Here is a 121,896-nt window from a genome sequence, read left to right on the forward strand (position 1 = left end):
TGGAGGTGTTTGACTTCTGACGCTTCAGATACCAGGCTTCCGAGCTTTAGACCAAGGGGGCATGCTGGAGTTCAGAGCTTCAGACATATAGCTCTGTTCCCAGCTTTAGTCCTGCTGGGGCTCAGGGCTTTAGTTATAAGGGGAGCACCAGTTTCAGCCCCAGTGCTCTCCCTGTAGCTAAAGCCTTGAGTTCCATCTGAAACCAGGAGCAGAGCTATGGGGCTGAAGCCCAAACCCTGACACTCCCTGCACTGTCGAAGCCAGAAGGGAGCCCAGGCTGATGCCCCAAGTACCACCTCTAACCCCCAGGTCTAAAGCCCTGAGTTCTGATACTCCCAGGTGGCAAAAACCTTGACACAACTGCCTCCTTTCCCCCCCCCTCCCCCGAGCCCTGGCGAACCTTAGGGTCAGAAGCCCCAACCCCTGCCTTGAATTATGAGCCCAAGCCACCAGTCCTGTAGCTGCAATCCCAAATTCCCCTACTGGAACTTGTAATATCTTGTTCAGTTACGTACCATTTCAGAGTTACAATTTCCATTACCAAGGTATCCATAACTCTGAGGTTCTACTGTAGTCAAAACTGTTTCTTAGTATCAGTAGGGACCGAATTGTGTATACAGAAATCCTGCAGTCATATGATATCAAGACTGAGAAGACAAATAACAGTACAGGGTGGAGTTAATACGGAGTAATCACTGTTTGTGTTGCTTTTAGATCGTAAGATCATCTGAATCAATAAAAAACAGTTTCGGGTAGTAGAATACAATTCTAACCTAGTTCAAGAGTTCATGGCTTGCACTGTTAAAACAGCAGCAAAAGAGTATGCCTTCTGGTCTGTTTTATGGTATTAAAACCCAAAAGATGAAGTTAATTACCATGCCGGTTTTAGTGACTTAAATTTGTGATTGTTTCCATTCATGGTACTTTTCATAGTTAAAAGATTTTAAATATTTCTGTTGTTGGAGAACTAATCATTGGGGAAAATAGTTGTACAAGTTTAATTTCTCCAGTGTGACACACACTGGTCCGGCAACATCTGTGGTCCAGCATGATTAGCCAGATGTCCACTTTACATGAATGTGGCCAAGTTTCATGTGGTCCTATAAAGTTTGTTTACAGCCACCAGTCCTGGCTCTCCGTGTTCTGTGTTATTTAGCTCTAATTTACTCCTAAATGTTTTCTAAGAGTTCAGCAAGCAGTGGAAGTGTTGGTAAGCACTAGACACTATCGATCTTCCATGGTTCGGCAAATTCTCTGGTTTGGCACCAATCTGATCCCAAAGGTGCTAGTTTAGAGAGCTTCAACCTCTATTAAGTTTTCTAGTGTATCTCTTACCTATAAAGAAACGCAGTATTAAGACCCAAAGGTATAGTTAAAGTAGTAACTGAATGCTTTTTGGTTTTGTTTTCAAATTTGAATTTTTTTTGTTATTTTTTTGATCCATTCGTTCAAAGCTCAAATACTCTGATGAAATACAAACCCAATAGAATTTATTATTTTATTGGTTTCCTAACACATGAAGACCAGCATATTTAATTTGTACAGGATATTAAATAGTTCTCTTTTATATTGAGCTTTGGGTTTTCTTCAGAAGATTATGTTGCTTATCACATAAAATTTATGATCTAGTCTTAATTTCTGACACATGAAGACTATTGAAATAAATTATTCCAAGCAACATATCTATAACCTGAAGTCCATTCCGGATTACTTTCTATAGTATATATTTGTTTGTACGGTGTGCAATGTGCTCTTAACAGATAAGTCTAGACATTTAATTCTACACACATCTTTACAGATACCTTTGTTTGGAATCATGTCATCAGACTCTGCAGATCCTTTTTATTGGATGAGAGTCATTCTTGCATCAAACAGAGGTTAGTAGATTAGTCATTTATCTTAATCTTTTCTTCTCTGATATTAATTTTAACAGGTGTGACAATTGATTAGACATTAGATTGATTTTGAAATTTTTGATTTAATGGAGCCTAGGTACCAGAGTTAGATACTTATGTTTTAGTTGATCTTTATCTGTTCTCAGTCTGCAGCAGATTAAATCCTGTATTTTTTTTATGTGATAGTATATTAATTCATTGCAATTGAAAGAAGGCTTTATACACACACATGCCCTCACAACAATTAATAAAAAAAGGTAACTTTATATGGCCTATTTGAATCAAAATTGTACATTTTTTGTTCTTCTTTATAATTAAGGTTTTGACTATGAAAACTGTATAAAATGTTGAACTGGCCACATGCTAATTTTGGTTCTTTGAAACAGAAAATGTGGACCAAACAGTTAAACTTGCAACATGCTAGGGAAAGGAGAAACTTTCCTATGATTCACTGAAAGATGGCTAAACCTTTAAATAGTCAAAATTAGAACCAAAGTGAAGATAGGAAAATTTATTGCATGGATGAGAAGAACTGGTTCCCACTGATATTGTGTAATTTTGGCTTTGAGTACATGGAGTTCTGTTGCCATCCATTTTGTACCATAATTTCATCAGATTTCGTAAGTGTAGCAGAGCCTAGCTGCGTAAATGGCTGTGTGACAAATACAACAATTTCCTGCAGTATCTGTGAGAGATGTTATTCAATTATGTTTCAACAGCTTTGGAATCCACTATTATAAGTGCAGTATGTTCTTCAAATGACTATTTTACACAGTGTGCCAGAGAAGAATAAATGTTGGGGCTGAACAAAGTTAAAAGGGAAAATCTCTGGGGGAGGTGTGTGCAACCATGCCCTGCTGGTTATTTAAGAACTCATCCTTTTGAAGTTTCTCCCTGAGGAAAAGACCTTTGTAACAAGTGATGAGGACTGATCAGCTGCCAGAGCTCTTGTTGGAGTTGAGGTGACCTCTGCTGTGCCTATTAGTATGTGTTTAGGTCCTTTTATTGGGTATAATGTTTTCTTTATTATGCTTTCACTTTAAGTATAAATGTGCTCGCTTATAAAGGGATGTGTGGTAACTTCTAACTGAGTGCAATTATGCTGTGTATAGTCTTTGAGGTGAAAGCCAGTTCGACTTGCTGGGTAACTCACATTGTTGTAAGCAAGGAACTGTGTAGCCTGGAAAAGCCCTGATCAGGATGGGGAGAGGCCTCTACCTTGCAGTTGCCCTGAACTGTTACAGGTTATACTACAGAAATCAATGCCGCAGAAGATATTTTTTCTTGCCTTCTAAGTCGATGCTGAAACCAGTATCATAGCAGAGAGCTAGGAGACCTGATGATGTTAGTAGATATAAAAATCAGAACATTTTAATAGCATATGGCTTATTTCATGGAAGTGTTAGTTTAATCCTGCTGTCCTCATTACATTCTCCCTTCCTAAGTGCCTCCTGCACCATTAGCTAGATATTCAGTTATTCTCTGGTTGGTGAATGATAAATCAGTGGTCTTCTGAGGCCTTTCTGATCGTCCCCAAAATAGACCAACTCATTGAGAGAGAGTGCTGATGTGAGAGGAGTATCCATAGGAAGACTTTCCTCGGGGAAGAGTTCAGAAGTATGAAATACTGGAGAACTAGCTACTTATCCTGTTCAATCTCTGTACACCTCAGCTTTGGAGCATAGCGTAGGTTCACAAAAATGTTTGAAAGGGTACACACATTTCTCTAGCATGGCCTTCAAAACTTCCAATTGTGACACATCATCCTTTGTTTTAGAGGGGGTAGTGGTCTTTCTCTTTGATAGATGTTTGAAACATCAGTAGGCTGGAAAGTGTTTGGCTGAAAGAATATGAAGACTTTTTTGTCAGAACTTTCTAAAGGACTGATCCTTAGAGGTGCAGGGATTTGAGCTATGATTTAATAATTTTTCTTCTTTTTCAGGGACTCTGATGGAGTTGGGTATCTCGCCCATTGTGACATCTGGTTTGATCATGCAGCTGTTAGCTGGTGCCAAGATAATTGAAGTTGGTGATACACCAAAAGACAGAGCACTTTTCAATGGAGCCCAGAAATGTGAGCATGATTTTGGTTAAAATTACTAAACATTTCCAGGCTTAGCAAACCAATGTGTATAACTAAAATGCTAGACATGAAGCATCCTTGGTATAAGTCAGCAGCTGTCTGTAAATATGCATTGCTTTCTTTTTGTTTCAGTGTTCGGGATGATTATTACTATTGGCCAGGCCATTGTGTACGTCATGACTGGGATGTATGGAGATCCTGCTGAAATGGGTGCTGGAATTTGTCTCCTTATCATAATTCAGGTATTTAACTCTTCTATGCAGAAGGACTTCTGTGACCTTCAGATAGATCAGGATTTTCAATCCATCTATACTTTCTCCTACTTACCTTAACAAACCATTGGCTTTCTTCTCTTTTCCAAAGTGTTCTTAAAATTGTAAACAGTACATTCTAAATGCGTATAATGCAAATGTATGACACTTATGCATATGTGTAAAATCTCCCAGAAGGACAAAGACACATGCAAATGGTTAAATATGTTCAAGATGTTCCAGATAAGTGGGTTGTGTTTGATCCCACTTGTCAAAGCTAAATATTAAAGCAGGAGTGGAAGGTTTTGAAAGCTGCAGACCTGTTTAGGATATTTCTGATTAAAAGGCGCGAATAGATCTTAATGAAATCTTAGCAAAGCAATCCCTGCACAGTGTAAGAAACAAACATATCTGGTCTGTATAGAAAACATTATTTATTGAACAATCTATTATTGTCAGTACTGAAAAGTTATGTAAATACAACAAGAAGGCTCCTGTTCTTGAATTCCTGACCTGCTGACTTTGAATCAATGTTGAGGTGTTAGATGGGAACAGAACAACTAGATTTAATATTGAATACTCCCACTTTATAATGAAAATATTATCAGTAATATTTGAATACTTGAATTCTTGACTGACTTATTCTTATTTCTGCTTACTTGCATTTCTTTCCCCACAGTTGTTTGTTGCTGGTTTGATTGTGCTGCTGTTAGATGAGCTGCTGCAGAAGGGTTACGGCTTGGGGTCTGGTATTTCCCTCTTTATTGCTACCAACATCTGTGAGACCATTGTCTGGAAGGCGTTTAGTCCCACTACTATTAATACTGGCAGAGGTACATTGCACAGATAACCGTAACAGCACACTTGATGCGTGCTAAACTGTATTGTACTACAGAGAAGCAATTAACTATGGAACTGTTGGTTTAGTGAGGTGCTGATTAGCTTTTAACAATGGTTCTCCAAAAATGGAGACTAAACACTGCCAGGTCTATAAGAATAACTTTATCAAGGAAAATAAAAATCCAAAAGTTTGCCTCTGCCATTTTAAATTATAGTGGGTGAAGTGGAGACATATTTGTTCATCATCCTAATCCTTCCTTGACCTCAGGAATCTGGACTTCCTAGATTGAATCCTGTGTCTTATTTTAACACTTTGTGGTGCACAGACATAGAAAAGGTGGTGGAGTTAGTATTTTCAAAGGAGATGTCTGTGGTACAGTCACTGTGTGAATGAGACAGAAATGTTTGACATTTTGTAGAATGGGGATCCCACCTTCAGTTTTCTGCCATGCCCTCAGGGCTGCACTGGGAGACTAGCTTTGGCCAAAGAGAAATACTGCTTCTATCATGCTGAGAGGTTACCAGACTGCTTATATATAAACTCTAAATCCTGAAACAAATTTTACCTTGATTGATTGCATCTCCAGTCTCTGGCATTTTTATTTACTGTGCTTGCCTGCTGCTCCTTTCTACCAGTCCTTTTCTCTTCATCCTCCGTTTCTCCCCTCTCCGTTAATAAAAAAAGGGCGGATTTTTTTTGTCACAAGGTTGAGAAGTATAGGTTCTGTCACAAAGGGCTGTGTCCTGAATGTCCTTGAACTCTGCTGGCTCGAAGGGAATCTTACATTATGACATACACATTTTAAATAGGACTACAGCGCAACATATCTTATAACATTTATACATCACTTTTGCAATTATAAACTAATGCCAGACCTTGTTAATTATAATTCACAGTGTTTTACTTTAAAATTCAAAAAGAAAGATGGAGTAGCTTACTCTTGCTTTGCTTTATATAGGGACAGAGTTTGAAGGTGCGGTGATTGCATTATTCCATCTTTTGGCTACACGAACTGACAAAGTCCGTGCATTACGGGAGGCTTTTTACCGACAGAACTTACCCAATCTCATGAATTTGATTGCTACAGTGTTTGTGTTCGCAGTGGTCATATATTTTCAGGTAAATGGAAAGTGCAATCTATAGCTGTAAGTCAGTTACTTAATTACAAAAGGAAGAAGGATCCACACTCTTAATTTATTAGTCTTCTATTGAAAGAACGAATTACAAAAGTTAAAATGGAACAGCTAAAATATTTGTCTTGTGATTTCAGGAAGTAATAAAGTAAGATTTTTTTTCTACTACTGTCATTTCACTAGCACAGTGAGTTCCTGGTCTGTAACTGAGGTTCCTAAGTACTACAACAATACCATTAATAAATTACATAACATTAAATAAATTACATTAGCTTTGCCATTAAATGCCACACCCAGTGATGTTTTTAGTTAAAGTATTTTCATATTCTGGAAATGAAAAATAATTCTACTACAAATCTTAATGGTTCTACAGTGTACAAAATACACTTAATATGGTACAGTTTGTTTTTATGATCAGCTCTCGAGAGCCATATTTCTCTGTGATGTGACTTGTGCAGTTTGTTCTAGAATCTTGGAACCAATGCATAGTTTTTGGCCTGAATGATTTTTCTAAATGCCCAGCTATGCAATATGCCTTTTATGTAAATGTTTGATCATACTTAAACATTGGACATCTATTACTAGGTTCTTGAGAGAGATCTATTTCCGATGAGTGCCCCTATATGGAATAAATGTGATTCAAGTTGTGAGAACTGAAATCTCTGGCTCGTAAATCATATGTGGCTCTTAACATGCCTGTTCAGTCTAGGACAGGGCTACTCAACATGCGGCCCATGGGCTGCATGCAGCCCGCGCGGCCTGTTTGCTTGTGGCCCGTGGTGTGGTTTGGGTTTACATGGGGCTCAACACGTGGCCCGCGGGTGGGATCCTTTGAACATGGCCTCCACTGGGAAAATGCTCCATAACGGTGAGGTGTCTCCGAGGTGGGGTGAGCACTGAAAGATGCAAGCGAATAGGCTGGCTGGAACAGATGGGTACAGGGTATCAGCATTTCTAGCCCCCAGGAAAGAGGTACTGGGAGTGCTGGGGCATTGTGGGAAGTGCTGGCTGTTTGGCCTTGTGGCAGAGCCTGAGAGGTGCTGACTGGCTCACACTGGCCACATTTAGGTCTGGCGCCGCAGTTTAAGGCTAAATCTTTGTATTCATGCCTGTCAGTGAAAAGAAGCTATTTGCATATATATTTGCATGTATATGCAACCACACTTGAAGTTGCGGCCCTCGGGATGTGCTGAGAGTATCATTATGGCCCCTGGGACTTCCCAAGTTGAGTAGCCCTGGTCTAGTAGATTAGCTATAACCAGCAAACAGCAGAATGCTCTGCTTGCAACTGTCTTTGGAGGTTGGTTAGGGTTCTGCAATAAAAGCTGGTAGGCTCCCCTTCCCCAAATCCTAGATACAAAATGGATGCATTTTAAAAGTTTAGAGAGGGAAATGGTTGTGGACAAGATACTTTGTGGAACCTAACAATATGACATTTTAAACATTCATAAGGTTTATATAAATTGTAAACTGTAAAAGTTCTGTCATCTGGCACTTAGCTCAATTAATCGGCATTTCTGATATCTCCCAGTATAAATCGTCAGTCTAGAAACTGAGACTAGTATACTGCCGAGCATATCATGCAGTTACACATTCTGAACTCTATTTTTATGCAAAAGAGGAAGAAGATAACAAGCAAACTGAAATCAAGGATTTATTCAAGAAAGCAGCTTCCAGGATGTGCGATGGGGTCATTACAGATTCAGCCCAATCTCTTACACCTAGTATATCTACGAGAAATGTTGATGATGATGCTGAGGCACTGCAACATCCTGAAGTATCTTCTAAATAGTCAAAGAAAGATTAAAATATGTTCAGTACAGTTTTAGTGTAAAGTATATTTTTAGTGATCTGGGTGTATGCCATGCCCATGACCTACTCTGTAGAAAACTTTACCTGCATACACCTAAGTGCTTCAAGAAACCAACCACTCTGCAATTCAGTACTACTCCTAGATTGGTGAATACTTGTATACTATGTTATACTTGATTCGATGGATTATATTCTAATTCTTTGACCATTGGTATGCCATTGGTGAAGTATAATCCCTTCTTTCCCCCCAAAATGCTGGATAACAGAGCTGTTACTATATTTGCAGTAGCACCTAGAGATACTACTAGGTTCAGAGTCCCATGGTACTAGCTTCTGTTCAAACAATCTCTGACCCAAATAATTCATAAGTCAGTAACCTCATTATGAGTAGGACAAATGTTGCATTGTGAAAATCAGAACATGAAACATATCCATTTGTTTTAATGTTCCAAGTCAAGCAAAATGGCATGGATTAATTTGAGGTGTCACTATCAGGCAAAAAAACTTAAGTGATTTTTAACCTGTAGTTTGTTTAGGTGAATGAAAATGCTAGGAGATATTGCATGCTAGATAAGACAGCCATGTTACAGTCAATCATATGACTTAAATGCATAAACATGACATGTTATATATCTGGCTCAATCCAAGGAAGATTCTAGACCACTGTTCTGTTCATTATTAGGGAAAAACAAACAAGCTAGTCCAAAGGCTGTTTATTTCAGTCCGTGCATTCTAGGTTATCTAGTGAATACTGTACCTTACTAACAGTGTTGTTGTGACATGCCTTTGGGTTTAAAAATAAACAACACTTTTTTCATTCTGTCTTAGGGATTTCGTGTTGATTTACCTATCAAGTCTGCTCGATACCGTGGACAGTATAGTAGCTATCCTATCAAGCTCTTCTATACCTCCAACATTCCCATCATTCTTCAGTCTGCCTTAGTTTCAAACCTCTATGTCATTTCCCAGATGTTGTCTGTTCGGTTTAGTGGCAACTTCTTGGTAAACTTACTAGGACAGTGGGCAGTAAGTATCTATCACTTATCTAAGTTATTTTATAAGTATTTTAGTATTTAACAAGTAGGAAGTTTAAATACTAGGCTTTTCAAAAATTCATGTATCTACAGTCTTAATTAAAGGAATCTGAAACCTCCATAAGTGTGTTTTTTGGTGGTAAGCAGAAATAACAAGTTGCTTTTTCTTCCTCCCATGTAGGATGTCAGTGGTGGTGGCCCTGCTCGCTCTTATCCAGTTGGTGGCCTCTGCTATTATCTATCTCCCCCAGAATCCATGGGGGCTATATTTGAGGATCCTGTCCATGTAATAGTTTACATAATTTTTATGTTGGGATCCTGTGCATTCTTCTCCAAAACATGGATTGAGGTGTCTGGTTCATCAGCGAAAGATGTAGGTGTTCTGATAGCTGCTCTAAAATGCTGTTTTAAAATGTTGCCTCTTATTTAGATAATTAGCTTCTAACAGATCACAGCTATTATTCTAAGCGAGTGTCTACACTGCACCCTTAGCTCGAAATAAGCTACGCAATTTGAGCTACTCAAATTAATTTCGAAATAGCTTATTTCAAAATTTGAAATTTTGGAGTAGAGTGCTATTCCAAAACATCCCTTAATCCTCATGGAATGAGGTTTACAGGGACATCGGAATAGTGCACCCGTTATTTCAAAATAACGGGCACACTGTCAAGACGTGGAAAATGCTATTTTGGGATACCTGAATTTCAGATGACTGAATATCAGCTATTATAAAACTCTGCAGAAGTCTGACAGAAATGTGTGTCTACAGGTTGCTAAGCAACTGAAAGAACAGCAAATGGTGATGAGAGGCCACAGGGATACATCAATGGTTCATGAGCTTAATAGGTAAGGAAATGCTGGTTCGCTACAGAAATTCACTGCTATGTAATTAACATTTTTTTATACACTGGGTACCCTACAAAGCCACTGAGATTTGTGCCCAGTGCAAGATACAGATGCAGCTTACTTTTTCACTCTCCTCACATGTTCCATAACACGCTGTCATATTAGTTGAGGAAGGCAAGTTCCCTGGCAGACAGCAGGGAAAAGGTGTTTATGGAAGAGCTGAAAAAACAATAGATGGAGACTTCCTGTTTAAACAGGACAATGGGGGAATTGAGATGAGTCCCCTGCATGGCTTTATTTAAAGGGAAAATAGCCTGATTTCCCACTTGTTCAAATTATCTCAGGAAGCAGCTCTTCTTCCACAGTATGTGGTGCAGAGCCCCAGCAATAAACATTGTCTTGTCCCTGATCTTTGGATATTTGAAAACTGCATTGGATAAAAGGGCTGGATGATGTTCCGTGCTGCTGCTGTTGATGTAAAGACCATTAAGGGGTTGAAAATGGAAGTGGAAGGCATTTCGTTGTGTCATGTTCCTGTATGTTTTGTAAACATTTTAGTTATATCCCAGCCTTGTTTTTTTTCTGTGATTGTGCTGTAGCAGACCCACTATGGGTTTTTCTGCTGGCAGGTACTTGATTAGAGGGAATTGGCATCTAATTACTTAAAATAATTGTGCCCTTTTGACTCTCCTGATTGTAATCTTGCTTCTCTTCCCTCCCTTCCTCCCATAGTGATATCTGGAGAAAAAGAAACAAAACGTTCTTGATCACTGAGTTAAAAAGTTACTGAGTGAGCTTTGCTATATTGAAGCTCACACCTGAAAATGACTCTCATTAACAATGTTGCCTTAAAATTTAGAGCCAAACTTTACCCTCTAGTGTGGACTTCGCACTTGTATCCAAGAGCAGAATTTTCCCCAAACAAATAGCATGCTTCACAATTGAAAAGTAGCTGTCTTTTGTTTCTTTAGCCTCTTAGCAGTTAGCACATTCACAGCATGCTGTGTATTTAGTCAACTTTACAAGAGCTAATCCTCACAATATTGCTGTAAAGTAGACACATTTCCTGTTTAACTTGGAGAAACTGATACAGATAGGTGACAACTTACCAAAATCACAGTAGTTCCTCTCAAAGACAGGACAAAACTCTGAAGTTCCTAGTGCCTGAATTCCTAGTTCCTAGTAGCTACTTCTGTTGGCAATATCACACAGTGATGTAGAATTAAGAAAACAAGCTCCGTAGATGGAGAAGATTAATTGTGAAAACTTTCTGTTTCAGGTACATCCCTACAGCAGCTGCATTTGGTGGCTTATGCATTGGCGCCCTCTCAGTATTAGCAGACTTTCTTGGAGCCATTGGATCAGGCACTGGCATCCTGCTTGCAGTCACCATTATTTATCAGTATTTTGAAATCTTTGTAAAAGAACAGGCTGAAGTTGGAGGAGTAGGTGCTTTATTTTTCTAAATGTCCAAATATTTCATGATTTGCTTGAATGGGAAAGTATTTTGACAACATGCCTCACTCAGTCCAATAATGCTGTCGTCTTTTTCAGTTTAAGTGCTGAGTCCCATTATCATAATGGGCATTGAGCAATGCCTGTGTGCAGCATCAGTACCAGCTGCCTTAAGAATAAAGTTTACATTATCTTGTTTAAATAGATCTAGTGTTGCCTGTAATGCTGGAAATCACTGCATCTACTTGCTGTTCAGACACTACAGTGGGATGGTAAAAGGTAACAGTTTGATTACTAGAAATCATTTTTGCACACAGTGTAAAGATCTTAAATTGATTTCCCCATTTTAGTAGGAAAACAAAGCCCAGAGTGCAGATTCCCACATGCTAATATTCTTGAGCTTATTAAATAAGTTCTTGACAGAATTTATATTTTACATGAATTACTTTTTATACTTTTTTAATGTGCATTTCTCCATCGTTGTGCTTCAGTATTCCCTATTCATTTGTGTCATCTCCACTTGGGCACCAGATTCCTACCTATGAGAGTGAATAGGTTTTACCTGAGTGCTACTCATCTCACCTCTGAATTGGTTCTGCTGTGAGGGGTGCTGTATGTGCAAAGCCTAGGGAGCACTTCCATTCTTGGCCTTGGGCTTCCTGCATAGAAGGTGCTGTCATGCCACGAGGTTGGCCTATGCCTTTTGTATTTAACAAGTACTTGTGAAAACTGTGCCACTGAAACTTCATGTCCACTTTGCTTTTGTGAGCCTGAACAGAGGCCTGCTTCCTAAAGCAGTGTTTGGAGTGGCGAGATGGGGAAAATTAATAATTCCTGCTGACATTTTATTTATGTTGTCGTACTTTACAATGGCAATGTAATAAGTATAAACAGACAATAAAATTATTTAATTAAATCCTGTTTCCTATCGGTGTGTGTTTTTTCTTTTGAAAAAACCCCAGACCTGTTCCCTTAAATGATTTCATCATGACACAATTAGTTTGAAATGAACAAACATTGCTTCACAGTAATTTTGAAGTAATAATTGAACTGAGATTTAAAATACCTAAGTGATGGTATGTCAAAGTAAGATTTGTTTGCTTGTATTTATCTATAATATAGAAAGGACAATGTTTGTGCGCTAATACCTTGGACACTCTAAGAACTACCGCAACCAAACTTTGCATGGGATAACCTTTCATCCAGGAGGTTTTAAGGTACTTTGGGAGGGAAGAGATGAGACTGATGCCTCTCCTCGGAGCTGCATGGAGCTTGGCAGGTGCAGGGAGAAGTTGCTTCCCTGGGGAAGCGGTGGGGACAGTCACTCACTAAGGCCGGCGGAGGGACAAGGAAGCGGAGGGCGGGCTTGGGCGCTGGCAGCAGGCACTCAGCTCCCTTCCTCATCCCTCACTTCAGTATATCAACTTTTCCGAGCAACGCTGGGTAACACCAGCTAGTTTAACATAGTGCAAACTACTCTATAGCCTTGTCTACCCTACAAAGCCTGTGTCATTCAGGGTTGTGAAAAATTCATACTTCTAAGCAATGTAGTTAAGCCAACCTAACCTTCAGTGTAGACAGTAGTATGTCAATGGAAGATTTTTTTCATCAACCTACCTGCTACCTTTCAGAGAGGTAAATTACCTTTGCTGATTGGAGAATCCTTCACTTCAGCATAGGAAGTGTCTACACTGAAGCATTATGGTGCTGCAGTTTTTCAAGTGTAGATCCTCTTAAGTCTTGGATCTTAACTTTGTTAATTTGATTTCCTAACATCTGACTTTTTTTAAACCACTGAAGGTACCTGTACCTCTCTGGTACATCACCTCATAGTCAAGTGTACTGTCTGTGGAAATGAACATAGTTTATGTGGCAAAAGTTAATAGGCCATTCAAACATCAAAATGACCATCAAGGATGAGAAGTCTCTGGGAAAAAATTGCAAAGAGGTACTGCTCCAAGGCTGCAAATATGCTCTCATTCCTAGTTCTTAACCACGGGGCAGGTGATGCTGGTGGGATGATGAGTGAACAGACTGCATTTTTTGTGGGACTCCCTTTTACTGTTTTTGTAGAACTGGTACACTACCTTTGTGCACCCGTACTGTTTTATACAGAACATGGTGTCTAATAAAATATCCAATACTATATGAAAAATGAACAAAGTTGTTAGACATGTTTGGGTATCTGTCCTCCATTTATTTTCTTTTAATGTCTGCAGTAATTCATAATATGAATAGGTTTAAATCATAAGATATTCATTTTGGATTCTGTGTTTCTGCAGATTGTTTTAGTGACATCCTGCATGCCCGTGGGTGGGATGATATGACCTTCATCTATGTAACAAGTTACAGTTGTTCAGTGGGTGTTACTACCAATGCATGATTACCCAGTTAAAGTAAAAGGACACGCAGGAATAGGTTCAATGTGGACCTGGTACTCTTCACCTTTTCCATAAGAGCACCCCAGATAGGCATTGCAAGATACGATTCTATAACCTTCTACCTCGAGAAAACTTGAAAGCTACCTCTTAAAGCTCCATCAGGCCTACAGCATTGCTACTAGTGACACCCGAGCCACTTGTGAAGGGTCAGTCACAATGACTGCTTATGCACTTTAGACAAATGCTGATGTGAATCTCTCCCCCATAATTTACTTTAGGGAATTTACTAACTCCCTTTGTTATAGCATTGAAATGGGAACTAGAGCACTGTGTATATTTAGCCTTAAGCATTTATGGATGGTACATCAGAATTTGAACCAAGCCTGATACTGAAAGACGCTAACTAGTAGTTTTCTCCCCTCCATTAGGCTGGAGACCCATGAAACCTTACATGCTAAGTAGCTTCTGGTTTGCAGTTGCCACTATGAAAAAATGCCATGTAATCTGTAGTGACTGACTAGACCAAGTCCCCTCCCACTGTTTTTTGCATCTTCAAAAACACCAGGCAGTTTTCAAGAGCAATTAGTTATCTTGGGCTTCGCAATATAACACCTTTAAAGAGGATGATGAGAGTTTTGAACACAGACATCTTTGAGGAGGATCTAAAAACAAAGGGCTTGATTTCTAGTCCTGGGTGATCATATGGTACTTTTCATAATGCCACTCATCTGACCCCATTCCAAAGTATATATACTTAGCACAGTGAAGGCTTCAAGCTTTGTGGGAATTCTGTCCAGCTAGATTTGGCGCTGTTCAGGTTAGTAAAGTATCTCCTATTATCTTAGCCCAAAGGTGTTAAGCTGCAATGGTGGATTAAGTGATCTCTGTGTATAGTTTCAACATAATTGTGAACTGCTCAACCATAAAGAGCACTTTCAGCAAAGAAATGACATGATTTCTTAACAGGCCATGATTCTTTTTATTTTTCCACAAAGGATAAAATTCCATTTGGAGTCTGAGGTTGAACAGTTAAGAGAAAAGCTTTATACAGTACAAATATTTCAAGCAATCATTCCTAGAAATATGATTGCTTAATACTGTGTGTAATCTATAGGACCATTATTGTATGAAAAGATACAGCTTCCACGTCTACACTGACCATCTTACTCCATCCTGGAAGTATTCAATGAGGTTACATATGTAGCCTTAGAACTTCATAAAAGGCACTTGGAGGGGTTTTTCTGTTGCATGTTTCAGTGCCAATGCATATGCGTAAACTCTGGCATCCACTAAAATGTGCTCTCCTGCCACTAGCTCTGCAAAAAAACCAAACCAATGAATAATATGAATTCCAAGCAGAAAGGCAGGATAGACATAATAGGGGCAGATGTAAGTTCATATTCATACTATTAGTAAGAAGTTAAATAAAACAATAAGATTTCAAGCCAAGGGCTGACAAGTAGCATGAAAACATATTAGTCCTTTAAAGTCTTGTGGCATGTTAGTCCTCTGGACATTATTACTAACTCATTTAGTGTGTATTAAAACAAAATATGAACCGTCTTGAAGCACACAGAACATGCTTCAGTGGATGAGTGGCTATCTGGAATAGGCATTGCATTGATAATTGCTTCTAACAAAGACACCCACTGGCTAGACTGTGCTAATGAACATTCCTTTGTAGAACACATGACACATTGTCTAATTACCTTTATACATGACATGTTATATGCAAGTTTTCCAAATTACAAAACTACAAGTAGATGGTTTTGGTTTTTAAAAGTGTTATAAATTTCCCAAGCTGAGAGATACTTAGAAAATCTGGAATACAGAGGCTAGAAAGTGGGTTGGCTTACAGTAGGGCAAAGATGATAAAATTGCAAAACTATTTTAATTGGCTCAATATGCCAGAAAAAAATACTCTTACCCTCAATTCTCTGCAGTAGATCATTCTTTGGCAGTGAAACAACTTCTACAAATTCTAGCAAAGAAAAAAAATTAAACATAATTTGTGTATTTCACACTGATAGATGTTTTTAATCTGTCAAAAAGTCATACCTAATCGAGTTGAGTTACTGTTGAGAGATGTATATTTCATTCTCATCTCTCAAGTTCAGATGGAAGGCAGACAAGGAACTGGATTCAGGTTCACCTTCAGCCAGAGACCATTACCACCCAGGCATGCGGCCATGCTCAGTTGACAGACACCGGCAAGATTAAAAGCACCTTTGAAATGCAGTTTTGAGGCAATAATTCTGTAGTTATTTTCCCAAGTTAGCCAGGAGAATGGTGACATATCAAGGACAGCGTCCACTGTACTGCAAGAACAAACACTATTCCTCTTCCCCCATCTGATTATATGTTTCACTGTTGAAATATTAAGGAAATCTGGGCTTGCATACTTGGACTGGCAAGAGACTACAACCTTCAGTTTCACAGAGTGGAGGACGAGACAACTGAAAACTGAAGGCTCATCCTTGACATGTTGCCTGCCACATAGGCTGGGCAGACATGCTTGAGGAATACAAGATACAGCTTATTTGCCTGTATCTACCCAAGCAGTTCCCCTTATCCAGATAAACCCCTTATCCAGATAAGCCATTTCAGTCTAGGGGCCAAATCCACAGGCATCAAAGCTACACCAAATTTACAGCAGCTGAGAAACTGATCCTAGATAGGTCACAGTGACCATTTCCACTGAAATTTTCCCTACTTAAACCAGGCTGTGGTACAACAACTGTTTGGGAATTTCAAATCTGATCTAAAGGGAAGTCACTGGAGCCCACAGATTGTGCCACCATCACAACTGTGATCCTAAAGTTGCTGAGAAAAATCTCTTGACCCCAGAGAAGAGCAGAGTTCAGGAGACATGCACATTCAGAATGAGATCTGATAGAGCTGAAGCATACTTGCCCTGCTCCCAGCCACAGTGAAGTTAGGCAAGCAACATACCTCCTTCCTCTGGAACGACAAGAAGAAAGAAAAGTGTTAATGCATAAAGAGCCAAGTTCAGACACACACTGCAGCTCAGTGCCTGTTCCTGCTGTCACCCACACATATCAGCGAGAACCTTTCCATTGACTTTAAGGGGAGGTGGATGATGCCCTAAAAGCTCATGAGGTTCAAGTCAGTGAACCCAAGTGAAGTTATTAGGATCCTGTATTGCTGAGCCTTTCAACAGTTTCCATGCAAGGGCCCCTCCAATGAAACACAAAAATTAAATACTGTACGTGTGTCCCAGACTCACCAGGCTTTGGCTTGGGTCTTGTATTACAGGCATCATCTCCATTAATGGTGACAGTCACAATGTGTGTTGTGCAGTTCGTCAAACCAGGGTCCAAGCAAACAGCTACAAAGTAAAGTATGTTCATTATGAGAAAGGGACCAATGTACTGAACACTTTAATACAACATTCACCCAAATATATTTGATCCAATAAGAGAAAACTTATTCAGCAGGGAACTTCACCAACATACATCACAAAGCCAGACAAAAAGTCTGGGTTCATCATCTGTTCGTACAAGTCGTGCTGGGCAAAATGTCTTGGACAAAGTTTATTTGTCAAAAAATGCAATTCTGGTCAAACCAAAACTATGTGGGATTAACTGGCCATTCACAAAATAGCTGGAGGAGGAGGAGCTAGTGGTTGTGCTACTGCTATAGTTCAGACATGTGCCTGGGAAGTGGGAAACCTAGATTCTAATCCCTACTCTGGACAGACCATAAATGGAATCTCTCAATTCACCGAAAATTCCAAAAGCTTTTCAGATGTGGTTTGATCTGAACTGATTTTCCCTCCTCTGAACTGCCACTGAACCAAAAAATTAGTTCTTCATCCAGCTCTATTTACAAGTGCTTCTTAACACAACAGTCTCCTCAATTCACACATTAGATTCTTTTCCATATTTGTATTTTCAGCCCCTACTGATTATTTCTACTGCAGGGACAAACTTTCTCCTCCTTCACTGTACATGAAAGGCTAAACTGCGGGCTCACAGTCAAAACATGATAAGAGCCCAATTTTGCCATCAGTTATGCACACAGCACTCCAGTCTACAGATAAGTCTCAGCGAGGTAGCCCTGTTAGGGTGTGTCTAGGGTACATGGCTCCGCTGACAGAGCCATATAGATTAGGCAGGACGGCAAAAGGAAATGAAGTGGCCATTTAAATAATTGCCGCTTCATTTAAATAAAAATGGCCACCACGCTGTGCTGATCAGCTGATTGTTGGCACAACGCGGCAGTCTAGATGGGGATCTGCAGACCCCAGAACCCTTCGTCGGCAGATCCTTTATGTCTCATGAAACGAGGTTTACGGGATCTGCCGATGAAGGGTTCTGGGGTCGGCAGATTCCCGTCTAGACTGCCATGCTGTACTGACATCATCTGATCAGCACAGCGTGGTGGCCATTTTGATTTAAATGAAGCCGCGATTACTTAAATCGCAGCTTCATTTCCCTTTTTTGTGTCAACTAATCTACATGGCTCCGTCGATGGAGCCATGTAGTTTAGACGTACCCTTAGTCTGTAACTTTAAAAAAAAAAAAACGAGTGGTCCTGTAGCATCTCAGAGACTAAATATATATATAGTATCAAGGAAGTAGATTTTGCCCATGAAAGCTCATGATTTTATTTATTTATTTGTTTGTTTGTCTCTACGGTGTTAAAGAACTACTCAGTCTATGGATAATATGCAATTGTAGCAGGGCAAAGTTCAACCTTAATAGGAATATACCCAAAGCTATGGTCCAGATTTCCCACTTCTCTAGCATTTTCCCCTTTGTAAAGGTTTTTCTTAAACTCCAGTTTTGCCACTGCTCTGTGACAGGCAGCACAAAATGTTTAAATATAGTTGCTGGCTGCAAAAGCTTTGGGGACTTGGATGTCAGGCAACATTTCCTTCTTCCCCATTCCTACTAATCAGCTGTATGAGAAGCTGAGTTCTCCTTCCTTTGCACAGCAGAAATGTGTACAAAGACTGCATGATGCAACTGTTATTCATTCAGCAGGCAGGTTCAAAGGAGACACTTAAACCTCCCAGAGAAGTCAAATCAAGTCCAAGCTTCTAGACCTGTTAATTACAACATGCCAGACCTTTAGTCAGACTCCAAAATAAGCATACTTTGTACCAAGTACCATATTTTGGACCCATAAGCAGAGCATGAGTAAATGGGGATCTTCCTTAAAAGCAGAATTGTTCTCCCACATGCCTCAGAGCAGCAGTCAAGCTGTTTCTATAGCCCTCTATGTTCAGTTTTACCCAGTGGATCCGCATCTGTCAGACACACACACATGATATCTATGGCTCCTTTGGTGTTGTCCGGGGACATTGTGGATGTGCTCTGGAAGTGCATATTCCCTCTTTGTGCCTTTCCCATCCTGAACAGTGGACCCATTGTAGATCCATTGAATTTAGGGCATTCTGTGACCAGGAAGGGGACAGGATTGGCTCTGAGTCAGGTAGTCAAGAAACAACAAAGACCTGGAGAACATTCAACGACATCCCCTTTGTACCCAGTTTCTTCCTCCAACTCTCGCAAGGCAGCGCTTTCTGGGCTTTCATTTCCCTCAATGAGGCCTGCAGTGTAAATGTTACATTAAAAGTAGTTAAAATTGAGCTCTTTTACAGCATTGTTCATTCTTGGATCTAAGGGTTTTACAATGGAAGGTAAAGTAAATGGGGTAACTGCTAGGTACGGGGAGATCAGGAACGTCAGTATCAGATCTGGGAACAGAATACAGGACTCCTGCCTCTTATCCACCAAACCATGATGTTTTCCTCCCAAAGGAATTAAATCTCTCCTATGAGTATGCCTATGCCAAGCTCACAAAGGCTTTTCCTCTCTTTTGGAGGTGGAAGATGGGAGGAAAAGGGGAAGAGATTGCATTAGACAGATTCTACCAATAAAATCTGACATTGTGCTATTTTGCACTTTTTATTATTAACAAGGATGTTAAGAGGCGGGTGATTGACTAATCGTGCAGTTGATAAAATTTGTATCGACTACACAATAAGTTGATAAGGTGCTCAGTCGAGTACCCCCACTGTGATTCTTCAGTTTAAGTGTAGTCGGAGCCTGGCTCCGACTACATTTAAACTGCAGAGCTGCAATGGGGGTAGGTTCCGGACCAGCACGAGCCAAAAACTGAGCAAGCCCGGCTCGTGCCGGGTCCAGAAGCTACCCTTGCTAAGCTCTACAGTTTAAAAGAACTAAGAGCTGGGCTGCCTGTCCACCCAGCTTTTAGTACATTTAATCCGCAGAGCTGCAGCAGGGAGTAAGTCCTGGACCCGATGCAAACCAGAACTGAGTTGGGCTGCCTGCTCAGTCAGAGCAGCCCCTGTCCATGGCAGCCCGGGCTGGCTGCAGGCAGAGGCTGCTCCGGCAGAAGCCCCTGGGAGCTGGGACCTCCCTGTGGACAGGGGCTGCTGCCGGAGCAGCCTCTGCCCATGGCAAGCTTGGGCCCGCCATGGACAAAGACTGCTTCACGGCAGCCTCCCCCTGCCCCTCCCCCCGGTACTGCTGCCTCTGATAGAGGCAACAGTGGGGGAGGGAGGCAGGCATCACCATGGAGATCGTGTGGGAGGGAACCGGCTTTTAAGCTGGCTCCCCGCAGCACTGGCTCCTGCTCCCTCCTCCCCCGTGCTGCCTCTGATACAGAGGGACCAGGGGGGTAGGGATGCGAGAAGTCAACTTGACTAACCCATAAGCCCAGGCCTATTGGGTAGCTGACTGCTTGCTTACATCCCTAATTATTAAATATTCTTCTCTTTCAACTGCATGTATTCTAGCACAGAAAACATCACTTATCTTGGAATCTGAAAGACACTGCACATGGAAATCTATAAGCCTAAGCAAGAGGGACAGAGTAAACTACATATACATTCTGTGTAGATCATCTTCATATTTTTGTTACCTACCTGCAGGGAATTCCAAACAATATCCTCCCATTGGAGGCCTGAATTGTTTCACTAGGACAATGCAATCATAGTGGAGAGTTCTTAGTAACACAGGTATAATTGATACACCTGCAAGTATAAAGGAAAGAGCAATGAAAAACACAGCATGTGGGTAGTTCAAACACTGACACTAGTCTTGTGAGCACCCTCAACATCCATTAACTTAAGATGACTAATATATTGTTTTCTGCTGGATGGCCTCATCTCCACTTAAGCCCCAATAAATCATCAGAAACTCTGGGTCTGAAAACAACAGCTCCACCCAAGTACCCTAGGGTATGTCTACACTACCCCGCTAGTTCGAACTAGCGGGGTAATGTATGCATACCGCACTTGCTAATGAAGCCCGGGATTTGAATTTCCCGGGCTTCATTAGCATAAGCGGGGAGCCGCCATTTTTAAATCCCCGCTGCTTCGAACCCCGTGTAGCGCGGCTACACGGGGCTCGAACTAGGTAGTTCGGACTAGGGTGCCTATTCCGAACTACCGGTACACCTCGTTTCACGAGGAGTAACGGTAGTTCGGAATAGGACCCTAGTCCGAACTACCTAGTTCGAGCCCCGTGTAGCCGCGCTACACGGGGTTCGAAGCAGCGGGGATTTAAAAATGGCGGCTCCCCGCTTATGCTAATGAAGCCCGGGAAATTCAAATCCCGGGCTTCATTAGCAAGTGCGGTATGCATACATTACCCCGCTAGTTCGAACTAGCGGGGTAGTGTAGACATACCCCTAGAGTCTTTCCTCTGCTACTACAATCTTACATCTTTCCACTTAACTTTGGTCCCCAATACCCGTGTCCAAACAAGCTACAGTTCCTTTGAAGGCCCAGGATCTTGACTGACTTCATATTGGAAAAAAATCATAAAATCAAATATATTTTCAGATATTGATTTTTCCCAGACTATGGATCCATTTTTCCTGCAATATTTTGCTGCGTGGCCTGATCCTTCAAGCAGTGCTTACTCCAGCCTTCACAATGACATCAGAGTGATTATTCACAAAAATCAGGGCAGTGATTTGTAAGTTCCTTGAGGGCAGAGGCTCCACTCCTTCTAAGCTACACTTGATCAACAGTAAAACACCCTACATGCCTATGGCACTATATACATGATTTATACTATTCATTTTATTTTACTCTTACTTTCTGCATCTTTTTATTGTGGCAGTTGCTGCCATTTGATGGAAGCAGACCACCTCACCATTATTAATACCAGAAGAAGTCAAGCACAAAAATGTAACTGGGGCCATACCATCAGCTGAACTTCCCTCTTTCCTGGTAGTACGCTTCACTGTTTCCCAAATTCTGTAGGGTAAGGAGAACACGAGAAAGTGGATATGTTAATCCTAAAAAAGGAAATGTATGAAATATACACACTTTCCACACAACTGGCCAACTTGAAACTTTGTTACATTCATTCAAAAGCAACACATGCAAACATACAGTGAGCGTGGCACTAAGGAGCAACAGCCACGAGGCAAGCCCCCATACTAAATTTTCGCTGTAACGTATCCCTAAGGTCTCAGCTTCAATTTTGTTTCACCTTTAGTTAGAGACAGTCTGGCTACCAAATGTTTTTTGCTGGTTGCTTAAGACAATAAATAAATATTTAGTTCTTATACAGCTCTTTCAAAGCACTTCACCAAGGAAGACAATTGTCATTCCAAATGACAATGACAACTGTCATTCTGTTTTACAAATGGAGACACTGAAGCACAGAAGTGAAATGAAGACAGCAGTTGATTTATTTAGATTGGTTATTTTGAAGAGCTGCAACGTAAGACAGAAGACCCAGATTTTAAAGACTGGCTATTTTGGAAAAAAGCAATAAACAAATACATTCTGTCTGCATCATGCATGACAATCATGTGAAAATAAAGCAGGTTACTGCAAAGGCTCTTAGCTCAGTTACCCATTCCTGTTAGTAACTGGAAGTCAAAAATGGCACAGGCCTCTCTTGCAACTCAGAAAGTAAGTGATGAAACTGACAAAAAATAAACCTGTCACACAGGCCTCAATCACTGCCACTTCTTGAGGCTACTCTTAAAGGGGAGGAAGACTCTAGAGAGAGCAATCAGAAAGGACCTCAATGCACTAGGAAGAAGGAAAATAAGGCAGTACTGTCATTTCCAGTCATCACAGCTAATCTAAAAGATGAATCTGACACATGAAGAGAATTAGGCCAGAGAATATGAGTGAGAGGATCTGAAGAAGGGAAGACGACTCTCCTCCAAACAACAACATCCCAACAACATGCAAGACCCTGCATTGTTTCAGGCATATGCCATCAACAGGGGAAAGGGAGTTCTCTGGAAAGGACCAGAAAAAAAACAAAGGTCTGTTTGAATGTTAAAACCTTGCAGCATTAATTCAGCACATCTTTGCAAGTGACTGGAACTGCAAGATAAGCACATGGTCCAAATCCAAGGTATTAGTCTACATCAGAGGTGGCCAAACTGTGACTTATGAGCCACATGTGGCTCTTTTACAGTTAGAATGTGGCTCATTAAGGTCTCCCCCCTGCCACCATTCTCCACCTATCATACTGGGAAGAGGGAAGGGAACACTGGTCTTCTGCCTTGCAGCTGGATAGTGAGGGTAGGGGTTTTTGCCCAGTGGGGAAGGGAGGAAAAAGTGTCTGGCAGGTGCACCTAGCTCTCAAACTTCTGAAGATTACCATATGTAGCTCAGGGGTCAGTAAGTTTGGCTACCCTGACCTACAGGATAGAGTTTAACAGCTAACATATATTCCAACAACAAAAAGGCCAAATTCTTCCTCAAAGTAACTCCATTAACGTTCAAGGAGTAATCTAGCCCAGTATGTCAAGTATTGGTTTATAGGTGTTCACATTACATTACCCTGGGCTGGTTCAGTCAGAGAAACTGGGAAGAACTGCAAGAACTTTAAAATGCCACAGGAAGGTAGTTACCTGGTTTTGCCCGAGGGATCAATGTAGGTCGTCTGTTCAAGCTTCACCCATTTTCTTTCTGCGATTGCCTAACAAAAATAATAAACAAATTGGGAGGTTGTCCCCACAGAGGGGGGAAAGACAAGTCTTAAATTCAATGTATGTGTGGGAAGCTGTAACACCAGTATGAAAACACAAGTACTGAGGAGTTCTCAAAATAGGAATATAAATAACTCATGTAACATATGTACAGCCAGGTTGCAATTTTCAAACCAGTTTAGAGGAGTCAGAGACCTACATTTCAATCTGGAAGCCCAACTCCTTTTGGCTGCTTTGAATGTCTCAGTCCCGATCTTTAAAATAAAACATGAAGGCAATTCCCTGCCCTTAGGGGGCTAGCATGAGCTGTGCGTAAAAGGGGTATGATGAGGAATTTGCCTCTCTTGGCATTAGCCATAATGGGGGTTATGACTGCTCAGTCATATGAGATCTGCAAGTCAGGAGAACGGGTTCTATTCCCGACTCTGCCACTGACTCACTTTGGGACAGCACCATTCTTCCCATATGTAACACAGGGATAGCAATCCTTACCTACTTTGAATGCCTTCGGAGATCTACCAATGAAAAGCTCTAGTAATGATAATGCCTATCAACTCCATGGCCACCCAGATGCCTGCTGGACTTTTTGTGGCTGGGCAGAGGTATTCCTAACTACCTGAGACTTAAGTGTTTTGCCCATTCACTTATGGTCACTTGCAGAAGGTTGGAACTAGATGTTAGTTTTGCCGTTTCATTTATTATGGTTTGCACTATCATGGCTGAGAAGTCTTTCCTAACTGAATGGCTGCTGAGAGGGCAGACAGATGACTCCTGCATAGGCTGGGGAGGCTTGGGAATAGGTTATATCAGCAGGGTGATGCCAGACCAGTGGCACTAGGAGCAGCAAGAGATGAAAGAGAAGGACTGGCAGCCACAGAGGTTTCCAGGTAGCCTTTGGGAGTTGTGATGGTGGATAAACAGGAAGAATCTCTAGAAGCCAGCCTCAACGCAGGCATCTCCTGCTCTGCCTCCTCTTACCACCTCCTCAGTCCTAGTGCTGCCGCTGGCAAGAGCATCCGTGCGGGGGGAGGGAGGCCCGGGGGAGGGAGCCCTGGTGAGGCGTCTCCTGCTCTGCTTCAGCCCCAGGGTTGCTGCTGGCAAAAGCGGCTGCATGGGAAGGGGGAGTGGCCATTGGTGGCGCATGCCCCTCCCTCCCCAAGCACAGATTGGGGAGGAAGGCATCTCCTGCTGCCACTGCTGCCGCAGGAGGTGAGCTGCCAGGAACTGCTGGCTTGGGCTCCGACAGCCGCCGCAGCCTGGCAGCCAGCAGTTTGTGGCCAGGCAGTGGGCCGCAGCCCGGCAGCTGGGAACCGCTGTCTTAGAGAGAAACTGCACTCCAATGTTAGGTGACCCAGAATGAGAAGTACTCTACTGCTTTAGTAAAAAGTCATGGGCCGCGGGACTGTGACTTCTATCCTCAAACAGTGCCACAAGAAGCGTGGTGAATGGAAGCATGCCTCCATTCCTACATCCACCCATCCTCCCTAACCCCTCCAGCTGCTTACCCCCACACTGCCCATCTCCCTGCCTCCATTCCTATATCCTCCTCATCTCCACCATCCCCCTTTACGGCACCACCCATCCCCATATATACCCTATCCCCCTTCCTCCCACCCTACACACACCCTGCCCACTCCCACAAAAGGGGAACCTAACCAGCAAGGAAATAGCACCAGCAGGCTAGCAGCTGTTCCAAACGCTGCTGGGCTGCCACTTTGTGACACCTCAAGGGGCAGTGGGTAGGGGGGGAATGAGGCCCCCGACTGGAGCCATGCAGAGTCCATTTGGGGGTGGGGCGACATGTGGGGGAGGGGTTGAACTGCCAGCCCACATGGCGCAAAGTCCAGAGGGACTGGAACAAAGGCCCGATGGGGGTGGTGTGGTGGGGGGCGGGGGCTAACTCCCTGACCCATGCTGCACAAAGCTGGCAGCAGGGGAAAGGTCTAGGTGCGGGGGTTAACCCCCAGTCCGTAAGGCGGGGAACCGAGAGTGGGTCAATGGAGGGATTCCCCCTACGCCCAGCGGAAGCATGTCCATTAAGATGGCATGGAGGCAGCCTGGCGCACCCAGTGCATTGTGGGACTGGGCTAGGAGTCCCATTTGCAGGAGGCAGTAGAGGGCCAACCCACGCCCCCCCTCCCTTTACTCCCCCAAGCAACCCACAGCCGAGGGCACGCAGGGGTACACAGGCACCTCTGCGGGCTCCAAACTGCTCCAGGCTGCAGCATGTCTCTGCCTGGGGCCCGATCCCGTGCTGCCTTGGCCCGCTGAGAGAGAAGCGGAGGCCTTGCCTCCCTCTGACCTTCTCAAGTGGCTCCTGACTTGAGGCGCCCAGGAGAGAGTGGGCAGAGCAGGGCTACGAAGTGGCTGGTACATGTGGGGTCAGGCTGCCTTGCTTCCTAGCCACCTGCTCCCTGGCCCATGCCACCCTACCATTGCCAGCTCTGAAGTAGCCCAAGGTACCATGAGATGGACAGCCTCCTTCCCACCCCCCGTAGCCCTGCTTCTCCACTGTGCCCAAGGGAGGCCTCACAGTTCGCAGCCACACAGAGCAAGGGGGAAGGTGGTGGGAGAGCTGAGGGAGGGGACTCAAGAGTGACGCATTATGTCACTTCCGTCGTCCTACAAGAAAAGTTCTCTTTAATATAGAGAGATGTTTTAAACAACCATTTAACTCCAATGACTTAAAAACACTTTAGAGAAAGGATTTCATTGTTAAAAGAGTCAACATTCCTTCATCTTAAATAAGGTGCACAAGGCTCACACAAAAAATCCACAATACTCTCCAGACACCATCATTATAAGCAAAGAGTACTAGATCTGATACTGCTAAGCTAGAAAAAGCTTTTGAAAAACAAATCTAAAAGTAAACAAGTAAACCTGTCAAGTCCTCCTTTAGGTACTATAAAGTAATAAGAAAGGCACACAATTTTTAAAAATCCTTTGCACATAATCTTTAAGAAAAGGAAAATATAGGTTGAATATCAAAAAGCATTGAGTTCAGTTACAGTGGTATGATCTCTCAAGGGAAGTGGTATGATCTCTCAAGGGAAGTGGTGAAAGTCCCATTACTTCAGACACTAAAAGCTAGCCTGAATAGCTTAAAAAGTATTACAGGCAGTCCCCGGGTTACGTACAAGATAGGGACTGTAGGTTTGTTCTTAAGTTGAATCTGTATGTAAGTCGGAACTGGCGTCCAGATTCAGCCGCTGCTGAAACTGACCGCCAGTTCTGACTTACATACAGATTCAACTTAAGAACCCCAAGCGTCCCCAAGTCAGCTGCTGCTGAAACTGATCAGCGCTGATTCCAGGAAGCCTGGGGCAGAGCAACTCTGCCTCGGGCTTCCTGTAGTCAGCACTGGTCAGTTTCAGCAGCGGCTGACTTGGGGACGCCTGGGGCAGAGCAACTGGGGTGCTGCTGGGTTGCTCCAGTAGCACCCCTCGGCGCTACTGGACCAACCCAGCAGCACCCCAGCTGCTCTGCCCCAGGCGTCCTGATTCAGCCACTGCTGAAACTGACCAGCAGCGGCTGAATCAGGACCTGGGGCAAAGAAGCTGGGGTGCTGCCGGGTTGGTCCAGTAGTGCCCAGAGCGGGTGCTGCAGGACCAATCCGCAGCGCCCCAGCTGCTCTGCTCCAGGGTCCAAAACAAAAGCCTGGTCTGCTGGGGGGGGGCACACTATCCGCGTCCCCCCCGCCCCCCAGCAGACCAGGGACACGGGGAGCAGAGCAGCAGCGGCAGCGGGGTGCCGCGCCTCTGAGGCTTTGCTCTGGCAAAGTCTCAGAGGCGCGGGACCCCTCCCCCCCGCGGCTGCGGCTTCAGTCCCGGTGCCTGTGGTCTGCTGGGGACCGTCCCCAGCAGACCACAGGCACCGGGTCTCAAGCGGCAGCAGCGGTGGTTCCCGCGCTTCTGAGGCTTTGCTCTGACAAAGCCTCAGAAGCGCAGGAACCCGCCCGGTGCCCCTGGTCTGCTGGAGACGGTCTCCAGCAGACCAGGGGCACCAGAGCAGCTTACGAACGGGGCTTTCTCGCCCCGGAGCTCGCAGGTAGCAATCCGCTACCTCGACCTCCGGGGCGAGAAAGCCCCATTCGTAAGTGCGGATCTGACATAAGTCGGCTCCGCGTAAATCGGGGACTGCCTGTATTGGGAACAACTGTGTCCAGTGGTGAAGAGAGGAGGAGGGGTGTCAGTGAGAGAGGAGTCATGCTAGATAACCTCTGTGTAATTTCTATGATTGTTTTACAGTGAAAGTTCCTCACCTGCCATCTGCATGTCACCTACTTCAACTATAATGACTTTAGAAGAAAAGTCCTGTCTTCATACACCTAATGTAAAATACCGATTAAAAAGCTAACCGATTAAACACAGTGGGGGGGCTGCTCCAGCCAAGTAAATCGCATGCTTACTGGGTAACCGGCTAACCCTTTACATCCCTACACGTTTCATAGTCTAAGGTCATGGTGTCCAATACGCTAGCCACATGTATTTGGCTGATCGAGTGTGGCTACTTCAATAAAGCAGTAGCCACTATAGTAGCAGGACTGGTTGGACATCACAGGTCTAAATTTGTACAGATGTTAGGGATGTTAAAATATTGGTTAATTGAATAGCAGATTAACCTCATGAATTCTTATCAGTTACTTGATTAGTCTATCGTCCTCGGGGGCAGGGCCAGCAACCAATGCAGTCTGGCCTCACTCTTGAGGAGCCCCCTACCACTCCGTATCAGAGGCAGCAGTGTGGGGTACCAGGCGGGAGCTGGTCTGTGAGGGGAGCCAGTTTAAAAACCAGCTCCCCTCATGGACCGGTTGCCTGTCGCTGTGCTGCTGCCTCTAATATAGAGGCAGGAGGGCAGGATAGCAGCAGCCCCTTTCCAGGTGAGGGGTCTGAGCTTCCAGATCTGGTGTGAGCTGGAACTGAGCTGGACTACCTTCCCGCCTGACTACTAACATATTTTAAATGCAGAGCCACAGCAGGGGTAGGTCTCAGAAGTGGTGCAAGCCAGGACTGAGCCGAGCTGCCTGCCCACCTGGCTCCTAATGCACTTTAAATGCAGAGCCACAGTAGGGGTAGGTCCCAGACCTGGTTCAAGCTGGAACTGAGCCATGCTGCTGGCCATACTTCTAAAAAATGTACTGGCAAATGGGGGGGAGAGAGGGAAGGAATGCGTGTAGACTATAGCATTAACCTATAAGCTTTTGCTTATTGGTTAATCAACCACATTATTACATCCTGAACAGATGTAATATTTTCTAACATTCAACAGCAGCCTTAATTAAATGCTACATTCATTAATTACAAATACAAGCATGGCAAAAACAAATGCTTTATACCTCTTCTTTAAGGATGGATGCTCCTTCAGATTTCAGAATTTCAGTGGAGGTTTTGCTTTCCATTTTCAGGGACGTCTCTTGCACCTCCTGCACAAAGGCCACACTACTACAAAACAGAGAATCAGTATTTACCTTCAGAGTAAAAGTCAAACCATTCAGCCATGCAGTCTGAATTAGCAAATCATTCTCCAGAAGACCCCTCATCAACATTTGAGGTCAAACACAATCATCAGCACATAAACTTCAGGGACACTGCTGAGACAATGGGGCAGCTCCTCAGCTGATGCAAATTCTCATGGATGCACCAGCTGAGGAGTTGACCCATGCATTTTACAGGCCATGGATAGCAAGCTGCACCACTACTCTTGCCCCGTTTAAGTCACAATAATACTTTGTTCTCAATGCAAAGTCAAATCAATATTGCTACAGCTTGTGAACTGAGCTGGAGGACAAAGCAGGACACAAGTAAGGTTAAGCCTCCAGCAACAAAGAGAATTCAAAGTGAAAACCACTAGGGATATAAAATCCTGTTTACTTGGTTAACCAGCTAAATGTGATGTTTAACTGGCTAACCAATTAAAGGTAGGGCGGGGGCTCTGTACCTCCCCCCCAACAAGTTCTGGCCAGGCTGAAGCACCCGTCTGTCATAGGCCACACAGGGAGCTGCTCCAGCCCTGACAGGTGACTTGAAATTGGTAAATCGTTCACATTCCTAAAAAACACCACTGCTGAGATAGTAGAGCTGAAAAAAATCATTTGAGTCATTAAGTTCCTTTCCAAGTCAAGAGTAGGGATGTAAGTGACTAGTCCAACTACCCAATAAGCATATGCTTATCAAGTTGTTGAATAGTGACTGGACACCTCTGCCTCCTCCACTGTGGGCAGCTCTTGTACATCTCAAAGGCACAGTGGGATAGCAAGCTTATCAGCCAATCAACGGAAAGTCCATTGACTACTCGATTAGCTGATTAACTAAAATTTAATACCCCTACTCAAGAAACAATGTAGGATTAGCCATTTTCTAATTAACTTGTCTCGTCTTGTTCTAATGCAGATAACATGTTGGACAGCACAGTGATGCAATGCCAGGCTTTTTTACCAGTTAAATCTTGGGTTCAGGTCAGTGAAGTATGTTTAGTGCATTGTCTGCATCACAAAACTATTGTACAGTTCAGTACAGAAGTTGCTTTTCAAAGAAAGCCCAGGGTTACGACTCAAAAGAGACAACAGACAGCGCAAAGCAGAAGGAGTGGAGGGAACAATCCAGCATTGGCCATGAGGTGGAAGAGATCACCCAACAACAACTCTCAGTGAAGCCAATGGGAGTCTTCCCCCAAATTTTAGGGAGGGTTAGATAAAGCCCTATAGATTCTGTGATAACTAACAACCACCAAGGAGTGGGAAATTTGCACAGCACTTGCCTGCTGTATATCTGACTTATCTGGTGCTTTTAACCTCTTTAAGTGTTTAAAAATAGAGTGGATTTTATGAAAGTACTAGACAAGTGGCTATCATAGCTTTCTTGGGTATATGCACTTTGGCACATCTACCCTAGCACAGTTCTACAAAGACAAGATAGAGCCCATATTCTGGAGGCCAAAATACACAGCAATAACAAAAACGAATGTATTACAGGCTTAAATCTACAATCCATAATCAGGCCTCAGATCCTCACTGGTCTAATGAGGCCTGTGATAGGGTTTTCATGCCACTCCTCATCTGAAAGGGATAAGATAACCGACAAGGGGCTAACTAACAAATGTAATAGGCTGTGCTTGAGGAAGATTTAGGCTGGACAGGGAAGCGCTAATAGAAAATGAAGCTCAGTTGAGCAGATGTAGGCTGGGCCTATAGGAAGCCAGCAACACAGAAGAGAAGGGAGCTGAAGGGAAGTAGGATGCACTCTGTCCCTGAGAGTTGGGCCCCATAGTTGTACCAGAACACACACGAAAAGAGAAATAGGAAGGAGTATAGGAAAGTAGCAGTGGGGCCTAGAAGTAAGCAGGATGGTGAGATAGAGGACTATTGTGATGGAACCTGGAATAGTGGGTGTGCCTGTGATCACCTACTGACACATTGGCAGACTCTTAGAGAATGGCACAGAAAGGCAGCTGGACAGTTAGTCCAGAAACATTTTGTTACCCCCGGAAGAGGACTGAGTCACAAACAGAAGTTGCATGGAGTCCCGTAGAGTGAGTGGGGCCATTATGAGAGAGGGATGATGTCCGGGGACATCAGAGCCAGATGGAGCTAATCCCCAGAATAGCCAGGAAGACATGCCACATTAGCGGTGAATGTATCCTGTGACAGGGTCCTTCCCAGTTTAATGATGCTAAAGCATCATTTGCAAAACACTGACTTCAAAGTTATCATTAAGTTAGACCTGCAGCAAAGAGAAACAAGGAATATTTGCCACACAATAAGCCATAAATGTTAAGCTTGAATGGTTAGTAATATCAGAATGCAAAATAGAAAATACCCTGTTTCACAACAGTTTCAAAAAAGGCAATGATAGCAGCATTGTATATGTAATCTCTCTAGCCAGGTCTGTCCCGGGATGTTAGAGACACAAGATGGGCGAGGTAATATCTCTTACTGAAACAAAACCTGTTGATGAGAGACAAGTTTTTGAACTTACACTGAGGTTTTGTTCCGGTCAGTGTCTCAGCTTCAGCAATTTTGATCTTTTCCACTAGCTGGTGCAATAATTCCAAGCGGCATTTAGACAAGGTCTTTGAAAGAAGTGTAAACCACATTCTGCAGATGGCATGGGACCAGGACTTTTTCGTATCAAAATACTGAAATATTATTTGGCTCACTGAAGGTTATGATTCATGCACTCAGTCATAATTTGAGAGCAACAACACAATTAAAGATTATTAACCAAAACTACAATGGAAAATAAGTTGGTCTAAAGCTGCATTGTAACAACCTGCATCAAATCTGCATATCAATCTATGAACACAGATCATTCCAAAGTCCTAGAGAAGGATGTTCTTTTGTACTGCCACCTACAACAGTGTGCAGTCCTGTATCAGAATCAGATGAAGTCCACTAATTTAATGCTTGATAGCTAGCTGTGTGATCCTAAAATCCTGAAGTCAGTGTTTTAAAAAACAGTGAATTCTGGTTTAGCTTGCATTCTCAGTCTAACAGCTTATATGTACTTGTAAATAGGGCAGTCCTGTCCAGCATCTTATGCATACTAATACAGGACCCTAAATCTGTCATGATATCTCTCCACTCATCTCTCCTGGGGCTCAATTCAGGCCTACTTATTGGAGGAGTAAATTTTGTCCCGCTGTATGTTCCACATTCTGATCAGACCTCTCTTGAAGGCAACCCCTTTTTCTCCCCAAACACACACACACAATTAGCTTTGCAATTGATGCTTGAAACAATTCGGAATTGAGCCAACTGAAGCTTACCAAAAGCTTAAAGGTTATCCTTATTGAAAGAGCATTGCAATAAGCTACCTGAGACATGATAAAAACATAGATAAGCTTCCCAAATTCAGTCTTCAAAAGGCATGATCTGATCCCAGCCATGTTTCCCAATTGATAACAAATTTAACAGCTGCTTGAATATGCTGTTTGAAAACAAGCTCAGGACTAAACTAAACCTTCAGCTTTCTTACCACTCTAGGATGACTCAAAAATGCTCTTTGGGGATAATGTCAAGCAGTTTAACTACAGAATTTTACCTCCATCACATTGATGTGTACACTTGAGATGATTTCTCCTCCAGATTCTAAATATATTTTAAAATCCACTGGCCTGTCACCAATGGCAACTCCATTTGCACTACACCAATGTATTTGACTTTGCTGCTAAAAGAAGCTAGCACCCAAACTCCAACTTCATTTGTTGGGCTGTGCCAACCACACTAATGAAGCTAAGGGCTTGTCTGCACCTCTGCTGCTTAGCACTTAGTGAAGACACTACCTATGCTAATGGGATGCTTCTCCTGTCAGTGCAGAACATTCATTTCCCTGAGAGGCATCAGCTATGTCTGAGAGGAGGCTTCCTGTTAACATAGGACTGCCTACACTCAGCTCAGTATAACGACCATTGCTCAAGAGTGTGGGAAATCCATGTCTGAATGACGTACTTATAACAACACAAGTTGGTACCATAGAGAGTAGACCAAGCCTGAAAACGAACAAGAAAAACAGTGTACTAACTTGAGCTCTGAGAAAGAACATGAAAGTAACAGCCAAAAGGAAAAGAAATCAATGGCTGCCAAATATCAGGATGGTGAACAGTATTATTTTTTTGCTCTGATGTCTGATGGCCTACTCAGCTTTGCACAGGATATATAGGAATAAATGGTCCTGGCCTCATGGGGTTATGCTCCAATGGAAAGAAAAAAACAAAACAAAGAAACTGGCCAGACACTGCCATTATTATTACACCTAGAAAATGTACCCGGCATGGCTTGGGTCTTTAACTCAATTTTTGTTTTTCTTCATGTAAATCAGGGGTGGGGAACCTTTTTTGGATCAGGGGCTGCTGACCAAGAAAAATCAGTTGGGAGGAGGCTGGAGTGGCAGCACAGTGTCCCCAATGCTGGGAGGGAGGAGCCCCGAGGGCCAGATCCAGGCAAGCCAAGGACCGCATCTGGCTCATGGGCCTTAGGTTCCATACTCCTGAGTAAATCATTGCTCGGAGGGGAGGGGACAACACGACACGGACGGACTAGGGATGAGAGGTTCAGCATGCAGGCTGCCCGGAATAGACAGGACTACCGCAGCTCCCTCTCATAGCACCACTTGGGGCCAGGTGAGAAGCGCCTCTCTATGGTGACTGCAGCTCCAGCGGGCACAGCTGGGGGAGGGGGATGTGTCTCCTGGCTGGGGCAGATCCAGGATCACCTACCCTCTGTACTCCCCAGCCAGAGTAAGAAATGGAGCAAACTATGCACTTTCCCCTTGCTTCTGGATGAATGTTGCTGTGCAAATCGGGGGAAGGAGGGAGTGGCAACCCCTTCCCAACACCTAAAGGGTGCATAGTGGTGGAAAGTTGAGGGCTTAGGCAGTCCCAGATGGGGAGCTTTCACCTGTCAGGTGATTGTCTCTTTTCTGTATGGTTTTACGCTTCTCCATAGGAATTGGAGGGGAAGGTTCAACACCTCCTCCCCCATGCATAACCTTGCTTTAAGTTATGATAGGAACATAAAAACGGACATACTGGGTCAGACCAAAGGTCCATCTAGCCCAGTATCCTGTCTTCCAGTGGCCAATGCGACATGCTCCAGAGGGAGTGAACAGAACAAGTAATCATCACATGATCCCTCTACTGTCATCCATTTCCAGCCTCTGACAAAAAGAAGTTAGGGACACCATTACTAACATCCTGGCTAAAAGGAAGCTGCGTACCAAATTTGGTGGTCTTAACTCTTACCATTTAGGAGGCATTCTTGAACAAACAAATGGACAAATAGGCTCACCCGCTTGCTCACAGACAAACTCTCTCAAATATATAAATGCTTGGTAGAGATCCTGAAGTTTCTGGTCTCTGTCAGTGGGATTAAAGCAGATGCGGTAGTATTGAAGGGCTTGGCTATAGATGATGGATCGTATGGTGTGTGCTGGATGGGAGCTGGAAGCATGTAGCTGGAAGAGACCTCAGGAGGTCATCAAGTCCAGCCCCCTGCCCAAAGCAGGACCAATCCAACAAAATCAACCCAGCCAGGGCTTTGTCAAGCCAAGACTTAAAAACCTCTCGGGATGGAGATTCCACCACCTTCCTAGGTAACCCATTCCAGTGCTTCACCACCCTCCTAGTGAAATAGTGTTTCCTAATATCCAACCTAACCTCCCCCACTGTAACTTGAACTATGTTACTTCATAGATGTAATAAGGAGGGAAAGTCTCCAAACTCTACATCCCATAATTGTGACTACTATGGCAAAAAGGGATGGGGGAAGGAGAAGAGTATCTCCTCCATTCTAAAGTTCTCTTTAACAATAGGTTCCTGAGGTGGCTGTTGCTGACAGCTCTTCAAAGTAAAAACTACAAAAACTGAAACCAAAAGCTTAGGAAAATGTATTGTTGATTTCTACCAGCTGTTTCTTGAGAAACTGCTACACAGAAGCAGACATAGAAGATTTCTTTGTCTCCAGATCAGAATAACCAGATAACAAGCAGGTAAAATCAGGATTGTTCTCCCCCCCTCCCCCCCCCCCCCCCCCCCGTGTGTGTGTGTAATTGCATATCTAAGACAAAGCCCCTGCTATGAGGTTCCAATACTGACATCCTACTGCAGTCAGGAAAATAGAAGTCCTCCTAACTAGGGGCCAAACATACACTAATAGTTTCCGTCACAGCCACAAGTCCTAAAGACTTATTTGTGTGTGGAGGGAGGGATGAGGTTTATTAAATTTAGGGTGTGTCTAGATTACCTAGTTTTGTCGACAAAAGTGGACTTTTGTCGACAAAACTATACCAGCGTCTACACTACCGCTGAGTTCTGTCGACATAACGTCGACAGAACTCAGCAGTTTTGTCGACGCTGGTATACCTCATTTTACGAGGCATAAAACCTTCTGTCGACAGAACTCTGTCGACAGAAGGTGTTATTGCCTGTAACATTGCGTCCAGACTACGGAGTTCTGTCGACAAAGCAGCTTGCTTTGTCGACAGAACTCATTGTGTCTGGACGCTCTTTGTCGACGGAAGTTTTGTCGACAGTATCTGTCGACAAAACTTCCGTCGACAAAACGCGGTAGTCTAGACGTACCCAAAGTGAAAGCACATTGTCTGCAGGAATGGAAAGTGTAAATCCCTTCACTCATGAAAGATGGATGGATTTTTCAAGCCCTTGAAAAAGAAGTGAAAGATAACATAAGAATTGCAACTCAAGATGAGGTTGAGAACAGTGCTGTCTATGACTGATGCAGATTAAAATCGTTAGTGCATTCCAGCCTCACTCCCAACCCTTGACCACGAGTGCAGCAACACACTCTCTGGGTCAATATTAGTGTATCCCCCCTAAGGGTATGCCTGTAGGTTCAGCAGAGCAGCTGTATAGAGTGGAACCACTACAACCCTTGTGGAGAACTCTCTGCCAGAGATGGTTATGAAGGCCAAGACTGTAACAGGGTTCAAGAAAGAACTAGATACATTCATGGAGGACAGGTCCATCAATGGCCACTAGCCAGGAATGATGACACCACCCCTCTGTCCCTTGCTCCCCATGTGCCCACCCCTGTGCCCCCTGCTGCCCCATGTCCCCTGTGACACCACCCCTCTGCCCCCACCTCTGTCCCTTGCTACCCCTGTGCCCCCTGCTGCCCCATGTCCCCTGTGACACCACCCCTCTGCCCCCACCTCTGTCCCTTGCTCCCCATGTCCCGTGACACCACCCCTCTATCTCCTGCTGCCCCATGCCCCCATCACGCCCCCCCGCCCCTTCCCTCCCATAATGCCTCCCCGTCCACAGTGCCCCATGCCCCCGCCCTCTACCCCATTCCCCCAGTGACGTCACCTCTCCGTCCCCTGCTGCCCGCCCCCCCAGCGATGCCGCCCGCCCTCGTCCTCCACGCGGTGTGGCCCCTCCCCCCAGCCGCCTCTGACCCTTTCCCTGTGCGCGCTGACTGGCTGGCGGGACCCTCGCCAGCGGCTCCTCCGCGATCAGCGCCCGCTCCCGGCCTCGCGCAGGGATCGCTTGACCCCCCCCTCGCCGAGCGCCCACGCTCTCGGGTTTCCCTTCCGGGTCTCGGCTGCCGCTTCTTCCGCCTGGTGCAGAGGGAACGGCTCCGGGCGGCCGCGCGGGGCTGGAGCGGAGGGTTCCGGGCGCGCGAAGCGGCGGCGATGAAGAAGGAGCAGGTTCTGCACTGCCAGTTCTCGGCGTGGTACCCGCGCTTCCGGGCCCTCACCATCCGCAGGTGCGAGCGGGGCCGGGCCGGGAGGGGCTGCGTGTGCGGGGGGGTGTTTGGGAGCCGGGCCGGAGGGGGGGGGGCGGGTGTTTTGGGGGCAGGGCTGCGGGGGGGGGCCTGAGGAGGGGGCGGGTGTTTTGGGGGCAGGGCTGCGGGGGGGGGCCTGAGGAGGGGGCGGGTGTTTTGGGGGCAGGGCTGCTGGGGGGGGGCTGAGGAGGGGGCGGGTGTTTTGGGGGCAGGGCTGCTGGGGGGGGGGCTGAGGAGGGGGCGGGTGTTTTGGGGGCAGGGCTGCGGGGGGGGCCTGAGGAGGGGGCGGGTGTTTTGGGGGCAGGGCTGCGGGGGGGGGGCCTGAGGAGGGGGCGGGTGTTTTGGGGGCAGGGCTGCGGGGGGGGGCCTGAGGAGGGGGCGGGTGTTTTGGGGGCAGGGCTGCGGGGGGGGGGCCTGAGGAGGGGGCGGGTGTTTTGGGGGCAGGGCTGCGGGGGGGGGGGCCTGAGGAGGGGGCGGGTGTTTTGGGGGCAGGGCTGCGGGGGGGGGCCTGAGGAGGGGGCGGGTGTTTTGGGGGCAGGGCTGCGGGGGGGGGGCTGCGGAGGGGGCAGGTGTTTTGGGGGCAGGGCTGCAGGGGGGGCTGCGGAGGGGGCGGGTGTTTTGGGGGCAGGGTGTGGAGGGTTTGGGGGCAGGGCGTGGGGTGACCTGCCCAGGGAGTGTTGAGGGAGAACATGGAGTTGTGGGGCAGGGCCATTGTGTGGGGCAGGGCATGGAAGAGCTGGGCTGGAGGGGGGAGGCTATGGAAGGGCTGGCTGACGGTAGATGACTCAGACCAGTGGCCCGCCTAGCCCAGCATCCTGTCTTCTGACAAGGGCTCGTGCTCAGTCCCTCCATGGAAATGAACAGAACAGGGCGATGAAAGTATGGTGTGATCCGTTCCCTGTTCTCCAGTTTAAGCACCCGGCAATTAGAGATCTAGAGAGATTGATATGAAAGAAGTGGCTCCTGAGTGTAGGGGAGTACACTGAGGTTGGGTTGGGGAGGGAGAAGGGGCAGGGCATGGAGTGACTACTCTGTGGAAAGCTTACACCTTTTCATGAGGGATGTTAGATGTCGTGTGTTTCAGTAATTGTGTAACCACAACAATATTTTGCGGTTATGCGGTTACTAAAATACTCCCTTGGGGGTGGGGCTGGCAGTCAGTGTGCTCCCAGCTCCATTCCCAGGGAGCCCCCAGGTACCCTCCACTGCTGCCTCTGTGTCAGAGGCAGAGTGCAGCAGCAGGTCAAGCCAGTCCATGAGGGGAGCTGGTTTAAAAATCGGCTCCCCATTCAGACTGGCTCCTGCCTGCCACTCTGCCCCTGCTGCTTCTGATACAGAGGCAGCACTCCTACCTGCAACCTCCCACTGCCATTCTGAGAGGCAGGAGGAAGGGGTGGTAGCTCTGCTGGAGCCAATACACCTGAGGAACTGGCTTGAAAAAGTGTTTTTGTTGGGGTTTTCTTTGTGGGGGGGGGGGAAGGGTGTATGTTTGGGATAGAATACAACAACTTGTCTGTGTTTTTGTGTTTGTCTTCTCAGAGGTAAAAAGATGTGGACTATTGTTGCGACATTTTAATTTATTTAGCCTTAATTATTCTGAAAAATGTTATGCCTTTTGTTTGTTCAGTGCTATACTTCCACTGCCGCAGAATGTGAAGGATTATCTGCTGGATGATGGAACTCTGGTAGTTTCAGGAAGGTAAAAAGAAGTATTTTTTAAATATTAAATTCTGTTTCCCTATGTTTAATTCATCTGCATATATTTGATGAGGATTGATTGAAAATCAGTTATTTAAAAAAAACAAAGAAACCCAAACCCTATTTTTAATTTCAATTAGATTATTTAAATTAAATATGGGTTTATTTTTAATAAACCCTTTAAAAATTAAATTTGAAAATGACAACATATGTTCAGGCCTAAACATATTTATAAAATATATTAAAATAATTTAAATAAAGTTGTCTTTGTTTGCTGTCAAGTTTTAAAGTCAGATCATTGAACCAATGTCAGTTACTAGCTAAGCACCTGGAAGTGCTAAATCAACATTTGACAGCAGTAGCCTCTCTTGTAACTGTAGAGAGAGTGTTTTCTTCATTTGAATTTATTTAACTAATTTTGTTAGCTGACTGGTCGATTCAAAATTAAGAAACCAGTTGGGAGAAGCAAAGAAGCTTGTTTTATTTGTTTTTTTGTTTTTTTGTTTTTTGTCCTCTGATCTATAAATTAAAAAAAACTACGACTGAGAAGATTATATCATCTATTAGGCCATCCTTGCTATAAGTCCAAGATACATCTGAAAAAACGTAGACTTAAAGCCGGGGAATTTTTTTCCTACAGCTGACTTCCATTTGTGCAAATAATTTTTTTTTTTTTGCATGATTTAACAGCGGGGAATATGAGGACTTATAACACCTGTAACTACAACATCAATGACTTTAATGCGGAAGGATGTATACCGGGGCGACTTATAGTGGGGACACCCTGTAATCCTAAAATCTTGAGGGATAAACAAACAGTTAAATTCACCTATTACAGATTCTAATTGCTTTTTAAATAAATCGATGGGTTTTAAATGAAAAACATCTTTTCATTAATTTTTTCTTATGTTCAGCATAAAAATTAAATCTTCTTTTGTGCATTCTGAATTAGTTAAATTTGAATGTTTGTCCAAAATACGCTTGACTCAGATCACCAGTGAAAAATCAATACAGTAAAAAAAATGCACAATTTATCATTTTCTAACATGAAAATGTAAGAATAAGAAGCTATCTGAAGCTATATCCATGCATATTTATCCTCTTGTTTAGCACAAAGAAATAACACATTTGTGTAAAGTCAAGTTGCAAATGACATATTTTAACGGTTCTCAGCTAATGAGAATCAGCCTATCTTTTAGGCAAATAACTTGAAATATAAAACACAATTAAAATTAATTATTCCAGTGAAAGTTTCCTGATTGCTACTCCCTTTGAGGATGGAAATTAAATTAAAGCAAAGGTATGCTATACCCTCCTGTATAGAAATTGGGAATGTTGCCTGCTCATTGCTCTTCCAACTAATCCTTTAACTCAAACGTGCCATATTCAGAGTAATTAAATCAGATAGCAAGACTGTATCTAGAAAGAGAACGCTGGGGAATCCATTAATATACAGAAGCCATAATCCCCCCAAATAGGGAGGAGCATGTGAAAGAGGGGAAATTAGGCCATGAACCATGAAATTAGGCCATGAATTTTATTATGTATATCAATATGAAAGTGATGTGTTGCTTATCACTTCCACATTGGTGCACATAATACAATTAATTCTGCTCAGAATTAGGAAAAAGTAAAGGGAACACTGCTTATCTGTAAAAACAAGGACTCTTGTGGCACCTTAAAAACTAACACATTTATTTGGGCATAAGCTTTCGTGGGGTGGAAGCCACATCAGTGACAAAGCGGGTTCTAGGCCACAAAAGTTTATGCCCATATAAATTTGTTAATCTTTAAGGTGCCATGGGACTCCTCATTTTTGCTGAAATAGACTAAAATGGCTACCCCTCTGAAACTTCTTTGTAAATTGATTTATTGCATTCATGAATTGTGATAATGCCCAAATTCAGAAGTCAGTTCTTTCTGTGTAATTTCCTTGTTAGTAATTAGCCTTTGTTGCACACCTGTTGATTAAGAGCTGTAGATCAGAAACTTGTGGTTCGATTCTAGAAAGTCATATTTCTGAGGGAATTCTGCACCACTGAGCATATGCAGAATTCCCCTGCAGATATTTTCCTTGGTGGAAAATACAATTCAGCCAGAGAAGTGCTGTAGTTATGCCCACAAGGGACTGTTATGGCACCAGAACAGAGTACAGCCAGGCAGTAGCAACTAGCAGCTGGTTGCATTCCTCACAGCACCTCACCTTCAAGGCCAGATTAGGAGACATGGGATATTGGAGGGAGGCAGATACAGGAAAAGGAAGCAGTTAGGGCAGGGCACACAGGACTGCTGAGAGATCACACAGACAGTGGTTCAGAAGGGCTAGCGGGAGCAACTGAATAGAGTGTAGAATCAGATGGGGACAGCTGAGGGGAATGCAAGGCCACGTGGAGTCAGGGGTGGGGGAGGCTCTCCAACTCTTTAGCAATCTTCCCTCCACAAAAAAACCCACTGTTCTATATTCTGTCACCAATACTCAGAAACCCCACAGATTCAATTCCAGGCTCCTTCCTAGCAGTTGCTTCCCTCTTCCTCAGCTTTTCTGTTACTTTTGACTCCCCGCAAGCCTTTGCACTGCTTCCGAGGGGTGTGAGAAATACGTTTCTGTGGTGTAGTCATAGGGACCAATTCCATGGGTGTTCTGGTACTCGAATATGTAATGAAAAAAACCAGCAGATGCGGGCCCTGCTGATCAGCTCTTCCCCTTGCCCCACAACACCTCCTTCCACCAGTGACCATGCCAATCAGCTTCTTCCCTTTCCTCCGAGTGCTGCTGACTCATTCTTTTTCCTTAGTGCTCTGTGGCATGGGCTAAGGAACCTAAGAACTCAACTAAAGCTCCAATATGAAAATTATAGTCTGCCACTGCACTCACCAGGCATAACAAATCACTAACAGTCCAGCTTGTTTGTAAGGGAACAGAACTTTCTCACTGGGTGGTCTGAGGTTATGGAATCAATTCCAATACTTTCGAAGAGCCATCAAAAACGTCAACTACTCTTCCGTATGCAAGGCCTGCCTCTTTAATCTTGCCTACCAAAACATGTGGAATATCAAGTAATGTTAAAAGCACCCAGTTTTTCCCCTCAAGAGAGGAGCAGTGAATGCATCTGTCCTATGGTTTTCTAGTTACCTCATTTAATGTGCTACTGGGTGTGGTATAAAAATCTGAATAAAACGATTCACAAAATATTCAATGAGTTTGAATGGTTTCAGAAGTGAAAGTAATAGGTTGACAAAAAAAACCAGAATGATCTTGTGGCTAGGCCACTAGGTTCGGGAGATCTTTTAATCTTAGATTTGCCACTAACTCCTTGTAACTGCATCATGGTATATTATGAGCCTTAATTCATCTACTTATAAAAGCTCTTTGAGATCATTAGCTGGCAGTTATAGTGGAAATCCAAAGTGCGGTGTCAAAATCAAACTCTTGGAACTTAAGATTTCTAAGAGCTCCCCTCCCCCCTCCAACTTTTATTTCAGAGATGATCCCCCAACACGTTCTCATGAAGAAAGTGATGATGATCAGGCAGAGGAAATACAGGTTGGTACCACATGTAACATAATTTGTTTGAAATATCTTGCCAAATAAATGTATTAATAATTACCATGTCTGTAGAATTCCATAGGGAGACATAGCAGTTTCCTGAATAATAAAAATATGATCCTTGCTGTAAAGAGCTTACAATTTAGATTTAATCCTGACTTTAGGGAAGGGAGGAAAGTTTGCATAAAATATTACTAAATTATTTCTCTCACAAGGCACACATCTTATTAGTTTTGTTATTCATTCCTTTTGTTAGGCTCAGAAGGAAACAGTGGAGAGGCTATGTGAAGAAGTGGGTTTTACAGGGAGCAGTTGAGGGAACAAAAAGAAATTGTGCATTATACAGAATCAGGGAGGACATTCTGGGCAGAGGATGCATCCTGAGATATAAGCTCATCTAAACAATGTAAACTCTTGAAGAGGAGGGGAATTGGAGCAAAGATAGAGAACCATTGGTCTAGAACTGAGAAGTGGTGGGAATTGGTATAAGGTTTAGGCAAGAACATGACTGTGCCAAACTTTACATTTCCCATCTCATAGGCTTGCTTCCTTGTCATATTCTGGTTGCAATTTATAAAGATGACTTCAGTACTTATTTCTACAGCTAAGGACAGTGATAGTGATGCTGAACCCAAGGTTTTGTGCTGCATGTATGTGGCTTTTCATAGCCCAGTGATACCATTCTGTGTCTCCCTTTTTCATTTAGACCCTTATTGTTAGCTCCTGGCAACATGGTGAGTGAGTTGAGTGTCAAGCCAGGAATGACTCTACAGGACAGGAGCCTACTGCACACTAACACACTGTATAGATTCTGTTACAACTCAGTGTGGCTCAGAAGTCCAGCATGCTGTGAGACTTTCACTGCACTGTAGCAGGGTCTATGCAGCAGGTTACTGTGCACGCTATAATTCACACTTTGGCTTGCTGCATGCTAACTCAGAGTGGGTCTACACAGCACCCTAAACTCGAAATAAGATAGCAGTTTGTGCTACATACAAATTGCATATCTTATTTCAATTGTATTTCAAAATAGCTTATTTCAAAATTTGGCAAGTCTACACCTCGCCAAATTTTGAAATAATGTGCTATTTCGAGACATCCTTTAACCCTCATTCCATGAGGGTTACAGGGATGCTGGAATAGCATGTCTGTTGTTTGAAAGAAAAATTTGAAATAATGGGCCCCATTTACTGGATACACCTGCAGTATCCCGAAATAGCCTGCCGTGTAGACGTACCCATACTGTGTAGATTTAGAGAGGTAGCCATGTTAGTTTGGTTCAACAAAAATAACAAGGAGTCCTGTAGCACCTTAAAGGCTAACGAATTCATTAGGGCATAAACTTTTGTAGGCTGCTGCTAACTTTATCAGATGCATGAAGTAGAAGATTCAGATGGCAGGGATTTATACATACATACGTAGATGGGAGCATTAAATCTGTGCTAAGTCCATCAGGACTGTAGACAAGCTCTTACTTGCTATCTTTATTTATGTGAAGCGTTCAGACTACAATCACAACACTTTACATGTTGGGGTTGTATCCACTCTTGTCTTTATGGTACAAGGTCTCCAGAATAGGAGCTGGATTTATTTGGTATGTTTTACCTATTGTGTACTGCTATGTACACTTTTATAGTATTGTATAAATATGCAATGACATTTCAAGAAACCATTACAATTGTTCTATTCCTCTTTTTCACTTAGTGGTCGGATGATGAGAATACCACAACCCTTACGGTAAGGATACTTTAAATACCTAAAAACATGGGATTTTGTCCACATTATTTTTTCTCAAAAATTGAGAATTAAGCTTATTTTCAGAAGGTTAAATTTACCCATTGTTAAAATTAACATGTATCAGGCCATTCCAGATTTGTAGCGGGGTGGATGTTTCTCATTATATAACCTGGTAGATTCTCACTTCTTGTCCAGAACACTCCATTGACAGTGTCATGATCATGAGGGATGGCCAGCAGCCTGGGGACTAAAGGGTTAACTGTACCTAGCCAGGTAGCAGTTAGGGATTTCAAACTGAGACGAAAAGAATTTTGGGGTTTTCCCTCCTTTGTCTCTGGGCAGTTGATCCTTCAGATACTGAGGGAGACAGACATGTCTCTCTCCAAGAAAAGACTCTTCACCATCTGTAAGTAGGGTAAAGTTTAGATAAATCCATTAGATTTTATTGTTTTATGGTTTGGGAATGGGAATCTGATGTCTGTATTTAAAAATGGGTTTTCCTCTCCTTTGAACTAAGTTTTTGGCCCATGGGAGTCCCCCCATGAGTATATTAATTGGTGACTTTTTCATCTAGTCATTAGGCTTTTAACAGGAGTATTGTAGTGATGCTAAAAGTTCTTTCTTTTTTATTAACCTGGTATTGGTTAATTTTTGTGTCCTGGTTTTACTTTAGGACTGAGATTTCCCAAGTGATTTCTTCCCTGGTTTTTCTTACCATTACTTGGGAGGTGGCAGCTGATTTTTATCCCCAAAATCTAGGTTTTTAAGATTTTGGGGGGAAGCTTTATACCAAGGCCCGGAAAAATAAGGTTTTGGGGTACTTTTGCGGATCCCTATTTCTTCATTCATCATGCCAGAGTAGGGAATCAGCCTTTACAGACAGGAAACTTATTATATTGTAATATGAAAAACTAATCGTTACTGTTTCCTTAATGCATAATCAAAAATAAAAATAGGCTAGTGTTTATGGGTCACACTCTCTCCAGGCTGTAGGAAATGAACTGAAGTTCAGCGCTAAATATAGCCATCTTTTTATGCTTGCTGCTTCCAACCTTTCTCACCAATTACATAATCAAACCTTAGGCAGCGGAAATGAAGGCCCTGAAGCTTCCTGCTTTCAGAGCTCTCCACCACCCTGTTCTCTTACACCTGTGCCATTATTTCCTCATAGGTCCCTTTCCTACTGTCTGCTCAAAATGTCACTTTTCCTTCTCTCTTTGTGTCCTTCTCATATAGCTCTCTGCTCTTGAAACAGATCCTGACTACTATGAACCAATCCCTCTTCCTCTTCTCTTCCAAATCACTTGTTGAAAATCCATCTATTCCATAGATATTAATATATTTGCACCCTTTTTACCTATCCTCTATGCAATACATGTCCATCTTATTACTTTGGGTCAATCACAGAGATAAAAAAATTATCTGTTTTGTGTCTCCATTGTATATTTCTGGGGAATTCTGCACCAAAATACTAAAAATTCTGTGCACTAGATTTATAAATCAGTTTATTTGTCAAAATTACACAATATAATCACATCAGTTTCAATTATTTTGGTAATTTATTTCAAAATACCTGTCAACAAGTATGTGTGTGACAATACAGACCAAAAAAAAGATTCAGGAAATGTTTTTGACAAATAAATTAATAGACACATTAATACAGAACTCTGAGTAATTAATTAAACTACAATATAGAACCGTATTTCCCATACCTCTCAGAATCCGTGCAGAGACTTGGGGAAGTCAGGTGTAAAGGAGGAACTGAGAGAGGGGGAAATAATTGTTGGAAAGGAGTCTGGTTATGAACTGGAAGGGTATGGGTAGAAAAAGTACAGAACACATTTTTCAGGGTGGGAGAATTGAGGAGAGCACCCCCCCATGCAGACACTGACTGATCCCTATCTTTTCCCACTGAGTCAGGCATATCTACTCCTGTCCATATGTGGCTCTGTACCCCCTCTCCTATCCCTATGTGTCACTGCATCCCTTTAGCAAGTCCCATCCACTCATCTCACTGTGTCTGTGCACCCTCTGTCCCCATGTATGTCTGTGCCCCCACTCAGCCATTCCCTTTCCTTCTGTTGCACTGCATCCCTTCTGCCCATGTAGTTCTGCACCTCTACTCCCAATCAGCTCCTGCCCCAGTCTATCTTCTCTCACTAGCCCTTATTAGCCCCTGTCTGGCCCCCAGCTTCCCCGTGCTGTCGGTCTCCCCATATCCGTCTCTTGACCTAGCTTGACAGGCACTGTGAAGAAGGCAAATTTTTTCTCTTCCCTATCATAGCTGGGGCTTCCCAGGAGCAGAGCTTATATTTTAGCAGCACAGCATCTTCTGCTAGGCCAAAGGCAGAACTGCAGCAACTTATCAGCAGAATCTATTTTCTGAGGAAAAAAAATTAAAATATGTGCACACGCAGTGGTTCAGAATACCTCCAGGAGTAATTGTACTAAGCACTGTTCAAAAACATAAGTCTTGGTCCCTACCCTTAGTAGTTTATGTGCTTACTTAGAGTTTACAGCCTTGTAAACTCTGAATCTATAAAGACATATATGGAATTAGCTTTTGTGCTTACGAGTAGTGTCTCTTAATTTCAGTGCAGCTACAGTAAAACTCCATTGGTCCAGCATCCAATGCTCCGGCACTCCTGATGGTCCGGCACCATCAGGAACCCAGAAGTGCTCTGGGCAGCCGGACAATTGGAGCTGCTCTGCGCCCCAATTCAGCCGCTGCTGAAACTGAGCAGTGGCTGATTCCAGGAAGCCTGGGGCAGAGCAGCTCTGCCCCGGGCTTCCTGGAGTCAGTCGCTGATCAGTTTCAGCAGCGGCTGACTTGGGGACTCCTGGGGCAGAGCAGCTGGGGTGCTACCGGGTTGGTGCCGTAGGACCAACCCGGCAGCACCCCAGCTGCTCTGTCCCAGGCGTCCCCAAGAGCAGCTGGGGTGCTACCGGGTTGGTCTCACCGTACCGAGGGCCGGCACAACCGGACCAACCCGGCAGCACCCCAGCTGCTCTGCCACAGATGTCCCCGGTTCAGTCGCTGCTGAACCTGACCAGCAGCGGCTGAATCGGGGCCGCCTGGGGCAGAGCCGGACTATTGGAAGGGGGGCTATGAAGGGGCCTGGGGTGGGGGGGATGCCACCCCAGATCCCTCATAGCCCCCTCTTCCGATAATCCGACATAGTTGATAATCTGGCACCCCCTGGGTCCTAAAGGTGCCAGATTATCGGAAGTTTACTGTACTTACACACTTGTGTGTTTTCAGATTGGTGCCTTACATTGGAAATTGTTCAGACCAGGGATTTTGTGGTGTTTTCTGTTGTATTTTACCTTTGTAAAGCATCATGCTTTGGTTACAATGCCGTGAAAATAATGTCTGGCTGTTGAATCACATCTCATAATCACAATCAGAGTACTTTCAAAAAGTGTTATATCCAGCACTTAGAACAGGAGTGGGCAATAAAAGAGCAGTGATTCACCAGGGGTAGGCTCTGACGGCCCACTGCCACTATATTTAACTCCATCTCTGCAGTACGGGCGGTCACAGCTCCCATTGGCCAGGGACAGGATCTGCAGCCAACAGCTGCAATCCCCTGTGCCTGCAAAGGAGCAGGTAAATATGAAGGTATAGGGACCTGCCAGGGGCTCATCCTGGTGGACCAGATCTGGGACATGGGCCAGTATTTGCCCACCTCTGAGTTAGAGGGATGTAAATTGGTGTACACTGAAATCAATGGGATGTAAATTGGTGTACACTGGTATAATTATGCCAGTTTATACCAACTAAATATCGTGCCCAGCATATGGATTGGAGTTCACCATCTTAGTTGCTCTATTTGAGTTACAGTTACAAGAAGCACTATCAGAATAAGTTAGAGGGTTGATATTTGTAGAAAAGCTTATATGAAGGACGAGCTATATGTGTTCTGATTTTTGACAAATGGCAGCTTTTCTAGGCTGGAAACGTGTGGAAACAGGGTTAATGGTGTGGAATTTTTTTCTTTTTCAGTATTAAGATGTTTTGATTGTATAATTATGATCCTTTATGTTACTTAAAGTAAAACTGATTAATTTTATACATTTGTTAGGGATATTCAAGATCTGAATTACATGAAAACTCAATGAGTAAAATCCTGGCCCGGTTCAAGTCAATGGCATTTCTCCCATTGAACTCAGTGGGACCAGGATTTCACCTCTGGTGTATGTACATTTGTTTTTCCTCTCTACCCCTCATGATGTTTTAGAGGATTTATTTATATTGAACAAATCACTGTTTTAGATGCTCTTATGCCCCTTCTTAAATACATCTATACTAGCCAATTAATCAGTCATAATATGGGAGTTTCAGGTCTCTCCTCCACGTCGGTCTTCTCTCCTGAGACTCTGGTTTCTCGTTCCGTCTCTCTCTCTCTCTCTCTCTCTCTCTCTCTCTCTTTTTCCTGCCTCCCCCTCCCCCCCCTCCCCTCTGCCTCCCGCCTCTTTCTCTTCTCCTCCCCCTCCTGCCTCTCACACGGGGAACCCCGGAGCCCAAGCAGCCGTGCTGCATGGGGAGCGCGGAGCCCAAACAGTTGTTTGCACCACTTGCTCTAACATGGTGGCCCGGCTGAGCAGTGCAGAAGGCAGCCGAGCGCCACAGCGGGAGGCAAAGGGGGGTGGGGCGATGACATTCACGGCCGGGGGCGGAGACTGGAGCCGCTGACACGCCACACATCACGGCCCCATCCCCCTTCACCTTCCGCCATGGCACTCGGCTGACTTCTGCGCTGCTCAGGCGGGCTGCTGCGGGGGAGCAAGTGGTGAAAGCAGCCATTTCGGCCCTGTGCTCCCCATGCAGCACCCACTTGCTGCATGGGGACCGCGGCGCCCAAACAACCGCTTGCTTCCCCACGGCGGCCCGGATGAGCGGCGCAGAAGTCAGCCAAGCACCATGGCGGGAGGGGAAGGACGAGACTCAGGCAACAGCGCTGCCCAGAGGGAACAGCCAGGGAGGTAACAGCACCGCCCAGAGGGAACAGCCAGCATTTCAGCGTTACAGAGTCACAGACATTGGGCTACTATATATATATATATATATATATATATATATATATATATATATATATGATATTGTAATTAGTGTTGAAATAATGTCTGATTTTTTTAAACATGAAGAATTGCCTTCTCAAATTTGAAAGTATTTTTAAAGAAAAACTTTTAAGAAAGCCCATAACCTGTGAAAAGCAAACTGTCTTTTTCAGACTGTATGAAAATAACTTCTTTAGTTGGCTCATCTGCTTTCGGACCCTTACATTGTGCCATGTGACAGTGGCTGTCATGGCCACTACAAGCACATAAGAAATGCATGACAGACAATTCAGCTACGTAGAAAAGCCAGCTGCATAAACCTCACAAAGAAATGCATTTGTGCAAGAATGGGAAGGGCATGGAAAGGACCTAAACAGACATCTCATGTGTACTTAGTGACAGTCAAGATCAAATTGAATCCTGGAGAAAGGGGCCAGATTGACAGCCCAATAGAAATCAGTCCCCTCTCCACAGGCTGTGCACTATTCAGCACAGGCACACAAGCTTCCCCAGTACTGGCCTGTCATTCTACATGGGCTGTTGCTGCCTTTCTCAACAACATGTGGATACGGATCACTTGCCAGATTCATTTGGATATATCCTACTTAATTTTTTGCCATTTCAGGAGTCTCAGGCATGCCTTTTTTCTGCCTGTGGCACACAATACTTTAGTCCCCTGAGAGCTGTAGTACTTTAGTTTAATTTTAATTGCTGGGTTTAATGTGTGAGTGCTGGGTGGTGGTGACCTGTACTTTGCAGGCCAGATTGGGGTGGGCAAGAGGCATCTAGTAGACCGGATCTGGCCCACGACCACCTCACCAGGACCTTTCCTGCACAGCAGCTCATGCCACTTGAAACAGCTGGCTGCTAATTTCTCTGGATGCTGTGGAGGGACAGGGAGGCTTTGCACTGTGCTTCTATCCCCTAGGAAAATCTCTCAGCTCCTATTGGCCAATTTCTGATCAATAGGAGCTATGAAACTTTGCTGGAGACAAGAGCAGCAAGCAAAGTCTCCTCACTTCCCCCTCCCCTACCCTCCATGGAGCAGCCAGCCCAGCAGACAGGCATGGAGCCTGTCTCAGGTTCCTGCAGGGCTGCTGGCAGGGACCCACCGATGTAGGAGCCTCCCAGCCTCAGCCTGCTCTGGCAGTCCACCCCCTCTCTCCCCCTAAGTTCCTTCTCCAGGTCATCATCACCTCCTGCCCAACCCCTCTGTATCCCCTCTCCCCACCTCCTCCAAGTCACAACTCCCTCCTAGACCCTGCACACACTCCTACACTCTTTCCCCAGGCCAGAATCCTCTCCTACACCCATAACCGCTCCTGGACCCTGCACCCCAAGACCTTGTCCCAGATCATAACTCCCTCCCTAACTCCCTCTCAGATCCCACACCCTCTCCTGCACCCCAAGCTCTATCCCAAGCTCCCTTCTTCACCCTACCCATCGTCCTGGACCCCATACTCCCTCCATACAAGTGCAGTCTTTGACCACTTACCAAAATCTTGGAGTGGCCCCTTCCCATTAAAAACTATTGCCCACCCCTGGACTAGATGATCCAGTGGTCTCTTCTGCCCTTAAATTCTGACTCTATGACCAAGACAGTGATGCTGTACTAATGGTTATAAACAGGGCTCGACAAATAATGTAATCTACTCGCCCGGGGTGAGTAGATTACAACCCGGAAGAGCTGGCGCAGAGCGATCTGCGCATGCGCAGAGCGCAGAACCTCTCAGCTGGCGATTGGGGCTCGCTGCCACTTGGCAAGCCCTGGTTATAAAGGCAGACTGAATGTTCCAAGAATAAGAAAACACTGGCAAAATGGTTTTAAGAGACTTCATTTCGTGTCTGACTTGTTCACAATATGAGTGAGTGGGATGAGGTGTTTGTGACACATCAGCATGTTCTGATTTTCTACCATAGTACCTATTCTGCAAGAGGTGGTCTTTGCAAAGCTAATTCTTTAGGAACTGATGTACTGAAACCAGCTTCTATTTATCTTAACTGTTCAGGATGATCTAATTCTATGCTAGGTTGTGATCTTTGGAGCAAGGACTTTTTTTTGTTTTAGTATGATGCCTAGAACAATGGAGCCCAATTTCCTGTTTGGGTCCTTATGAGCTCACAGTAAAAATAACAACTTAAGATTCTCCAGGCAGCAATACCTATCATTAAGTATTTTCTATTATAGTACCCTATTTGTATGACATTTTCTATTATAGTACCCTATTTTCAGTTGCTTAGACCTTTGCCAAACTTTAACTGTTTGTGATGAAATTTTCCATGTCAGATGTCTAATGTAGGTTGGTTTTTGTGTGTGTAGGTGTGGGAGAGTGGAGAAGTTCAGAAACTGCACAATCATTTCTCACAATAAAGTTAGGGACAAATACATTTTGCTTTTGTTAAACACAATGTATACAATCATTTTTGAGACTCTCTAACCTTCACTGGAACAGAGACATGAAATGTGACCAGTTTTGTCCTAGTTCAACTCTTCAGCCTTTGCTGCCTGAATTTGGCTGCATTCTCTGGGTCTCTGAAAATCTCTGTTTGCATGTGCTCAGTTGAAACTATTAGATTTTGGCATCTAAATGCTCACAAGATGCCATTTACACTGAGCATGCCCCATCATTTCCCGACACCTTCATGCTGATCAACTTGCAATTAAGAAAATTAATCCCCCAAAAGAGACAGAGTGTCCGTGTTGCCAGCTATTGCTCAGCGAAAGTCACCAAAGGAAAACTGTTTGTTCAAGTGTGGGGGGTTGTTTTTTGGTGGTGGGGAAAGAAGTTGGGAGGGAGAAACATCAAGTATGATTCCTCTTGAAAACTAAAAAGGGCAGTAAGTAAAATCTCAGGACGTGAAGCCAAGTTCAATTTACATCATTCCACTTATGTATTGTGGTTTTTTTTAAGTGGTTTTGTGTGAAATTGTTTTGGGAGATGTTGGAAAAAGAATCTCTGAAATTATAATATACTCTTGTGGGTGTAAAATTTTAGTTGCCATCTGGGAATGGAATGGCAGGACAAAGATCTTAGTTTCGCTTTAACCCAGATGTTATTTTTGAGATGCATTTTATAAAAACACTGATGGAAATAGTATTCTTTAAACACTGCATACTGTGACATCATTTATTTATTCTTCAGAATGAAAAATCTTTGGCAAATGTCTAGAAGTCTTTGATAGTATTATGAAGGGCAGAGATTTATTCCTTCCTCTCTGCTACCCACCAGCACTAATAGTGCTTGCAGCATGAGGGATTTTTTTTCTATTTTTGGTGTTCTACTATACAGCAAATCACTTATTTTTAAACAAGCATCACATTCTTTTTCAAAGCCAAAGATTCCCAGCACAGTTTATTCTCTTGGTGCAAGTTACTCACATGTATTACTGAATAACTTTTTAAGACCTTAGTCTTGCAAGTTGTTTTCCATCAGGGGGAGACACACTGCATGAAGTCTTACTAACTTCAAATGTAGAACATCTTGGAGATGGGAATCTGAGATTGTGTATATAGAATATATGTTTTTAGATTTGCACTTCTATAAAGGGGTGTTGTCATGTTACATGAGGCATATTAAAATGTGAGTAATAAGTTTTTAGTTTTGTAAGGTGTTAATATCTGATACATATATCTTGTTATTCAACTGATTAGTGTACTTTTTTCAGTGTATCCATTTCAACACTGAAGTTAAACCAGTCAGTTTTGTTTATTTTGTTGTTCATGTTCTAGTTTTCATAGCTTGGCGTACTGCTACAATATTTGGGTTGCAATTTTTTTAAGGGAATGTCTATTTTTATAAGACCATTTGCTTGAAATCTCTAAAGCAAGTATGAAAAAAATCTGATCTTACCAAATGCTGTTTTCTTATAATCTATAGTCAGACTTAACCTATAGTTGTCTCTCTTTAAAGTTACTTATTCATTTGACTTGCAATGTGGACAGTTCTCATGATTTTCTCATTAGTCTTGTGACTAAAAAACAAGTAAGTTTCTAGCCTTGAAAAAGGCTTGAAAACATAAACTGCAAAAGTTCAAGTGCTAGAAAACAAATCCAAAATTATTTAAAATCTTACAATTTTTGGAAACTGCCTCATGACTTTTATGTGGTAATACTGGATTTGCATATGAATCTGTTTCAATTGTAAGTTTAGCTCCCTAATTATATTTCTAAAACGATCCTTTTTCCTGATTAAATAAACATGAATTATCTTCTGTTTTCTATGTAGGCACCAGAATTCCCTGAATTTGCACTTAAAGTTCAAGAAACTATCACTTCCCTGGGGGGCAGCATCTTCCCTAAACTCAACTGGAGTGCTCCAAGGGTAAGAACACAAATTCAATCCTAAAAGTTTTAACAGACTTTATTGTAATACATTTTTGGGGTGTCTTGGACGTGGGAGGAGAGTAACTGCTATGATGGAGGCTGGTGCAGTAGCAGAGCTCTCAGTGGATTGCTACTGCAGTATATTTTGGTGCAGTCGAGTTGCATGCCTTTTCTTGAGTGGTGTAGTACAGCATTGCATCACCCTAGTACTGCTTCATTAGCTGGAATTTATATGGGAAGAAGTACAGTACGCATGCCCTTCTCAACCATTCAGCTGTTCTCCTCAGTTGACAGGCACTTATTAGTGGTTTGCAGAGAAAATAAAAGTGTCTAGAATCAAGGTCCAGAAGCTATACAACTTGGCAAGAACTTTAGTTTTCCTTTGCCAACACCATTCTGAGATGTGTAGCTAATTTAATTGCTTGTCTTTGACAAAACAAAATGTTATGAGATTAAAATCCTGATTAATAGTGTAAGGATTATTTTAAATGTAGTAATCTAAAAAGATTTTTACTGATGGACAACAGCCCCTCCTTTGAGTATTGTGGTTTCTCAGTAATTCCTATACTTTTGTGGGAGGGGGTTTCCTTAGAGGAAAATCAATCTTTTTATAATTTCCTTCTCCCTTCCTCCCCATCTCCCCTTTCCATTTCCCACCTCTGCACAAAAAAACAAACAAAACAAGAAAACCCTAACTGCCTATTTAAATTTCCTGTGTTATTGGAATATAAAACATATTCTTCATTCTGTCCTTTTTAGTTTTAACATGTCGAAAAATTTAATTCTTAAGGTTAGCATATCCCAAAGTCCTTCTGTCAGATTCCTAAAGGAAGTTTCTGCCCAAAGGACCTAGAAAATTTTGTACATACTAAAGGGAAAGGATTGTTCCTACAGTCATTTGCACTGATTTCAGTATGGGTTCGGGCACAGAACAATAGCTTCATTGAGACGTGTTCGTGATGAGAAGAGAAACTTCTGCTAAAATCATTTGTCCATTTTTGTAATCCTGCTTGTCAACTTATATTTCAAAATACTATGCAGTAGTTGGGTGGTAGTTATTACTACCACATGTAAAGGTGCATTTCAAATGGTATTATTCTTTCTTGTTTAGGATGCCTACTGGATAGCAATGAATAGCTCTCTCAAATGTAAAACCCTCAGTGACATTTTCCTTCTCTTCAAGAGTTCAGACTTCATTACTCGTGACTTCACTCAGCCGTAAGTACAATCAGATGGGTTTATTAATCTGATTAAATCTAAAGTAATAGAACCTATAAATAGATCTTTAAGTGTGGCTTCTCTCTGAAAAGTAAATGTGGAGTTTCTGATTCATTGTCTCTCCTGTGACTTCCATACACAACTAAAAAAACATTTCTGCTTTGTTTTCAAACTGCCCTCTCTGTAAAAATTCAAATTCCAGGCTGAGAGTGAAACTAGATATTGTTTCTAGTGATGATGCAGAAGAAATCTGTACGCCGAATATCCCGTCAGTGATACCCAGGCAACCTACCTCATTGCTATCCAGGTGTAATAGAATTGTTTACTAAGTTCCAAACAGATAAGAAGGAAACAGACTGTCTTGCTCTCATTCTTAGCTGTGCTACTTCTGCACTGCTAATGGGTAAAGTAAAAAGCAGTAAAATAGTATCTTATTTATTAAAGTAATGGTTTCTGACCCTAGTGCATCCAGAGAATGCCCTTGTGGACTAAGTGCACTATTGTCAGAATTGAATCACATTTTAATCAAGATTTTTCTCTCTCAATTCTTTGTTGCTATGGTTTTTATTATATCCTGTCCTCACAGTATTCTGACTTCAGTTTTGGTCACTTCATTTAATACTTTTTGGTTCAATATTGATGGCTGAGGGGAAACAGAAACTTCTGCTGCTTGTGTCACCTCTCCTTATTTTGCTGGAGCTCCTTGATGCCAGTTCTTTTTGTTGCATTTGGACAAAGCCACAGTTCTGGGCAATAGTATTTCTATGGTCAAAGATAAAATTATAAGAGTACAATGGGATTGGTTTTTTTTAAATCTTCTAATTAGGAGGGGACAGTCAGTTTTAAGAGCATTTTGTATTTCTGACCTCCACATCTCTGATGCATGTGACTCTGCCAAAAAATACATTTTGGATGAGTCACATGCAATGAAAGTGCTGGGTTTAATGAAGAAACTGCTCTTATCATTTTTTTTTTTTAATATGAAGCTTAATTAGTGTTTAACTCAGTTGCTGGTATCCTGCTAAGAATCATCTTGGAAATTCTGTTTAATTGTCTAACTTTAAAAGTACTTCTTTGAAAATCAAGATCAGGAGTGGGAGAAAAACTTTCCATGATGAAACTAAAATCCCCATTTGATAATCCAGTTTAATATATCTGGGACGATGCTTATTTATTGTATGATAGTGCTGAGGAACTTCATTCAAAAATAAGGACCCAGTTGTGCTAGGTGCTGTACACTCAAGTAACAACCAAGACAATCCCTGCCCCAGAGCACGTACAATCTAATCAGGCCTCTTCTTATTCAAAACATGAAACTTTATTATGTTGTTGCTGCATGGCTGATTTCTTTTCAGGTTCTGAAACTTTGGCAACCAACTGCCACATATCCAGGCTAAAAAATTCTCACCCTGGTCTCCAAATTTCTCTGTGGAGCTTAACAATGATTCCAGTCCAATAGGGAAGTCAAAGCATGTCTGGGCGTTACAATGTCCATGTGCATTGCCCTACCCTGGGAAAGATTAGGGCCAGACTTTTCCATGGATGGGAAGCTTTGTGCAATAGTGGCAGTCATCACAAACATACAACTTGAAAATGTGTATGCAAAATAGGGAATTGTATTTTTATATTATGGCACTGTCCTAACACTCAGTGTCATAGATTTATAGCTTCTTAAGACCAGGAGGTACCAGTCTGATCATCTGGTCTGACCTCCTACATAACACACACCTGCATAACACATTCTTCAGTTAAAATCCTGGTTCAAGTCTAGAAGCTGTCATTGAATTAGAGCCTATTTTTTTTTTTTTTAAATAAAGACATCTTCATTTAGCTGTTTTTATTTTTTTTTTATTTTTATTTTTTCCAACTAATTACTGGGGACAAATAATGAAAAAACAGGTACGGGTATGAGGGTCAAAGGGTTAAAACGAGGGAACCGGATGGGGACACCGAGCAGAGAACCCCAGACAGCGCCCACTGCCCCCCGAAGGTCTCGAGAGAGCCAGCGGACGCTGCCCATTGGAACTCTGCCCGGATACATGAGCGGATGCAGGAACGGAAATAGGCCCCACAGTCGCAGGCCCCTCCCCCGGCCAACCTCTTCTCCCTGGTTTTGTAGATTGCCCATTTGGCCATAGCCAGGAGGAGGTTGACCAGGAGGTCCCATGACTTTGTGGGGCCACGGATGGGATATGCGTAAATTAACAAGTGGGGGGAAAAGTGCAGCCAGAACCGCAACAGGAGGTTCTGGAGGAGCCAAAAGAGGGGTTGTAGCCTGGTGCACTCGATGTAGATGTGCGCCAGCTTCTCTCTTACGCCACAGAAGAGGCACGTGTCGGGGGTGGGGTTGAACCGCGCCAAGTACACGCCCATGCTCACTGCGCCGTGCAGGATTCTCTAGCAGATATCCTCGGGCTGTGGAACCAAGGTCGAACAGAAGCTGGCCCACCAGGGCTCCCCACCCTCCATTGGTGGTAGGAGGTCCCGCCAATTGGTGTCTGGGCAGGACACGAGGGTGGGAAAGTGGAGCGTGTGAAGCACAAGCGTGTACAGGTGACTCTTTGGCGCGGTTTGGAAGGGGACCGGCTGCATCGCGTGCAGCCGGCTAAGATGACGAGGGGGAGGCAGTCGGGAAGGTACACAGGGCTTGGGGCCGATGGAGAGTTCGGGAGGGCTGGGGGTGAGGGGTGGGCAGGGTGCACCCTCTCGCAGGACCTTTTCGAGGTAAACCCGAGCAGTGGGCGGCAAAGCATCCTTCACCTCCTGAAGTACGCGCCGGGGAGTACGTAGGGTGGAGAGCCCCATGCGCTGGTCGAGCGCCCGAGGATCCACCCAGTCTCCCCGGCGGTAGTCCAGGAGGTCTCCTAATCTGGTAGTTTCTGCCAGGACCAACCTCCGGTGCACCGAGGGAGACTCCGCCACCTGCACACGTAGATGGGGGTTGTGTAGCAGGGGCACCGTGAGGAGGTTTGCTCCCAAGGTGGCTCCCAAGGACCTGGTCGCCGCAAGCAGCTTCCAGGTGCAGAGGAGGTCCTGGTAGAAGGCCGGCAGCCCAGAGAGGTCTCGCGGAAGACCTCTCAAATAAAAGAGCTGCCGGTCATATCGGAGCCCTCAGAAGCGGCGAAGGAAGGTGTGCGCAAACGTGCTCCATGCTGGACTACCTGCATCAAAGAGGAGTCTCTGCAGGGCCTGGAGGCGGAAGACGTGAACCCGTCAGGCCCTGCCCTCCCTCCTCCAGGGGGAGATGGAGAACCCCTGCAGAGACCCAATGCAGTCCTGGCCAGAAGAACCGCAGCATCAGCTGCTGGATACGGGCCAGGAAACCCGGGGGTGGGACCAGGGTGCTGAGACGGTGCCAGAGCATGGACAGGACCAATTGGTTAAGTACTAGTGCCCTCCCACGCAAGGAGAGGCACCGGAGCAATCCCATCCACCTCTGCAACCGCTCAACCACCCTGGCCTCTAAACCTTGCCAGTTCTCCAGCGGAGAGGGATGCGTGGCAGAGAGAAAAACGCCGAGATAGAGCAGCGGACCCGCGCTCCACCTGATGGCTTGAAGTGCGGGTAGGAGGGAGCCCACCTGCCACCCGGCCCCTACCACCAGGCCAGAGCTCTTGACTCAGTTGACCTGGGCGGAGGAGGCCGCCGAGTAAACGACTTGGCAAGCCTCCACCCGCGCCAGGTCTCCCGGGTCCTGGACCACGAGGAGCACGTCGTCGGCATACACTGACAGGACCAGCCTCGTCTCCAGCTCACGGAGCACCAACCCCGTCAACCTCTTGCGAAGGAGACTGAGGAAGGGCTCCATGGCCAGAGCGTAGAGCTGGCCTGATAGCGAACAGCCTTGACATACTCCCCACCTGAAGTTGACTGGTGCAGTCAGGGTCCAGTTGAGCTTGACCAAGCACTCTGCGGAGGCATACAGCACCTGGAGAAACCCCACAAAATGGGGCCCGAAGCCGAAGGCTCGCAGGGTGCCCAGGAGGTACCCGTTGTCCATCCGGTCAAACGCCTTCTCCTGATCCAAGGACAGGAGGGCGAACGACAGACCGTCCCTACACCCGAGCTCTAAGAGATCCCGGACCAGAAACAGGTTGCCGAAGATGGTTCGGCCCGGGACGGTGTAGCTGCCTATGGCACCTGGAATTCCCAGGGGGTCACCCATCCAAGTACTAGCCAGGCCCGGGACTGTTTACTTTCCAAGATCGGGGGCTTTCGGTCCAGTATGGCCGTAGGCCCTTCATTTAGCTGTTGAGTGATGGAAATTCCACCAGAACCCTTGGTCAGTTGTTCCAATGTTTAATTGCCCTGATTGTTAAGAATGTGCTCCTCCGAATCTGTCGAAATTCTGGTTGAGAACATGGAGGTCGTGCTCCTTGCCCAGAAGCACTTATACTCTTAAAAGCTAAAAAGATAAGATGTGCAGGAAAGGATGCTGGGTCAGTTTGCATAGATGCTAAGTGGTGATAGCTACATTTTAGTGTCTTTGTTTTGAGGGGAGGGTCACTCATTGGGACTGAGGTGGGAGATAGGATGGGACTATGAAAGTAAGAAAAGAAATAGCAGAGGGAGAAGAGAACTATATGGAAATGAGATTGAATTGAGGAGGAAGCGGGGATGAGGTAGGTTGGACTAGGGGAATGAGCTGGGGCAAGTGAGAAGTTTCAATATATAGACCCAATAGCCAGCAACAATACAGCAAATGAGGGGAAAAAAATCTATCCAGAGCCCAGCTTTCCAGGGTCAAATTAATGATGGTCTTTGGAGGCTGTGATATCTCTTTGACAGCTGCTCTGGCTTCTGCTGTTCAGAGGGGATGGGAGGCTGCTTAGCCACATGCCTCGGGCAATATCCTCTCCTTCTCTAAGGAGTTGGAAAGCCCTGACTGAATCTGTGTGTGACTTCTGATGGAGCTGGTGCTGACTGCTTTGAGAAATCGACTATATATTTGAGAGAGTTTGTCTGTTGGTCGGTCTGTGTGTCTATCTGTACAAGAGCTCCTAAATGGTAAGAGTTAGGATCAGCAAATTCCGTATGCAGCATCGTCTTGTCTTATAATTAAAAGCAAGATAAAGAATTGATTGTGCCAGGAAAATGGAATGTGCCTGGACTTGGATTGCTTTTCAGAAAACCATACATAAGAGACAGAATCACTAAACATGTGAAAGGGGTGGCTGGGAGTGCCAACCCCCAGATGCCCTATATAGAGGGCACGGGGGGGCTGAATTCTCTCCTCCCTCCCCCCCAGTTTGTACAGTAATATTACTGGCCATTCCCCCTTATCCGGGAGCAAGGGAAAAGTGCATTGTTTGCTGCATTCCTCACTCTGGCTGAGTATGACAGAGGGCAGACTCACCTGGACCTGCCCCAGTCAGGAGACATGCATCCCTCTCCTGGCTGTGCCTTGTTACCAGATTTGCCCAATACTCTGGGGTATGCTCATTTATCAGGGTTACCCTTATGGGACTGGGGGAAGGTTAACAATTCTATCAGTGTGCTGTTGGTGCTTACTTGTGCTCTCATATGGAGCTGAATTCTCCCTGCTGCCAATTCCCCCTCCCACTGGAGCTCTCCTGCAGGAACTAGGTTCCTCAGGATGGGGTTCTTGCCACCTTGGCAACACACACAGACACTCACACCCACTAATCAGAGCACGTCTGAGAGGACTGGGTACTCAGCACTCACAAGCTGACCCCCTCATATGTCCCTGGACTCAGCTGGCTGGGTTTCACAGCAATGCCACACTGCACCCTCATGTGCCTTTGGACACCATGGGCTGGATTAAACAGCACTTTAAGCTGCCATCCTCATAAGCCCCCAGGTTCAGCACCTCCTATCCCCACTTTCACACCACAGTCATTCACTGGTAAACCACACGATGAGCAAACCCCACAGGATTTTGAGCACTACAGGGATATTTTGCTTGGGTACAAGAAGCATTGTTGCAAAGCGAATGGGGAAGCCAAAACAACACCCCTTAAGGAAGAGTGAGCAAAAGAGAAAGAAAGAGAGAGAAGCAACCAGTTCAACAATGAAAGTGATTTATTTCTGAGTAGTGAATAGATATCAAACTAACAATTACAATATTAAATAACCATATAACAGTTTACACAGGGCAGGGTCAGGAGGCTATGCTTAGAGAGATAGTTGATGTGAGAGAGAGAGAGAGAGAGAACTCACCACTCCACGGAGCTTGCACTGATTGGGGTTCCCAGATGATGATGGTAGCCGGGGGTCCAGAGGGCAGGAGACAAGCAGAACAGAGCCCCCAGCACAATCAGACAGGAGATGAAGAAGTCTCAATGGAACTGATGCAGTTTAAGTCCAGGTATGAGAACAGTTTTCTTGGGGCAAGAATAGAAGTTTTTGTAGGGATAGGACAATAGTTCAAAGAGAAAGAGGAGAGACAATAGAGACTGATCACCCCTGGTTATGGGTGATGTTCCTTGAATGAGCTCACAATGCAACTAGGCAGTTTCAGTATTTTGGATGTCAATAGGATCGTTACTAGAATTGGTCTGATAATGACTAATTTGGGTGTGAGCAGGCCTAGGTTCATTAGCATCTGGAGCAGGGATTTCCCATCAGGCAGTGCTTCTCTGCTTTCGGTGTCCCATAGTTCAATGCGGTTCTTGCCTTGGAAGAGCTGCTCTCCATTCTGTATGCTAATGAGATGTCCTTCTGTTCCATCTTTAATGCAAATGAGGCTGGGGTGTTTCCTTAATTGTATCACCCTTGTCTGAAGCAGTTTAGGTGTGTCTTCCCTGGCCTTTTCATTGCTTTGTCTGATTCCAGCAAAGGCTAAGGGGGGAAGGGGGAAGAATGTCACTCCCTGGCTCCCAAAAGCACAGGGCTGGTAGGTAACAGCCTGCTGGAACTGCAGTGTCCATGAAGAGGTGCTTCTCTCCTGGCCTCAGGCTTCTGCAGTGAGAGAGGGCAGGGGTAGTCCTCTTTCCACAAGACAGCCTGCATACAGAACCCCCCAGCCTCAGCCCCACCCCAGAGCAAATGAAGCATGTACATTTTATTTTCCAAAAAATGCCGGGTAAATTTTCAAGTAAGACATGCGTCTGGAAGCTTTCATAATTTTCCCAACAAGTTCTCCTTAGTGACTTTTCCCCAGAGATGAGGGAAGGGGGCTGCTAATCCTACTGAACACCTGCATTGTTACCCATACAGTGTGCAGATCTCGCAGGTGCAACTTTCCGTGTTGTCCTTGGAAATGTTGGCCATTTAATATTTGCTGCTCCTTCTTTATTTGTAAGACTTGGGGAAATGTACCTGATCGTAACTAGCAGGAGAACTAAATCTATTAGCGAGAGGTAGGAAATGCAAGATAGGAGTAACGCCACTATCAGAGTCTACGATTTGTGCCTTCATGAGCACAGCTACTAGGGAGAGGTAAGATGCTGGGATTTCTACTGGGATGTACAGGCAGTCCCCGGGTTACGTACAAGATAGGGACTGTAGGTTTGTTCTTAAGTTGAATTTGTATGCAAGTCAGAACTGGCTTCCAGATTCAGCCGCTGCTGAAATTGACCAGTGGCTGACTACAGGAAGCCCGAGTCAGAGTTGCTCTGCCCTGGGCTGCCTGGAATCAGCCACTGATCAGTTTCAACAGCAGCTGAATCTGGACGCCTAGAACAGAGCAGCTGGGGCGCTGCTGGGTAGGTCCCTGCAGGGGCGCCGCTGCGGGGACCAACCGGGCAGGACCCCAGCTGCTCTTCCCCAGGTGTCCCCAAGTCAGCTGCTGCTGAAACTGATCAGTGGCTGATTCCAGGCAGCCCAGGGCAGAGCAACTCTGCCTCGGGCTTCCTGTAGTCAGCCGCTGATCAGTTTCAGCAGCGGCTGACTTGGGGACACCTGGGGAAGAGCAGCTGGGGTGCTGCCCGGTTGGTCCAGTAGTGCCGAGGAGCGGCGCTGCAGGACCAACCCAGCAGCCCCAGCTGCTCTACCCCAGGCGAGAAAAGCCTGGTCTGCTGGGGGGCGCACTAGCTGTGCCCCCCAGCAGACCAGGGAAACCTGGACAGCGGGACCGCGGAGATGCGCTGCGGTCCCGCCCGCATCCTCCCCAGCTTTGCTCCGTCTCTCCCTGGTCTGCTGGGGGGTCTCCAGGAAGACGAGGAGCAAAGCCATGGAGGGGCTCGGGCAGTGGGGCAGCCCAGGCACTTCTGGGCTGTCCCACTGCCGGCTTCCGCTGAGGCTTTGCAAAGCTGCGGAGGGGCTCGGGCAGCCCAGGCATGCCTGGGCTGTCCCGCTGCCGGCTTCCCCCAAGGTTTTGCGAAGCCGCGGAGGGGCTGGGGCAGCCGGGCAGCAGCCCCTCCGTGGCTTTGCAAAGCCTCGGGGGGAAGCCGGCAGCGGGACAGCCCAGGCGCGCCTGGGCTGCCCCGCAGCCCGAGCCCCTCCGCGGCTTTGCTCCCCGTCTTCCTGGTCTGCAGACCAGGGAGACGCGGAGCGGCTTTTCTCGCCCCGGAGTACATGGGCGGCGGGACCGCGAGGTCCCGCAGTCCGTGTCCTCCGGGGCGAGAAAAGCCCCGTTCGTAACTGCGGATCCGACATAAGTCGGATCCGCGTAAGTCGCGGACTGCCTGTATCTTTAAATCCCCAGGCGGAGTCAATCTTTAGAAGTAGCATCCAGCTACTTCATATGTATCTTTTTTATAAATATGAAGCTTCATGCCCCTGTAATTTTTGGAAGCAGAGCTTTGTATCTTCTTCTCCTCACACAGCCTACTTGCTGAGTCTCTTGCTATTCTACCCTATAGTTTCGTACAGTGTGGGAGTGTAAATAAGCAAATAGGTCTCTGCTTTTCTATTCCCTACCTAGTCTCAATTCCAAGGTCTTCCTAAGGGATTCATTGGGAAAATATAAATTGTGGTGTGGTTTCTAAAGTGCACCAGTGAAACTGATAAGATTCTTGTTAATTTGAGTTCCTGCTGTTTTGACAAAATTTTAACCAGCTGCAAAGACATGAGCTGTCTGTAGTCTCAGGAAGACTTCACTGCAGTGTGTGTCTAATACTAGACTGAAAACTGCTCATGCAGGGCATGTTCTTTATGCTCTAAACTAAGAAGCTGTATTGTGTGTGAATGAAATGCTATGTATCTTGTGTTCTTCTGTACTGCTCCAGTCATTCAAATGGATTGTTGTATAATTTGTATTAAAATAGCACCCAGCAGTTTCAGTCAAGGTTTGGGACCCTAGATTATCATACAAACACATAATAAGAAATAATCCTTAAGTTAGTAGTTTTGAACTATAATGGTGTTGTGATGCACCTCTTTATCAGCATTAATGCATCATTGCACCTTTGAATTTGACTAGTCTTAGTGCCCTATCTCGTTCTAAAAGGATTATTGGCCTCTTTCCTGAAGGGTGCCCTAACTTACTGAAACAATTGCAAATTAAATTACAAAAAACTCTTTTTTGCCAACCTTGAGTGAGCTTGAGTGAGACACATTTTAGTCTTGGAGCATGAGTATACTCAAATGAGAAATTCTATAGACTTGGCAGTAACGTTGAAAAGTGCATAAAGGAGATATACATGCATTTAAACAGTTGGATCCTATTAGAAAAGAAATTGAACAATATTGCAATTCAGTGAGAACCTGCACTATTCTCTTATTTTATAGCAATCCAGATGCTTCATGGAGAGTAGTTTTTCTATCTCCTTGCTGTGATTTGCTTTTTCTCAATCCACTCCTGTGTTGAATGCCTCCCACGTTTCCTTTCTAGGAATGCTTCTCCGTCTGTTAGGTTTGGCTATTTAATTTTAATCTTGTGCTATTGTATTTTAAAATGGTGCCATGCCTCAGTGGGTGAGAGGACAAGTACATCAGTTTACTAAAGAGAGCTTAATAATCCTGTAGAAGTCATGCTTCTGTCACCACTATGCAAATGCACACATTGAAATTGTAGTGCCAATCCTAGTGAGGCTGATGGAAAATGCTTTGACCAAAGTTAACAAACCTTTACTTAAAGGGAGACACTAATGAGTAGAGCCTTGCATAGGAATGGATAGTGGAGTGGATACCTGTGCAGGACTCTTCCTCCTCCCTACTCTCCTGCCACAGGATGCAACAAGCTCAGTTCTAAATCATCCTGCAGGAGGGAGCTGAGTGCCAGCCCTGTCTAGTGAACACTGACCTGTGGAGCCCTGGCCCTGGGTCCCTGCTCCCCTGTACTCCCAGTCCTGCTGCCCTTTACCCCCAATCGCTACTTTCATTCTGTCTGCATTTTCCCTGGATGACCCTGCCACCTCCTTGCTCATCTGTGCTTCCTCCACTCCAGATGATTTGCTATGTAGATGCAAATAAAACCTGGATTGCAGATCAGATGATGAGTTCAGCCTGGTGGATGCGAATCAGATGCAGATCCACATTTTTGTATCCATAAAGGGCTCTCCTTATGAGCCCAAGGGCCTCTTCATTGTTATTCACTATACAGGGGAGATTTATAGGCTTTGTGAACTGTTCTTAGTAAGGACTTCATTTTAGACTCTGTGCGATCTGGATTTTATTGTCTCAGTCTTCTTGCATGATGACCCCAAGGCATGGATTCTGTTTAATGGGATTGTATCCCCTGTTTTCTGATTCTATAAGAAAGATGACCAGCAAGAGTGTCTTGTGCTTCTGGGTAGGGATGTAATAGTATAGTCAATTAACTGATTAACCAATAAGCAAAAGCTTATAGGTTAATGCTCCCCGCCTTGCCGGTTAATGTTTTAGCAGGCTGGTCACTAGCCCAGCCCAGTCCTGGCATGCGATGGGTCCAGGACATACCCCCACTGCAGCTGTGCATTTAAAGTGTATTAGGAGCCAGGTGGGCAGGCAACCCATCTCAGTTCTGGCTCACAACAGGTCTGGAAGCTCAGACTCACCACCCCCGGACAGGAGCTATTGCCACCCACACTGCTGCCTCTGTATCAGCAGCAGCAGTGTGGGGCAACAGGTAGCTGGTCTGCGAGAGGAGCTGTTTTTTAAACTGGCTACCCTCATGGACCAGCACAAACCTGACAAGCCATGGTGCTGCCTCTGATTCAGAGGCAGCAGCATGGAGTGGCACGGGGCTCCTCAGGAGCAGGGCTGGAGCGTACTGGCTTCTGGCCCCATCCCTAGGGACTATAGAATAGTGGAGTGACAGATAAGAATTCATGAGGTTAATCAGCTAGTCAATTAACCAATATTTAACATCTCTACTTCTGGGCAAATTGTGATATAGGTAATTACAATCTAATCTAACATGTTTTCAATTGAGGAAAAGTTACATTTCACTTTTCCTCCTAAAAGCTGCTTTGTAACGTTGGTGTAAAATACTGCTGTGGGTTTTGCAAGACCAGGCTTTAGTTTGGTAATAAGGTGAATTATTCTGTAGAGGTGTAGATAATATGGGCAAACTTAGTCTTGCAGTTTGTTGATTTTGAGTTGTACCTATTCAAAGTGGGGTGAATTTTGTCCTTAATCTGTAAAGCACTTTGGTGTCCTACTAGATGAACTGTTGTAAATAAAAGGTATTTGAATAAAACAATCTGCTTTTAGTCCAGTCTGTTCATAACATTCCTGAACTGCTAAATTATTCATATGAACACAGGCAGTCAAACAGGCTAAATGATTAGACGTGCTGAATCACAGGGTTGTCTCTATTAATTAAGCTATTGATTAAATGCTGGTGCCATAGACCTTGGCAAGCAGAAATTAGAAATGCAACTAGCATATGGAAGTAAAATGCTGAACAGGTGAAAACTGGAGACATTGTGTCCTGTCACTTGGATGGGTTTGTAAAAAATGAGAGAGAGAAATAGATTTGATTGTAGTTAGCGAGATGAAAAAGCTTTTGCTCAGATATAAAAATAAGTCAAAAACCTTTTAAATACATGTTTGTGTTTTATCTTTATATCCCTGAACTGTCCAACAAGGAGAAGAAACTTCAAATGCAAAGTGCTCCACTTAGGAAGGAACAATCAGTTTCATACATACAGAATGGGAAGCAACGGTCTGGGAAGGAGTACCACAGAAAGCGATCTAGGGGTTATAGTGGACCACAAGTTGAATATGAGTCAGCCGTATGATGCTGTTGCAAAGAAAGCAAACATGATTCGGGGATGCATTAACAGGTGTGTTGTGAGCAAGACACAAGAAGTCATTCTTCTGCTCTACTCTGCACTGGTTAGGCCTTAATTGGAGTATTGTGTTCAGTTCTGGGCACCGCATTTCAAGAAAGAAGCAGAGAAATTGGAGAGGGTCCAGAGAAGAGCAACGAGAATGATGAAAGGTCTAGAGAACATGACCTATGAGGGAAGGCTGAAAGAATTGGGTTTGTTTAGTTTAGAAAAGAGAAGATTGTGGGGGGACATGATAGGAGTTTTCAGGTATCTAAAAGGGTGTCATAAGGAGGAGGGAGAAAACTTGTTCATCTTGGCCTCTGAGGATAGAACAAGAAGCAATGGGCTTAAACTGCAGCAAGGGAGGTTTAGGTTGGACATTAGGAAAAAGTTCCTAACTGTCAGGGTAGTCAAACACTGGAATAAATTGCCCAGGGAGGTTGTGGAATCTCCATCTCTGGAGATATTTAAGAGTAGGTTAGATAAATGTCGATCAGGGATGGTCTAGACAGTATTTGGACCTGCCATGAGGGCAGGGGACTGGACTCGATGACCTTTCAAGGTCCCTTCCAGTCCTAGTATTCTATGATTCATTGTTTGGGAGGTAGAGTGGTCTAATGGAAAAGCTACAAAACATGCTCTAGGTACATGGTTTCTTATCCCAGCTCTGCCCATGATTTGCTTTGGGACCAAGGGACAATCACCTAATTTCTCTGTACTTCTTTCCTACCTTCTGCTTCTCTTGTTTATTTATACCAAGCTGGCTAGATCAGGGTTGGATTGTGTTTATGCATGCTCTAGCACATTAGGGTCCCAGTTAGGTGCTACAGATCATAAATAACATACAATCGGATTAGTCAGAACATTTTGAATAAGACTGGCTTTTCTTCCAATAAAGTGTAAGAACTTCCCTCATGGAAGAGGAATAAAGTAACAAGGACTTGCACACTCTTCATGCTAAATACAGGCAGTCCCTGGGTTACGTACAAGATGGGGACTATAGGTTTGTTCTTAAGTTGAATTTGTATGTAAGTCAGAACTGGCTCCAGATTCAGCTGCTGTTGCTGAAACTGACCAGCGCTGACTACAGGAAGCTGGAGGCAGAATTGCTCTGCCCCCAGCTTCCTGGAATCAGCCACTGATCAGTTTCAACAGCGGCTGAATCTCAAGCCTGGGATAGAACAGCTGGGCTGCCAGGTAGGTCCCTGCAGGACCAACCTGGCAGCACCCCAGCTGCTCTACCCCAGGGTCCACAACAAAAGCCTGGTCTGCTGTGGGGGGGGGGGGCGCACTAGCTGCGCCCCGCCCCCCCCCCCCCCCCCAGCAGACCAGGGACACGGGGAGCAAAGCCGCAGCGGTGGCGGGGTGCCGCGCCTCTGAGGCTTTGCTCTGGCAAAGCCTCAGAGGCGCGGCACCCCGCCGCCGCTGCGGCTTTCCTCCCGGTGCCTCCCGGTCCCTCCAGGTCCCTCCAGGGGCGGGACCCCTCCGCTTCCCCGGCTTTGCTCCAGGTGTCCCTGGTCTGCTGGAGATGGTCCCCAGCAGACCAGGGGCACCCGGAGCAGCTTTTCTCGCCCCGGAGGTCGAGGTGGCGGGACCGCTGCGCTCTGGGCGGTCCCGCTGCCTGCGAGCTCCCGGGGCGAGAGTAACTTGGGGACTGCCTGTACTGCAGTGTTATTTCTCTTTTGTGTAAGCATTGTATTTTACTTACCTGATTTTACAGAAAACAGATTATTCAGAGTTTGGTGTGCTGTGTAAGTCTTAAACCAGTTTTATTGAAATAACCTAATGTAGTGGATAAGCAGTAAGATCTCCTGTTTTAATTGGATTCTGTATTCAACTGAAAACAATTGTCCCTACTCTACACAACTTTTTTAAATTATCTCATTTCAGTAAATGTTTTTAGTTTATAGTGAGATTCCCTCCGAGTCCTTTCTGCTCGGCTTTACCTTGTTTAGTTCTGAAAGAACACTTCATCCATTTCTTTGGGATCCAGAAAACTGAAACTCCAGATTTCATCACTCAGATTGCTTTATTTGGCCTACATCAAATTATGCTGTGTTGATCAGCCTTAGGCATAGCAGTGGGTAGGGCATACCACACACCCAAAGGTGTACAGAAAACCTCTTCCTTTATATGTCTTTACTATACATTGCATCTTACATTTTGGATTGGATTGATTACTTTGTAGGAACCAATTCCTGGGCAGGATGCTGTTTGCATGGATTGTCCACACTTGACTTACTCTTTACCTCCTCTCTAAGTTCCTATTTTATCTTGTCTGTTGTTAGTAAATGGTTCTATGTGTGGTTCCCCCTTTTGTCTTAACTGGTTCGCATTCTTTTTTGACAATGGATCTATTTACTTACTTTATTTAGCACAAAAGTTCTGTTTTCATCTTAATGATATGTGTACCTCTCTAATTCTGTCTGCCAAGAAATGAGGCTTCTAATCTTGTGCTAATTATTCATGTCAGAGCTCTAGTAGTCATCCTTTAGCCTCGAAAAACCATGAATATGTGCCTCTGAGAGGTAAAGCATTTACTCAACTGGTTTTATGTCAGCTGTGGCTGAAGAGACCCACTCAGGAGACACTCTGCCGCATTTGTCACATTAAAGCTGGTGTTTGACTCTTTGAGCTCTGTCTTAAGCTAGCTCTTTTCTCCTCAAACTCTGGAGGGCAACTTCTTGCTTCATCTACTGCTAAAATAGGTGGTTGGTTAACATAACTCAGATGTATCACATGCAGTTTGAGACTTGATCTATGCTCCCGTGTTACGTTGATATAAAGCCAAGAAGCCTGGTATGGCTGCTCCATTTCCAACAGGGACCTGTGTGTGGAGCTGAGATCTCTGGCTCTCAGCCCCCCACACTGACCCTCTTAAATCAGTGGAAAAACTCTTGGTGAGGACACTCACTACTGACAGAAGAAGGGCAGAGTGAACATGAACCAGTGCAGTAATTAATGAGGGAGCTGTAGGTTAACCTGCCTGAGACATTTGGAGATGCCTTTCGGTTGGGTTTCCCATCTCTTCTGTGCACTTAAAAGAATGTTTGGGCAAGGCCCTTTTTGAGTGGCATATGAACCACCTCGTCCAACTTGCCTCCAGTGCTTAAAGTAAAACTCTCTAGCAGTTAAGTCCAAGAGTAGAGAAAAGGCCTGATTGAAAAGCCTGTTCAGGTCAGCAGGAAGACTTGTGTTGAGGCTTTGGATCAGACTGGAAGGCTGGTAAAGATTTTTTGTATTCTTCAGTTACAGAATAACTGTTACAATTTTCGTTACAACTTTGATGGGTGGATAATAAATCAACAAGAGTAATCTCAGTGATTTGCAAATCAATTCATGGCCCCTTTAAGTGGCACACATACTGCAGACATTGTAAATCCTGGTAAATCACTTAACCCATTTTTTATGGGCAAAGGGTGAGCAGAATTAAATAGCATCTATCTGCTCAGTGCAGTGGTGTGTTATAGCAAGTATGTGCCTGTGGGGTTTTGTATGCTTCTGAAATATGCCAAAAGAAATATTTCTCCTATTTACCTATAAATAAGATTTCAAGAAATAAAATGGAGATCAATGATACTTCATGCATTCTTTGTAAGCTATGAGATTTAGGTCTTTCAGCCCCTGCTAGTATCTGAAATGTAAGTTCTGACATTTTCAGAAATAAGAGATGCCAGAGACCCTAATTGTGCCTGTGTGCAAATTATTTGCTGTAGTTCCCAATACTTTCAGACCTTAACAGTGTTTAGGTTAAAGGAACTCTGCTTAGCTTCTTGCTCCCAGTACTCAAGGGAAGCTTCCTCTGTCACAGATGAGTAACTGAATGGCTTTCGCTGTGCCTGCTCACACTCAGTACCACAATAAATTTGGTATAAAATATGCAGTGCTAGCACTTAATTAAATGAATAAATTCAAGATGGTTGTCAGGGCCAGTGGGTAAACGCCCTTGGCAATTTCTAATAGGAGAGAGGATTCATCGACTTCCCCACCCCCACCCCCTCCATGCTGGGGCTGGCAGGGAGGGGCCTCTCTTCCTGCTGCAGCCCTGAGCCCCTAAGTGGGACTTTATAGGAAGCTGCATGGCAGGAACTTAGCCTCAAACTCCTCCTGTGTCCCACACCCTTTCCCTGAGCTCCTCCCAGAGCCTGCATTCCTGCCATGGAATTTTCACTTACCGGACCCCCGTTACCTCAACATGCCAGATTAAAAAAAAAATATTTTTACTGTACTTTTTTTTTTTTTTTTTTTTGTCATTCCTTTGGAAGTTACAGGATATGTTCTAATGTTCATAATTACTATGGTGAAAATATAGAGATTATATAATGGCTGGCATTGGGATAACTGCTTCTATTCTTACTGGCTCCTGAATGAAGCAACGAGGCTTTGTCTATACTACAAGTTTTTTTTGGCAGAAAATATGCTAATGAGGGACTCATTAGCATAAATTGCGACATCATTAGTATAATTTCTGTCATTTCTTTTTGCACAAAAACCCCTTGCACAAAAAGAAACGGGCAGAAAATATGCTAATGATGTTGCAATTTATACTAATGAGTCCCTCATTAGCATATTTTCTGCCGGAAAAAACTTGCAGCATAGATGTAGCCTTAGAGACTAATTCACAAGAGGAAAAGCTTTGGTGTCTGCCAGTGTTCTCACTAAGTTTTTTCCATTCATGACTGGAGTGAGTTTTGGCATGTGCACCAATATTGAGGTCATGTCCTGTGGCCCGGGAGAGCGCTGGGCCCAGCACGGCCTAATCCTAACCCTCACCAGTGGCCGGGGGGGCAAGCAAAGACCTGGGGACAGGAGGGCCCAGGGCATGGGGTGCACCCAAGAGCTGGGGCCAGCCAGGGGAGGGGGGGGGGCAAGGGCTGGGTCAGCCTCGACCTCAGGGAGGGCTAGAAAGGAAGTGCCGGGGTGGCCTTGGACCCTCCTCAGTAGCCAGGGGATGAGGGGGAAAGAGCCAGGCCTGCCCTGGGACCTCCCAGCAGTCAGGGAGAAAGCCAGGCCTGGCACAACTTCATCCCAGCCCTCCTCCCTCTAACCCCCCTTCCCTGCAATCCGGAAGGGGGCCCAAAAGCCAGGGCTGGCCTGGGGGAGCAAGGGTTGGGTCGGCCTCTCAGCAGGGGGGCTGAGAGGGAGGGGTCCCCGACAGCTGGAGGAAGAGAGCTGGGCCTGCCTCAGCCCAGGCAAACCCCCTGGCAGCCAGGGGGAGAGAGCCAGGCTTACTATGGCCTCGGCTCAGCCCAGTCTCCCCTGTGGCTGGGGAGAAGAGCTGAGACTGGTCCGGCCTTGAGGGGGCCCAGCAGCTGGGCGGAGAGCCGGGGCTGCTTACCCTCAGAGAGAGGAGGGTTAGCGAGCATAGCATGCAGGGGTTGCAGCCCCCTTGTGTGTGTATTTTAAAATATGATGGAAGAAGAAAGAATACCAAAACATGGGCTAATTAATAAGGATGTTAGATATCGGGTAATTGAATAGTCATGTAACCGCATGAAATTTTCGCAGTTACACAACTATTTGATAGACCCTGGGGGTGGGGCCGGCAGCCAGTTCTCTCCTGGCCCCACTCCCAGGGAGCTCCCTGCCATCCTGTGCTGCTGCCTTTCCATCAGAGGGAGTAGCACAGGGTGCCAGGCAGGAGCTGGTCTGCAAGGAGAGCCAGTTTAAAACCAGCTCTCCGTGCAGATTTTGCTGCCTCTGTATTAGAGGTACCAGCGTGAGGTGGCAGCAGTCCCTGTTCATTGGAGGTCCAGGTTCCTCATGGGCAGAGGCTGCTCCATGGGACATGGATTAGCCTCTGCCTGTGGGGATATTGGACCCACATGGACAGGGGCTGCTGCTGTGAAGCAGCCTCTGCCCACAGGGAGCTCAGACCCCCCATGGACAAGAGCTGTTGCAAAATTTTTCAATACTACAAAATTTTCAGTATCCATTTAGTATCTTATTTAAAAAGTGTCTGCTTGTTGTCTTTGCCAGGAAAGTAGAGTTGAATGCACTGAGGCCTGAGCTGGCAGGGAATGGGTTGGATTGTTGAGAGATGTTTTAAATTGTTTCCAGCTACTGGCTAAATGTTATTTAATGGGCTCACTTCTGAACACATGTGCACATATTGCTCCCTGTTACTCAAGAAACAGGAGGGTTTTTTTATATTTCAGTTCTGTTTATTCATCTCAAATCTTTCAGACCATTTGCTTTGCCATTCATCAAAGCTGGTGATATTCAGCTCTGGGGGAAAGATTGAGGAATTAAATCCTTCTGCATTTTGTATTCATTTATTTTTATTTCTGCACCTAAGCAATGTCTGAGTAACATGGGTGGATAGCAAGCTTCAGCATTTTAGCACCAAGTGAACACAGTCTCATTTTCAGATCTGGATTGCTCTTTCTGTTTTATGGGTGCTTCCTGCCTTGTACTCTGAACAGAAGCCAAGCAGCTGGAGTTACTGGTTGGGGAAGAGGTGGAGGGGACAGGAAGGTGTTGCTTTTACTCAAAGCAGCCCAGGGCCTGGGAGCACTGCCTGAGGTGCAGAGATAGGGGGAAGAGAGCTTCCCCAATCTTATTCAGAGCAGCCTAGCACATGGGGTTGCCTGGGAGGTGGAGAGAGTAGGAGGGGATAAGGAGCTGCAGCTACTTTTATTCAAAAGCAGCCCAGCACATGGGGCTACCGGAGGGTATGGAGGGGATAGGAAGCTGGCAGAGAGCCAGAGAGCTGCCCCCCTTGTAGTCAAAGCAGACCAGCACATGGGATTGCCTGGGAGGGAGAGTGGAGGAAGGGTGCTGCTTCTATTTGGTAGCACATGCATTGATGGCAGCCCAGCTACTGGGTCTGGCTGAGAAGGAGGAGCTGCTGCTTTGACAGGCACAGTGATGGCAGCTGGAGCTGCCTTAAGAGAGTTGGACTCTGAGTCTACTCTCTCTCTCTCTGCCTTCTGATACTCCTGTTGACTTCCCCCACTCCTATTCCCCCCACCAAGCCCACCATCTACAGCCTCAGGACTCAGGAGGAGGTAGCTAATTAGTGAAGGCACACTGTGCAGCTCCACTCATGTGGTGGGTGGGTCTTAATTCCTTCCTGCGCAGTTGCTCAGCTACTCACTTTACAAGGAACTATGGTGTCTGCAAATGTGTATAAATGACATGGGAAGGGTAGGTGGGGGAGTTGGGTTTTGTTGGTCTTTTAAAATTTGTTCTTCTAAATGATTACTTGCTGTTGTTGACCCAAAAGATGCCATGCTGTGGCATAAGCAGTGGCAAGTTAAATTACTTTACTTCCCTCACTGAAGGAAAAAAAAAGTAGCCCGCTGTTGCTGTAAGAATCATGGCGCTATCACCTGGTTTGCTGAAGGTTGTATTGCTTTAGGTCAGGAAGTTACCAAAGAAGGGTACTTGCAGACGTTTGCTGCAATGAAACTAGAACATCAAAGTGCGTGCTATTTCTGTTTAAGCATCATTATGCCAGAACAACAATTGAAGAGGCAGGCAAAGTGAAGCTATCACAACCAAATAACATCTTGGCGATGAAGAAGTATCTTTTGAGGGGGCACCATCAATATAACAGTCAGCCACGATAAACAAATCCTTTTCTGTTTTACTAATACTCTTAAACCATTGTCATTCTTTTTGCTGTTCATTTTCTTCCATTTCTCTGTGTGGTCAATGACAATTTGAGAGTCAGTTTCATTTTGAGGTTCTTAGTGCTAAGATGCTGATGTTCTAATCATTTCTCCATTGTTAAAAAGCAATAGTTTAGATGAAAATGTTATGAGTAATTACAGAAACCTGTCTGGTTGTTAAAGTTTGCTCTTGTACAGTTTAACTTTGACTCAAATCTGATTTGACAGTTTCCTTTTTAAAATAATTTTCATTTTTTTTGTAACCTATCTTATGCCAACTTCTCTATGAAATTTATGCCCAAGTGGAGCTTTTCCTTCATCTACTACATATTTGAGAGAATTTGCATGTGTCTCTTTTCAAAAAATCCTCCTAAGCAGTAAGAGCTAGGACCACAGCTTCCTCATATTATAACTTAAAGCAAAGTAAAGGTTTGGATGTGCGTGGAATGGGATTGCTTCTCATAAAACCATACAGAAGAGAGACCGAATCACCAGGCAGGTGGAAGGGGCTGGCTGAGGATGCCTCCCCTTCATCTCCCCCCCATCCGCATCCAGGACTATCCCACTCCCAAGCCTTCTACCACCCAGGCACTTTTTATAGAGGATGGGGGGGGGGGGGTTGAGCTCCCCCACTTCCCGTCCTCCATGATTCGTACATGAACATTGCTGTCTGTTCCTCTTCATCTGGAAGTGCACAGTTTGCTGTATTCCTCGTTATGGCTGGAGATCTCAAGGGACAGAAAATCCTGGGACATGCACCTCTCCCCTGGTTGTGCCCCCTGGAGCTGCACTTCTCAATTGGCCTCAAGCTGCTGCTGTGAGAGAGGGCAGGGGTTATCCTCTCTCTCTGGGGCAAGCTGCATACTGGACCCCTCATCCCTAGCCTCACTGCAGAGCAATGATTTAAATGAAGTATTTTCATTTTATTTTCCAAAAGACAAGAAATAATTTAGTTAAGGATTTGAGCAACGTTGGATACATTTTCTAGTGTACAATAAAAGATCTTTCTTGGGCATTTGAGGAACTGCCCAGATGTGCCAAGGAAGAGGCATTTGCCAGTGGTATTTTACTCATATAGGGTTTTTACTTCTAGGGTTAAAAATCTCTAAAAATTGCTTAACAATGCCTTCATGATGCATGGTTCCAGCTTGTAATGCTTGCTCTGAGTAAAAACAGATTTATGTACAATAGATTTTGACAGTATAATGTATTTTTTTTCCAGATTTATATACTGTACTGATGATACCCCTGATCCTTGCTTGGAATATGAGGTAAGACTCATCTCCTTGCTCTAGATAATTTAAGTATCTTAGCCTTGAGAAGGCTGACACTCATGCTTGAGGTGACCCCAATAACATACTTTTTACTTTTGAGCTTGTAAAAATAAATAAATAAAAATGCCAGACTAATAGTTGTGGAGACTGACAACAGTGTCTCTGCTTATCCTGACACACCAGCTACATTGCAAGGAGTTGCACTACCAGCTTTTCCATGCTACTTTCCAAGAGTGTGTCACCTGTGACCTGGGAGGGGAAACTTGAATGGCTGAGAGTTGTTCATTTTCTAGATGGCCTATTTTAGTCGCTAGCCTTACAGCTTAGGCCACCAATGGGAAGGCCAAGTGAGGTATTTTTACCCTGTCCATTGAGAACAGAACAGAGGCATGAACTCCTTTTGCCTACACTACAAAGTAATCAGAATGACTTGGTTACTGTTGAATTTACTGGATTTGAACCACCGATCTAGCATGGTGCCTGAGTGATCCCTTTGCACATTGAATTAAGTATCTTTGGAGTCCATTGTATTGAATGAGGTACTTATGTATTATTGTGGAATAGGATGTAACTTTCATGGGGAAGATATGGTCATTGTAAACTTGAGGAATTGTTATGTGTTTAAAATACACTTTGAAACATTGTGCCAGAGAAGAAAGATAAAGTTAAGTTGGTTTTTAGGAAATATGTTGGAGTAGAAGAGAATGCAAATTCCCACCTCCAGACCCATCCTTTTGAAGTTGTGGTCTTAGAGAACCATTGTCTGCTTATTACCTATTCCTGGAATCTGAGGAGCAAAGACTGGAGATGTATAAAGGGGAGATTGACTTATTCCTGGTTATGTTTATTCTGAGCAAATCTGTAATGGACTTACCACCAGAGAGTAACGCTTTGTGAAGGGTTTGAACTACTGATCACCAACTTGGCTGGATTTATAGCAGCAACTTGTCATGGCACTAATAATAAATTGCATTTAAGTAAAGTGCCTGCCAACAGTCAATGGTCTCAACATGCTTAAACCCCAAACCACTCCAGCATGTTTGGGAAATGTTGGAAATTTGATAACTGAAGCTGGGAGAGGCCCACATTTTCAAGTATCCATGAAACTTGGGCAGTTCAGATTTTGATTGGCTGAGTGAGGACATTGAGGGCCTGAATTTCAAAGGAGATGTACATCCATGATTCTAGTTACAGTGAGTGAGAGTTGAAAGTCGCCAGTATGAAGATCTGGCTGGAGGTCTGGAAGTGCTCCGATATTGAAGCACTCAAAATTAATGTACCTAAATACCTTGCCTTAGGACACACAGTTTATAGAGTAGCCAGAAATAAAACTTGGATCACCTGACTCAGACTTATTTCAACCACAGGACAATCGTCATTCTTGACTAGAATGGAGTTTATTACACACCCCTATAGTGAGGGGCTGATTTTACAGAAAAGATACTGCAGGATCTTTTTTGGTGTACCCTGCTGCAGTGGGTGTTTAGTTTACATTTGATTTAACTTCTTAAATGTCTGGTAAATGCTCTTGAGTGGCGACCATTATTCATGCCACATTTAGAGATGGTTTTCTCACTGTGCTCTAACACGGTATTTAATCTTTTTTTCAGTATGCAAAGCTAGGGGTAGAAAGCAGAATACTTACATTTTCCTAACTAACTTAATCTGCAGCATAGTTATGAAATACTGCTTCATAAATGGCCTTGTGGATTCAAAATATTACTGAAAGTGTAAAGTCTGGGTAATGAGGCATTTATTGTTGACTTGATTTTGGTGTAAGTCATTACAGAATTGCTTTATTTTCAGCTAGCTTGTATTGCAAGTGATTGAAGAAAATATATTCTTCCCAATTCAAGAAAAACTGTATGACTGATTCATATAATTCAATTTTGGCTAAAAAAAAAATTAAAAAGGAATATTGGAGTAAGGGTGGGAAATGGCATATTTTTCACATTCCTATAGAGCTAGGTAAGTAAATCTTGCATTTAGGATCTCATGCAGTCATTAACAGTGGTTTATTTCTGAATAATGGCAGAGTCCTTATAAACTGCTACTGATTTATTCTTTTGAACTGCATAGCAAAGACTATATCCTTAAAACAGGGTTCAAGTACATATCTGTGAAATACTGTGATTGTCTCTGATTGTTTATTGCATTTCATATTTGAAATCTGTGTCATGCTAGCAGAGTACAGGGAGAGAGATCCAATGGGTAAAATTATGGTGTATTAGACATGCTTTTTTGTTTTGTACATGTATTTTTCAGATAAAGAAATAGGTGACAAGATTTCAGAGAGATGTGGCTCATTTGCCAAGATAACTACACATTTTACAATTGTGCAGGGTTTTCCTCTTGTGTCAAGGGTATCCTGTGATAGTACTTGCTGTTAAGAAAAATACCTTAGGATCAAAATGTATGTGCGTTGACAAAAAAAAATCAGTTCTCTTAAGACCTGTTTGACATGTTATATTTTTCATCTGTAGCTTGTACTTCGAAAATGGAGTGAATTAATCCCTGGGGCAGAATTCAGATGCTTTGTGAAAGAAAACAAGCTTATAGGTGAGGATCTTCTTAAAGACTGTAGTATTCACTGAGGTATTTAAGGTTTGCTTCTATTCCTTTAAAGACAGTGGAACAGGAAAACTTTTCTTCTCCTACCTCAACACCGTCTTTCTAGGATTCTTATTCCTTCTTTCATTTATATTTGTTTTACCTTCCAGTTTGTTTTTTTCCTTTTGTTTCTGTCATATTAAACACAATGAGTTAAATTCTGTCCAGCATTAAATCCAACAGCCTGGCAAAATATTTGTGCCTAGCAGGGTCTGGGATATATCTTTAAAATCTGTGGATAGGCTCTGAAGACACCCATCACAAATAAGTAGGTTTTTGGAGTGGTCATTAAAGGTCTGGCTCACATGTTCAGGGCTCTATTCTGACCATGATCCTCTAGTTAAAAGATAGTTTGTGAGGTGCTGCTGTTTGTCTCGTCTGTCTTTAAAAACCCACAACATATTCCACAACCTCCCCAAATTTGTTCCAGTTCTTAACTACTACTACAGTTAGAAAGTTTTTCCTAATGTCTTCCCTAAACCTCAATTGCTGCTATTTAAGTCTATTACTTCTTGTTCTGTTCTCAGCAAATAAGGAGAACAATTTATCACCCTCCTCTTTATAATAATCTTTTATGTACTTGAAGGCTGCTATTATATCCTCCTTGGGTCTTCTCTTATACAGTTTAAACTAACCCATTTTTTTCAATTTTTACTTGTAGATCATGCTTGCTACACCTTTAATTATTTTTTGTTGCTTTTCTCTGGACCTTCTCCAATTTGTCCATGTCATTCCCACACTCTGAGCACCCTTTAAGGACGGTGGGGGCTGAAGCTCTTCCCCCCCTCTCCACATGATTCATACAGGAACATTGCTGACTGTTTCCCTTCATCAGGGAGTGAGGGGAAAGTGCACAGTTTGAAGTGCATTTCTCATTCTGACTGGGGAGCACAGGGGGCAGATGAACCTAGACCTGCCCCAGCGGGGAGACATGCACCCCTCCTTTGGCTGTGCCCTCTGGAACTGCAGTGACTATGGAGAAGCGTTTCTCACCTGGCCCCAAGCTGCTGCGGTGAGAGATGGCTGGGGTAGTGCTCTCTCCCTGGGGCATCCTGCATACTGAACCTCTCTGTCCCCACTCCATAGCAATGATTTAAATGAAACATGTACATTTTATTTTTAAAAAACTGAGTTAAGAACCCAAGCAATGCCAGGTAAATTTTCTAGTATATAATAAAATAGAAATGTGATGTGATGCTAAGGGATTCAGTTAGAATCTTTTCTCCTCTTTCTATATTTCCCTCGAGATGTATCACAGGCCCTTAGCTAGGTCAAGTCTAATTTTGAAAATATCCCTTTTGCCATTTATTTAAAAAATGTAAAACAAAGAAGCTTCCCATCTATTAGAAGTTACCTATAAAACAGCCACATTAGAAAAGGTTTGGCTGTGTACGTGGGACACAGCTGGGGCTAACTTGCTCAACCCCATTTCGGGCCAGAATTATTTTTAAAAAATTACATTCCCAGCTGCTATTAACATCAAGCAGCCTCCAGTTCCAGATTACAACCAATTCAGGAGTAACCTGTCCAGCTGGGAAATTGAGCAGATGACAACATTTGGACAGTGCTGAAGGATACTCAACAGAATATGGACACTTAAAGAGCAGCAGCTGCCATGTTTCAGGGCCCTGAGAGGCCTCTATGGGGACATCCTGTCAAGTTAGCTAGAAAGCTTGGCTCTAGAGAATCACAGCTGTACTAACTCTTTCTTCATGGTAACGAAAGGTGAGCAATGAGGAAAACTTCAGAGTGGCAGATGGACATTTTTGATTCTTCAGCAGTTGCTCAGTACTAAGTGTCAAGTCAAGGTCAGAAATAAGGATACTCAGAGCCGAACACAACCACCACCTCCATCATTGCTGATTCAGTTTTGGTGGCTTTCTTGGTATGGACACATTGAGAAGGGAAGAGCATAAGGTCCCAGGAATGCTACAGTATGCTTTGCAATCATGTGGTCTCCAGAAGCTTCAGTGGAGCCATGAAATTGCCACTGACAGACAAAGACTGAACATCCAGGCTAATTACCTCAAGGGTCTAGGACAAGAGTAGGCGGTCATTTTAGACAGAGTGGGTGGGGCCTCAGGCAGAAGGGGCTGGGCCAGGACACTTCCTTGCTTCTCCGCCCACAGACCCTGATTGCCTGGGGGTGAAGGGAGTGAGTAAAGTCTTCTCTCCCTCCTCGCGCCCCCCTCCTCCCCCGAGAGAACCACCAGCTCTTCTGAAGAGCTGGCGGTTCCCTCTGGGTGCCCGCACCCCTGGTGGTGGAAGGAGGCTTTGTGCGCTCCCCCCACCCAAAGGCCCTGATTGGGTTGACTCTAAGTGCTGTGTGCTCCTGTCGGGAGAGGGAACTTCGCACACTCCCCCGTGCCCAGGCCCTAATTGTCCTGGGGGCAGGGAAGCATCAGAGTGTCTGTGGGCTGGATCAACCCGCTTGGTGGGCCGGATCTGGCCTGCAGAGGCCCTTTTGCCACCCCAGCCTAGGTAGAAATGCATCAGGATAACACTTTATTTTCAAGGAGGCTGTTTCTCTTTGGGATTTTACTATGATTATGATGATTTTAATGTACCTATAGAGGAGATTATGTATGCTTGAAAGAGAGTCAAGTGTGCCCCTATTTTGTCTTGTGCAGCAGCAGTTAGTACCAGTGTTCCCTGTAAGCTATGCACTTGAGCAGCCACCCAGGCGAGATTCAAATGCCGCCCAGCTGATTAGCAGAGTGCCCACAGCTGGCAGCATGTGATTGTACTTGTGGTGCACATCCTCACATGCCTCAATGCACATAACAAAATTTATTCCGCACATGGATGGAAAAATTAGAGGGAACATTGGTTAGTACTGCTTCCAGAGCTGTCGTCCATTCACCTTCAGTTACTCTGGATGTGCAGACCAAAGTAGAGCCACATTGACTTTTTTGTATTAGTAGCACAGCAAAATAAATATTCTGCAGCAGGATGCAGTAGTCAGTGGTCACTCATCTTCTCTGAGTCAATCCCTCTGATGGGATTAAGTTTAAGAACAAAAGGTGTTTTGCTTAACTTCTTTGGACCTGACAGGTTTTGACATACCGTATTTTCCAGCGTATAGGGCGACTGGGCGTATAAGACGATCCCCTATCTTTTTAATTAAAAGATAGGGTTACATCTTATACCCCAGCGCCCCTCCGCCTCCTTTGCTCCCGGTGTCCCTGGTCTGCTGGAGATGGTCCCCAGCAGACCAGAGGCACCGGGAGCAAAGCCGCAGCAGCTTTGAAAGCCTCAGGGGAAGCCGGCGGGGGGGCATCCCAGGCGCACCTGGGCTGCTCCTCCGCCGGAGCCCCTCCGCGGCTTTGAAAGCCTCGGGGGAAGCTGGCGGCCGGGCATCCCAGGCGCGCCTGGGATGTATACCCGGCATACAAGACGACCCCCGATTTTTGGGGGATGTTTTTTAACATCAGAGGTCGTCTTGTACGCCAGAATATACAGTAGATCTAGTTTTTGCGGCAATGTTAGCTAGACCTATAATTGAAGTGTTGCCCCCTAATCCAATTTGCATCCGCATTCAAAAAATCTTTAGCTCAAGTTAGCTGGGATTTTAAACTTGAAGTAGCTTTCATGTCACAGGGATGGCTGGCGGATGATTGAAGATCAAACTTAGTAATGTAGTGGGAACTCGGCTTTGGGCTTTTGAAGAGAAAGGGAGTTACTAAAATATGAAAAATTGAGTCAGTGCCCTCATATTATTGTGAAACTGGAAAGTTAAACCAACTATAATCAGCTAGGAGTATTGTTTTGTTGCATTTCAAAAGATAGATCCCAAGATGCATCTTTCTAATAATTGAATATTGTCCTGTTAACTTCTTGGCATCTCAGTAAACATTTTTGTAAAGTCATAATGTACACTAATTAATGAACTAATTAATTTAAATTCATAATAGGTATATCCCAGAGAGACTACACACAATACTATGAGCATATATCTAAACAAAATGAAGAGATCTGTAGATGTATACAGGAGTTCTTCAAGAAACACATACAATATAAGTTCTTGGATGAAGACTGTAAGTATCTCTTTAAGGGCTGTATTAGAAAGCAAGATTGTGGGAAATGAGAAATGTTTTATGGAAGTTCCAAATTGTTCATTAGTCACACTATTAAAATTAACTTTAAAATAGAATCTGCATGCTTGATACTTCAAATGTTTTTTCAAGGCACATCATTTACTTCATTGTGGGCTCAAAAGGGCTTGCAGGGCCAAGAAAGTAAATGAGGCTTGTCAAATTCTCCCGTGTAGCTGCTTCCCAGCCCAGATTTATTTCCTACAGTAATTTGGAAATACCAGTGAAAAATAATATTTACTAATAGGATATTGGCAGTGTCAAATATTAACTCTACAGTTATGTAATGTTTTTGTTTTCTGATCATATGCTAATTCTAGCTGCTACTTGCACAGTGTTTGGCTCTTTGAGAGAGTTTTGTATTCACTGAAAATGCCAGTCCCTCCATTCAGAAGAAGGTTTGGTTTGGGTGGTTTGGTTTAAAGGAGGTAAGGAAAAATTACACATTATTATACACTCAACAAAATAGAGGACAAATAGGTATGAAGATATTTGGTTATCTTCTATTCAATAGTTGATAGTTTATTCACCTGCAAAAAAGCAGCACTCGTCAGTTTTTTAATAACATCTGATTAATATCCCAGGTTGGTTAAATACATGTTATCCGATCTTGCTCAGTTTAATAAAATCACTGCATACATGTCATAGATGATGCTCACTCTGAAATAGCATAGCACTGTTAAACAGAGAGATGTGATGACCATATTTCCATGTAAAGTGTCTTTAAACAAAAGTTCTCTGTAGTAATTGTTTTATTTCTGATATTTACATGGCACAGATTTGTAAACTGGTTAATTACTTCCTAAATAAGTAAATATTACAGAGAAGAATAAAGCCAGTTCTGTAGCATGAATTACATGCTTAGTAGTCACTAACAATGACTAAAGGAATAAGCTCGAATCTTTGTCAAAATGCTGATTAAATAGTCCCTTAAACAAAAAAAAGCATCAGTCCCTTTTTTTGAACTGTTTTATTGATTTTTTTTTTAAATTAATAAAGCATTCAGAGCTGACATTTGGCGTAGGGAAAACACATATGAAAGAACATTTAATAAGAAAATATGTAGATCAGTTATTTATGAAGATTAAAAAGTTACCGAATGTTTGCCACTAGAACATCTATGATACTTTTTGAAAAAAGGAATTGTAAGTCTGTTTTCAGGAAGTTATATAAATCTTGTTTTTAAATAATTTTTAAATATTGACATTCAATTTTTCAGCTGTTTAGATCAGTGGTCCCCAATGATTTGGAGCTATCAGGCGCCAGGGGGCGAGGCCGTTCGGGCGCCAAGGAGCGGGGACACTCTCACGCCCAGGGGCGGGGCTGCGCATACGCCACACTCCCATGAGCCATGTGCTTGGGGCCAGCGACCCCATGCGCCGCGTGGCCACTGGCAGGGCCACCCATTGGCCGTGCACCCGGGGCCAGCACCCCTCCCCAGAGCCGCGTGCCCGGGGCCAGCACCCTCCCCAGAGCCGCGCACCTAGGGGCGGGGAAGCCAATTCGCCGCGCGCCCGGGGCCGGCGCTCCCAATGCGCCTGGGGCCGGCACTGCACATGCGCCACATGCCCGGGGCGGGCCAGCCCTGAGCACTTGGCGGGTGCACACAAATGCCCCCACGGGCGCCATGGCACCCATGGGCACCACGTTGGGACCACTGGTTTAGATCTTCTCATAGTGAATGTAATTTAACACAGTCCTATTTCAGAAGAAGAATCTTGCACTTCATTGTGGTTTAAAAAGAAAAATTGCAAAAAAAATTCTTACACTGGACCGGGGGGGGGGGCATAAGGTTCCAATCCAACAAACCATTTAAACATGCTCATAACTTGAAACATATTATTTGTCCTATTGAAGTCAGTTGGCTGCTCACATTAAAGTCAGCAGGACTACCTACTAATTGGGACTACTTTACAAGTATGAAGTAATAGAATCTTAGAAATGTGGAGTGGGACAGTAGATCGAGCCCACCCCCCTGTGCAGAGGAATGATCAAGTCAGTCTGTCCCTGTTCTTAAAAACCTCCAGTGTTGGGGAATCCACAATCTTGCTTGGAAACTTATTACAGAGCTTAACTAAAAGGGTATTAAGTAGTTTTTCCTAATATCTAACCTAAATCTCCCCCAATACCATTGAAGATGATTACATTTTGTCGTACCTTAAGTGGATGTGGAGAACAATTGATCACCATATTATTTATGACCAAACCAATTTATTTTAAGATTATCAGTCCCAGCTTCTCCTCCCACCCAACTTTTTTTTCCCACAACTAAACAAGCCCCGTTTTTTAACCTTTCCTGATAGCTCAGATTTCCAAGTGTTTTATCATTTTGTTGCCATCCTCTGCACTCTTTCCAATTTAGCCACATTTTTCTTGAAGTGTGGTGCCCAGAGCTGGATATAGTACTCCAACTGAGGTCTCACTATTGCTAAGTAGAGTAGGACAGTTACCTCCATGTCTTACATAGAACACTTTTGTTAATACGCTTATGAAAACACCTTGATGTTCTCAGAGTCTGTAATTTTATTTGTCCTGATCACTTACCATTGAAAATAGCATCAATAGAAGTAGTGGCCCTGTAAGTAGCATCTAGTGTGACAGTGTTTTCCAGACCAGTGGTCAGCAGCCTTCTAGAAGTGGTGTGCTGAGATTTAACTTATTCACTTCTATGTATGGATCTGTGCGCCGTTGATACTTTTTAAAGTCAATAATAGTCTTTCCCCCATCTACCCCTGTGCAGTCTGCTGCCCCCAGCCCAGGTAGGGACTGAGATAAAATTCTGCTTCTCAAAGTAGCAGGCACCAGCAGTCTGTCCTGTCAACTCCCAGCTAAAGCACAAACAAATTATCCACTCCTCCCCTACTTCACAGCACAAACAAACTATCTCCCTGCATCCACCTCACCCCAATGCTTAACACCCTTTTTCCCTCCCACCTACGCATGCATTCAGCCCCTTATCTCCCCCTTCCCAGGAGGCTTAAAAGTGCTGTGTTTCTGCCTCTCTTCCACGCACAAGGGATTCTCCAAACTGCTCTTTCCTCTGACTCCCCCTCCCAATGACCCAGTTGTTATGTCGTGGGGAGTTTCACAGCATAGGAAGAAATCAGTGGAAAGGCAGAGAGCTGGAGTAGGTGCAAGTGTCCATTTTATTGCATAGCACAGAACGCACTAGAACAAGCCCAGACTAGCTGGGCTGACCCCAGTGACCTACTGAGTTACCATAACAACAAGATCTATATCTACAACCCAATATACAACATATTCCTCCCCCCTTAATAAAAATGTCCCTTTAAGAAAACAAAAACTAGCTATGAAATGAGGGTAGAATGCCTCAAATTCCCAGCTAACCCTAGGGATTATTTTGCCCCATCTGTGAGTTAATCTCAACTAAAGGTCCAGCCGTTGAGGAGGCCTCCTTTCTCTAGGTGGATTACGGCGGACATCCGGCGTTCTCGCACCCGAAGATGTTCTGGGTGCAGGCCTGACACTGGGCTGGGAATTTGAAGTGTGAACAGGTGAGGCTGTTGGATCAGCCTGCTCAGGGAGGAGGTTATTGTTCGCTGCTTGTGGTGATGAAGGAGGAGAGTCAGGAGCAGATGATTCTTGACACAGTAGCTCACCTGCAGTGGGAAGGATGGGCAACTCAACTGGAGATGTGCCTTGGGGGCAGAAATAACCTGTCAATAGCTGATCTACATGCCGCTGCCAGATGAGATCTTTCGCAGTCCGGACAGTATAGGAAACAGGTCCTGTTTGAGCAATAATAGTGGCAGGGGACCCATTTAGCTCCAGGAACATAGTTCCGAGCCAAAACTGTCCAGGACTAAAGGTTCGGTCTTTTGCTCTGGATGCACGCCTGATGACTTGACCTTCCTGCTGACGTTGCACAATTTGTCGTGATTCTGAAGGTTTCAGCAAATCAAAGCAAGTGCGTAGCTGACGTCCCATCATTAGAAAAGCCGGGGACGCTTTGGTTGTAGCGTGAGGAGTGTTTCTGTAGGATAGTAAGAAGGTGTCCAGACTCTTTTGTACGAGTGAATGTCCTCTAACCGATTTCAAAGCTTGTTTCATTGTCTGGACAAACCTTTCAGCCAATCCATTTGTGGCCGGGTGATACGGTGCTGAAGTGATGTGATGGATCCCGTTTGCTTTCATAAAATTTCCAAACTCCTGAGAGACAAACTGTGGACCGTTGTCACTCACAAGTTGTTCAGGAATACCCAAATGACAGAAGATTCCCCGTAATTTTTGGATAGTACTCTCAGCAGTAGTGGAAGGCCTTATACAGACTTCTGGCCATTTGGAATGAGCATCTACCACCACCAAAAACATGCTACCTTCAAATGGGCCAGCAAAATCAACATGAATACGTTGCCATGGTTTTTCAGGCCAGTCCCCTGGGTGCAGAGGTGCCAATTGAGGTGCATTCCTCACACCCTGGCAAGAAATACAAGCTCTTGCCTTCTCTTCAATGTCACTGTCCAAACCAGGCCACCAAAAATAGCTTCGTGCAATTTCTTTCATGCGCACCATTCCACAGTGACCTGAATGCAGTTGCTCTAACATCTGTTGTCTCAGTATTTTTGGAATAATGACACGCATTCCCCACAACAAGCACCCCGAATGGATTGATAACTCCGTTCTCCTGGACATGTAAGGGACAAGGTCAGATGAGACCTGAGAGTTCCGTAGACATGTTCCACGCATCACTAGTTCCATTACTTGGGAGAGTACTGGGTCAACACGAGTTGCTCTCTTAACTTGTGCAGCAGTGATGGGCTTGTTCTCTACCTGCTCAAAGTAAAAGATTTCCTTCTGGCCACTATCTTGATGTTTGACTGGCAAAGGCAGCCTAGAGAGACCATCTGCATTGCCATGTAGAGTGGCTTTCCTATATCTGATCTCATATGTGTGTCCTGAAAGCCAAAATGCCCATCGTTGCATACGACTAGCAGCCATTGGTGGAATACCTGAGTGTGGACCAAAAATTGCCGTCAGAGGTCGATGGTCAGTGAGAAGTGTAAACTTCCGTCCAAACAGGTACTGGTGAAATTTCCGAATTCCAAAAACGATTCCCAATGCTTCACATTCAATTTGCGCATAGTTAGTTTCAGCTGTGCTTAAGGTGCGTGAAGCAAAAGCAATTGGTTTCTCCTCTCCTGAGGGCATAACATGTGACAAGACCACTCCTACTCCATATGGGGAGGCATCACAAGCCAACTGTAAAGGTAAGGATGGATCAAAATGCGTCAGGACCTCTGCATTTAGCAATGCACATTTAGCCTTGTTAAATGCAACATCACAGGCATCAGTCCACTTCCAGACCTTGTTCTGGCCAAGGAGCTCGTGAAGTGGTTTTAATAGTGTGGCTAGCTGTGAAATAAACCTTCCATAATAGTTCAATAGTCCTAGAAATGAGCGAAGTTGACTAACATTTTGAGGGGGTGGAGCTTCCACAATAGCCTTAACTTTTGAAGGGGACTTATGAAGACCAGTAGCATCAATGATGTGTCCCAAATATTCAACGGAGGGCTGAAAGAATGCACACTTATCTTTACGGACTCGTAGGCCATACTCTTCCAGTCTTTGTAGGGTAGCCTCTAAGTTCTTAAGGTGATCCTCCTCATTCCCACCCGTGACCAGGATGTCGTCAAGATAGCACTGAACTCCTGGCAAGCCACACAAGATCTGGTCCATAGCTCTCTGGAACAAGGCTGGAGCAGAAGTTATTCCGAAGGGTAAGCGACAGTAACGATAAAGCCCTTTATGAGTCACAATAGTCAACAGCTCTTGGGATTCCTCATCAACTTGCATCTGTAAATATGCTTGACTCAGATCAATCTTGCTGAACCTTTGTCCGCCAGCCAGGCCCGCAAAGATGTCATCAGTGCGAGGAAGGGGGTATTGTTCTGCACATAAAACAGGGTTAACAGTGACCTTAAAATCCCCACAAATCCGAATAGAACCATCTTTCTTCAATATTGGAACTATTGGAGTTGCCCATGGACTATGGGTAACTGGTATTAGGACTCCATTTTTGACTAGGCGCTCCAGGTCTGCTTCAACTTTTGGTCTGATAGCATGTGGCACAGTTCTGGCCTTCAGATATTTTGGTTGGCTACCAGGTTTAATGTTCAGTTTCACGGTGATTCCCCTTATACTTCCCAGATCCTCTCCAAAAACAGCAGCATGTCTCTTTAATATATCAGTCAGACCTGTTTCTTCTTTAGTCATCCGGTGCACTTCTGCCCAGTCCAGTGGGATCTTCCTAAGCCATGATCTCCCCATTAAGGCTGGGTAATGGCCTTTCACCACAAACAGTGGTAATTCTGCAGTCCGTCCATTTAGTTCCACCTTAACATCAGTAGTGCCCAATAGGGGGGACTGCTTCTCCTGTATATGTCTTCAGAATGATCTTTGTTGCCTTAAGTGGAATATACTTCAACTTTTCCTTATACACTGAGTCTGAGACCAATGAAACTGCTGCACCAGTGTCCACTTCCATGCGTACCGGTTTGCCATCCAACAGTGGGGTTACCCAGTATTCATGGGAGCCCCCTTTCAAAGTCAAAACACAGCATGGTGCTGCTTCTTCAGACAAGGTGTCACTTTGATCATCAGGCATCTGCTCGATGGTATGCAGATTTTTCTTTTTGTTCCGCCAGGCCACAGGCCTCTTTCTTTTGTTTACAGGCACGCTCAATGTGTCCTTTTTTTCCCCACACTGTTGACACACTAGGTTCTTACACCAGCATTCTGATGCATGGTGACCTGTCTTACCACAGCGGTAACATTCCTGTCTCCCCACTGTTTTGTGAGTAGGTTCTTGGGACATTTTATGCACCCCAGGGGGTGCACTAAGGTATTGTGCCTCCTGTGTGGCCAGTTCCATGGAGACCGCAATATCAATGGCCTTCTGTAGGGTGAACTGAGCTTCTGTTAACAGACGCCTCCATATAGCTTCACTGTGCAGGCCACAAACTAACCTGTCACGTATGGCATTATTTAACATCTCCTTAAATTCACAGTGTTCAGCAAGCTTTTTCAAATTGGCTACAAATTGTACAATTGTTTCACTTTCTTTTTGGTCTCTGCTATGGAACTTGTACCTTTCTGCAATTACCAGTGGTTTTGGAGCATAATGTGACCCCAGGATTTCCACAATGTCACTGTAAGATTTGGTCTCTGGCTTAACAGGGAGCAGCAAACTGCGTAGCAAAGAATAGGTCTTAGCCCCTACAACACTTAAAAATATTGGCACCTTCTTCTCTTCTTTAATGTCATTTGCAATAACAAAAAGTTCAAAACGCTCAGTATATACGTGCCATTGCTCTACAGTCTCCTCAAAAGGTCCCAGTGGCCCTGTAAGTGTAGCCATGGCTGCTGCACTCCCCCCTTTTTTTTACTTTTCCAGTCTCTGGGCACCTTGATCTTAGTTTCAGTTTGCACAGTGTAGCAGTCAGTTCTTACCCCCACCTTCCAGAACAGCCAAAAAGAGTTTGTTTTCTTACATTGACTTCTACTTCTTTTGTTGCTGGAGGAAGCACAGGTATCCCATCCTCGTCGCCACTTGTTATGTCGTGGGGAGTTTCACAGCATATGAAGAAATCAGTGGAAAGGCAGAGAGCTGGAGTAGGTGCCAGTGTCCATTTTATTGCATAGCACAGAACTCCCTAGAACAAGCCCAGACTAGCTGGGCTGACCCCAGTGACCTACTCAATTACCATAACAAGATCTATATCTACAACCCAATATACAACACCAGTCCCTCACTCCTCCTCCCCCTGCCTAGCCACTTATTCTCTCTTTATCTTACTTTTTAGTAACTGCTCTGAGAGCTGCTCCATTTCTAGAAAGGAGCAACTCCATTTAGTTGCTTGCTCAGCAAGGTAATGCCCGGCTGGTCAGCTAAGCTCCCTGTCTGTGTGGGAGCTTTGAACTTCTGAGTGGAGCTCAGAAAACAGCTGAGTAGTTTAGAGGGAACTGTGGTCCCCCTGCCACTGGCCCCTTCAGCCTCCCTCCTCTCTGCTACCGGCTCCTTTGGCCCCGCTGCTGGCTGGGCAATGCTGCTGCCCTGGCCCTGCTGTCGTAACTGCTGCTCCAACCAGCATGGAAACCAGCATGGCAGCAAGCAGTCCTGGCCCCGCTGCCGGCCGGCACACAGCCCCAGTCAGGCTGCCAGCTTGCCCTGGCTCCAGATGTTTTGTAGCAGCCTTGGCTCTGCTGCCATCGCTCCACTGCCACAGCCCCAAATTGGCTTCCCCTGTGGGACTGCCACATCTCTGTCCCTACTGCTGGGCTGGCTTGCAGCGCCCATCGGGCTGCCGCAGCACAATCCCACTGCCAAGCCAGCACACACGTATTGTTCCCAGCTGGGTTGCCGGGCTGCCCCACTGTCATGGCTCCGCTACTAGAGGAACAGCCACGTGGCCCCGGCCCAATCTGCAGCTATAGTGAGCTATATATGGCTAAGTGAGCTATATATGGCTCATAGGTTGCCGACCACTGATAGAGATTGCACTACAGTACTTGTATGAGGTGAATTGAAAAATAATATTTCTGTTTATCGCTTCTACAGCGCAGATATTTGTAATGAAAAATAAAAATAAAAAATAATAGAACGTGACCCTCTGTACACTTTGTATTCTGTGTTGTAATAGAACTCAGTATATTTGAAAATGTAGAAAAAATCTAAAATGATATAAATTTCAACTGGTATTCTGTTTTTAACAGTATGATTATTGTGATTCATTTTTTGAGTTAATTACATAAGTTAACGGTGATCAATCAGCAGCCTGACTAGTTACCTCTCTCCATTGTGAATACTGACCATTTACTTCTGCCCTTGGTATTCTCTCTCTTAACCAGTCATTGATCCATGACAGGGCCTTCTCTCTTGTCCCATGATGACTTTGCTTTCTTAAGAATCTTAAAGGGATCTTGTCATTAAGCTTTTTGAAAATCCAAGTATATTATATTGACTGGATCGCTTTGGTCCACATCCTAATTTACACGCTCAGAGAATTCTACTAGATTGGTGAGGTATAATTTTCCTTTAAAAAAGCCATATCGGCTCTTTTCTAACAAATTATGGTTATTTATTTGTCTCATAATTCTCCTCTTCACTCTAGTCTCAACTAATTTGCCTTGTACTGAAATTAGGCTTGCCATCTTGGAATTGCCAGGGTCAGAGGATTGGCATTTCATTAGTTATCCTCCAGTCATCTGGTACAAAGTCTGATTTAAGTGATACGTTATATGTCACTCTTAGTAGTTCTGCAATTTCATAGTTGAGTTCCTTCAGAACTCTTGGGTGAATAGCGTCTGGCCTGGTAATATTAATATGAATGGAAATTGCCTATCTCCTAGAACTGGAAGGGACTTTGAAAGGTCATCGAGTCCAGTCCCCTGCCTTCACATCAGGACCAAGTACCATCCCTGGTAACTTATTAAAAATGTTAAAATGTGTTTAACTGTGTAACCGTGGAAAATTTTAGTGGTTACAGGTGGAGGTAGGGGGGAAGGCAGCTCTGTACCAGCCCCCGCACTCTTTCCCCCCCGCCCCCCCGTCCCACACACTGCGTGGGTGCCTCTGATACAGAGGTAGCAGTGAAGGGGAGGGGGGCAGATTCCTGGGAGCCAATGCGCACAGGCAACCACCACCAGCTCCCCACGCATGTCAGGAGCTGTCTCTGACCCTGAACATTAACTGATGAGCCCAGGCTCATTGGTTAACCATATACGTGGTTACACTTTTCCCATCCCTACTTATTACTGTTTAATATATCTATTTCAAAACCTCTTTATTGGCACTTCAGTTTGGGACAGTTCCTCAGATTTGTTGCCTAAAAAGAATGGTTCAGGTAAAGAGAACTCCTGCATAGACTCTGCCCTGAAGACTGATTCAAAGAATTCATTTAGATTTTCCATTATGGCCTGAGTGCTCCTTTAGCACCTCATTTCTCCAGTATAGTGGTTCCAAACCTTCCCAGAATGCTGTACCCCTTTCAGGAATCTGAAGCCTGAGCCCCACCACATGGAAATTTAGCTTTGTGGGCCCCTTGTGGTGCTGTGCTCCAGGCAGTTTCCCTACTTGTCACCTCCTAATGCCAGCCCTGCACTTGCAACCCCGCCCTTAACCCATCCCCTGATCCCTCTGGGGATCATGATCTCCCCCCAGGTTGACAATTGCTCATCCAGATGAGTTCACAAGCCTCCTGAAAGATCTCTCTGTATCAAGAGAAGTACCCTTAGCCCTGGTTAAGAACCACTGCTCTAGTGGCCCCATTTACTGTTTGGCTGACTTCTTTCTTCTGATGTACTGAAAAAAATATGCTGGTAAATTTTGTGTCTTTAGCCAGTTGCTCTTCAAATACTTTCTAGGCCTGCCATATTGTACTTATTAAACCATGGTACACCCACATCTTGAATACTGTGTACAGACGTGGTTGCCTCATCTCAGAAAGATATATTGGCATTGGAAAAGGTTCAGAAAAGGGCAACAAAAATGATTAGGGATTTGGAATGGGTCCCATCTGAAGAGAGATTAAAATACTTGGACTTTTCATCTTAGAAAAAGGAGACTAAAGGGGGATATGATAGAGATCTATAAAATCATGACTGGTGTGGAAAAAGTGAATTTACCGTATATACTCGAGTATAAGCCGAGTTTTTCAGCACATTTTTTGTGCTGAAAAATGCCCCCCTCGGCTTATACTCGAGTCAGCGTCTTGAGAACTGAGGCGGGCGGGCTAAGCGCGTCTCTGCCGCCGGCCGGGTCTAGCCGCGTGAGCCCGGAGCTCCGGCCCCGGTAACCGAGGCGCTCGGGGCGGGGGGGCGCTGCCAGGAGCGGGCTGGGCTCCGTGTGTCGGGGGCCGTCGCTGCGCGGGGCGCTCGGAGCCTCTGCCGGCCGCTTGGGTTGCGGCTGCTCGGGGGTTCCTTGTTAAGAACACAGAGGCAGACCCGGTGAGTGTCTGAAGTCTTCTCCTCTGGCTCATCATGAGATGTCATGGCAGAGCTGATTCAGAGCCTGCAGATGATAAAGACTGTAGCTGCTTGCCTTCTCCGTGCTGGAGACCCTGGCTGTATGTCAGCTACCAATGCCAGTTTAAGGCTTTGATCCTACTCGTCAATGCCATGGATGGATCAAGCCCCAGCTACTTCAAAGACCAAACGGTGGCATATAAAGCCCCACAAGGGCTGTGCTGTTCTGGGAAAATGCACATCATAAGACCAGGATGGAAGCTGGGGACAAAGCATTCTCAGTGGGAGTTAACACCTCCCCTGCTTAGTGAAAATCCCACTAGATGCCTATTTGCAACTTTTACATGCCTAAAATACCTTTGAAAATCTGGCCCCTGGATACTCTGGTGGTGGGTGGCCATATAAAGCATGATGTGGGGCTGATAGCATGCGTCTGTTCCCGTGTGTGACTGGTGCTGGCGCTGGGCGCTTTCTTGCAGGCGGCCCTTCAGGGGCTCATTGGATTGGCGGGAGGACTTTGAGCGGGAGTTACGGTATTTTTGATACCATATTGTTTTTGTTGACCCCCTTTTCCACTTACAGAGCTAGGTTATTGTTTTTCTTTGAAATAAATATTCATGTAATTTTATTGGTATCTATCTTCATTTTTTACATTTACCAGTAGCTGCCTCATTTCCTACCCTAGGCTTATACTCGAGTCAATATTTTTTCCCAGTTCTTTGGGGTAAAATTAGGTGCCTCGGCTTATATTCGGGTCGGCTTGTGCTCGAGTATATAGGTACTTATTCCCGCAATATAAGAACTAGGGGTCACCAAATGACATTAATAGGCAGCAAGTTTAAAACAAAAGGAAGTTTTTCTTCACTCAGTGCAGTCAACCTATGGAACTCCTTGTCAGAGGATGTGATGAAGACTAGGACTTTAACAGGGTTAAAAGAAGAGCTAGATAGATTAATGGAGGTTAGGTCCATCAATCGCTATTAGCCAGGATGGGTAGGAATGGTATCCGTAGCCTCTGTTTGTCTGGAAATGGGTGATAGGAGGGATCACTTGAGAATTACCTGTTGTGTTCCCTCCCTCTGGGGTATCTAGTATTGGCCACTGTCGGCAGACAGGATACTGGGCTGGATGGACTGTTGGTCTGACCCAGTATGTTCTTGTGTACACGTGACCTGCAAGTTTATGCTTCTTTCTATTTTCCTTGCTGTTGGGGTCAATTGCAGAAGAACTCTGTACACGTGAAGTATAGTGGTGGTGGGGCCTTTCCCATTCCCCCTTGCCCTTTCCCTACTACTGATGAGCCAGAAGCAAGCCTCTAGGAACATAGGCCATTGTAGCAAGAACGAATTGTAGATAAGGGTGGAAACATAATCTTGTTTACCTAAATGTACTGATCACGTAAACAGAGTCCAAGGACAAGCTATACAACTGAGCCATACTGTAACAAGCAAGGAGTAACCCCCGGAAATTTCCAAACTGCCACAAACAAGGTTGAGACACAGTATTTAAAGCTGCACCAGAGCACAGCAATTTGGACCTCACCAATGGGCTTTGGGTACCGGTGCCTCGGAAGCTGAGACAGTCTCCCACTTCATCCGCAGCCGAAACGGGTTCCCTGGCTAGCAGAAAGGAAATAATAATTGCCGCTTTTCCTATCATGTTGTTCTTTTAGTTAAGAGGCACAGCTGATAGCTGTCAGGAAATAAACTGCTTGTGTTTGACAGATACCTGTGTAGCATGTCTTTGTACTTTGAGAACCCAGTGTTGGATCTCAGACTTACTCTTGCCGGCAACACTTGCTAGGATTAGACTTGCGATTTTTAAAGGATGCCTCTTTGCCTCCAATTTGCCTCCTTTTTTTTTTTTTTTTAATGGTGTCCCTCCCCCGCCCCTATTTGGGGTATATATTTAGTTTGTCCCTCAAGTATGGTGTTTTTAAATTCTCTGAAGTTTCCAGGCATTACTTCCCTGTGATGGCTCCTTTAATTTCCATTTAACTAGCGCTCTCATTTTTGTGTATTCCTCTTTTTGAAGTAGTACAATGGTAGGTGGGGTTTTTTTGGCATTTGTCCCCATACAAGGATGTTAAATTTAATTACATTATGGTTGCTGTTACAGAGTGTTTCGATTGTGTTCATTACTTGGACTAGATCCTGTGATCCACTTAGGACTCTGCTATGAATACTGATGCAAGAGAAGAATTGCTTCTTCTCTTGTGGGTTCCAGGACAAGCTGCTCCAAGATGAGAGACAGAAACACACACTCACATACCTAATATGTGATATATGTTTACGTAAACCCCTGGAAGGAGAAACAATTACTGTTTCAACAAACAATTTGTTGAAATTTCTGAATAATGAAGGGTTTGTATTAAATAGACATAGCTAGGCAGTAGCTGTGCTATGACTCTCTATTGTGCACTGAAAGTGATCATGTCACTACTATCTTTCTTTCAACTATCCACTTCTGTTGGTTTTCACTAGGGATGTTAAATATCGGGTAATTGAATAGTCGATTAACCTCATGAATTCTTTTCAGTTACTTGACTAATCTATAGTCCGTGGGGGTGGGTCCAGCAGCCAGTGCGCTCCGGCCTCACTCAGAAGACGCTCACAGCCACTCGGTGCTGCTGCTTCTGTATCAGAGGCAGCAGCATGGGGTGGCAGGCAGGAGCTGATCCATGAGGGGAGTCAGTTTAAAAACCAGCTTGGATCAGCTGCCTGTCACCTCACGCTGCTGCCTCTCATAAAGAGGCAGCAATGTAGGGTGGCAGCAGCCCTGTCTAGAGAGGAGCTGAGCTCCTGGACCCAGCATGAGCCGGAGCTGAGCCGAGCTGCCTGCCCATCCAGCTCCTAATACACTTTAAATGCAGAGCCTTAGCTTGGATAGGTTCCAGACCCAGGCTGCTGGCCAGCTTGCTAAAAAAATGTACTGGCAAGGGTGGGGGGAGGGAAATGCATGTAGTGTATAGCATTAACCTATAAGCTTTTGCTTATCGGTTGATCAACTACACTATTACATCCCTAGTTTTCACTGTCTGTTTTGTCTTACCACGTGTTGCTTGTAATCTCTTTGGGGCAATGATTCTTTTCTTTATTACATGTATGTATCGTGTAATACAATAAGGAGTCCATGATCCTTGATTAAGACCTCTGAGTGTTACCACAATACAAGCAATAATCTTGAAAAATAAACTCTCCTCTTTTTGAAGAGCTAATAAAATGTTGTGAGGTAGAAATATCTATTAAACAATAAAGCACTGTAGAAAATTAAGGTTATGCATTGGCAGTAGGAGTTCTCTATTACTGTTTCAATTCTCTATAATAACTTAGCCCTGTTTCAGTTTTGTAGGCATATTAAGCTTGGGCATTGTTCTATGAATGATTGTTTACCTGTCAATGTTTAGCCATTTTGTGTGTAACTACGTATATTTTGAAACTAACAAATCAATTTCTTTTTTTCCCAGTTGTGTTTGATGTGTACCAAGACAGCATGGTAAGTGATGAATGGCTCATTATTATTGACATGTTTTGTTCTTTGTATTCTGTGGAAATTCTTATGCTTCCTAATACCATAGAGGTGAAATGAATGTTGGCTTCAACCTCTGGGGATATATTTTGATGAGTGAATTAAAAGTATCTAGATTTTTTTTTTTAAATTTAGCATTCATTCTGCAATTGCTTTCTTATAAGGACTGTTGACTTGAGTATATTTAACTGATTTAAACATTATTTAACCTGTCTTCTTATTTTGGCTTATGTTCTCTCCCTTTGTTTGTAAATTTGCTAAGTATCATATCATCATTAGCTTTTTATTAAATACTAAAGCCAAATAGGCATTAAACACCTGAGCCTTCTTGATCTCATCTGTTTTACTTTTACCTAGTGTACCTACACTTTCCTATGTCTTTTTCTTTTTCCTAATATATGTATAGAACTACTCTGTGCCTTAGTATTTCTGATTTTGTCTATACATGCTTATGTTTACTTTTGTACTGTTCCGTAGCAGTTTGTCCATGTTTCCATCTTTTGTAGGATTCCTTTCTGACCATCAGGTAAAAGAGCTCCCAGTAGAGTTGTATTTGCCTCATACTATTCTTCCTCCGTTTCCTTCCCATTAGGATAATGTATGCCTTTACTATTGTCTCTTTGGAAAAACTGCCAGCTTTCCTGAATTCCTTTTTCTTAGGCCTGGTCTACACTCGGAGTTTAGGTTGAATTTAGCCACATTAGATTGATTTTTCTAAACAATGAGTCTACACTACCAGGCCTGTAGTTAAAGTCCATTTCTGTACTGTTTTCACAAGGAATAACTGCTAAATTCAGTCTCACATGGTCAGTTTTATGGTAGTGCAGACACAGTACTGTGAAAGTCAACATTTTGGCCTCCAGAAGATGTCCCACAGTGACTTCTGTAGCCATGACTTTCAACTCTGCTGCTTGGGAACCTTCCATAGCTAGTCCATAGATTCCTCCCAAGATACTCAGGTGGCCTCAAGTAGCAGTGTGGAGAATAGCATGATGGTGGAAGAGGTGGAGAAAGGTCTATAGGCAATCAGGGCAACCAATGTCACCAAGAGAACTTAATCTCCTTTTCCCAGGACAGCTCACAGTTGGGCACTGGTCCTGGGGAACGGCACTTGTGTGAGTTCACATTTTTTTTTCTCTCACTGGGTTAAGGCAATCAGGTGTGATCTGTGGTGGCCACTATACCTACACAGCAGGGTCGGGGTCCTCAGAACAGCTTGTTAACATTTCTAGAGACAGAGTGAGAATCCTCCGTGCACATCTCCACAGAGCGCTCATAGAGGAACTCTTAATCTTTTTCACAAGGTTTCTGGAGAGGCCTGCCTTAGTCCATCCTCCATGGTATGACACCTTTCCATGCCACACCAGCAGTGAGTGGTCTGGGGCCATTGCAGCATAAGTTCCAGGTTTCTGGCCATATTCAGTCAGCATCTGTTCCCTGTACTCTATGTGATTTGCAGCTTTAATTGTGTCTGTCAGTGTGATAGAAACTACTAGTAATGACACACTCCTAAGAGAAGGGAATTGTGTAGATTTAACTGCCAAACAGATCTTCATCTCTCTGCTGGAAACTGATATTATTGGAAGGACTCTGCCTTTTTGCTGTTATCTAGACATAATGTTCTAAATTGTACAAGAGTTTGGATTATGGCTCTACTGGGCACCTGGGGGAATGACTCTCAGGTATAAAGCCCTATGGGATTATGATAATCTTCTAATCATTCTTTTCAAATCTCAGCCACTAATTCCTACATCAAATGCATACCTTTGCCTGATCTGAGGGCAAAAATTGATTTGATCTAACAAAGTGAACACAGTGATTCAGTAGTGCCTCCTCTCAAGATTGTTATTGTGAACCTTGTGATATCTAATATTTTCTTAAAGCCCCAGCTCTTAGAGTCATGTAATTGTGAGGATAAGAGCTGCTTTTTTTTTTAAATCAACAATGTCCCTTACAGTTGTGGAGAAAAGCTTGAAAAGATGCATCCTGTTTAATCTCATTATTTGAACCAGATGTGATTTGGGGAAGAGACCTGACTCATGATGTTCTGGCAGATGGAGTTGGCAGTTCTGATGATTTTAAGTACTGATGCTACCTCTTAGCCTCTCATTGGCTGATAGGTAGAGAGAGATTCTGGATTTTATAGTTATATAATGACAGTGCCAAAAATAGGACCCAGACAGATATGCATGCCTGAATGGAAGTACTTTTTGTACCAATACATACAGTCACAGCAGGTAATCTTATAACATGAGGTTCAAGTCAGTCCAAAAGCTAAATGCAGCATAGATACAAAACTTGTTTACCCATCCTGACTGTGGTGAGGTGAAGGAACAGAAGATATTTTACTTCAGTAAAATTAATAAGCAGAATTTTTCAAGTCTGGCCAAATTCAGCCTGTAGCTATCTTGTCTGATAACTTGAATGACGAAAATAAATATTATTTAAGTGAAAGATTTTAATGCTGGTCATCTTGGACAAAAAGCATTTTTTCTTCATCTGTCAAGTTAATATAGCTGTGTCTATTTGTGCTTCTCTTAATTATTTGTGCAAATGCCATACAGCCCTCAGGCTTCTGGAAAACTGCCAGTGAGTCCCTTGGTGTTTCAAACCCACCTCCTTCACCCCAGCCTATGCACACACCTTCATGACTTGCCAATGTATTATTCAGTGTCTCTTTAGTGTGTCAATTATAGACCCTAAAATGGTGTTGAGTGTTGTGTGGCTCAATCAGTTTTCAGACTTTGTGCTCCAGATCAACATGGTTGCGTGGCAACCTCACCTGTAGAATGAGAGAAGTGCCTAGTTTCTGCCTATTTAAAGCACTTTCAACTGCAAAATGTCTCGAGTGCATGCTTGTTCTCTCGCAAGGTCTGAAACATTTGGAAGAGAAGTGTGTATGTTTTCTGTAGAGTGACTTGAAAGAATGCTGGAGAAAATGCCACAAGTCCTAGTCATTTGCTAGGAGGCAGGAAAACACTTTGATCTTTATATAAAAGTTACTATAGAACTACAGAGTATTGTAATGAAGATATTTCAGACCATTGTTAGTTCACAATTCTTCTTTCTAAATGTTAATCTTAAAAAAAGCTAGTAAAATGCATGGGCTTCATTGCCTCATGTAAACTATCATGGGGGCATGAACACACACAGCTGAAATTAGGGAGATGTGACAATCCACTTTGCTGGTATATCTTTACTAAGATATCATTTCCTAATTATTTTGTAACTTCCTTTAAATGATCTTATAGCTACTTCCTTAAAGCAATATGATTTTTATCTTTTTACTCATTAAAATTAATGTTAGCATGTTATAATAGATCTATCAGTGTATATTTTAAGGTGCTAAATCCGTACCATGTGTTATTTCTTGTTTCCCCTTGTCCTAGACAAAACATTGCTTATGTTAATTTCACTTTTGTGTTGATGATATCTTTGCTACACATGTAGTTCTAGAGCAAACTGTCAGGCATAGTCTTGAGACTACATACTTTGTGAACATAAAAAAGGAGGCTGTCTTTGGAAGAAAATGTATATATGCTTGCCTAGTAAACATTCGATATTGAGGCACCCAAATTTTGGGACAATGGTCCCATTAGCAACTTCAGAGGTACATGTCTATCATGTTTGCAGATGCTTATAAATAGTTGTATCAAAACACATGCATGCTGTTTAGACATACAAGCAGATGTGAATCTGTCTTGTTAAGTGACAAGAGATTGCTAATACTGGAAGCCTACAATAAAATAGCTTTATGCTTGCTCAATAGGTGTGACATGAAAGTGGTCTTGGACTTTGTCTTAGGGTCTTTGTCTTTTACTTTGGGGTTTCTAGACATGCTTTGGTCTTGGTTTTTCCACTCAGTCTAAAGACTATTCACTGACTGACCCAGTAGTAGATGCATGACTTTTAATGAATCTTTGGAGGGGCTGAAGGGAGTGTTAAGTCTGTTCATTTTTTATGCTTCTTCCTACCAATTTTGCAATTACCAGAGTTCAGTGGGACACAAGAGCAACTAGAGTAGAAGCTTTGGGTACAGTTAGAGGTGTGGGAGATTCACTGGCACTTCCCCATCTCCGCAGGAAGAGAAACGTGCTGCTGTGGGGTCCCAGAACTCTGTTCTTGCTTTTTACCAGCCCACAGTTTATCTTTTGATATTAAAGCCCCTGCATTGTAAAACTCCCTAATGAACTGATTGTAAAATCCCTATGAACAGTTCAGTTGCATACATTTAACACAAAAACCTCCCTTTTAACAAGCTGAAAAATCTCAGATGGAGGAAAGAGCCTCTGAACCGCAGAGCGATCTTTGCTAGCCATTGCCTGTCTATGAAACACAAATTGGTTCATTAGCTTGTTTTCCAGTGTGGGTAAGGATCCAAATGATGCTTCCTCTTCCTGATGTCATTGGGTTGACAACAAGCCGGGATGATAGCAAAAGCAAAACATCATTATAATTAGAATATATGACTATTTGGGAAGAGAAGCAAAGGGATTGGAAATAAGCCGCACTGATGTAAATAGTCAGTTTCTTGGAGTGCTACTCGGTAGTGTTAATGCTGCTATACCTGGGTTTCAGGTCAACAGTGCAAAACTACCTCTGTTACTTTAGTCTTCTGCAGTACATAACAGCTGAAGTCTCTCCTCTTTCCAGCTCATATTTCTCACGTTAACAAACTCTAGCTCTCCTGAGTGTGTTATGGTTTCAGTACTACCATTTACCATAGTGGGCTTGTGCACTAGCTTGTTGACGCTTCATTTACTTGCAATATGATAAGTGGCATGATATTACAACAAGGGAGAGTCATGAAGAGCTATGTGAAACTGGGTTCCATTTCTGTTTTCCATTTTCAAGGCCAGCAGGGCCTATGAGGACTCCATAGCAGTATGTTAAACTTGTCATTAGGAGGGAGAAGAAATTTCATGTTGCACAACAAGCAGAATGGTGGTCACAGCTTCAAAGGGATTTTAGAGAAAATGGATGGAAGTTATCAAGTGCAGCAAAGAGATTGAGGCCTGGTCTGACTTAAGACACGTAGCTACTGCACTCAAGGGAGTGAAAAATCCACACTGCTAAGTGCCATAACTATGCTGATCTGACCCTCGCTGTAGGGTCCCTTCCCCTCCTCCCTACTTCACCCACACACATAGAGTTAGGTCTCTAGAAGAGTGTTTTTGGCAACCGAGGTACTGTTGCTCAGGAGTTGCAGTTGCTATAGTAATGAAGGAAACCCTTTCCATTGCAGAGTCTGAGATTGCAGCTGCATATCTACAGCACCACAGCTATGCTTCTGTAACACTCATAGAGTAGATCAGGTCAGAAAGGCTCTCCTTCTGATGAAGTAGAGGAATAGAAAATTAAATATGCCATGAGCTAAATAGCTATCTGGTCTTTCATTTCAAATTGCACTGAATTATGGTTGTGGTGAATAACGAGGAAAACCCCCTTGGGCCATTCAAATATGGTACATTTAGCATTTCTTCTAACTGGTAAATCTAGGCTTGTATATGGAGCATAAATTGAGAGCACTATTGCTACTACTGATAAGGAGTCATGCTTCATTACAATCAAATTTGTCTTAATTATCAGAATAGGTAAGATTTCAGGATGATCCAGTGCTTATGGGGCTTTCCTTTGAGACCTTAGAGATCCAGGTTCAGTTCCTTGCACAAATTTTGTGTGATCTGGGGCAAGTCAATTTAGTCTATCAATACAGGGGGATAACAGCATGCTTCTACCTCAGAGGCACTGTGAGGATGAATACTCTAATTGAAACAGTCAGGTACTAAATGACACAAACGTAGCTTGGATAAATACTAGTTAGACTTTAATTAAACTGTCTGTCAAATGGGATAGTGGTGACAAAGATGCCTTCAAGTGCTTGACCGGGGCTTGATTCCCACCTGATGCAGCACCAAATGTTGAAAATGAGGGTAATTAATCAGTGGGACAATTTACCAAGGGTTGTGGTGGATTCTCCATCAGTGGCAATTTTTAAATCAAGATTGGATGTTTTTCTAGAAGAGATGCTCTAGTTCAAAAGGAATGATTTCAGGGAAGTGCTATGGCCTGCGTAACGCAGGAGGTCAGACTAGATGACTGCAGTGGTCTCTCCTGGTCTTAAAATCTATGAATCTAAATGCCCTTCAACTTGAAGGCTCCCAAAGCATTTTTTCCAAACTACACAGTATTCCTGAAATGCAGCCATCCCTGGGATGGAAAGCAGCCATCATGCAGACTGCCACTGTATTTAGCACTGTCACAAGATTGATGAGAGGAATGGAATGTTTGGCAGAAGACATTTAGGGTAAATGCCTGTTGTTATCCAAAGCATCAGGAGATTTCTAAGCTTAACACAGAGCAGAAAGAATCCCTGTAAAGTTTGTCTGAAAGATCCTTCCCTAGAAACTGCATAGAACTTACATCAGTTTACATGGCCTGTTTGACTTCTATTTAGAACTTTCTTCTAATGGCCCAGGAAGTATGTTTTTGTTTCCACATTTAAGCAGATGACAACTTTTCCTCTGTTCTTATTTCACACACACTCTCATTTATTTTCTTAATTTTTGTACTACAGGGCAAGATATGGTTAATCGATTTTAACCCTTTTGGTGAAGCAACAGACTCACTGCTGTTTACGTGGGAAGAACTGACATCTGGGAAGAACTTGAAAGGTGACCATAGTGAAGGGGAGGCTATGGAACAGGTAAGGAAACATGTTAAAGAATAAGGTTGCAGGGTCAAAGAGATGGATTTAGATAATTCAACAGGTAGCCCAGCCTCTGGCTATTTTCTTTATTGTATTTAGGATGCAATTCAAAACCTGTTCAAGTCAGTGGGTGCATTTCCATTCACTTCGGTGGGCTTTATATCAGGCCCATACATGGTACGTTCCTCAAGAGCAGGATCTATGTCTCCCTTGGTGCAGTGTTCAAGCACAACAAATACTTTTTTTGTCTAGTTTTAAAGGCAAAAATAGGGCCTCTGTTCTGCAGCCTTGATCAGATTTATAAGAAATTATCCTAATATTTACCTTTGTTCCCTTTGTCCTATTAATCCTTGTTATTTGCATGTGTTGTAGGTTAAACAATTTCTTTTTACTCCTTGGTATTTACCCTTCAAATATTTGTACTTTTTCTTCATCGCTTAAGCAACCTCTGCTTCTTTCCTGGTGTTTTTTAATTTAATCACCCCAGCTTCATAATCATTTTTTTTCTAAGCTTCCCACTAACTTTTTGGTCTGCCCTGTATGGAGGAGCTGACATGTAATCCTAATTTTGCAAATGCAGTCTCTCTAGAACTGTACAGAGAGGCTCTCTGCTGCCCACTCCATGTTGCAAGTCCTCTGTAAAACCAAAATTCTACTAGTGGGAAGAAAACATTTCATTCTTTCATTGCACTTCATTCAGGTCCCTTGGCATTCTTCCGTGTGACTAAAACTTTAAGAGTCAGTTCCTTCAGCACCAGGGGATCTCTTGGAGGGAGCATTTCAAATGTTGATTCTCAAACCATAGATTCCTAGTGCTTTGTCAGGCACTTAGCTGGTGATCAGTGAAGAAATGGGTCATACCAAAGCTCTCACCTTTTGTTCTTTTCTGTGCCGTGATCCTTACTGTATTCTGAAAGTTATGCGTGTGGGCCATGCATCCAGAATGTGAGATTTTGGAAGTGGAATCTCTTGTCCATCCATGCACTAGAGATGTAAGCAAATGTCAACTAACCGATAAGCCCAGGTTTATCCGTTAGTCAAGTTGACTATTTGCATTCCCTCCTCCCCGCTGCCGCTGTATCAAAGGCAAGTGGGGGAAGCAAGAGCCAGTGCTGGAGAGGGAGCTGGCTTAAAAGCCGGTTTCCCCAGCACCATCTCCGCAGTACTGCCAGCAGCTCCTGTCCTTGGGGGTCTGGGCTGGCCTACCTACCCGGCTAGAGCAGCCCCTGACTCAGTCCTAGCTCACGCCAGGTCTGGGGTACCTACCCACACTGTAGCTCTTCCCACCCATTTAAACTGCAGAGCTGCAGCGGGGGTAGCTCCCTGACCCAGCACGAGCCAGGACTGAGCTCTTCTTCCCTTATCGACTAATCGTGTAGATGGTAGAATGTTTATCAACTACATGCTTAGCAAATTACCCGCCTCTTAACATTCTTATTGTGCACCCAAGCTCCCCTTGTGCTTCTGTCTGAGGCAGTAAAGGGCAAGGCAGACGGACTGCATCTCCAGTTCCTTCTCATCCCCACATGGTCTGGGTCAAACCTTTCAGTGTCCTCATCTGGTGGGGGTGTGTGTGTGTGTGTGTGTGTGTGTGTGTGTGTGTGTGTGTGTGTGTGTGTGTGTGTGTGTGGTTTGCCAAGTTTTTGACTAGTTTTATCAGTTTGTTGTAGTTTTATCATAATTTTAGTGTTTAGTTTAGATAAAGTGGAAGGGGCTTGCTTTCTTTGACAACACTCCTTTCCAAACCCATGTACCCACATGCCAGTACTGGACTTTGCCAAGGACTTTCAGCTTTAAACTGTGCACCTCTTCTCGGTCAGTGACTAACACCAACACTGCTAGCAAGAAGTAGCCATCATATCCAGGTACAGGTTTGCTTATTTTTCCCCAGGCACAGCTTAGAAGGCCAGGCTCTCTTCCTCCAGAAATAACACCATGGAGCAGGCCACAAAACCTCACTGAGACCCAGGCTGGGGAACCTTTGGCTGAAATCAGCTGGAATATATTGGCTGGAATCAGCAAGGAGTGTAGCTTCCACTATCACATCCAAATCCGGTGCTGATGGAACTAGCCCCATAGGTACCCATTGGGTCCTAGTCAGGAGGCATGGAAGCAAACCCATAAGCATGGGACTGTCTTCCTCAAAATCAAAGAAAGTGAATTCTCCTTCCATGAATTCGAGCCATGGTGTTGGAACATGCACCAAGTGCAAGACATAAGAAGTCCCACATCCAGTGGGATTTGGCAATTCCAAGCACCAAACCATCACCACAAGCATCCCACAAGACATGGGATCCCCCTGTTCTGGAAAAGTCCATTCTGCCAGCATAGAGATCCAGGAAGGAGAGTGTGCTTCTTGGAAGATCCGGAGCCATAGCTGTGCTCCGGGATGCATTTGCCTTGCCATACCTGAAGTCACCTTGTCCATCAGTCCCCTCCACCTCAGTCTAAAGAGATTGTTTTGCCACCACAGGATATACCACAGGTATTGGACCCCTCACAATCCACTCCAGTTCTCTCCCCCTCCCCCTACCCACCCGCATGATAACTATGTTCAAATGGGTGTTGGCTGTCATCCACCATGGCTATATAACCCAGTTTATCATGGTACCTCTTCCCACGCCACCCTTCTTGTCTCTCTTCAGGGACCACTCTCACTATAGTATTCTCACATGAGAGATTAATTCCTTGCTACAAGGGGAGCAATAGAACATGTTTCCCCAGAATGTTGAGGATTGGGGTTCTATTCAGTTTTCCTCTTGGGTATTGGGAAGTAAAGCAGATGGAGATTGATCTTTCGCATCTCAATCACTTTGCAAAAGTCAAGTTCTGTATGGTCACATTCGGTCACGTTGGCAATGATTATCCCATCCTTAGAGAAGGACATATAGATTACGGCTCTGAATATGAAGGATGCTTATTTACATATCAATGTCTATCCAGCCCACAAATGTTTTAGATTCACAGTGGGCACCCATCATTTCCAGTACAGGACACTTCTCTTGGGGATAACCACTGCTTCCAGGGTTTTCCATTGTAGCACAGTGTTCTTGTGTTTCCATGTCTTGACATGGCTTCTAGCCACACAGTCAAGGCAAAAGGTCCACATGTCACCCTTCATGTTACTCAGTTAGTGGCATGAAATCAATCCTAGACCCTAATTGGTTTTTGAACTTCATAGTGGCTACCATCAATTTGGTCATGGCATGAGCCTGTTTACTAGCAGACAGGCTCCATGTGTTAAGAAACATCATAGCTCACATTACAAGCTGCTCACATCACGAGCTACCCACATGTGCCAGCCAGGACTTGGCCATCCCTTCTCAGTTACATAGCTTCATGTATAAATGCAACTCTCCCCTTCTGCATGACTTCAATGCCTCTAGTTATGGTATCACTCCATGCTGACGGTCCACACCGTGGTACTGTCATCCCTTCAATGGTGGTTGGATATGTATTGCATGCATGGGAGTTCCCTTTCTTCCCTCTTGCCCAGACAAGATTATCATTGATGAATCCTTGGGGGGATTGAGGGAACTCCCAGAGAATCCAGAATGCATATAGATATGCAGGAGATCAGAACTGTCACCCTAGGAAGGCTTAAGCTTCGACCCTGCCTCTCTTCAGAATGTGCCACTCATTAACACCTGTAAAGTGGCCACATGGAATTCTATGCACAACTTTATTGCACACTGTGCAGGACATGGCAGCAGATGTTTCCTCTGCACAGCAGTCTTCTGCACTACTATTCCATCCTCATTCTCTCACCTTTCTACAAATTGGTATTGCTTGTTAATCACCCTCTGTGGAGTACAGTAGGGGCCATCATTCAAAGAAAAGGAGGTTGACTTACCTATACCTGGAGGCTTTTTGAGATACGTAGTCCCTATCTGTATGCCACTCTCTGCCCTCCTTCCCCTCTGGATCTGCCATATTTGCAGTGCAGAAGTAAATGGAGACACAGTTGATCCACTCCAACCTTTATTGCCTCGAATGGAAGCCCTAGGTGAGGCAGGGCACAAGAAACACTACTTACAAAATCTCCAATCCCAAAGCATGGTGTGGAATACAGATAGGGATCACACATCGTGAAAAACCTCCAATTACAGGTAAGTAACCCCCTTCTTTCTAGCTGATAAAGATTAGAAAATCTTAGAATACATTATGATTTCCTTAGTGTATTCTTATATGAAAGAAAATTGCTCTGTTTGCCCCCAAGATGTTATGAAACTGCAAATGAAGTGCAGATAGGTGGATTCTGTGTTGGTGAATGGGGTGGAAGGTGGCCCACGAGGTGTTAATGTGTCCTGCATGATACAAAAAAGGTTTGAGATCATCTGGGTTAAAGGATAGGACTTATTTAGATAAAAACCAAAAAACTCAGAGTTTATTTTGTCTAGCAAGATATGGTTTAGTTATTAGTCAGTTTTGAGGGTTTTCACCTGTCATGCATGGATGCACACCATATATTTTGTGCCGTTTCCTAGTGTAAGCTGGAATGAGAAGTAGAATGTTTTGTCTTGTTCAGCTCCAGCTCAGCAATTAGGTCTACTGGTTTGGGGGTAAATGTCTGGTGCTCTCTCTGCCTACATGTGTAATATCAGGAAACTTTTTGCCTACTTCTTCAGATGACATCAGATTGCCATCATAGAGCACTTTGAAGATGTAACATGCTATATATTTACATATCACTGTTTGTTAAATTAAATGTAAGGTGGGGCTACACGTTTTATAGTTAGCAATGGAAGCTTAACAATAAGTTTGGTTTCAAGAAATACTTGCTGCATATGTCTTGACCTTAACTTTGGCAGGATTTTAGATGTAAATATGGATTTAAATCTGAAACCCTTAATAAAGGGGGATTTAAGGCTTTTGTTGCCAGAAATGATATACTTTATCCTTGTGTTCAGATAAAGCTCTCAGATAAAAAGCCTATCTAAAGTTCAACCTCTGCTGGGGATTCCAAGCATTATAGCACTTTACATTAAGTATAAGTAAATAAGTTGTATTAATACAGTGAATGTCCTCTTGGAGGCTTGGGGTATGGGAAGAAAGGCTTATATCTGAATATTAAAGGCATTTTAATTTCTGTCCATAAGTGGTCAGAGGGTTTTGATTTTTTCTTCTTTTTTAATATAGGAAACCCGTGATCACTCCTATCATGGGGGAGTCCCCACCTGGAATGCCCTCTTGTAGCAGGCCAGTGCACAGTAGTTGTACCTGCTTCCGTTTCCTTATCGGATTCCCCACTAGTTCCACTGTTAGCTGACTTGCCCCAGTTGTACCCCTCTGTGGGGCCTGTTTATCACCAAAACATAGTGCAAATAGTCCTTACCAAAAGTCCCTACACACAGTCCCTTTCTCCAGTATAGTCCGAACAGTACAGACACACCAAGTCTGGCCCCAGCGTCTGTCACTCCCTGCTTTTAGCCTTTTCCGGCCCTCTGGTTTCATCTCTCAGGCTCAGAGTCAGAAGGCATCTCCCTCTGCTCCTCTGTCTTCAGCCCTCTCCAGCCTTCTCTGGCTCAGAAATATCAGCAAGCTCGCCTTCCACTGGCTTCTGTGATAATTCTTCCTTCTTTTCTTGGAGGACCTGTAAAGAGCTTTCTGCTCTCTCTACTTTTCCCCAGAGACCTCTTCTGGTCACCAGCTTCCAGGCAGCTCTCAGCTTCCCTGTTCTCATTGGATCAGGCAACTCACGCTTGTCCATTTCATTGACTGATCCACTCTGTCAGGCTGTAGGGAAGCTCTGACTCACTAGGTCTTTCTCTTCTCTAGGATTCAGGTTCCCTCTTTTAAGCTGAATTAGGCAGCTTCATTTTAAAGGGCCAGTGTCACCCTTTTAGTATATTGGAAAAACTCCACTTTTAGTATATTGAAAAAACTCAATAGCAGCAATTGAAACAGTGTTACTGCTAGTTTAAAAAAATGGGTGTTTGTTGGCAGTTAGATTAAGGTTTTTTTTTAACCTGTCTTTCTCTAAGGACTATCCAGCGTTCCGCTGTACAAACAGCAAAGTTACCGTCCAGCCTAGCCCTTACCTGAGCTACCGACTGCCCAAGGATTTTGTAGATCTTTCTACTGGAGAAGATGTTCACAAGCTAATTGATTTTCTCAAGCTGGTAAGCAAACTGAAGTGAAAGAATTTCTGACCATGGGGGTTACCAAAGAGGAGCACTAAAGCATGTGGAATTATGACATTCTGATTTGGAAGAATTACAGTATTCGGCTTGTAAAATAAATTTGTATATAGAGAGGAAAGGAGAGAGAGTGTATGTATTGTTGGACTGATTTATTGTTTTACTTGTAATAACCAAGAACAAATTGTCACTTTATTATTGTGTTACCTTAGGGGAAGCTAATACATGATAGAGAATACGGAAATGTTACTGGAACACACATGCCCTTTTTTGTTTAAAGAGAACTATAGGCTAAGTGGAAATATGTAGTCTGAGTGGCTGAATGTTAGAAATGTTAAGTGTAATATTAACCTAATTTTGTAATGTTTTAGGGAGCCTTACACACTTTATGCAGTTCTTACTTCAGACAAACTTAGTTTCTCAGGTCTTTTTTTCCAATAAATATACATGACTTGTTCATAGGCTGAAATGATCTTTTTGCCGCCTTTCAACCACTGTAAGCAGTGTGAAAGATTTAATCAACAGTAGGGTTCAATACAACAGCCGTCTTTCAGCTGGTCAAGCCCCAAACCACTCACAGCTTTAAAAGTTAACTCAAACAATCCAAGTTCTGCTCTAAAGCTGCAGGCTACAGTACAATGTAATGTGCAGTGAGTGATGCACTTTGTATAGGTTACTTATCTTAGACTCGGGGATAGCTGTGTTAGTCTCTATCTCAAAAAGGAGGAGTCCCGTGGCACCTTAAAGACTAACAGATTTATTTGGGCATAAGTTTTCGTGGGTAAAATCCACTTCATCATATGAATTGACTCCGGTTCATGTGATGAAATGGGTTTTACCCATGAAGCTTATGCCCAAATAAATCTGTTAGTCTTTAAGGTGCCACAGGACTCTGTAAGATCATCTTCAGGGGAAAAAATTGTCTCTATTCTCTGGATGGTGCATAATTAAAAATGGTGCTTTTTCCAGTCTCGTTCGCAATGTTCCCCAATTCCACTGGAAGACTACTCTATAGTCTAATACAGAAGAGGACAAACTCAAGCCCGAGGGCCGGATCTAGCCCACCAAGTATTTCTTTCCAGCCTGCCCAGTGGATTAGCAGAGTATGAATACTTACAGCAGGCAGCATGTGTTCAGCTGCTTCTCCCCTCCCCCCCGCCACCTTGCTCCGTCCTGTAGCCAATCTGCTCCCAGGATTATCCTGTTAGCTGTGCAGAGCTGGGGGAGAGGGGAGCTCTGAAATCAGGGTGTCCCCCTGTCCCTGTGCCCCATCTCTGCAGAGCACGTGTCAAGGAGAGGGGGAGGTACAGCAAAGCTGTTCCAATCTGACGTATGGATGGTGAGTGACTCAGAGGAGTGCCTGTCTTAAGAGACAGTGCCCTGTTTCTAAGATTTCAGTGCACCTGTGCGTGCGTGCGTGCTTTTTCTCCTCCCCTTTCCTCTCTCCCCACAACACTTCTCTCTCTTACCCCATCTCTGCAGAGCGGGAGAGAGGGAAGACTTAAAGAGACAGTATATGGCTTCTCTCAGAAATTTACCCGGCGGCAGCAGCCAGCACACACACACACTACCTGTTATATATATACTCTCTCTCTCTGTCTGTGCCACATGCACTCAATCTGTGTCAGAGTCCGTCTCTCGCACACACCGTGTCTCTCTCTTTCACACTCACACGCTTTGTTGTTTTCTGTAGCCTCAGTCCCACCCCTTCTGTATGAGGCCCTACCCATTCCAGGTCCTACCCATTCTACAGCCAGCCTATGACCGTGTACATAAAGTGGCCCCCCTGCAAAAATTATTGCCCACCTGATCTAATAGTACTTGCTATCATAAATCTTTTACATCCGTTGTAACGTTCCCCTTCTGTTTCTCCCCATTGCTTCTAATTACACTCCTTTTTGTACCAACACAAATCTCCTCCTTTCTTCCTTACCAATAGCAAAGAATCTACCTTTCTGTCTTCAACATTTTGAGGGGAGGCAAAGCCCAAGGATTTGTTTGGCATCAGACAGCTGATTTGTAAGACTTCAAATATCCTTGATATTAACCATCAACATTTATCCTATTTTTTTCATTAAAATTCATTTTTGATGAAAAAATCCTGACTAGCTCTGCTCAGTGGTCAAAGTGTGCTCTCGTCCTCAGGTAGGCAGCCCAAAACATCCCTGAAAAAAGAATAAATCTCTGGTCTGACCTTCTAATAATTACTCACTGGCCCTTGGGTACAGTGATAAGGCTAACTAGGCCCTCAGTATGGTGTAGACTGAAGTCTCATTAACAGAAATGTAGCTAAAAAATTAGCTGTTTTGGTGAATCCTCTCAATAGAGGAATATACTTGAGATGCTGTGCATTGAATGACACTTCATAGTTTGGTTCTGAATAGCACAGTCTTATGCTCAAGCCCAAAACTAATTAGCACTTGAAGATTCATCTCCAACTATGCGTCTTTGCAGGTCCTGATTGTACAAGAGTGTAAATGGAATAACTTCAATTCAGTTCACAAAAAAATTCACAGGCCAGGAGAGTGGCAGTGTTAGGTGATGTGGTAGTGACCTAACATGGACTCTCCTCCCTTTAAGTCTGCTAGCATTATGTATTGTGAAGTCTAGCTATGATCTAGAAGGATGAGATACTCACACTTAGACTCCATAATATTGAGGCTTATCTGAAGCTTGCTGCACTAGACTATGATTACAGACATTTTGAGCTGTTAGCCAAGAAGCTTGATGAAGGGACTACAGAATCCACTGCCATGCCATCCTTAGGTGCCATCAAAAGAGTTAAGAGGAAAGAATAGATTGTGTTATACCAGGGCCAGAAGAAAACCCTTTAATATATGTGTGGCTGAGTGAGGGGGGATTGCATTATGAAAAGTTTGCAAGTGTAGTCTGCCCCAAAGCCTAAGCAAGAAGCCAGCATCATTAATCTGATTAATGTACCATTTTTAGCAAGCTCACATTCAGTATGTCTTGTTCAGGCAGTGGCTGATGGGAACCCTGTCTAATCTTTATTGGTTTTTATGGTGCACCTATTGCTGAGGTCTGGTGTGAACATCCACATAGGGAAGATTTACACTGAGGTACCTCCATACCATGAGTGGGGAGCCTTTTGGAAACCTACACTCTTAGTGTTAGATCATCAGCTTTGCAATGAGATACTACCACCTGCAGCTTGTCAAACCTAGAGATATTCAAGTTTCAGTGTACAATTCAAGATGCACCTCCATGGTCGGATTTTTCTTTGAGTATTCCTCATCATTGTCTTTCCTGGCTATAGTTCTCAGCTGTTCAGAGTTCTTGTTTAGGGGGAGCATTTTTATTGGTTCACATTGTGATATGACAGATTTTACTCCCCATTTTAAATAAAATCCTGTAGTGGCTTCCAGTAGGGAATAGACTCTCCTGCATCCCAGTGTCAATACATGGAAAATATTTGCAATGTTAGATTAGATTGGTGCTTTATTTAATATGAGTGTATTTAACATGATATTAATTTTCCTGTTTCCTTGACAGGAAAGAAATCAGCAAGATGATGACTGAGGAACCATGAAGTAGAAGATGAAATTGAAAACAATAAAGTTGGCTAATTAAAACCACATAATAGTGTAGCTGTTCACCAGCCATCAATTTAAAGATTTACCTGCTTTTTATATTCATTTAAAACAACTAAAGAGCTGTGTGTATTGGTATAATAAATGTACATTTTAGGAAACCATTTTGGTATGGTGAAATAGTACACTGGCCTGTGTTGTATGATACATCATCTTTAAATTCAAGCTAGATGCTTGTACACGTACCCAGCTGTAGGCAATTCAGCGTCTGTGTACATCTAAGTAATTGAATCCTCAGTCTTGAAGATTGTATGCACCCAAGTCATTGAGGTTTGCTGAAATTAGCAGACTTTTGCTCATATATGCAATGCATCCTTCACATTTAACGCTTGTGCAGTCAAAATGTCAACTGCCCCTCCTGCCTTAAGCACAGGCTACAGTAATTCCTCATTTAACACTATAGATGTGTTTCTGAAAATGTTTGTGCTAAGCGAAAACATGCTATGTGGGGTCAATTTTCCCATTTAAAAATAATGGAAAATGTGAGGGTTGAGTTTCAGGTGGTGGTAGCGGCGGCAAAGTCAAGTTTTTGTTGGTGCTTGGTCATCAATGTCAACATTAGATATCTAGCAACACAAGTCACTGCAGTTTGTTAAAATACAAAAATAAACCCGTGAGTGAGCAGAGGAGCACTGTGACCACATGTATTCATCCGCTCATGCGTATTACCACTGTTTTCACCAACTTATACTGCCGCATGAAGTAGTCCGCCACTTGATTATTTTCGTGTTCTTTCTGGGACAGTCGTGTTATTCAAAAAAGTTCCCTAAAAATAAATCGTGCTATTGTGAAAACGTGTTAAGCGGGCCCATGTTAAATGAGTAATTACTGTATTTTAAAGCACAGACTAGTTGTAAGGAAACAAACAAAAAATTCCCATGTAATTTTTTTTAAATTGTCAATTTCATATATGTTTTGAGGGCACTTTTTATTTAAAAAAAGAAATTAATTTTTTCAACTTTCTCAGTAAAACTCACGAATTTAAAGAAAAAATAATTTAACCCATTAATGGTCCTGAAACAATTTACCAACAAATGTCGGTGTCATTTGTACTTTTCTAAACCCTGCAAGCACTGTGAAATACAGTAATGTTTTTTCTGAATGCAAATATAGTGAGGAAATTTGCAGAAATGGGGCCTTTCAGAACCCAATTTAATGAAATATCAGAGCTGAGTTTTATTCCTGTCATATAAATCTCAAGCAATCACTTGTGGCTTCATACAAAGATGTACAACCTGTGATTTTTTTTTTAAGTGTGAATTCAGTTTTGCTGCTATTTCATCCAAAATTTCTGACTTTGGAGAAGGGATTGGCCCTATAATTTATGATGGAATTTGTATTTATTTGGTGCTTCAGCTCCCTCTAGTGATAGGAGACAGCTTGAAGCAATGGCTGTAGAGTGCAAAAACCTGGTTTCCCTTCTAGATTTATTACCAACTTGCCAAAATGTCAGATAATTTGGGAAACTCCATTGTTGGGTATCCAGCTTGATAGGAGGGGCTGTATGATCAGAGGTGCACAGCATATTCATCTCCAGTTGAGGTGCACAAGAGCTGCAGTCGTTCTGAAAAGCAGATCCTAATTTGTCTCAAAGTAGCCATCCAAAAATCAACAGTTATTTTAAAGTTAGTCCTATGCCTTCCTGTCCTTTTTTTTTGTAAAATGGGGTATAGTGCTTAGAAAATGCATCACTCATCCCTCTGTGGTTTTAGTCTTGAATGAACTCTACTTGTGACATAGGACACAGATTATACCTCCTATTCTACCGTATATGCTTATCAAACATAACATCTTGAAGCTTGCTGTCTTTGACAGAGAGGAAGTAGCAGACAATGGCTCTGCAGTTTTAAGGTTACAAAATGTTTCTTTCTGAAGCTTCATGTGCATATTAAAGAGTTGCCATTTTAGGCTGAGGTATCAAATGTTGCTAAATCAAGAAGAATCACTGGGGAAAAAAACTTGAAGGAAATATTCAGAAAACTCATACTTTAAGATCAGAAGGGACTATTATGATCATCCAGGCAGGCCCCCTGAATAACCCCAAAACAGAATTTCACCTAAAATTCCTGCATTAGGTCCATAATTTTGGTTGTGTTTTAGCATGCATATAAGAAAGACACCCAACCTTGATTTAAAGATGTCAAATAATAGAGAATCCACTCCAACTCTGTAAATGTCCATGATTAATCACCCAGTTTCTATTTAGCTTCCACTAATTGAATCTTAAGTTTTTTCTGCTGATTTGAAGAGCTCTATTGTCAGAAGACTTTTCATAGTATTTGGAGTAAGGAAGGGTCATAACATTCTTCTGGAGGTACTTGTAGACCATGAGAAAAATTAATAATCATTCTTTTTTTTTTTTTAATAAGACAAAGGTAGGCAAGGTTTCAATAACATTGTATAAAGCTGTCCTAGTAAAATGTTATCCTTTTCAGTCCTTTATTTTAATATTTGCTGTTTACTTCACATGTAGCAATTCCATTAGTCCTGCGTTAGGTTGCAATGAGATTTATTTCGAGACATAATCACAATTACTAAATACAAAAATCCAGTTCATCAAGCCCAGTTCATGAGTGAATAATCCTATTGACTACTCATGTGAATGAGGGTTATAGGATCAGAGCCTCACAATTGAAAACTTAAGCAAACATTGTTAAGCTTGAAGTATATAGTAAATATAGGGAAAGTATTAGAGAATGGAGGTAGGTTCATGCAGGGTAGTTGTACTGTGAAAAAGATACTTTGCCAACTAATAACATCTATAAGACATTAGGGCTGTGTCTAGACTGGCCAGTTTTTCCGGAAAATCAGCCGCTTTTCCGGAAAAACTTGCCAGCTGCCTACACTGGCCGCTTGAATTTCCGCAAAAGCACTGACTTCCTACTGTAAGAAATCAGTGCTTTTTGTGGAAATACTATGCTGCTCCCGTTTGGGCAAAAGTCCTTTTGCGCAAAAGGGCCAGTGTTGACAACCCAGATTTGTTTTCCGCAAAAAAGCCCCGATCACGAAAATGGCAGTTGGGGCTTTTTTGTGGAAAAGAGCGTCTAGATTGGCACGGGCGCTTTTCCACAAAAGCACTTCTTGCGGAAAAGCGTCCGTGCCAATCTAGACACGCTTTTCCGAAAATGCTTTTAACGGAAAACTTTTCTGTTAAAAGCATTTCCGGAAAATCATGCAAGTCTAGACGTAGCCCAGGACTTGCTCAGTGTCTGAGCTATGCATCATCTCAGTGGGACAGTTGTGTTCGTGGATTGGAGTTCTTCCCAGAGTGCTAAAGAAAATTTTCCCTATTATGCTTCTGTCAGTAGTAGCTGTTTAATTTCTCAGCTGGAGAGCAGTCTTGACCCTATTCCACTGAACTCCTTTAAAAATATTACCTCTCTATGAAAATTACCAGCATAAAATCTCTTTAAAACTTATCATCTGTAAGGTGTACCTGTTTAATGCAGAGGAGATTCTGGTGAATGCACCCTTACTCCTTCCTGGTGCCCTCTCTTGTAGTTCCCTTGCCTTATTTGCCTTCCTAATATCCCCCTCATCTTTCCTAATATCCCCCTAATGCCACCAATAAATGATCTGATTAATCAGTATCCAAAGAAACGGCACATCTACTATTGAGCTGAACCAAAAAAAAATTCAGCTTGATCTGCATAATATTTTACATTCTGATTTGTGGACTTCATTTGAGTGTATTGCTCTGCAAAGCCATATGAATGTAGGAAGTATTCTTCGAATTGTACCATCTCCTTTGGCAGAATGAATACCACCTGTTGGATTCTAGACACCTTATATGGCCATAAAATTATCCTCCTGAACATATCTAACATTCTCTGTCAGGCACTGTGTGTAAATCTTTCATACATCCTTCTGTGCCCATGTATGGCTGACACTCAGGACTCCATAGTAAGCATAGTTGGAACCCAATGAGACAGTCAAGTGAGAATATAGACATCAAGAATGGTTAAAAGTCATAACACAGCCTTGATTGGCATGTTGCCATGACATCCTCAAGAATGTGGTGTCTCCTAATTTGTGTCAAACTCTGTAAATGCTCTTTTGTTAGGTAAACAAGAGACTAGCAGAGCTTTTGTATGTAGTGAGATATTGGGTATCATTTTTACTATTCAGTTCTTACTAAGGGGCTGCACCCTTTGCTCACTACGCTCACCTACCCCCCTCTCTCTGGCTGCTTTTGCTTTGCTGAGAGAGCCTGTTGACACTGATGACATCATTCTGTTGCCTGGCAGGAATATTCTGTCATCCATCAGGAAAAAAAATTTATAGAGCGATATTACAGTAGCATCCAGAGGATCAATGCTATATTATGTGTGATAATCAAAACAAAGAGTACCTGTGTCGCTTGTAATTTTACAAAGAATGGGGGAGAGGAGGACAAATATATCTTGCCTGTGCATACATACTCACTCTGTTTTGTGTTTTGTAAATATCAACTTTTCCAACGACCTATCGCCATTCTTGGGGATTTCTTGTAGATATCAGAGAGACAAGGACAAGCCATTAAGGCTTGCATGGCTGGTGGAATAGAGAAATGGTCAAGCATAAATAAAAATAGAATTGTTTCCTTAGCAGACATTTCAACGAGTTCCCTTTAATGCGCTGAAACAACTCTAGATGTCTTTTTTTTCTAGCTGGAGGGGAATGACATCTGGCTGAGTGACATCTGCTTGTGTGGCAGCCAAAATGTAAATAAGCAAATCAGCCTGGCAAACTTGCAATATTCTTCATTCTGAAGGGGCAGGGTCCTACAGACCTGGCTGTGTTTGGATAGTATTTCTCCTCAAGCCTATTGTTTTAGGAAATAATCATGGGAGAGAATACATCTCTTTGGGTCTCTGAGATGGTGCTTAAAAGAATAATTAAGGGGTCACACAGCTTTTGACACACGAACCCTTGATAAATCCTGACGTTACAGGCTTGGTATTGATGTTTTAAATGAATTTAGGTCATTTTTACACTACATACACTTTAGGCTTAAAGTGTAGCTATTCAACAGTATCATGAAACTCCTTTCTAACTCATTTAGGAGGGGTTTCTTTGGGATTTTTTGTTGTTGATTTATTTTAAATAAAGAAAACCAGACATTGGAATTAAAGCTGTTTTGTTACTGATTTATTTTGTTAGCTCCCCCAGAAGAATACAGCCTTCAATGTCATATGCTAATCCTGAGACTAAATATAATTAAAATTGCATTTATCTGCATGACACAATTGTGAGATTCTTGTTTTCTGGGATGTTATTTTAAATATATACTTCGTATTGCAAAGTATGAGATGTACTATCCAGTTCTTGCATTACCCTTATCACTAGTATCTGAAAACAGCCCATGTCACTTCAAAAAAACCCTGATCTTTCTCCATCTGCAGGAGTACAATTTGAATAGGTAGAGAGTGTGGGTGACTAGCTACATGTTGAGGGGGGTATATGTGTGCAAGTGAAAATGGCTTATTGTGTGAAGAACTATTAGAAGAAAAAGGTTTTCCACTGAGTTCTGAATGTGTCACAATGAGACTTAGGTTCCTAAAATATCTGAGCATTTTCATCTTAGGGCTTGCATGAACAGCAATTTCCCAGGGGTTAATTATGCAAAGTTGTACATGCAAATTAAAGAGGCATTAAAGAAATTACTCTGTTGCTCAGCCCCAACTGTTCCTGATCACACGGTCCGATTCCAGGCAGTAGAATTCCAGGTATTGCACCATGTCCTTATGCTGTTTTTTTACAACATGATCCAGCAATATTTCAGTGGTATCTATGCCTTCTTTCCTTTCCATATCCTCATATTAACTATAAAAGACCCTTCCTTTGTACAACACTCAGAAAAAGCTAAACACAATTTCCATAGCATAGGGACCAGGTGACCTGGACAGCAGCAGTATAAGGTCCTCATATGGCTGTCTTGCTAGTTGGTCTGAAACCTGGGCATGATAATTAAGATCTAAATCTATTCAATCCTTGTTTCTCTCTGCTGAGGCTGCCAACAAAGGGCTGGTGGTGGCTAGGGTTTTGGCAGTGAGGGCACTGGACCCCTGGAAATTGATCTTAGATCCTCAACTCATTTTACATAGGCTACTGAACAGTCTTCAAGTGGTGGTAAGCTTCAGTTCCTTACCCTGGGTAAGGGTTAAATTCAGAGACGCCATATCTCAGATGAGGTTACTTTGTACAGTAGTTTTATTCTGTACATGAGTTGGAGATGAGAAAAGTTAATCATGTATCCAGTCACCCAGAACTACCTCTCTACTCCAGCCCAGTGGCGGGTTGTTCCAGTCCAGACAGGCTGGGGCAGCCATCCCACCCATACCCCTTAATTGGTTAACCAATTAAATGGGATTTTACATCCCTATTGGAGACATAGGTGCCTATTGAAAACAATGGAAACTACTGGATTCTCAGCACCTTGAAAAGTTTGACCATAAGGGCCCATTTCTGGAGTCTTTTATGCAGGCAATATTCCCACTGACTTCAGCAGAGGATGAGAAGAATCCCTTGTATTTCTCCACCCCAGGGAGTGTTTTGTCTGACTAAGCTTTTCAGGACTGGGTGCTGGGAGAAGTAGCAAGATGTAGCTAGAGAACCAAATCCTAGTTTTGAGATACGGTGTTTCTCCAAAAAGCCTCAGAGTCTGAAAGAGGAACAAGGAATAAAGGGAACTGAGAACAGAAACACAGTCAAATGACATCCCCCATCTTCCTCTTTCAGCTCTGTTGTGTTTGGCATGATAGAAGTCATGTTTTTTTCTGAAAAAAAGACACAAATGGGGGGAGTAAAGTAAAATAAAATAAAAATCAAAGGCCAGGTACCTTGGACAATGATCTGGGTCTAAGGAGCCCGTCTGAAACCCACTAAAGTCAATAGGATTGTTTTGCATGAGTAAGGTCTAATTACAGGCAGTCCCCGAGTTACGCGGATCCGACTTATGTCGGATCTGCAGTTACGAACGGGGATTTTCTGTCCCGGAGGACTGGAGCGGCGGGATGCCTGGTCCTGCCGCCCGCCTCCTCCGGGGTGAGAAAAGCTGCTCCCCGTCTCCCTGGTCTGCTGGGGGAGCCAACAGACCAGGGAGACGGGGAGCAAAGCGGCGGAGGACCCGGGGCCGGACCCGCGGCCGCTTCAAGATCAGTGGCTGAATCAGGATGCCTGGGGCAGAGCAGCTGGGGTGCTGCTGGGTTGGTCCAGTAGCGCCGAGAAGCGGCCGCGCTACTGGACCAACCCAGCAGCACCCGAGCTGCTCTGCCCCAGGCGTCCCCAAGTTAGCCGCTGCTGAAACTGACCAGCAGCTGACTACAGGAAGCCCGAGGCAGAGTTGCTCTGCCCCGGGCTTCCTGGAATCAGCTGCTGATCAGTTTCAGCAGCAGCTGACTTGGGGATGCCTGGGGTTCTTAAGTTGAATCTGTATGTAAGTCAGAACTGGTGTCCAGATTCAGCCGCTGTTGAAACTGATCAGTTTCAGCAGCGGCTGAATCTGGATGCCAGTTCCAACTTACATACAGATTCAACTTAAGAACAAACCTACCGTCCCTATCTTGTACGTAACCCGGGGACTTCCTGTATTCATATTAGGGTGTGCATGATTGGGCTCTACATTTTGTCCAGAAGAGGGCTAGAATATGACAGTAGAAATGATTTACTATAGGCAACTGTACATGTCAGGAGGGGAGAGACACTTTTAAGGTGAGATGGTTCTTAACACATCATCTGTGGCAAGTAGAGTCTTGACTGTGTTGTTTTACTTGTTTTGGTTTTGTCACCTTTATTAAATGTTAGGAGGTGGCTTTATTCAGCTGCAGGGTAGAAATGTCTCTTCTGGGGAGCATTTTTTAATGAAGAGAAGAGGATCACTTGGTGCAGGACAACAGTGGGGTTCCAAGTGAAAGGGACAGCGAGAGAAAAGGCGTGCCAGATGCGTAAGGGACTGCAACCATGGAAGCAACTAAGCAGAAGCCATAAGCAGAGTGAAGAGAATGAGGGAAATCAAGGAGGAGTAAAGCACATGGGTATTAATTTATAGGAAACAAGGTTAATTAATTTCAAAAGGAAACTGATCATTCACCTGCAGGTTGTTTTTTTGTATTCTGCTCAGGTCCATCAACACCAAAGTTGTTACCATCGAGAGTGTTTGCTGAGCTCTCTGATAGGAAGCAGTGGTCTCTCAGACCACCACTTGGTGGAAAGGTGTCTGTGTCACAAAAATAATCCTCACATTTGGCACCCTCATTGGCTGAAACTGACTGAGCTAAAATGAAGAATGAGCTACCCATTAACCCCAGTTGGTCTACTCCACGTCAGGGTTGAAGAGCTCTGGGGGTTATCTTGCCACAAACCAAACTTCTTTTATGAATGACAAGGCATCCTAATTCTCCTGCACTAAATTCACCCAGGGCCTGATTCAGAGGCAGGCAAGTCACCTACAAATCCTACAGTCAATGAGGCTACCTATAAAAGATTTGGTGGACTAGGCTGTTTATCAGGTGGAGAAATTTCATGAATAGACTGTTTAAAACAAAACAGAGGGAAATGTAAACCTTTCCTTTAAGTTGGGCCACTGCCTGTGTTTCCTTCAGACTCTAGTAAGACTTGGCCAAACTGAAAACTCTGGGGTAAACAAAAGTCCAAATAAGACAAAAGGCTTGACTGGAGATGGGTGGCTGGAGCATGAGCATTTGTTTGGAAATACACAAATGCCTGCAGAA

At 43.8% G+C, this 121,896-nt stretch overlaps 3 protein-coding genes and 1 pseudogene across 9 annotated transcripts in view; 2 read left to right on the forward strand and 2 right to left on the reverse strand.

Moving 5' to 3' along the window:
- SEC61A2 (SEC61 translocon subunit alpha 2) overlaps positions 1-12,271 on the forward strand; it is a 22,819-nt gene extending 10,548 nt beyond the window's left edge. For 2 of the 3 annotated variants that reach the window (XM_075926012.1, XM_075926011.1), the window contains exons 4-12: positions 1,799-1,877; positions 3,838-3,969; positions 4,111-4,220; positions 4,909-5,062; positions 6,029-6,189; positions 8,844-9,041; positions 9,231-9,422; positions 9,819-9,895; positions 11,175-12,271. In XM_075926012.1, coding sequence (XP_075782127.1) covers positions 1,799-1,877; positions 3,838-3,969; positions 4,111-4,220; positions 4,909-5,062; positions 6,029-6,189; positions 8,844-9,041; positions 9,231-9,422; positions 9,819-9,895; positions 11,175-11,361 — 1,290 coding nt within the window. In that variant the 3' untranslated portion in view covers positions 11,362-12,271. Of the gene's footprint in view, positions 1-1,798; positions 1,878-1,948; positions 2,880-3,837; positions 3,970-4,110; positions 4,221-4,908; positions 5,063-6,028; positions 6,190-8,843; positions 9,042-9,230; positions 9,423-9,818; positions 9,896-11,174 lie in introns of those variants that run through there. The other variant, XM_075926013.1, reaches the window with a different exon arrangement.
- A 2,415-nt stretch (positions 12,272-14,686) lies between these two features.
- On the reverse strand, positions 14,687-36,740 carry NUDT5 (nudix hydrolase 5). 4 transcript variants are annotated; one of them, XR_012903108.1, is made up of 10 exons: positions 36,606-36,740; positions 29,030-29,135; positions 23,617-23,684; positions 21,939-21,991; positions 20,651-20,758; positions 19,214-19,309; positions 16,979-17,080; positions 16,645-16,692; positions 15,659-15,712; positions 14,978-15,047 (listed from the first exon to the last, which is right to left on the reverse strand). XR_012903108.1 is itself a non-coding variant. In XM_075926016.1 (9 exons), the coding sequence occupies exons 2-9, from the start codon at positions 29,090-29,092 to the stop codon at positions 14,938-14,940; spliced, it is 654 nt and encodes a 217-aa protein (XP_075782131.1). In that variant the 5' UTR covers positions 29,093-29,135; positions 36,606-36,740; the 3' UTR covers positions 14,687-14,937. The 4 variants fall into 4 exon arrangements, 3 of the variants coding, with proteins under 3 accessions (XP_075782131.1, XP_075782132.1, XP_075782133.1); XM_075926016.1 differs by lacking the exon at positions 16,645-16,692 and having other exon boundaries at positions 14,687-15,047; XM_075926017.1 differs by lacking the exon at positions 16,645-16,692 and having other exon boundaries at positions 14,687-15,047; positions 29,030-29,132; positions 36,606-36,737.
- Positions 36,737-118,298, forward strand: CDC123 (cell division cycle 123). Of its 2 annotated transcripts, XM_075926014.1 has the most exons (13): positions 36,737-36,916; positions 38,562-38,633; positions 42,116-42,176; positions 43,884-43,916; positions 53,204-53,299; positions 54,413-54,519; positions 75,459-75,507; positions 77,994-78,069; positions 82,035-82,157; positions 96,664-96,692; positions 103,303-103,431; positions 109,419-109,556; positions 113,088-118,298. In XM_075926014.1, exons 1-13 carry the CDS (start codon positions 36,843-36,845, stop codon positions 113,112-113,114), a joined length of 1,014 nt encoding a protein of 337 aa, XP_075782129.1. In that variant the 5' UTR covers positions 36,737-36,842; the 3' UTR covers positions 113,115-118,298. The 2 variants fall into 2 exon arrangements, with proteins under 2 accessions (XP_075782129.1, XP_075782130.1); XM_075926015.1 differs by lacking the exon at positions 82,035-82,157.
- LOC112544812 (5S ribosomal RNA) lies at positions 58,648-58,756 on the reverse strand (annotated as a pseudogene).
- Positions 118,299-121,896: the final 3,598 nt, after the last annotated feature.

This window comes from Pelodiscus sinensis, chromosome 1, assembly GCF_049634645.1.
Source record: "Pelodiscus sinensis isolate JC-2024 chromosome 1, ASM4963464v1, whole genome shotgun sequence".
Classification (NCBI taxonomy): Eukaryota; Metazoa; Chordata; order Testudines; family Trionychidae; genus Pelodiscus; species Pelodiscus sinensis.

Coding starts and splice junctions, on each gene's coding strand:
- NUDT5 (XM_075926016.1), bottom strand. CDS start 29,092: ATGGAAAGCAAAACCTCCACTGAAATTCTGAAATCTGAAGGAGCATCC. Junction 23,685..29,029: donor CATCCATCCTTAAAGAAGAG/GTATAAAGCATT, acceptor TATTTTTGTTAG/GCAATCGCAGAAAGAAAATG. Junction 19,310..20,650: donor TTGTTTGGAATTCCCTGCAG/GTAGGTAACAAA, acceptor TTTACACTGCAG/GCCTCATTGAGGGAAATGAA.
- CDC123 (XM_075926014.1), top strand. CDS start 36,843: ATGAAGAAGGAGCAGGTTCTGCACTGCCAGTTCTCGGCGTGGTACCCG. Junction 78,070..82,034: donor GAAAGAAAACAAGCTTATAG/GTGAGGATCTTC, acceptor AATTCATAATAG/GTATATCCCAGAGAGACTAC. Junction 82,158..96,663: donor TAAGTTCTTGGATGAAGACT/GTAAGTATCTCT, acceptor TTTTTTTCCCAG/TTGTGTTTGATGTGTACCAA.